The sequence below is a fragment of the Xiphias gladius genome, chromosome 19, assembly GCF_016859285.1.
Source record: "Xiphias gladius isolate SHS-SW01 ecotype Sanya breed wild chromosome 19, ASM1685928v1, whole genome shotgun sequence".
Classification (NCBI taxonomy): Eukaryota; Metazoa; Chordata; class Actinopteri; order Istiophoriformes; family Xiphiidae; genus Xiphias; species Xiphias gladius.
In genome coordinates, this window is record NC_053418.1 from 2,927,308 (window position 1) to 3,053,013 (window position 125,706).

The 125,706-nt window shown below is 42.1% G+C and overlaps 3 protein-coding genes across 6 annotated transcripts; 2 read left to right on the forward strand and 1 right to left on the reverse strand.

The window, feature by feature from the left end:
• Positions 1-6,202: 6,202 nt before the first annotated feature.
• Positions 6,203-82,147, forward strand: cfap299 (cilia and flagella associated protein 299). Of its 4 annotated transcripts, none has more exons than XM_040154391.1 (7): positions 6,203-6,380; positions 6,758-6,912; positions 10,948-11,090; positions 25,248-25,338; positions 65,560-65,702; positions 77,679-77,808; positions 80,512-82,147. In XM_040154391.1, the coding sequence occupies exons 1-7, from the start codon at positions 6,371-6,373 to the stop codon at positions 80,602-80,604; spliced, it is 765 nt and encodes a 254-aa protein (XP_040010325.1). In that variant the 5' UTR covers positions 6,203-6,370; the 3' UTR covers positions 80,605-82,147. The 4 variants fall into 4 exon arrangements, with proteins under 4 accessions (XP_040010325.1, XP_040010323.1, XP_040010322.1 ...); XM_040154389.1 differs by lacking the exons at positions 6,203-6,380; positions 6,758-6,912 and adding an exon at positions 7,865-8,082 and having other exon boundaries at positions 80,512-80,649; positions 81,564-82,147; XM_040154388.1 differs by lacking the exons at positions 6,203-6,380; positions 6,758-6,912 and adding an exon at positions 7,865-8,082.
• A 3,360-nt stretch (positions 82,148-85,507) lies between these two features.
• bmp3 (bone morphogenetic protein 3) lies at positions 85,508-92,764 on the forward strand. The gene is made up of 3 exons (XM_040156473.1): positions 85,508-86,183; positions 87,622-88,547; positions 90,894-92,764. Exons 1-3 carry the CDS (start codon positions 85,907-85,909, stop codon positions 91,083-91,085), a joined length of 1,395 nt encoding a protein of 464 aa, XP_040012407.1. The 5' UTR covers positions 85,508-85,906; the 3' UTR covers positions 91,086-92,764.
• A 3,880-nt stretch (positions 92,765-96,644) lies between these two features.
• On the reverse strand, positions 96,645-120,292 carry prkg2 (protein kinase cGMP-dependent 2). Its single transcript, XM_040155630.1, has 18 exons — positions 119,769-120,292; positions 115,927-116,093; positions 113,588-113,701; positions 111,518-111,623; positions 110,707-110,770; positions 105,691-105,768; positions 103,701-103,795; positions 103,529-103,597; positions 103,057-103,155; positions 102,408-102,558; positions 101,055-101,191; positions 99,983-100,072; positions 99,502-99,643; positions 98,840-99,003; positions 98,520-98,642; positions 98,023-98,085; positions 97,360-97,426; positions 96,645-96,740 (listed from the first exon to the last, which is right to left on the reverse strand). The coding sequence occupies exons 1-18, from the start codon at positions 120,290-120,292 to the stop codon at positions 96,645-96,647; spliced, it is 2,349 nt and encodes a 782-aa protein (XP_040011564.1).
• Between the last annotated feature and the right edge of the window lie 5,414 nt (positions 120,293-125,706).

Consider the following 125,706-nt stretch of genomic DNA (forward strand, 5'->3'; position numbering starts at 1 on the left):
TACAACTATCCGGCTTATTCTTTGCGGAAGCTATGATCATCGTTGGGAGTTGTCTTTCCACTTGAGCTGACGATGCTCTGTCCTGCTTCGTGTTACCAGCTGTGTACACGATGGACCTTGGCGGCGCCCCAGCTTGAAGACACGTCCTGTGAACTAAGATGTTGTCACAGCCGAAATCCACAACTTTCCCCATACTCTTGGTGAAACTTACTTGAAAGGATTTTTGAGTTATACATCAAAGACGGAACAGCCATCCGTGCTGTTCTGCTGTCTTGCTTGCTGAATGAAAACGGCCTGTAATGTCCTCCATCATTTCTTAGTTAATCTGTTTGTCAGTAAGGAACTGTCCAAAAATTATCATGGGGTAAGCGCGGACTAGAAAACGGAAAGGGGTGTGTATTTTTTCCTTTTGATAAAAAGAGGGTAGTCTGAACTTTATGGGAGAGCAGGGTAGGGTCTTTCAATTTATTTTTATTTTTTCCAACCCCAGCTTAATATTTTATTTCCACTATTCCTTGTGATATTTCTTTTTAAAAAATCAAAATTGAAAGAGGTGGAACAAATATATGGTGCCATGGGTCATAAATGTGCGTTTCGACGTAAGCAGAGAAGACAACAAACATTTTTTTATATCAGAGGCTCATTTTCCTCCTCATAATCAACTAGTAGTTAATACAGAATCAATATGTCAATTTGGATTTTTATAATTTTTAGTGATTGAACATTATCTCTAGCAAAGAGGGCATCATTTTTCACCGACCAACCGTAGCCCGTAACTGATGATAACTACTAAATAATGTTGCTGGGGATGCCAATGTGTTTTCTAAAAAGTGAAACAATTTTGTACAGAACCTGAAGTGATGAAATTATGCAGCAAAATCACATGGGACGACACAGATTTTGTAAATTTGAGGTTATTTCAGAGTTCGGTAATGTTGTGTGCCACGGCTCTGGTTTGAACAGACTTATTAATGAATTAGAGAAACGCAGGAAAAAAGACATTGTTAAATTCCTCAATGTCATCGGCATTGTCAGCCAGAAAAGCAACAAATTGCTCCTCGGAGCACTGAGACTCAGTAGCAGCACGCAGACATCACGTCCACTCATGTTTTAACATCTGACGACACTCCACTGGGTAGATGACAAAAGACATGAGAGTAAAGGAAACATAAGTTATTAACTTCAGCGGTAAAAAAAAACAAAACGTGTTGGTGAAAAGGTGATAAAGTTGACTCTGAAGCATATTTTTTAGCCGCTGTTAAAGCGTGAGAGGCTCTCTCAAAACCTGGCTTGGAAAGGGCTCCAAACATGTCTCCAGCTTAAACATACACACCCGCCAACTGTCCCTTCCCTGACACCAGATTTGTGATAATCAACATGAAAATGAAGTCTGGCTCTCCGGAGAATCTCCCCCCTCCTCCTGGACAGCTGTGAGGGATCAAGGAGAGAACTGTCCATCAAAACTATCGTTTTAGCAACCGGCTGTCCCTTGAAAAAATCTGGAGTCATGACCCCGGGGCATTCCACCCACGAGGAGCACACACACCGCCGTCGCCACCGCGGGGATAAAGATGCCGAGGAGGAGCGGGCCCCGTGTTTCGGGGAAGGCTCAGGCTGTAGGTGTGTCAGCTGGCAGACGGCCGCGGCGCGGCCACGTGGGACCGTACGGACGTCTCCGGGGAGGAAGACGGGGTTGGGTTGTGGGGAACACGGAAGGGCCTGCCTGAGAGCATGAACCATAAATTCATGGCGTCTCAAATTGAATCGTCTGACGTACTTGAGCCTGGGGCCCATTTTGCAGAAGCACACAAAGAAATTCAAATTATTGATTTACTTGTCACAACCTGTGCATTAATCTTTGGAAATATGTTTCAAATACATAACAGCACAGTGTATGACACAACTCTGGCAAAGTGAGAAAGTATGAAACCTGTACTGGACCTGTACACTTTGTATTTACATCACAATCTTAGGTATTGTGACCTAAAGGGGTTTTTTAGGGTCATGGATATGGAAGATTTTCTCATGCCCTCAGTATTATGGTTCGCTTAAGGTCAGTTTTTAAAAATACAAATCACTTCATGCAACAGTGTAACCCAGATGATTTTGAAATGTGTTTAAGATTAGTCAAAATCGTGAAAATACAGGCAATATGAAAGCACTCAGAGTTCTGCTTCCCCCGACCGGACAGGGTTCAGGTCTGGTGATTTTCAAATGTATTAAGATATTTCTGTCTCTCTCTTCTCTCTAATAATCTGCTTTCACGTGTGCCACGTGTTTCAAGTAGAATGGCCCGTGGGACGAGGTAGAGACGCGGTCTTGCCAATGCGTTGCATTAGCCCGGCCGAGCTATCGGCCGGTCCGGGACAAAACAATGCCAAACCCCGGCCTCGGGTCTCAGGTTTAGGTCCCAGATTTTGTCAGGTTAGGTCCTGAAAACATGTGCACATGCGTCCATCAAGGCTGCGTGATGATCTAAAAGTGCTATCGCTATGATAGAAAAAGGAAAAATGAACGGCAGCGCTCAGCAGGAGCATGAGGCAAACGAACGACTCCTCATTCAGATTGTACTTGTTCCTGCAGGTTATCAGTTGACAGAGGCCCGTACATAAACTGTAGACATTTCTGTGTTGTCATGTTAACCATCTTCCGTGTTGTCATCATGTTATGTGGTCTTCATACACATCCCAAAGAAATATTTTTTGTACCAGAATTTTTTTTTTTTTTTTTTTAATAAAAACTTATGTATGAAGAGTTTTTATGTAATATGAATATTACAAATAAATATATCAGTGGATGTTTGTACGTACTATGTTTCGGACGACATGGGGTGAAATGCATTTTTGAGAGCTGAGACTACTAATATGGGAGGTATTAGCAGACCTGGTTAGGCTGCAGGTTGTAAGTGTAAAGTGTTAAGACATCTGCGATGAAATATGTGGGTACTCTGTATCTCAGCGAAATCCTAAAGAGAAGGAATTGGTCCAGGGTCACTGTGGTCGACTAATGAAAGCCAGGTGTGTGTGTGTGTGTGGTGACAGGACTGTGCTGGCTGATGTTCTCCAAACCCGCCCCCCCCGGGTCATGACGGTTTTTATGTGACCGGGATTCCTCCTCCTCCTCCTCCTCCTCCTCCTCCCCTGCCGCTAATGACTCTACATTTAGCCTCATTAACATTTTGTGTCACGATGTCACAGAGAGAGAGAATTTTTCTTTCATCCCGCTTTCTTCCGTGAGGCGAAGGGGGTCAGAGGCCGTACCGAGGGACTAAATAAAGCAACATTGGGATTGCTGGGAGCATATTCGGTGCATTGCGACGGCACACAATGCAACCAACGTAGCCACAGACATAGGGCCAAGAAAACGGCTTCGACAACATTTCAAAAATTGTGGAAGAAGTTAGGCCTGGTTGAGTGGGGATGCGTATTTGTTTTTAGCATTTTCACGGCCTCGCAGTCGCACAGCCAAGTATTCTTGCACCTCTTCTATTTGTTGGCCCTTGAGCCACTCCGCTGATGCTGGTGCAGTGCGACTCGCTTGCTCAAGAGCACTATGGCGATCGGGTAGGGAGATAAAAGAAAGGGGGAATGTTTCCAATTCATTTCGACCAATTAGATAAAAAAAGAGTTACTGATTGGCTTAGTGGAAGCCCAATCCACAGGAGGCCAGCTCTTCCGGGGCCTTGAATCCAGAGAGGAGTAATCGCTTCCCGAGAGGCCGTACGTCTTAGGATCGCGTCCTACCTTCCGCGCGATTTCCTGGGGAACCCGCATTCACTCAGCCATGTCTTCCCAAAGCGTCCGTGGCTTGTGGCTTTATATCACGAAATTCTAACCTTTCTAAGTTTCCCAAGGTTGCCGGAAAGTATGTGCATTTAAATTCAGCGCGAAACAGCGAAACCCGATCGCTGACGAGAAGCTAATCCAGATCTATGAAAGTTTTATCCACCGCTCCGCCTGTCCACTGACTGCTGTAATCATGTCTAACAATGTTCCGCGCCCAGCAGCAACATAGAGGCTAATTAGAAGATGTGTGTTACGTTTTTTGCTGTAGCACCTGACATTAGAAATGTGGCATTTTATGTTGTTTACTGGGGGGGAAAAAAACAAACAAAAAAAAAAACACGGGCACAAACTTCGAAACCCAGATTAAGTCTCGTGGACACACGTTTAGGTTTGAAACGAGGTTCAAAAACCTCAAGAAACAGGAAAAGCACAGGTGTTACCGACGACGTCAGTAATGGCTTCCTTCTATTCAGATGTCCCAGTAAGCCACGATAGACAATGAACCTGCACGCACAAAACCATGACCCTGAACCTGAGGCTGCTTCATGGAATTCACGCATTTTAGTATATAACGCATGTTCTAGCTGGTATTCGCATTGACGGCTGGGATAAATGCCTATAGTAGATCAGAAACTAAACCTTAAAGTGTGCATTCTTCTAGTTACTGCTCTGAATTCACGGGCCACGCGTTTGTCCTTCTCCCTAGGACTGAGACAAAGAGCACAACCGTGAAAAGGAGAACACGGAGAAGCAGCATATGAAAGTGAGCATTTTTGCCCAATGTCGTTAAATCCCCCCCGACAGCAGAGATGAACTGTTACAGGACTCTGACCGTGTGTACTGTATTTTTTTTTTTACCGCGATCCTTCGACACACATTCATTGAAGAAGAGGGAAGAGAGGGAGAGTGATCGCCGTGAGCTTGTTCAACACAGAGTAAGAACGGGAGAAGTTTAGCGTTCATTATTCATATTGCTGTTGAATAATGAAGCGGGTGTTTATTTCTAGGTAAGAGAACACTCTGCGACCTTAGACATGAGACGAAGCTTGCGTGACAGTCTCCGTTTACAGTTTATCATGAAGGAGCCGCTTTCCTCGTTAAACCCCCCCGCCTCCGCCTCCCCTGCCACCTGCCTCCGCCTCCCCTTTGTCCTGTGCGTCTGCCCTGCATTTGCTCACATTGGCCATAGGTTACGTGGCCGTCGCATGAGAGCACAAACATAACAGTGATTTTAGCCATGACCTCATATTTCCGTGGACGTCATTGCGGAGCCGTTACAAAAGTCACGCCGGATGAGAAAAAATTAAACAAAACGATAATAAAAGATGATGAATGACAGCCAAGAGTCACAGTATTTCTGTAAATGGAGCCGAGAACGTTCCCGCTGAACGTTTTATTCTGTATTTTACACCCAGTAAAGGCGTCGAATAGAGTCAATTTGCCAGGATTTGAGGAACTGACATCAGGGGACTGGATTGCTTTGTCATCTCATACATTATTCCAGGTTTAGGGCCAATAGAAAGTGTAGACTGAATCCAGTGAAGTTTTTCAGGCATACACAGAGCACCACGGGGGACACGTGGTACCTCCTCCCCCTGTGATACAGGGATTGGCTAACTTTCATTTTAATGAGTTGAATTCAACGATTCACCACGTTTACTTTCTCAAGAAAGGGCCACTGTAAACTCACGTCAAATTTTAAAAATGCCAGTGCACGGTCACGTTTGGATTAACCCACTACAACAGGGGTTCCCAGCCTGGGAGGTCACAAGACGATTAAAGAGACAAGAAAGAGGGAAAACCGTCACACGCCATGTTTCACCGTAGGTGGGATGTGTCCCAGACCCGGCTTTGCCTCCGGAAGCTGGGCCCCTCCTTGTTTCCGGGCCTAGGCTGTAAGTCTTCTCAGGTCCAGAGCAGACCTCTTCATGGATCTGAAATGCTCCTGTGGAAAACTCCCTCAAACGTGACATGCGTAAATAAAAGATTCGGTCTGACAGAGACCCGGGGACGGACCCCGTCTAAAACAGGCCCCAAACAGAACCAACTAGAGCGGGAACACCGACGGTAGCCGCAGCAGAACACAGTGACAAAACACGTCATTTTTTATTGTCCAATCTCGCATTAAAAAACAAATTTTCTCCCGTAATCATCGTGACAGCGAGTCTGCTCAGACCCATCCTGCCTGATGGTCGCTTTGCCATCAATCGGAAACGTTCCGCATTTCTGCGGCTGGGGGCAGTCGCAGGAGGCCTTCCCGCCGCCTTCGCCCCCCTTTTTTGGTGTTAGACTTTACACCCGAGACCGTGGAGGCGGTCAGACAGATGTCGCCGTCTACTGACCTGTGACGGGCACGTGAACAACTGTTCCACCCCTCCGTCCATTAAAAAGTCTACCCCGGCACACACCGGGCAAGAGGCGGAGTCCCCTCTGTCACCACACGGGGTAACACAAGCCGGCTGCGCGCGGCGCCGCACGGAGGGGGCTGCTATGCCAGCAGAGGGACAAAACGCGGTTACAGAGGAAAGTGAAAGCCATCAGAATTAACGGTGGTCTGGATACCAGACTCAATCAGGGGTCTGCGGATGTTAAAATGTGAGTTTTCTGACACCTGAAGTGTAGGCTGCAATAATGCTCTGTATTTCGACACGGGGGGGAGTGGAACAGCGTCTAAGGTGGGATTTTTCTAGGCTACCAGGTTTTCAGTTGTCCTGCCAAACTGTAGTTAACCATTTGTTTCTAATCAGGTTCACCTCCAGAGCTCAGTAAAAAAAAACAACAACAAAAAAAACCCCACTTCTGTATTTATTATTTCTGAAGCTATTTGTGCCATAGATTGAACAGCAGCACCGTGTTTATGCACTTGTATTCTTCGGCCCAGCTGATTTGCCTTCTTTTTTGGGGGGGGGGTCGAGCTGACTTCCTGACTTCCTGACTTCCTGTGATGAGCCGCCAAAATGTGTAAAACACAGGTAGCGCTGTTGCTATAGCAGCCTGTAGCAACACAGACACCGGGAAGATGGAGTACAGCACCGCCGCGCGTTTCCACGACTCCGGGACACAGTTTAGAGCGTACGAAGACTACCTGGACTCCAGGGTCACGCCAGTGGATTTATTTTACCTAAAGGTGAGTCGCGCTGGCACACGCTATCGACCTTAGCCCTCCTTGTAGCGTACGTTCCCCTACGTAGCCCCGGTTCCGTTCTGCGCCGTACACCGCGTCAGAACTGCATTCCTAAAACTGTCGGTTTTAAGGTGGTCTTCGCCGGTCCGCGACGGTGCACGCTATTTAAACACAACTTTCGACTTTTCGAAATCGCCAAGACCCCTCCTTCCGTTCGGCGTGTACCGAATCCCCCAACCGGTTCTCGTTAACGATGCAACATTACGGGGTTCAGATCCGTTGCTTTCCGGACGGCGGCGGTAGCCATCTGACGGTGTTCTGGTATAAGAAGATTTTGGAGCAAGAAAAGCCGATTTTATAAGTTGATGTTAATTGAATTTTTTGCCGTTTGGTAAGCTAGGTATTTGCCGACTGGGACACTGTATAGTGGACGTTTTTGAACGTGTTACTCACTCGCTGATGGGGAAGGTATCACACTTGCCAAAATTTTGAATGGAATCCGGCGTACGATCCTCTTTGTACTCAAAACGACGAGTTCGGCGGCTGCAACAAGTGAGCGGTTTTTTAAAATAATATTATTCTCGTCGTTCTCTCGTCGTTAACAGTTATTTCGCCTTCGCGCATCTGGGTGGTTTGCACCAAACGCCCTCGGGGTCTAGGTTTTTGTTGGTGCAGCGTCTGCGGTCGCACGCCAGGTGGCGGTCGCACACAGAGGCCCGCCACCAATCCGGTCATTTAAAGTTCGCTGTGCGGAAGAAGTGGGGAAGTTCGTCTTTTTACCGCTCGCTCACTCAGTTGTGCAGATTCAAAGCAGTGAAAACAACAACAACAAAAAAACCCCACTTCTGTATGCATTATTTCTGAAGCTATTTGTGCCATAGATTGAACAGCAGCACCGTGTTTATGCACTTGTATTCTTCGGCCCAGCTGATTTGCCTTCTTTTTTGGGGGGGGGGTCGAGCTGACTTCCTGACTTCCTGACTTCCTGTGATGAGCCGCCAAAATGTGTGAAACACAGGTAGCGCTGTTGCTATAGCAGCCTGTAGCAACACAGACACCGGGAAGATGGAGTGCAGCACCGCCGCGCGTTTCCACGACTCCGGGACACAGTTTAGAGCGTACGAAGACTACCTGGACTCCAGGGTCACGCCAGTGGATTTATTTTACCTAAAGGTGAGTCGCGCTGGCACACGCTATCGACCTTAGCCCTCCTTGTAGCGTACGTTCCCCTACGTAGCCCCGGTTCCGTTCTGCGCCGTACACCGCGTCAGAACTGCATTCACAAAACTGTCGGTTTTAAGGTGGTCTTCGCCGGTCCGCGACGGTGCACGCTATTTAAACACAACTTTCGACTTTTCGAAATCGCCAAGACCCCTCCTTCCGTTCGGCGTGTACCGAATCCCCCAACCGGTTCTCGTTAACGATGCAACATTACGGGGTTCAGATCCGTTGCTTTCCGGACGGCGGCGGTAGCCATCTGACGGTGTTCTGGTATAAGAAGATTTTGGAGCAAGAAAAGCCGATTTTATAAGTTGATGTTAATTGAATTTTTTGCCGTTTGGTAAGCTAGGTATTTGCCGACTGGGACACTGTATAGTGGACGTTTTTGAACGTGTTACTCACTCGCTGATGGGGAAGGTATCACACTTGCCAAAATTTTGAATGGAATCCGGCGTACGATCCTCTTTGTACTCAAAACGACGAGTTCGGCGGCTGCAACAAGTGAGCGGTTTTTTAAAATAATATTATTCTCGTCGTTCTCTCGTCGTTAACAGTTATTTCGCCTTCGCGCATCTTGGTGGTTTGCACCAAACGCCCTCGGGGTCTAGGTTTTTGTTGGTGCAGCGTCTGCGGTCGCACGCCAGGTGGCGGTCGCACACAGAGGCCCGCCACCAATCCGGTCGTTTAAAGTTCTCTGTGCGGAAGAAGTGGGGAAGTTCGTCTTTTTACCGCTCGCTCACTCAGTTGTGCAGATTCAAAGCAGTGAAAACAACAACAACAACAAAAATTCTTGATTCTGATCCTTTTTGTCTTTCGAAAAAAAACTAAAACACACCAAGACCAAGAGAGTCGTTGGTCACTTGTCCTACGTTGAAATGAGGGATGCTGTTTATTTATCTATGTGTGTATGAAAAATTTGTCAAACGGCAGAGGTCACCACAAGACCTAGTTATGCCCACTTTGACAACATGGTCCCCGCTCCTAACCACAGTTACTTCAGAAAGGCCATCAGAATTGAAAATCCCACATTTTAAGGGGGAGACACCGGAGACCGCCAAAGTTCTAAACCGAGGTCTTAGAATTAAATGTGAAATAATTTAAGATTAAATTCAGTTTTCTAGGTTCAACCATTCAAAAGTCTCACCTTTGCAAAAGGTGTTATTGCCTGAAATGAGACGATGTTGTGCCCCTTCTGTCCTCAAGAGGACTGATTTATTAAAAACGGGTGACTCACAGCATCCGTCCACAGAAACCGTCTTTATATTTGTATTTTCATTTTCACGCGGAAGTGTCAAGAGCTCTGAATCACATTTAGATTTTCTTTGACGTAGATCTCTCTGGGTTTCTGGACTTGAATTTATTTGAACTTGCCCCTCGGATGGATTCAGATCGTGGACCTGCTCATCGGACATGGGCACGCCTGCTTTTGCCCAGCAGATGGCACACTTGTTAATCATATACCCACCCGCTTCTGTGGCCACTTTGTTTGAACACCTGTGTCCACACAGAGAAGAGGAGAAGTCCTATCTGACCTGATAATCAGCTGCAGTCAATCATATCAAACTCAATCACCCCTGTGTTGTGACAGAACACAGTGAGACCAGGTCACCTAACCCCGTGCAGACGTGCCGACGGGGCCGGGGTTCTGATAAATCAGCTAATTATAAACCAATTTTCCCCAGATTATGTTATTTAGGACTCGTCACAAACTATGACTATGAACTCGGACAACTGAAGTAGCTAATAGGTTATATTACAAAGTCACCGTGGCCTTGGCCGCAGATGTTCTGGAGTATTAGTCCATGTCCTGGTGTGTCGACTGTAAGAAGCAGGTCATTCAAATAGACTTATTCAATGAGCCTTGAAAATGAAGACAATGATTTTCAGGCCAATTTTAGGACCGGCAAATGTCTGAGACTCATTTCTGGTGAGCCACATCAAAGTTGAAGGAAAATATAACTTTTCCTCTTGGGTGCGGACACAGGCCCGGCTGCTGGGATTTTGGGTAGGAGGACATGTGGCAGAAGCTTTGATCTGACAAGCCACAGGATTCGACAGCAAGATTTGGTTTTGAGATGATGACTTTATGGCTTGGCTTTAATGACGGCGGGTCTGCAAACGGTGATTGGAATAATGTAGCTGACAATCCCTGCAGGGGTACTAACATAAGCAGGCTTGCACGCACGCACACACACACACACACACACACACACACACACACACACACACACACAGACAACATGAATGGACCTGTGTGTGTTAATGAAATCACACTAAAGCCACAAAACTAGACTCTATCTGAAGCTCTGAAGCTCGCGGTTTTGCAGAGCGGGTCATCACTTCCATATACTTTAAACTAAAGGCTATAGTGGTCACACTGGCTTTTATTTCATTAGTCAGTGGTGATTAATGAGCTGTACTCAGATCCATGATGTTGCAGAAGCTGCATATATGCTTCATCTTAAATAGCCACTGATGCATCAATAAGGGGATAAACAGAAAATGAATCATTTAAATTATTTGTCAAACAAAAAAAAACAAATGTTCTCTGGTTGTGGCTTCTAAAATATGAGGAGATGTTGTTTACTCTGTTTTATATCACTGTAAAGTTAATATCTTCAGGTTTTGGACTGTTTTGTAGACAGAACAGGCAAACTGAAGATGTCACCTTGAGCTCAGAGAAATTTTAATTAGCATTTTCCACTATTTATGTTTTTTAGATTTTATGTGGCGTCAGCATCGACAAAATTCAAGAATGACAACATCCAGCGATCCCCTCTCCTGGACTGACTCCTCTCGTTTTCTCGTCTCTTGCAGAGCAGGGAGTTGGCTCGTAAGCTGGTGGAGCACGGCCACAAGGGCACGGTCCTGAGCAGGGAGGAATTTGAGGAGAAGAGAGCAGCTGCGCAGGCTGCAGAGGCTGCGAAGAGCGACGCTTTGTACAACAGGAGCCGACCGATGTGAGTTCACTTCTCACCAGCCCACCGCGCTCAGCGAGGTGTGGTCTGCATGACTAACAGGGGAGACAAACTCACACCAACCAGCAGTCAGATGCTAGAATATCGGGAGCCTCTGTTATATTCTGAAAATTAAGCTGTCTGAATGTGGTCAGTCATGGGTAGGAGAATAAAAGTTACTTATCTGGTCTCAGCCTCTCTGTGTTAGTCTTCTGCCGTTCATTAAAATGACTTCTCATTCAGTTTGAAAGAATAATGTTTTAGATGAGTGATCCTGGGTCCTTTTTCTGAGGGTTTGTTTGTCGTGGGGGAAGCTGAGAGCTCCCTGCTCATCAGTTTAGTTACTCGGCTCTCTGTCTCAGACTGTTTTCGTTACAAACCAGGTCTTTTATCTGTTGTCGTATTTTTCTCAAAGGACATGTCAAAAAATGTGGCCTTGACATAAATTATCCAGTCATTTCATTGAACGTTTCATATAATATTTATTTTCACCATTGTCAGGGTGTTTTGTTTTTTTGGGGGGTTTTTTTTTGTTTTCGCTTGAAGTTTTTTAGACACAGTGGTGCATAAAGAGAAGGAAAAGCTCCTCATCTGGTTGACTTTGATCCACTGTTTGTTGTTGAGCAAATCACCGGCCAGCAGCCTCAAGACCGCTGCTGTAGCTGATCCTGACCTCTGACCTCTCTGTGTAAGGGGGGCAAGAGGTCCCGGTGGAGTCTTCCTAGGTATTGGGAGATTGCTGTTGCTGTTGCTACACACAGTAAATAGTAGTAGGTACTCACACTGGACAAAAACAGTGTTCGGACCGAAAATAGCACTGTGTTTTTCTCAAGCGGCCAAGTTGGTGTGGGCATGTTGTTATGTCAAAGACAATAATGTTATCCCCTGTCTTGACAGGTGCGTGAAACAGTAGAATAATGCTTCTGCTAAATATGCTCCACCAGGAATGTGCATTTACCTGTGTTTGGTTACCCAGTGCAGTGTATCGTTGAATGACTTTGCGTTGCGTTGCAGCAGAAGTTGAGCCAACCCTGTGCCGTTGGTTTGTTTTTTTTTTCCAGCCAGGGCCCTCTGTGTCAGGATCCTTGCTCTGCCAGTGCGGTGGTCTCATTAAAATGAATGAGGCGGCTTCACTTTTCCACGCTGTGCTATGGTTGGTCTGAATGTAGCTCAACTGTCTCTTCAGACAAAACGTGAGGCGAATTTTAGAGAAAGCGTGATTGCATGCAAAATCTATAGAAAGATGCAAATTCTAGTGTGCGAATGGCCGAGCAATTTCAAAATGGCTTCAACAAAAAAAAAAAAATGTGCGCTTGGTCCCGGGGCTTTTTGAATCTGCTTCATAAATGTACAGACACATGAGAAAAAAGGCGAGAGACTGGAGGGAAACGATAGAAAGTGTCCGAGTTCCTGGTTAGTTTTTAGATCAGTCAGAGGCTGAGCTGAACACACACACGCAGTCGGTGCAGGCATTGCTAGCTAGCTTACAGCTAACATCTGTAGAGTTTAGGGGTGAGACTAAAGATTATTTTCATTATCGATTAATCTGCTGATTATTTTCTTGGTGAACGAGTTGATGGTTTAGTCTATGAAATGTTTAAAAAGTAGTGATAAAATGCCATTTACAATTTCTTAGAGCCCACAGTGATGCCTTCGGTTTCCTTGTTTCGTCTGATCGACAGACCAGAGCCTAAGGATATTCAATTTATTATCATATATGACAATGAAAACAGCAAATTTGCATTTTACAAAAGACGGGACAACTGGGAGCAATTCATCAAGCCCATGTCCTGCCACGAACAAGGGTTTTTTTTTTTTTTACAAGGCCTGCCCATCTGTCTAAATCCGGATCAAAACGGTTGACATAAAGACGCTGAATAACAAAACTACAAGCTGGAGTCCTCTGTAAACTGCCCCCACCTGAGGAAAGTGATCACACAGATCTTGTTCTCATTCTTGATAAAGCCATGTGGTTGTGGTATCTCCTTTGATGACAAGCCAGAACAGACTACCCCACACACACACACACACACACACACACACACAGCTCCAAACATTTACCTGCTAGGTGTTGTATTTGATTGAACCCTCAGATGCTTATCCAAATGTGCAGATGTCTCGCTGTTGTCCCCCCCCCCCCCCTCACACACACACACACACACACACACACACCCCACGTACACCCCCACCCCTCCTCCAAATGTCTGTGAACATCAGTGACACTGGTGAAATGGGAGCCTCCACACCTGCAGTTACAGTGATATTAGGCCACAAAGCCTTTCATCTTGTCCCAGCAGGATCCAGGGAAATGTTGTACGGGAACACTGGGATGTTATATACACAGTAGTCTGTTCCGTGTCCAAGACCTACATCCACGTAGAGACCATTTCAAAGGCACTGATCCTAAAATATGTTTGTATGTGTCCTGACCTTGCTTGGAATACAGAATTAGATACTCCACATTGACAGCTGATTTTAAAGGAATACTCTGTGAAAAATCTATCTCTTGAGTACCAAACACTCGCCCCATTTAGGTTTGAAAAGTGGCTCTGAAAAGTTCGTGGCTCTCTCCTTTCCGGAGACGAGCAGCTGTAGTTTGTAGAGGATTCACCACAGTTACAATGGATTCCAGTTGTGTCTCAGAGTCACAGCAAAAATAAATCATCTCAATGTAAATAGTAACCTTTTCAAAAGATGTATTTGTCTCGTATTGCTGCTTTAAATTAAACGGCATTCAACAAAAAATAACCTTGGCTTCTGTTGTTAAATGAAAAAAACAGGCTTTATAGTAAAACATGTTCACATTTCTTGAAGTGAGACATTGAAATAAGTATTGTGTTGGTAGCAGAAATCAGGTGCTGTATCCACACTAGCATAAAAAAATGAAAAACATACCCAGCCTTAGAAAAAAGGGATTATATTGCAGGAGAGGTTTAAGACGTGTTTGTAGACGTTTTGATCCTTTTTGATATGACTTTATTTCTTTCTGTGACGCTGGGTCACCACTGGAACCTGGCAGAACTGTTGTGAATCAAAGATGGCTGCAGCTCCTGTCCCTCCAGGATTAAACAAACTATAAACTTTTCACTTTTTCCTAAAGCCTCCGTTTTTTGTTTTTTTTTTTTTCTTCAAATTGCTTGAAAATCAATCAAAGAACACACAAAAAACACTCAGAAAAAAGTGAAGTCAAATGATGAATCAATTAGCAGTTAATCGATTTCAGTTTTACTCTCAGAGCGACTCTTCGAGCCTACGGGGGCTGAATACTGGATGATCAACAGATACGTTTTCAGCGGATTATTCCTTTAATATTTTCCCAGAACTATTGCAAAGTCACACTTGGATCTAGTAGTGCCACAAGAGTAACAATGGAGCAGAGTTGTTTCCCGTTTTTAATACTGAATACTTTTAATACTGAATTTGACAGGAGCCACGTACCAAAAAACATGACACGAGAAAACAATGTGAAGAGATGTTTCGTGCCAGATTTAAAACACTGGTTGCTTCCTAGCTGCCCAGTTCATTTTAATGATTTTTGTTGTGAATGCTAAAACACCTGTTGGAGAAACCCAGAGAGCCTAAATGAACTATTTGGTTCAAACACGAAAACGTTTCAAAATAGCCTCTCCTGGCTCACTTGTATGTGATTTTTTTTTTTTTGCCATTATCAATTACAGAGTGGCTTGTTTTTCATCAGCCGTCTGCGGCAGACAGATGAAAATGCTTGGTTAATAATCGGACCTTGCCGGGAAAGACATCACTCATAACAGTTTTACATTCTGTTGTTTTGAGCTGACCGGACCGCGGCAAGTGGTTTTTGAGTCCTCTCCAAGGCAATTAACCAGCAGTGTTATGCCATTTCAAAAGGAAAACTCTTTACATTGGATGTGATCCTGTTCTGGGTAAATGATCGCTTATAGCGAATTCGCGTCATTTTTTTAATATCAAATGTAAGCCTTAATAATAATAATAATAATCTGATACATCTGCTGTGTTTGAGGCTTCCTCACACTTTGGTCAGTCATTATGGGACCTGAGAGTCAAGTGTGGGTAAAGAATTTTACTACATTTCACCTGCTGTTCGGATTATTGCTCCGATGCAATAACCTGTAGGTGAGCATAAGCCGACATGTTTTTTTGCATATATGGTTTTTGAGATAATTAACAGCTCTATTTGCTTTCCGACTGTCGAAAATTTGACATCTTGCAGAAGACCTTGACAAGACAGAAAAAAGCTGCACGGCATTTGCAGACTTTTTCCATCAAAAGAGGTCAGTTTGAGCCGTGTCCCCCTCTCTGAGCAGATTGCTCTTTCCTCTGCGGTTTTCTGATTGGACTTCCACCAAACTGACCCCCTGACCTCCTGTTATGGTCACACTGTGAAAACATGGGCCCCAGGATGCAATGTACCACCTGCACAGTGGCTGAGCACAATCAGTAAAGTGGGCTGAAAAAACGTCTAGGGCCACAAAAGCTGGCAGCTGTACGGTAAACAAACTAAATGTAGTTGTTCTTTGGCTAGAAAAGAAAAAAAAAATCCATCCATCCAGTAACAATGCATTTGGATTTGCATTTATTTGTGCCTCTTTTCAAGAAATGATGATCTTTGTTTCAGAAACATGTTCTTCCCTAGAGATCGCACTTATCCTCTCATGGCACTGGGTAGCCATGCTGTTCTGGAAATGCCTCTTGCCTTCTCTGTAGGCCTTAACCTACGTCTCCCAAGGCAAGTCTTTTTTCATTGTTCTGTCACCACTCTGTGTTTTTTTTCCCTTCCTTTCTCTTCTTTTTAACCTCCCTGTGCGCTCGTGGAAACCTTTAGTGCCTGCAGGTGTATAAATAGAGCTGTTTTCAATTAAGGGCTAACCTCGCCTGTAGCGTGCATCTGATCAATGAATGCCCCTGCACCTGTGGTAATAAAATACCGGGGGAGCGGAGATAGTGCTGTGAATGCTAATCAGATGTTGCCCTGTTGTTGCCCTGTCTCCTTCTTATTGACACCACGCTCCTCCTGACAGCTCGGCTGTGAAAGGGGTGGCTTTGCCAGCACATCACAAAAAGACCAAACAAAAAAACCCGGTGCTCTCATCAGGCACAAGTGAAATTCAATACGTGATAGAAAAAAAAAGGAGACTTGAATGAACGGGATGTGTAGTCAGCGGTGTGGTTGTTTGGTTCGGGAGAAACTGAATGGGTAGCTGGTAAAACACCCAGGTTGGGCAAGCATTAGCATGACAAAACTTATAGCTTCCTTGTTTTTAGCAAAGAGTGATGTATAAAACATTCAGGCAGTTGTCATCTAACTAGGACATAAGCAGTTTATCTGGCAAAGCTCAAGCTTTAGCTCTTGATTTATCAATCTTTGATTTTGAGCCATCAAGTGTCGTAACTTTTGTCACTTAAACTGCTGAAAGCTGAATCTAAATTGATCTGTTGCGGGCCTGAAATGATTTGTATCTGAATAGGGGGTTCAGATTTGATTAAATGCTATAAAGCACCAACCCTACAATTTATGGATGTCAGCTAGTGTCATGTCACAAGTACGTCAGGACTTCAGGAATTCAGGACTTTGATTTTACCAGAGCGTAAATATCTTGTTCTTTAATTTAATATTCCAAACCGCTTAAACTTCCTAAACTGCCAGGTGTTTAAAAAAAAAAAAAAAAAAATTGTCTTCTGTTAATTCAAACAAAATCCAAATGAGAAGTCTTAATGGTCTTGCATTTTATCTCTCTTAACATTTGATGTAAAGTCAGAGACAAACAAGAGGAGAAGGGGGAGCACTGCTGAGCAGACGTGAGGCCTCCGTTTCCTGTCTGCTCCGGCTCTGGCTCGGGCCCAGAAGGCCATGTCAGCATATGTCCTGACCTCGCGTGCTCACGGCAGCGCTGCGAGGTTTCCATCAGGCTCCCCGCGATCTCCCCACAGTCCAAACCACAGCCATGCTCATTGTCCATTGTGCTGCTACGTTTTTACAGTCTGCCTCAAGAATTCTCCACTCTCTAACTCTCTACTCTATATTAAAAGTGAGCTATCACTCGCTGTGCCAAGCACAACCAGTGTCACGAACACGCACAGTGAATACATTTCACTGCGGATCCAACCTCCAGATGCTTTGCGAAAATAAGATTGTGGATGTGACTGACATGAGAAGCCTCACAAAGCCAATCCCAGGCTCATTTTTAGCGAGCCAAACCCCCGCCACTCTCCTCGACTGCTACTCTGGCGAGGGCCCCCGGGCGACGAGGTTTTGCAGTCTCTATTACATTTGCTGTCAAGCCAATTGCCTTCCTTGCACTTTGTGATTTTGGACGGGTGTGTAAATTTGGAGCTCTCCCCCTGCAAGCCCTGTCCAGAGACACACATCCTGCCAGGCTTAAGCTTGCCACCACATCCTACCGCACAGCACATAGATCAACATATACCCCAGTTTAGGACCAGCTGGTGCAGCGGATAATAAATAACAAGCTGCTCTTTGACCTGGATGTTGTCATGTTTTAGAAGTCATTTCATATTTCATATTAATGACTAAAAAAATGAAACATCTGCCTTCACTCATCGGCTACATGTAAGACACCAAAACTTTTCATAAAGTAATTTTGACAAAATGATCCTACTCTAGGTCTACTAGCTGTTTCTGGAGATTCTGTTAAGATGCGGTCTGGTGCATTTACAGCTCTTGCCCCTCATAGAGATAAGCTATCCACACACGCATTGTGTTAATACCAGATTTAATTGGGGTCTGAGTCAAAATTGAATTCTAAACTTTTTAATCTGCAACCTAACCCATCCCTAACACCTTGGCACCGATGTATTCAAGGAAAACAGATCCAGAAAAATACATAAAAACAGTGGTGGAAACGCATAATTTCATCATGTTTTTTTTTTTTTCCATTTTCTTACATTCATACTCCAATTTCACTCGTAAAGCGAAATGCTCACGCTGTAGGCGGTGGAAAAACACAGTTGAGTACAGCGAAGAAAGGATCGGATTGTGATGTATTAAAATATGCCTGGATAGGCCCCAGTAATGATCCTTGGTAGCGGCTCGGGACATCTCCATATTCATTATCTATTGAGGTACCGAGTGACAGAGATACAGACAATGTTTATGCTGTTGCCTATGTACAATAGAAAATGGTCAGTAGCCCTTAAATTATTTTAAATTAATGGCGAGTGGTGATATGACCCACTGCTGCAGCAGGTCCGCCAGAAGAACAATGATAACGCTGAACTCAGTTGTTGCAAACCAGTTGACTTCTAACGTCCTTTAAGATGCGCAGGAAGAGCTAAGTGAAGCTGAAAAAATACATACATACAGGCCATAATAATATGTCCTCTGTCATTTTGACTAACAGAAACGTTCGTATAATGTTGATGCTGATGTTTGATCATATGCGAAAGAAGCCGCCTTCCTTTTACGTACACTCAGTACACTATAGCTAAGTGCCCCTGAAAAAGGGGAAGAAGTGGTTTCCACGTTGTAGCTTTTCCCACCAGGCTACCAGGCCGTACAGTCATCTTCTCTCCTTTGTACTTCTAAGTGCTGTAGATGGAGGATGAGTGTCATGGATTAAGTAGCCTGCAAGGTTCTCGCTGAGGCAAGGTCTGGAGGAAAAGGTCTTTAATCTGCAGCTGAATTATTGCCATCTTGTTTTAATTGATTGTGGAGTGTAAACATGACTCCGCAGGTTTGGACAAAAAAGTTGAGCTCAAACTCCTGAATAGTTCCAGAAGTGTATAACCAGAAATAAACCTGTAAGAATTTTCCTGCTAAGGAAATTCTTCACTAATTAGCAGTCGAAATGAGTTGAAAAAATACTTTTTAAATGATTTCATATGTGTTGCTTTGCATTACAATGTAAACTAATAAACTGATGAAGGAGAGACCACACTCTAAACATGTGCGAGACAGACAGCCGTTCAGGGGAGAGAGCTAATTCTGTCCTTTTAGAACTTACATTGGAGAAGTTTGTCTTCTCCAAAACTTCGAAGTTTCCTTTAGCTCTATCCAATTCTACACATTAGATTTCACTTCAAAATATGAATCTGATTCATCACAATCTTACTCTCTTTCTGTCTTTGCTTGGACTGCACGATCAATCTTTGAATATTGAGGAACTGCACTGCATGTTCCCCACATGGAATACGTCTATTTTTTTTTCCTCAAAAAGAAGTCAGAATGAAAAAGATGACAATGATTCCTTTGATCCACACTGAAAAACATGCATTTCTCAGGCAGGCAATGCACAATATCCAGCCTCTCCAACCCCCAAAAGCCAATGTGGCCACAATACACAAAGAAAACTCAGGTAGAATATCATGCGTAGCACATGTGTAACTGATACATTCAGCTCATTGTAATCAGAGGTGACAGAGGATTTCAGAAAAAGCCCAAAATAAAGTAAATTGTCATGCTGTGTGGAATTTCCCTTGACGTCCACCAGCCCAAAATAATATTTTCCATAAGATTCATTTTCCCAAGCACTCAGGAAAAATATTCCGGTACAGTATATGTTGCTTCTTAAGAAATCACTATATTATTGAAAGTTCCCATCTGTCATACCGTCGAAATCTGCAGGCTAACGAAAGCTTCAATCTGTTAATCTGTCCCAAGAATAAAAGAGGCAATTATTTCACAGCACAACATCTTTACCTGTCAGGAGATTGAAAATCCTCTAGGAAACATCTTAGGTCCAGTTGCTGAATATTTATTTGCAAAATGAAGGCTGCAAATTAAGAAGGAATGCTATGCTCCCATTCCTAAAAGAAATTTTAATGACATTCCATTAATTATGCTGGGAATTATCCGCTGTTGGAAAATTCTCTATGAGTGAAAGAGGACACAACTTGGGACAGATCACATTTGTTTGGCTCGAGTGATGAAAAGTGGGAGCCCAGGTTAACGTGCTACAGTATATTGAATTTCTTAACCATTCCCTGCAAAAGTATACACTGATGAGCCAAAACATAATGACCGGCATGGGCACTCCGACCGGTCTGCGGCTACCGAGCCCCATATGCAGCGGGGTGCGATGCACTGTGAGTTTTGACACATTCCTCCCATAACATCATTAGAATTTTTCTGCGACTCATGCCACAGTAGCCCCCCTGTTGGCTCAGATCAGACACAATAGCCCGCTTTGCCCTCATACATCAATGAAGCGCCAGATTGTGGCTTGTCCCTCCTTGGACCACTATCCCTCCCCAGACCAGTCGTCTGGCCATGATGATGATGATTTGGCCCTTGTTGAAGTCGCTTAGGCCTTTACGCTTGCCCATTTCTCCCGCATCCATCACGCTGACTAAAAGAGCTGACTGTTCACTTAATGTCTAATAATTTCCAGACCTTGACATGTGCTGTTGTTACAAGATAATCAACATTATTCACTTTATCCCTGAGTGGTCATAATGTTTGGGCCCGTTTGGTATAGTTCCTCCTTTCAGCTGTGCAAACAGATAATGAAATCGTCTTTGAGTCCAGCAAAGAGACGAATCATTGTTTAAGCTGTAGGTCAGTGACACTCAGGTTAACGCACTCTTGAAGGTGATGGATGTGAACAGATTTAGTGGTAAACACATGAACAGCAGGCTCTTAGAAAAAAGGTGAGAGTGCATCAGACCAGGTTTTACAGTCGTGTCAATGCTCGAATTCATATTTTACGTAGGGAAGCAAACTATGGTACAGAAATATTGCATTGTTTCATCACAAAAGAATCATGTGACAATGCATAAATTAAGAGTATAAAAAAATCCCCTAAAAAAAGGTATAAAAAACATATCAATAACTGGTTTTGAACTGGAACCAGTGTAGTTGTTCAGGAACTTGCATTTTAGTTACGCTCATGAAAGCGAACTACGAACCTGCTTCAAAAGTAGCACAACGTGTAGCTCTTTCGATCAGCCTCTAACCTCCATATGAACCCATAGTAAATGTAGGAGATGTCAACATGAAGAATTGGAAGTAAACTTTTTTTTTTTCTAAGCAGGTGGCTTGTTAGATTCACAGGTCATGATTCTGTTAAATCTCATTTTACAATTTCAAGGGAAACTTGAAGTGAAGTAACTTACCCTTTTTTTACATTATCTTGTTCATTAGACTCCGAGAACCGTCAGAACTCTACTTATCGGGTTAGATAGTGCAGTTATTCCTGAGATTAAAACATCAGTTTAGGGGGCCTGTGATCCAGTAAGAAGGCCCCTGGGTTTTGGTATGGCTGAGTTTGTTTCAGTGTAATGCTGTGTTTTCACATGTGTAAACACACTTGGAGGATAGTCAGTGTGCAGTAACGGCTGTTCACCCCCTATAGATGTGGACAAAGTGTTACATAAACTCTAGTTCATAACACAGTGAGCAGCAGTTTCTTGAGAATCAAGAGGCACATTAATTGATTTTTAATGCAGTTTCTGGTTCTGTGACATTTTCACACCATACTTATATAATTTGTAAAATCACTGGACACACAAGGGTGCGGTTGTTATGAGATACTTAATTAGCTAGTGACACACGGTATTTACTCTTTTTCTATAGCTGAGTTCCGACATTTATTTTTGAGATGAAGGTTAATATCTATTTGTCTTGCTTTTGGGTTTTAGGCTTGCTAGGTATTTCAACACTCTATCACTGTTTTTTGGCCGGACTGCAACATCGGGGGCCAGCCCTATAAACGCGAATGTCCGCGACTGACTTACTGACTGACTGACTGACTGAGTGGTACAGATACACCATTGGTCGGCTGCATGCCGCGTGACTAAGTGCTGACCTTACACCATTGGTCGCTGCTCTTTCAAAATTAATTGGTGCAAACAGTTTTCTATTGTGTCGTCACTGGGGTGTTTACAGGCAGTGTTGCCAACTCTGCGCCTTTGTCGCTAGATTTACCGACTTTTGAAACACTTTTTAGTGGTTTTTCTTTCACGAAAGGACCTAGAGACAAATCTAGCAACTTTTTGGACAAGTCTTACCTACTTTCCATAGAAGAGAGTTGCCACTATTGCCCCACGAGCACGAGGTCCGGCTTTAGCTCCACAGGAGCAAACAGAGAGAAGCAAACAGATAAAGGGCAGTCCCGCCATATACTAGATTTTGACCTAGTTTTGTTTTTAACTGCATAAGAAGTGATCTGTGCTACAGACCATTTTAGTCCAGAAAAATGTATTATATTTAAACAGCTACTTTATCAGTGTTACTCCAGCTAGACTTCCTGGATTATGTGTCATTGTTCCAAGAGCTCAGCCCCCTGCGCTGTTTGAACACAGGGCTGTTTTCAGAATGAATCCCCACTAAGATCACTACCTCTGTCTTGCCAAATAACTTTTACTGCTTACTTAAAAATCTGTATCTTTTTTATATAAATGACAAACACAGTTTTTTCTGTTTTAAATTGGTGGCAAGAGGTCACCTTTCAGGAAAATTAAACATAGGTTGTCTTAAGTATTTGTCAGGTCTTTCTGGTGAGGATGGTCTCAACAGATCTCGAAATCCAAAGTTTGGAAAAATGAAGAACCCAAGAATCAGATACTAAATTTAGATTTATGTTGTTTTGTAGCTTTTCCCACTTTTAACTGAAAGATAACAACAGCACATACACTTTATAGAAATACGTTCTTATCTGTAGGACAGATGCTCTTAGACGGATGTACTTTTTTTCAACCAGCCAGATGATGACTGTTCACACCCCTTCCTCACTTCTTTTCTACTAGTTCCAGGGCCCACCTGCCTTGACCACAATCCAAAAACAAGACACTTATAAACACAGGGCTTGATCACAGTTAGCTTAATACCTAGTCATTAGCCACTAATAACCATCATTTAATAGTGAAATTCTTGTTATCCCTCCTAAATGAGGCTTGATAAGAAATTTGTTAATTGACAGGAAACTCAAACTTGCAGCGGTCCATATGTTTTGCTGAAGTATTATTCACTCTCCGTGACTGTGTGTGTTGCTTTAGCTACTGGATGGGGTAACCCCAGTCACTTGCCTCCTCAACACCTGTGTTTACTTTGGGGCCTCGGCCCCCATGATCCAGCAGCAATCCTTCACTCACTCAGGAGATGGAGTGAGGTTCCAGCCTCCAAGTATGTGCTGTCCCTGCACTTTTACCACCGTGTGATTCCTCTAAGACTTTTATTATGGGGCATGGGCCAAATGGCTAGTATAAATTACAATCCTTTTCCAAATTCTAGCAAAATTTAAACATTCGCATTTGGAGCTCTTTCATCGTAATGGTAAGCTAGACTAAGAGCAGGAATTGGCTGTTTGTCCGTGCTTGTTGTGGCTGTTGAGGCATTTTAAACTGTTTTAGGAATGGAAAGTGGGTTTGAGGGGCCGTTAGTGTAGAATATAACTGAACTTTTCTTCTCATTGGCCAGAGCAGCAGACCAAACTGGATGCAGTAATTGTGAATATCAGCAGTAATGTAAACATTTATAACTAGAGGATTGCTTGTTCAAACTTGCAGTGTTTTCAGGGAAGTTCCTCTCACAACTTCTGTATAGAGCCAAGTGCTGAACCTTAATACTTTTCTGGTACAGAGCAAATGTGTCCATAGCAGCAACTGTCAAAAACCTTTGGTGTACCTTGTATTTAATCAGATTATTCTTGATTCAAATCACATTTTTGCAAATCAAACTGTATTTCACAAAATTCCTGTAAAGAATTTTAGTTTCTTTTGTTAAATTAAAAAAAAAAAAGGGTTTATCAGAACAGCATGTTAAGTTTTTTTTAAGGTATTGAAAATGTTTTTTGCTATTGGTACACAAACTCAAATATTCTTGAGCAAAGCACTTAATGCCCATCAATGCCCATCTCAAACAAGTAGATCAGTTGGTCCCACAATACACTTGTTGTGTTAGGAAAAGGCCTCATGTGATATAACTGCAAATACAAAAGTGAATTCATTAGAATTCATCAGATTTAAGAAATGTATAAGGAAACTAACTCAATGTAATCAAAGTTAAATCTTGCTGGATTCGATTAGGTGAAAATGAAGTTATTGTTCAGATAGTTCAGCCCCAATTCATGTTAAAAATACTTTGAAAAGGAAAAAAAAAAAAAGACCTGAAGCGTAAATTTAATGACATACACATGGAAATTGTGATTTCAGATTATCATTTCAGATCGCTGGACTCAGCAGAAACAATGTTTTTTCCACTTCACTGTAATTGTAAGTTTAATGAATGGCCTCTTTACATGTCTTTTTACTGTCTTATTTCCTCTGTATTCTAAACCAAAACTGAGGGGTTACCAATGACCTGTTTATTGCCATTTTAAGATGTTAACTTGGTGTGGATCTGATGAAAGTCTTACACAGTCAGTCCTGGATGCATGCCAGCCAATGAGTTCTGTCGCTCATACTGCAGTGCTAACAGTTCAAATATTAGTGCCAATGTTTTTTCAGGTGTGGATACATTAGTGTGTGCAAAAATCCCATTTCCATGAAATTGGTCCGGCCTAAGTATAAAAAGCTGCCACAGTATCATATAAAGCCATTAAATTCTCATATGATTAATATCGCTCTGCGTTCTGAAATTCTGAAATAAGGCAGCTGTGACATTCTGACATTCATCATGATTTTTGTAGTTTTCAGATTTCTTTAAGAGTAAAAACGCTGACTCCTCAACATTATTCATGATCATTTCTGTTAAGAAACGGTATCTGGACTATTCGGGAGTGTCTTGGCAGCTTGGCAGGTTTGGTGAAGTGCTGTGTACTGACATACTAGAAGCTTGCATGAGTCGGCCTCATGACTTTGATCGCATGTCATGCTCACTCTTTTTTTGCGTCTCGCCTATTAATTAGTTGCTTAAACCTATTTAAATATTTGATAATTCATACATTTTAAATAAGCCCTAGAAAATGTAATATTGGGCTTACAAATTGTCTGGAAAGTCATGGAGACATGGAAAGGAAACATCTCTCTTCTACAATATCAAAGCAGATTAAAAAAAAGAAGAAATAACAGCAACATTTTACTCAGTCAATTTGAATGAAGACTATTGTTTAGTTAATTGTTAATGTAGAGATGTGTCACGGTTCCCTGAAGCTACAGTATATTAAAGGAAGAAAAGCTTCCATAAAGAACCTTTAAGACTTCATGTGACTATTTTTTTCAGGTTAAGAGAAACATTTCAAACCGTTTGAGTGTTGTCTTTTCCAGGACACAGGCAAGTGCAGGAAAAGAACTCAAAGATAACTTCCTGAAAGCCCTGGCAGAACGAGAGGAGGCCAACCGCAGTGGGAGAATGACTGTGAGTACATTATTACAGCACTCCAATTGCTACGTAATGGGATTCCCCTCAAATATTTCTGCAATTCCATTAAGATTGGAACAGAATCCGTACTGTATCAAGTGAAGTAGAAATATCCACCCCCCAGGAGTCAGCTGCCCGCCCCTCTCTCATCCATAAAACTCTGTTTACCAAACTCCATCTACCTTGTCGTATGTGTGCTCTTCAGATTGAACCACTGCAATAATTTCTAAAGGGGCCTCACCTGAGGAGCTCGGGTACAATCCTGAAGGGGTATTACCAATCTGAGCATCAGAGCTAGTTTGTTTAACCTTGCGTCAGCACTTTGAATTTTAACAACATAAACTCTGTGATTAGTCTTGCTATCAATACCAGCCCTATTTTCAAAACAGCTTGAAAATATGATTGTTATAGTTATTGATGACTAGAATTTGTTATTCTTCAGTGACAAAAGACATAAATACTATTAATACAGATTAAGTGCTTGATTTACAGAGCGCTTAAGCTCAATTTATCCATGGCCATAAGGGTCGGCGTGATGTAAATTCCGTCATCTGTCAAAGTTTGCAAAGGTCTGCACAGGCTGTATGCATGAACTGTACGTGCCAACAGACGTGTTAACACGTTTGCCTTTGCGGGTTCCCAACTTAATACGAACAGAGCTGCCTTTGGACTATATCCAAGCCTTTACAGTTGTAACCGGGCTCATCACCTGCAGGAAGTGTAAGGGTCAGACAAAAATGGCTTTTGGGATGTGAAGCATCCCCTTTTGAGGAAAGAGGAGTAGCAGCTCCTAGAAATGCCAGTAGTTGCCCAGCTTGAGAGTTATCAGGCAGATACCCAACTGAGTGCAGAGAGAGTAGGATTCCCTTGCCCATCTTTCTGGCAGAGGTCACTTCCATAGCCTAAAAGCTTTACGGAGGTAAGGTGGCAGGCATACATGACATTTAGGCTGAAATGCTGAAGGCTCTTGCATACCTCTTAAATGTTGCCCGGAGGTGGGGTTTTTTCCATTAACTCTACATTTGCTTTGCGGGCTTGGAGAACGCTTAGGACAATGTAGTTTCTTGTGGGTGTAAAGTGGGAAAATAAGGTGCCGGGGCCTTTACTACTAGCTGTCTGGTCCGTGTTTATGCTGCTGTGAGAGCTGTGTCCGCCACAGATTCTGTTTGTGATTTTCATGGACAGAATCTCCAGGTGTAGCTAATAAGTTGCAAGTGTCCAATTTGGCTTCGTCCTACCATGACCTCCAGCAAACCCCGGGGCAGCTGGCAACACAGTGTGAAGCTGCCAGAGAACGGTCAGAAAATGCCTCCTTTGGGTTGAGAGCGAGCTGCTCCTCCAAGTGAAGGAGTTCGGTTAAATCATGCACAAAACCTGCATGCTTAATTAAACTTAGAGGCACCGGGGGGAGACTTTAACCTCTGACCATGAAGCTGAATATTCTTACGACATTACTACTAACATTACCTTTAACACAATCCTCTGTCTCTACTTATGATGAATGGAATGTGTACCATTTGAGGGATTGTACTCGGCATTGGTCTGCAGGGAGTGTTAGTGTTGACACTCTTTAAATGATTCACTTCCAAGATGCTTGAGTACAAAAAAGGAGTTTTGTTTGACCTCCATTTACCTGCCCCTGTGGGATTTGCAATTATGAGATCACATGAAGTGCATGGAGGGGAGCAGAGGTAGTAACACCAGAAGTTTTCCCACTGGATGCTCACTGTGTAAACAGTTCCATGCAAAAGCCCACTCTCCTTCTTTCAGTCCTTCAGAGATATAACTGCAGCTTTTTCCTTTCAAAGAAACCTCCAGTGAAAAATTAAGTGATTTAAAGTATCTCTTCCTGTATACAGAAGAGAGAACCAGAATGAAAACAAGCAAAATATCATGTTGTGTATTACCAACATTGTTTTGCTGACATGATATTTTCCCACCTCTTCTTATTTTTCATTTCTTAAGCGCTTCCTTTGCTGAAAAATTGGATTCGGATGATGTTTATTTTCCTTTGAGCCCCACTCTGTTTAAAATTGAACCCACATTTGTGCACTTAATACCACTTCTCTTTGAAACTGTTTATGTAACAGGTAATCTTAATACAGTTTGACGAGGCTTGACCTCATCGGTATATTTACATTACACAGATGTATTCCAGACAACATTTGCCCATGTGTGGACATACAGTAAAACATGTGTTGTATCTTGTTTCTACATACTTTACATTCATCTTGTACCGAATGTATATTTTTTAAATATATTAATTCTAATTTGCTGGTATGCATTGATCCATGTGGTGTATATATATACACATATGTTACACGTGGTATTTTCATAAAAATATCTGCTAAAAATTGCAAACAATTACATGCAGTATGAAGAAGTTGGATGCAGTTTGGATTTCTTCCCTCTTTTCTATGTTGCACCTAAAATCCCCCGTATGAAAGCGTCAAATTGCTCACGCTAATCTTCGATAAGGTTCAGTAATAAGACCACCCAGCGTCATAAGGTATCTCTCACGCTGTTCAGCGTGGGCTTTCTGGAGGCCTATTGGAACACATGACTCAAGCGCCTATCTGCCACGCTCCTCAAACCTGAGAATCACTCCCACTAACGCATTCCAGCTCCACGTCTCTGCACATTTTTTCAGCGCTCCAATGCAAAGCAATCCTTGTCCAGTGCTTTTCACTTTTCTTCCATGATATTTTATGTTTGCACATTATTGTTATTTTAGGCGTTCTTTTAGTCTTTCTATATTACCTACTTTAACAGACCCACCAACCAGTCTTCATTCGTCAAATTCCTCTGTCAAGTCGACACGATAAGAACTTTTTTGACTAATTTAAAATCTAAATCTTCTCATATTTTTTTTTATTTGATCTTAAACTTTGACTGTCTTTGTTGTAAACTCAGAACCAGAATTTGCTGAAATAGTCTCAAGTATCACCTCCGTAATTTATCATGAAGAGTTTCATCATTGTTGTGAAGGATTGCAAGGACACAGAGAATCATCCATTTTAGGCAGACAATGGAGGAGTAAAAGAAAATACTTAAAGCTGAGTTATTGCCATTCCTTTAAATGGATGACATATTCATTGTCATCTTCTGCCTCGTTCATCAGAGGGGTCCCTCTTTTGTCCTCCTTTCATGTCATGCTCAGCCTTTCAAGTCAGGTTGAAATTACACCTGTCAGTTAAGGCACTTGGCAGGTTATTCTGTCCTTTCTGTCCTGCGCCAACTGCCGCTACAAAAGATTGATAGCGGACATGACTCTTGATGAGCAGAGCTCATCTTCCCTTTGTGTGCGGTCCCTGCCCCCCTCCTGTTTCTCACCCTTTAGGACAGAGGCAAAGAAATATTAGGAAGTAAAGCCAATTTTGCATTCAAAATATTAACCTTGTTACAAATATTGACCTTTCTTCAAGTTTTCTCATATGCACTGAGTTTTTGGTCCGTAGAAGGAGCCCTCCACTATCTCCCTGATCAGCTGAACTTGTAAGCCTCTCAGTGCCTTGCCTTCATTGTGCTTTTATTTCCCCGACCCTGTTGCGAAAGCTGCTCCACTGCCAAAAGTCACACACAAACAAAAGCTGCACCTGGGCAGCTTTGGCTTTATTTGCACTGGGTTAGAAGTTAAGTTTTTTATCAAATCCAGGTCACACCTGCACAGGGTGCCTGAGGGTGTCAATTGTTGGGAGGTTCACATCTGAAACTGAAGGTGTGCTGCCATCACCCACCCAGCTCCCTGTTTGTTTTCAGCTGTTTGTTGAGAGGCTCTGATGGTGTCGGTGTGAAGTTGCATCATATCAAACTAATGTTCAAGTAATGATGAGCACAGTTAAAAGCAGTTGTAGATGAAGCAGTGAGCCTAATTCACTGACACACAGACATCATGCCTATGGAATAGACTAATAAGGACTGAAATAATTTAGGTAAAAATAGAATAAAATAATGATTTAATCTGCACTTGAACTCAAATCTGCATCACAATACAGACAGAAACCAATTATCATGGGAGTCATGTGCCATGTTTTATTTTTATCAAAGTAAGTTCTCTTTTCATTATCATTATTATTATTATTATTATTATTATTATGATTATTTGAGATATCTGGCTATTTCACAGTTTAATTGGACTGAAATCATAAACTTGTTGGCGGAGGTAATAAGCAATGAAATCGGAAGGCTTTGTTATTTAATCACCATTACTGATGAATCTCACAGTTGAACTTAGTTTGATTAGTTTTAAAGTTATTCTAATGTAACCTAAATCTTTCCAGCTAATGCATCACAGCTGGACTCGGCCTTTCATAGGTGCTGCTACTATGAGATCATATTCTTTACAGGAAGAAAATTTACCCAACTGCTTCGTCATAGAGAATTTGGACACGTGGACAGTGCTACGTACGATTATGGAGTGCTACAGTGGAAATTTTGGATGAGTGTCCAAAACCTCGCAAGTGAAGAAGGTGAATAAAATATTGACAAGGCAAGTTTTTTTTTTTCTTTAAAATATTTGAAAATGTATCCTGTCAACCACACCACATTCATTTAACACATGTAATAAATTATATAAAACTAATAGTATGAGATGGCAATATTTCATTAACAGTGATGACAGTGTGTTTTTCATGGTGAGCTACAAAGAGAGCACATGACGGACTTGATGGTGATGATAATATATTTCACCTTCATCAAACAACTAAGGAGCACAATGTACCCTGAAAGTACATTTCACTCCCCTTAAGAAGCAAATAAATATGTTTCTTATTTAATGAACAAAGCCATCACTCACTTGGTAACAAGAGGGAACATCATTAAAACAATGCACCTGTCAAGGGGCCTTAAATTAAAGAGTGACTGAGCATGTTTACTCTCAGTTCATTCTCAAGCAGCAGAAGTCAGTTTGTTGTGTCAGTAGTGAAGAACAAACCACGGGGAGTCGTATCCAACCTGTCAAACGTGGCGAACAAGGGGAAAAAAAATGAATAAAAAGTCACAAAGACTTTATTGCATGCAAGATTTGGTTCTCAATTGAGTTTCGAAATACATCTTGATGTATAGAAATACATCAAGATGTACGGCTACATTTTTCTGCAGCCACATGAAACATGGAATTCCTTCACTAATATTGTATGTGGCTAATTTTTATACTAACTTCTTGCAAGCAGGACAGTGGATTGTAAAATGGTTCAAATCGTTCAGGCTACTGGTAAAGCTTGCTATGTAACAGAAAACTTGGTGGTTGACTATAATGTTAGCTCTGTGCTGTTTGTGAAAGTTTTATGTCAAAACATGGTGTCAGATATGCTACAGAAAATGTAAATGCTGGGAGTTCTTTGTTCATCCAAATATGAAAATGCACAACAAAGCAGATGTTTACTGAATGGCTGTGAGTGATGTGCAACTGTTGTGTAACATCAGGTTCTGAAATTTCTAATCTATTCCAGTTGATGAATGACTTATTCTTTTTTGAATGAATGGCAATCTATGGGCTTTTGCAAAGGGAACTGTCCTTGACTTATGTCTTTCAATTATAAATACAAGAAAATGTCATCTAAGGTGACAAAGACATCTGACAACATACCACGGTTCACGGATTTTACGTATTTTAGACTTAAGAAGAGAATTGTATCTTATCTTGTTTACATCCATCCGAGGAGAAGTGAAATTTTTCCTTCTTTAATTTCACTATATTGCTAAACTTATTTGACTGTTCAGAAATGATTTTCAGTCTCCCACCCTTTCAGTTGTGGAATTTAGCTGGTTGGCCTGCGCTGCGTGTCTCATGCCCAGAGGGGACATCCTGCATAAAGGAAGTGTTTGTCTTTGGTCTGTGGACCCAGCGCGTTCTGTATTGATAAGCTCCTGTCGCTATAGATAATAAGGTGGTCAGTCATGCAGCCCAGAGATCAAGTATAGCATTGAAATTAAAGAGGAATTCCCAGCCCTATTGCATTACAAGCCATGTGTGTGTCCCCGCTGCCCAGTTCCTTTGTCCTTGTCATGGGCAGTAAAAATAACAATGGCAAGTTTGATTTCAAAGCAGCAGGACCAAGGTGGACAGTCTTTAGAAAGGAAAGAGTCCTGCAGGGCTATCATATGACCTTGGCTTGAATGGTGTCACAGAGTTTTGGAGAGGTGGGGATAAAGTCCCAACAGTTTGCAACCATCTATCAAGTGGACAAAAAAGGACCTTTTGTCTCGAGAAGCAACCATTGTGATATTTGAGAATCAGCTAATGAGCATCTGTTTTCTTTCTTAGTTCTAAGACTTGATTTCACCTGATACAGACACAGAAACCTCTACATGATATACCCTAATGGACCAATTCAACAACCTTTAAACCTGTCATTCTAACTATTATTTTGGCTGTTAATTCATGTGGCTAATTTTTTTACTTAGCTTTGAACTGTTATTCTGGGGCTGCACTTTCTCACAGTTGCAGGTCTTGAGGAAACCATAACACTGAACTGTGAAATATTACTCTTGGCTGATTACAACACGTGGATTTCATGGCTAGTGTCTTAAGTCTATAAAAAGAAAATGGATAGCCAAAGCATAATGTGTTATGTTAGTCCATGCCGCCAACATGGCAGCTGTGCCCTGTCTCTCAATGCACCATATCTGCCACTAAGGGATTTGTAAAGGAATGAGGAAAAGAAAGATTAAACCACCCTCATGTTATATACAGTTGTCTTATAGAGGTTTGAGTAAAGGGCAATCGAAAGATAATAATAGACAGCCATTAATCCAAATCATACATATTTGACTAATTTAGACAGGGTTTCTTCTGAGAGATGTAGCTGTTATCAATAGCAACGATTTGACATGCAATATTTTCTTGAATGAAAGCATAATTAGTTTGTTAAGTTACAAAAGCCAGATCCAGTGAGAACATGCCGTGGGCCATTTGGAAGCTGTTTAAGGTCGGATGACAGGTTTGTTTACCCACGAAATCACACATCACGTAATACATCAGACATATCCCAGAATGCAAGTGGCACTACTCACCTCACTGTTTTGCCACTGAAAGCCTGGATGAGCCCCACTATAATGGTTTCTTCTAGGCCCCTCCCTCCAGTGAACAGCTGCTATTGTCCAGAGACATTGCCCCAAAAATTTGGCCCCTGGACCATTTTCAGAGCAAATGAAAACGGATACACTTAATCTAATCTCTCAGGATGTTTTTTTTTTTTTAAAACTCATCATCTTCAGCAGATTTTCCAAATACATGGGGAACACATTTGGGCTGTGGACCGTCACCATCAAAACATCTATCAGCTTGATTTGCCACTGGGAAGATGGGCAATCACATTAAGCTGTCTACTTGGTATCAAAGGAAGTCTTGCATTAAGTAGAGGCCATCTGGGAGTCTGGGTAAAATACGATTGCTCTTGTCACCCATCTTTAAGAGCTTTCATTTTGGACACAGTTAAAGATTTATGGGGAAGAAGATTATTGAAGGGATTACTTTATTTTCTTTTGGTATTAGGATAGTCTCTTGTGTTTTATCCTGTATTAATATCTCCTAAATCACTGGCAACAAAGACTGGAGATCCGCAGGAACTCACATCCTTGTATTTTTATACCAAAGTGTGTGTGTGTGTGTGTGTGGGAGAGTGTGAGTGTAATATTATAGAATATATATATATATATATATATATATATATATATATATATATATATATATATATATATATATATATATATATATATATATATATATATATCTTTCAGCCCTTGGTATTTTTCAATTTTCTCGTGTTCCTTCTTCTCGATGTTGCTGTCGCTTGGGAACGCTACGTCTATCACTACTGCCTTCTTCTGTTGTTTGTCGATCAACGCGATGCCCGGTTGGTTAGCCATCACCAGTTTCTCAGTCTGAATCTGGAAGTCCAGCAGGATCTTGGCTTGTACATTCTCAACCACCTTAGGAGGTGTCTTCCATTGTAACCTTGGGACCTCCAACCCATACTCAGTGCAGATGTTCCTGTACACTATGCGGGCCACTTGGCTATGGCGTTCCATGTACGCTGTTCCTGCCTGCATTTTACACCCTGCTACTATGTGCTGAACTGTCTCAGGAGCATCTTTGAACAGCCTGCACCTGGGGTCCTGTCTGGTGTGGTAGATCCCTTCCTGTATTGATCTTATACTGAGTGCCTGTTCGTGTACTGCCATGATTAGCGCGTCTGTGCTGTCCTTCAGTCCAGCCTTTTCCAGCCACTGGTAGGATTTCTTGATATCAGCCACTTCTATCTGTCGGTGGTACATGCTGTGTAGGGGCTTGTTCCTCCTCCTCCTCTGCATCATCGGGTTTCTGCTGCCTGAGGTGTTCACTTAGCAGTTCATCTTTGGGGGCCATCTTCCTGATGTATTCCTGGATGTTGGTTGTTTCGTCCTGGACAGTGGCTCTGATGCTCACCAATCCTTGGCCTCCCTCGTTCCGCTTAGTGTACAGTCTCAGGGTGCTGGACATGGGGTGACACCCTCCATGCATTGTGAGGAGCTCTCCTGTCTTTATATCAGTGGCCTCTATCTCCTTCTTTGGCCAGGTTATAATACCAGCGGGGTATCTGATGACTGGCAGGGCATACGTGTTGATGGCCCGTAACTTGTTTTTCCCATTCAGCCGACTTTACTCTGTGTAGGTATTTGGCTGTGGCTGACTTCCTTGCGGCCTCCTCAGGGTTCCCATTTTCCTGTGGGATCCCAAGGTATTTGTAGCTGTCCTGAAAATCTGCAATGCTGCCTTCTGGTATTTCAACCCCTCCGTTCTGATCAAGATGACACAATCGAGCAGCAGTAGCTTTTGAGAAAGGTCCACCAAAGAATGTAGGTAGGTAACATAGGTCAAAGGGTATGGCATGGTTCTGTTCAAGAGGGAGTTTGTAATTTGCTCTTTAGATTTAGATTTGTCACTTTGTCATGGGTGGGGGTTATTTTCTGCCAGTGCACATACCTGGCACCAGAATTTAATTTGGGAAGATGGACAAATGAAGTTTGATACCAAGTAATTTCAGTTCAAGTAGACAGCGCTTGTTTCTAGTTAAGACTGATAATACAGGTTTAGTTATTTTAAAAACTTGAATGTAGCAAAAAGGCTGTGTTATGCAGTCCCTTGTCAAAACTGCTTTGCAGAGTTCAATTTGGCCATATTGTGGCCTGAATATTTTCCTTTGACATATCAAGGTCACAGGCTTCTCCCTGCTGGAGACATTTAATATAAGGCTGTGCTGGAATCATCCATTGCTGTAATCAGTCATTATTTACAGTCATATTATCTTTTGCATTCCTTTCATTTGCACTGTTCTGAGACTCATGAACCTTGGCATGTTTTTACTCCAACTCCCATCCATGTATTAGAAGACACAGGGTGCATGTGCTTGTTATATGTTAGGGAGGACTGAACATCTGTGTTGAATCCTACCTGAAGGTTTCTGGCTCTGTCCCTGGAGGAATTTGCACCTGCCATGTGCAGGCGGTGATTTTTAAACTCCTTAGGCTCAAAATCCACACTATGTGTAACAGTGTATAGTAAACTTGCTTCGCTCTGAAATAAAGTCACTAAAATACCTTTAAATCAACAATAATTGAAAAAAAACTTCTCAGGTAAAAGCATTCTGAAATAACAAAAGATATCGTTTTATTGATGCAGCCAATGCAGCCTTCTCCGCCTTTGTTTACATTTCTTCTGCATCCCATCCGTCTTACATCATCCCTCTTGATTTTCCTCCAAAACAGTGATTAAATCGCTCCAGATTGTGTCTGGACCCATCTTCTTACTAGCCTCCCGTTGGGGAGGGAAGCCAAGGGCTACTCGCAGTCTGAACTCAACTTGTGAGACTCATCTGGCTTGTGAGGCTGCAGGTGCAGTGTGTGTGAGATTTATCTTTTAAACAACTACTTTAATGACTGTATCCATTTTAAAGAAGAATATTGCATATAATCAACTGATCTAAAGAAGGAGAGTGTACAAGTCATCAATTGGTCTAGAAGGGTTAATGGGGTAGATTTAAATCCAAGCTCTTCAAGTAGTGCAGAAATGTCTCTTTTACCCACAACAGCTCATGTTGGTAATAAAGAGTAAGTTTTTAACTGAACTGAAATAGAAGTGAACTCAAGCAGATCTTGTTTTTTCACATTAATTGAATGTAACACTTCCCAGCCCCATCTAGTGCATCAATCTTTTCACTTGCTTCAATTTAAAGAACTCTCCATCCAGCTGCGGGCTAGCATCACTGACATGACAAACACTTTTTGATATCACATCCTGTGTCACATTAGACTCCATAGAAAGAAGCACCCTTGACCTTGATAAACCAAATGTCTTAATTAACACCAGCTGTAGTTTAAAGCAGCATTGACACCGAAACCTGAAAGCCTGCTTTTAGTTTTTACGGACCAAGTCCATTTTTGTACCTCATATTAACTGCTTACCCATCAGCTCTGAAACTGTCATCTATCACAACTCTTGTAAGTTTTATGCCTGAATAAAATGAAGGTTGTAGAAGAGACATGGGAGATGATTCCCATGAGATAATGTCCAGTGTAATGTGAGCTTCAAGCCTATAGGAATGTATCAAACTGGCAAGGTTCACTGGGTAATCATTTTGGCTAACAAGGTAGCCCCACAGGTGATGAACTAATCAATTTATGTACATAACACCGATACCCAATCTGGGATTTCAGCTAATGCTTATCCACGTTCAGTAACATATGGAGCACATTCTTCTGAATGTTCTTTGTTTTATCACTACACACTGGACTGCTTTGGCCGTGTATTATTCCACCTGAGTAAATAGTGGACTGCATCTCTCCTACTTAGAGCAGTGCACATGTCCTCCAGAGGCGTCCAGTGCAGACTTCAGCCCATGTACCTTCTCTCCGTGTCTTTGGCCCAATAACAGTCACGTCCTTCCTTGCTATCTAAGAGCAAGTCCAGGAGTTCGTGTTTTTGATTCGTATCCCGAGAGGCCAGCTGCTGTTGATGGACAGTCTCTCATCATGTTAATGTCAGTGTGTCTCTCTGTTTCCTACACATAGTCCCACTGAAATGCCAAAGAATTGAGCTCATGGTTTAACTTTCAAGCTCCTAAAATCTAGATAGGCCAAATTCTCAGCATATTTTCATGTCATTGTAATGCATATTAACACATGTATGAGGTTCTTGCCAGAGAGAAATGCAGATGGTTTGAGTCTGTTAACAAATACAAGGGATTTTAAATCTGTTAGATTTGAGCTACCTGCTGTTAAACAAAGATTATTACATTTTGGGGTCAGTTTTACTCAAATTAACTTATTCATGTATGTCATCTAAGCACTGTACCTAATGGTACGAAAAAATGTTTTATTAGACCGCTAAAAGTTAGAAAAGTGTCAATGTGTCAAAGTGTTAAAAAAAAGTACAAAAACACCTTAAAAAAAAAAAAAAAAAAAAAAAAATGTTAATTCAGTTGACATAGTTTTATTTAATTTATGTTATGAAGAAGAATAAAACTAACTAAAAGCCACACGCATTAATTGGGGCCTTACCCAAAGAGATATCATAAAACAAGAAAGAATACACAATAATTAGAGCAGCTCATGTAAAGTGAATCAGACCCTATAAATCATGCTCACAATTTATCTGACACTTAAGGTTGGTACATGTCACATATAGGTGTTGAAACTGATAAAGGCATTTGCTTTAATTATCTTTCCTTGAAAGGCAAACGAGTGAAATGTTCGCGCCCATATTTGTCAGAAAAGCAATATGTTACCTATTTATCTTACGTCAGATAGTGAGCTCTGAAGACTTGTTTGTGATGCATTTTCAATGATTCAGGATGGCTAGATATCACTTCATAGTCAAGTAGTGTCACATTGAGGCACAGCTTTTGTTAAGGCATAGTTACAAAGTTTTGGCAGTTGAAGGAATTTTCTTTTTAGACCTGTTATTTTCCGGTACCCTACGATATGTCCTCTTATTCAGTGCCGTGAATCAGAACGTGCTATATTTGTGGGGAACAACATTGTACGTTTCATGTTCTTTTGTGTTGGCCATTTGGTTTTTTTTTTTTTTTTGTTCAGTCCAGGTTTGGTTAGTTTCTAGTTTTTCCAATTATTATAATTTTTTCATGTCTGCCTTAATTGAAAGCTGTAAAGCAGTAGGCTACCAGAGTGGCCTAGTTTGGTTATTTTCAAATGGAATTTACCAAGAAATTTCTCTTTCTCTCTCTGACCATGTCAACTGTTTACGTCTTGGCATGTCATGTGTTTAGAGTAGATTCGGAATGCCCAGTGGGAAGAGGTAAAGAGACAACCTCTTGACAATGTACTGCAAGGGCCTGACGAGTCAATGGTCAGCAATGGATGAAATAAAGACAAACAAGGCCTCAGGTGTCTGGTCGGGCTTGGGTCTCAAATTTGGCAGTAACAGTCCGAGTCAGCTTGGTCAGTCTCAAAGACACGAGTAAAGGCCGGGTTTAGGTTTCAGTTTTAGTCCCTTGCAGAACTCTGTGGTAACTCACACTTTGTGTCAGTGTCACACTCGGGAAAGGCGGCCTAATTCCTAAAACGTTGTCTAATTTTTCTCCACTTTGAACTTCATTATTTCAGTAAGCTGTGCCAATAACACATGGCCAGATGCGTTTACATGTTGTTCTAAACAGTCTGTCAGACAGTTCTTTCCTGGGACAAATAATCAAACAGGAAGTGCTGCATTTTCCGGCTGCAGTAACATTGGTTTGGTTGGAATAAATAGAGGGCAAACTTGTACGTTAGCATGAATATTTACACTGAACAAATAATTAAGGAACATCTGCCTAAAGAGACACTTCATCATCAGAAAAACCAAACAAGAACATATCACACCACTGCTCACTTTTGATTTTGAAATCAGTTTTAAGTCCAGCACAGAAACCAGTTTGTTTTGAAAATTACTAAATAATACTGTTTCTTACAGGAGCTTACTACAGCATATTTCTTTGTCTCGACTCCAAATCAAGCACGCAGATATGCAAACCAACATTTGGCCACAGTTACCATAGTGACCGGCCAGAAATCACCTGCTGCTTTTACTATTTTCTTTAGTTACCTATCAAAGTGGCTGGTACAGTAGATGAACCTCCACACCACAGCCAGAATTCCCAAGTATTTAGCTGAGGGCTGGTATTTACTTTCCATGCTGTCCTCTTGGTCTTTCTCACTATACACTCTTACAGTACTTCGAGCTCGACTTTATTTATCAGCTATGTATTTCCAGCCACCATCTGGCCCAGCTGATATCACAGAGGTGGGCTGGTTGTAATATGGACATCCCCCACATTTATCTTATCTCCTGTGACAAAGTAACAAGACAAAATCTGCTCATCTTGTCTTAGCAGAAAATATCAGCCAGCAGAGAGCAGGAAAAGGGTGAAAAAGATAAACATGTTTGCACTACCAGACATGAAGCATTGCTCTTATTGCTTTGGACACTGTTAGTGTTGTCTTAAACCACAAGCCCACTTTTTAGTTATTTCAGATCCACAGAAAGAAGAGATCAAACAAAATCACAGTCACTATTATTCTTTTCCTCTTGCAGGGCTGAACTGAAGTGCATTTCATGGTTTGAAAAGCACAGTAAAAACACTGTGAATTCTTTGTGCTGCAGTGTGACAGCCGGCGATTGCAGGAGTCTCATGGCAGGCCCAAAGGGGGAGCTTCTCAGCAGAGCTGCAGGCCAACTAAAACAGAATCATGTTTGAACACCTATTTCCACTGGGATGGGGGGAGGGGGAGCTCCGCAAGCTTTAATCAGGATCTTAAAACAGGCAAGCCTTTGATAAAGGCTCCACTCTGTACATTTATCTTATTCCTCGGAAGGCTGTGCTGGCTTATGTCATCCACTTTGATCCTACTTTTTTGGAGCCCGGCGTCGGACATATCTCTGCTGTTGATAACACACTGGTCAAGTTGTGATGTAGAAAAAGAAAAACCCAAGAACCCTGACCCCACCTTCCCCTCTCATATCCAAAGTCCATGAGTGTGTGTGGTATGTAGTACCTCCCACGTTTTTTTTTTTTCTCCTGCATGGAAACAGTGCCATCAATTTTCCGAGCGCTGTCATAAACATCACCTCCTGGTTAAAGAGGAGCTGTGACAGGGTGCTGCCCCACAATGTGCAAGGGCAACAATATTTGACTTGGACGTGTTCCTGGTGATGAGGCCAAACCCTGAAGCAGGCCTCTTGGCAGATGTCATGCCTGAGTGCTTTGGAATAATGCTGATAGGAGCTGTGCTGGACTGGACTATACCCATGACAGGTCTCGGCTTTAATCTGTGCATCTGCATTCATAGCACACCAGGCAGTGGCACAACACTTCTTCTGCGTGGACTCAAGTTACCATGCAGTTGAATTTGAATCAATGGTCTGACTGAGTGACTTAAACCAGTGGCAACCCTACCTATACCAGCTGCCCTAAAGCTTACAGTTGCTTTTTCTGAGCATCGAGTGTCAGGTAAAAAAAAAAGAAAAAAAAGAAAAAAAAAGCCCTCGCGTACTGGAAACAATTTTTTTTTTGGTGAAAGCAGAAGCAATTTGTTTGGAATAACTAGAAAAACTGGCCAAAGCCACAATAGCTGAACAGGTTAAGAAAGAGCCTTATACGCATATATGTCAGTTTATTAGGTACACCTAGCTAAAACTAATGGACTCAATAAATCTACCTTCATGAAGGTTATAATGTCCAGTTTTTTCTTTCTCAGTTAAACTTTTTGAACTGTGTTATATTATACGGAGAGGTTTGTCTGTTATTTAGCCAAATCCCATTGATTTGAATGGGGCTGAAAAAATAGTAGGAACACCTGTCAACATGACACCATGCAGTTCAACAGCACTACAGACTACTTGCTCCAAATCAGTTGAATCAACACCTCTTTAAAACAATTTCAACAACAACTGAACATTGAAACATGAAGGAGGATTTATAGCAGGACTTGTTGTATTAGACTGCATTAGTTTCAGCTGGGTGTACCTAGCACAATGCTGCTATAACCAGTTTCAGTCAAAGATGGAAACAAAATAACTCAAAATTGGATGAATCTATCACAATATCAGCTTCATATGGAATCACCACCCTCAACAATATGGAGTAAAGAGGACATAGTTCATAGTTCTTGAAAAGATTTAGCGCCAGCCAACAGTTCAGTTGAACACTTAGAGGAAGTGCAGCCAGGAAGACAATGGGAATATTGAGAATTCCTCTGCGTCATTAGGGAAGACCAGGATTAGCAGAGACTTCCTGTTTGCGACTAGCTCAGGGCCAGACCAGCCTGTGATGTTGGCATTAAAGAAAGACGGTGACCTTTTGAAAGGATACCTTAAACAAGCCAGCCACAGGGGGCATGTTTTCTTTCCCATGACACATTGAGCTGCCACTTAGCCCCCATAGAGCAAGTTCAGCCCACCTCCTTTTCCATCCCCTTCAGGGCCAACTGACGGATCATAAACTGATACTGAAGAAAGAGCTCGCAAAGAGAAATTTACGATAATGGTTTGTAAAATAACTTTCAAATTACGAGGAGTGGAGCTGCTCTGTTTTGTGTCACAGTTCTGTGGTCACCGTGGTAAAGCCAGTTTTTAAGGTCAACAGGTGTGAGCTGTTTGGTTGAGAACTCTGTGGCACTTGACCCCATTATCGCTGACAATTAGCCGTGCCAGCTCAACATGATCGACCTACTTGATTTATTTATTTATGACTGCTGTTCGTTGCAATTTGTCCCCTCAGACCTGGAGGAATTTCACGTGTAATTGTTTTTTTCATATATGCTATTGATAGAATATTTATTTAATCATTCCTTATTTCTCAACAATATAGGATAATTGTGCATAATTGGGAGACAGAGTTGTTTTGTTTTTTTGGCCCACAACTGTACTGTTTTAGTTCACTCTCACTGCTCTAATCAGCCTCGTTTCCAGCTGCAGCAGTCAGCTGTTTTTAATGAAAAAGTTATGATCAACCCACAGTACACTACCTTCCCTGCACCAAACAGCAGACAAAGGTAGCATCTAGCCGGTGAACATGGTGGAGCAATAAGCTGCTAAAATGCCAGATACTTTTTTTTTTTTTTTTTTTTTTCCCCCTCAGGATATGGTGGAGACCAAAACAGAGCTAAAGTGACAGTGAATATTGGACTTTGGATTTGTCAGGTCTGAAATACATAATAATTGTTGTGTATACAGCATGTTCCACTGTCCGCAATTAGGAAAAAAATAAATAAATAAAAAACAATTCATTCTGCTTTAAAGAGCTTTAACCAAAACATGTTGTGAACAGAACATTTGACAACTGCAAAATAAACCTGTTGGTGGAAAAACTATGTAAAAACACATTGTGTAATTCATACAGCTGTAGCAACTGTATAAAGTTAAATCCTTAAGAAAATGTGGGAATTATGATGAAAATTGATTTAATTAACTATAAAACAAATTGGATGAATCCACTTATAACCTTATGGAAACAGGATGATCAAATTATGTGGAGATAATGGTTTCAGAATACCCTTAAACTAAGACATATTTCTGAACATTTTTGACCCTGTTTTAAAGCTTCAGCTGTTAGGTATCATGTGCATTGAATGTTTAGATTTACAGCTTTCACCTCCGTGTTTACCATTCATAGGATAAACAAGTCATCTGAATTTCTAAACACTGATTGGTTTAAGTTCTGTGAGCCTGAAAATGTTGCGGAAATGTTTTAGCTGGAACTTAAGCCAGTGTTAAGAGTGAGTTCATCCAGGCATGTAACGTTTTAACCTTCACCCAGGATAAACACGACTAATAAGAACTTCTTTGAATAAACACAGACCCTTGCATAAAAAAGGTGCTGAGGAATAATGACGGCAGCGGCCTAAAGGATGGCTGTGGGCTTGTGACTAGAGGATCAGCAGACTGAAACCCCGCAAAGGGCTGAAAAAGATCTGTGTTTGGGAAGTGAATGGTCAATGCTCACCTTTTAATAAGTACCAAGGTGCCCTTGAGCAAGATGCCTGACCCCACCTGCCCGAGTGGACTCCAGTGTGACTGAGGCACTACTGAGCCGCTTGGCTGATAGCAGATGACAATGATAGCAAAAGATTTCGAGAATGAATTTAAGTGGATGGGCAAGTAGTTGAGCTGAAGGATATTTGATGTAATACTGTCATAGTATGTAATAATGTTAGGGGTTTTATTTTTTGGGTTTTTTTTTTTTTGGTTTCGGTCTTAAAACGACAAAATTGTCCAATTTTTCTTGTGTGTAAAGATCATCAGTCTTAGTTAACTTCATGCAGGTAGGAGGATTCGCAAAAACATTGGTTTGTGTGTTGGGGATAAACCGGTCTGAGGGCATTTAACCAGTACAGCCCTCTCGTTAGGCCTATCACTGCATCGCACTTTGGCTTTTGAAAGTAACAAATAAAACCATAAGAAAAAAACAGAATAATATAGGGATTTAGCTGATTTTGGAGTCTGTCCAGTGTCCAATGTTAAATATTAATGTAAAAATAGCACCAAAAAAATCCACCAAAGAAATCTAAATACATACATACATTATTTTCTTTTGGAATTGTACACAGGCCCTGTGGCTGGGTAATTGTAACTCTATAGCGCACTAGTTAAAAGAAACTGTGTAATTGCTTTTAATTGTTGCTCACAATCCTGTGAACGGTTCACTCATCTCGACCACCAAACAGGAGGCTGCTGCCTCATTGAGATGGTTGGCATTCTTGGTACTTTCTCTGACATGTTTGGTCTGTAACGAACAGGCTTTGAAAGCTTCTGTCAACGGCAGAAATGCCTAATAACGTGGAAAGAGTTTGTCTCAGGTCAAAAGAATTAACCTCTAGTTGTGTGCGTGGCTAAACTTGGATAACAGTCAGACAAGGAGCATGATAGTCAGGTCTTTCAAGATTTATTTTGGATCCCTCCCACTCTTAAAAACACACTTCAGTTAATTTTGCGAGGCCTGCTTGGTATGTGTAAGATTTCCTCCTCTTCCCACCACACACCCTTATTGTTCCCCACATAAGGACACTCAGCATAGTTTCAGATTAGCTGAAACCGAGGCTTTGGGGTATTGTGGCTTCACTACTAAGACACATGTTTGCCTTGTTAGCTTATTGATTTTAAGGGACAGGCCGCCTGTGGGATATTTCAGAAGCATTAATTTATGTCTTGGTACACTCTATATTAAGTACTGACTGTTTTGTTATATATGTTGGATTTTGATTCTAATTATAATATTATAATTTTGATTTAGTAACGAAAAAGTCTGAATAAATTCATCCTGTGAAAAAGAAAAAAAATTAAAAGTGCTTTAGAACATTCTGTCTCAAAAGAACTTTGACAAAATATTTTTTTAAACAAAATATTTTCTTTATCAGTGACTTTCAGAACAACCCACACGTTTATTCCAAAAATGAGTCATGTGTTTTTTCTGATCTGCCACCTCTACACTTAAGGTTTGATTAAGTTTAGGCAACTAAAATCACCTTTGTTAAGGTTAGGAAAAGAATGTGGCCATGGTTCAAAGAAAAACCAATGTTGGCTGCTGGTTGGAGACAGGACACAAAATGTGGTCTCCTGCGTTGAAGTCACACTTTGTACTCCCAGACATCCACCTCGACTTTCTTCCTAACCCTGCATGCAGGCTTTTGTGGCTGAGACACACTGCAAACTGGTGTGTTCAAACATCACAGAATTTCACTTGGTTCTCAAAAGCATCACATAGTTGTTGTTTTTTTTTTTTTTTTTTTTTTTCAGTAGAGGCAACAGCAAAAGCAAAAATCAGACAAGGTTTCTGCAAGCAGCAATGCAAGTCACAGCGGCTGAGCTTTGCAGGGCTAAGCTGCAAAACAAAACTGTAGTTTCTCTGGTGAGGACTGTCTCCAAAATATAAATGATAAACATTAAAACCAAATCACATTAAAAGGCAGGACAACAGCAAATTGTAAAATGCATCAAGTATGTTGTGAGAAATACTGAATTTGTTACAGTGTGAAAAATGACAACATTGGTCGCTTGTTCGAATGGCTAAAACGATTTAAGTTTACGCTTACCTAACAAGGACCTCTAGTGGGCATGTGAATTATGAGTTTAGTTTATCAGAAGCAAAGGCAGAAGTGGCATGGCTTCGCTACAGAACCATCAAACCACCTAGGGAGGATCTTGGGGTGCATGGACAAAGTGTGTGACTTTGACATGGAAAACTGCTATTCGCATTCCGTCTCATACCAGTGTTGGTTTCTCTTAACCATGATAGAGCTCTTTCCCTATCCTTGACCGAAACATTCTTCTTTTAACCATGATTGCTCCCTAACCCTTTAACCAAGTACTTTTGGTAACTCAAACCATGATGTTTCCTTAACCTTGACCGAGCAGTTTTTGTGCCTAAACCTAACCGTACCCTGACCGTAGAGATGGCACACCAGGAAACGGTCACATGAAACATTTCTGAAATTTGCATTAGCGTTGGTCAGGGAAGGCTAATTGGGGTAATTTTGGAAGGCAATCAAAAATAACGTACTTTACCACTTAGTTTGGAGGAATTGCTGGCTACAGCTGAACCATTTGGTTTTTGTTTGAATCATCTGTGCCTCTACAATGCAATTCAGATGTATATTCTGAACATCTTTAAACAATTACAGCACTTGAGAGGGCTACGTGCGCAGCTCAATCACTCATATTTTATGGAGGTCTAAACTTTGAAGTACAGTACTCCATTGCTCTATAGGCATATCTCTTATATTACCACATGCCGATTTCTAAACTGAAGCCTATCTGCATCTTCAAAGGCCTAATCATAACCTTCCATTGCTGTGTTTATTTCTGTCCGCTTAACCTTTAATTACCAAACTGAAAATCAATCCTGTGCAGGTCTTTCATTTGTTAGTGTTTGACCACCAAAATTATTATCTCCATTTAGCCGCCAATAAAATCATACCACATTTTTTTAGAGGGAACATGGATGTCAATATAATTGCGAGACTGAACATTCTGCACTGTCCCTCTGACAGAAAGTGGTAATATAGGAGCATATTAATGTCTCTTGATAGTTTTGGCCATATTGTCACCTCATTTGCTTCTTCAAATTTCAGTTTGTTTAAAAAGAAATGAGACCTAATTACAAGGGATGTCTGCAAATCTTGCTATTTGAAGTTTGCAAATGTCGCTGCGTGCGAGCCATAAGAAAACCGAGCCAGTGCCGCACGTGTTGCTCCACAGTGAATCACCTCGCTCATGGCTCTCATAGTCAACTTAATAATGCTCTGTAGGAATCTGCCTTTAACAAACACATTCAATACTGACTCCATGAACAAAAGTAATTGAATTTAGTGCAAACATTTTCCTTAAGCTCTGCCCAGCCCGTGCCCCAGCAGTCATTTGTCTGTCTTAAGAACTGATTGTGCTGTGTACACTTTCCCTTTCAAAGCCTTACACCTGTGCCCTTGTCTGCCTGGGAATGTGTCCACAAATACAAGGCTCTGATAATGCTGCACCTGTTTTATAAGTTATTTTAGGCAGGGTAAACAATAATCACGGAACAACTCATCAATATGCCATGAGCAGAGCTATTAGAGCAGTTATGAGTGCGTTAGTTTCAGGTCATAGGCACATAATTCTTTATACAGCTGCAAAAGCTAAAAAAAAAACAGAGCTTCTATTTGAAGTTGGACTAGGCAAGTTTTTATATTAATGAGTGTAGTGGTGAAAAGCCTTCTCATGGCTTTCAAAACAGACAAAAATTATAGTGATCTTTTATAAAGGGGCAGAGAGCAACGTTCATACTCTTTGGTCTCAATCAACCTTCGTCAGAGCATTTTTATGTTAAAATGCACCTGTGTAATCATCCTAAATCACAGCTCAGGGCTCCAACAGTGCTATTCCCTCTGACTGAGATGCAATAGATTCAGCCTGTTTCCTAAATTTACATCAGTTGTTGTATAAGTGATAAATTAAAATGTATTAAAAAAAAACAAAAAACATGTCTCAACATCAGGGATTGCTCCGTCCAGAGAAAGCAGGAGTTAGAAATGTAAGATCTTTAATTTTTCTTGTCCCTTTAGTATCCATGGATATAATTATTACAGATTGTGCAGGTTGCTAAATATTGATGTGCTGTGTGCAGTTTGCTGGCAAGACATTATTAAAGTAAGTGTTAACCTAATGGCCACCAGTAGTTAGCATGCGGAACCTACAGCCCTTTCAGTTTTTTTAATGCAGCCTAAATTTGTGCTTTTAGTTATTTTAGAATCATTTTTCCTTTAAGGAATTTGCTCTAACTATGGCTCAACCTCCATCCATGTTTCTGCAAACAGCAAGCAAAGGGCACACAACTTTTTTTTTTTTGCTCAAGCCCGATTCATTTCGGTCAGAGCCTGACACAGCCAGATTCATTCAACACCCAGCCTAATTAATTCCAAGGTGGGCTTCACACAGCCTCATTGATTCTTACCAGTTTCTGATGGCAAACGAATTTTTTTTCACTCCAGACCAGGTCCAAAATTCTCATACACACATACCTGCACACAGACTTTGGTACACTTTTGCTGTGGCAATCAATGAAAGTAAACCAAACAGCAAAGTTACGGGCCCAAATATCAAAAAAGGAGCTGATAGACGCTATGACGTTCTGGGTGGGTGACGCCGGGTGATAATTCTCTGTGGGTTAATCGCTACGAGCGACCCCATTCACATTAAAAGCAGTTGTGTGATTCATTGTAAATATAAAAATAAAGAATACATGAGCTTTAATGCCAAGCTGTAAAATTTATAGTTTACGCCCAAAACCCGCAGAAACACGCAGAATGCATGCAATAACGAGTTGCTTACTTCTGAAAGAGGGACGGTTGTAAAGTAAAGCTAGCTCTACTCACAATCAAGTTCATATGAACTTAAGTCAAGAACAAAAGTGCCGACCAATGAATTTTAAAGCATCATTTGTATTATAAAGGCTGTGGCCCAGGCCTGAATGATACCATTCTCACATTTGGCGCTCAGATGACGTTTAGAGCCCGTTACAATGAATGAAAGGGTTTGGCTTCAATTTAATTTGATGGACATATGGGCCATTGCAGGGATCGCGCCTGTGACCTTTTAGTTACGAGGTGGTTGCTGTAACCACGAGGCCACCCTGCCGCCTTTAGCACACTGGTGGTTCCTAGCTTGGCTCAGTTATATTCTTAAATGTTAACAGACTTAATACATTGGAGCTCCATCATGTCACATGCAGTGAGAGGTTAGAGAAGCTGGTTCCCATTAGCTCATGGACTGGAATCAATATTGCGAGTGTGTGTCCGTGAACGTGTGCGATTGCGCACTGTATACGGTCTTGTTTCCACGTGTGCTTGCACGCACATGCATAGGCGCATTCAGTCGTGTGTGTCTGCGTGTGTGTGTGTGTGTGTGTGTGTGTGTGTGTGTGTGTGTATTTGTGGTACATGTGAGATCAACAGGCAGGGACTTCCCCCTCCGTTTGGAGCTAATCCCTGGCTGCACTGGTCAGATTATTGTGCAGTGGGAGCAAGAGCTGACAATTAGAAAAGTGCTTGTTCACTTCAAACCCTCAAAGAGAAGCCTGCTGTGACAGATACACACCACAAATGTTAACACCGGGCATCCTGGAGACATAAAATGTTGAAATGTCTCAGAAGACGATTTGTAATAATGCATGGCATACTTGCTTTGAACAGGAAGGTAATTGTTTCATGTCTGCAAATTACGTTTTGGTAGACTTGCTGAGATCAGACCAAACATTTTGGGAGGAAATTGTGCCCCACCCAGTGACTTTGAAGTCTGTTTTTTGTCAAAGGATTGACAGTTTAGGCTAAAAGATGAAGAGTAGGAACAACGAGTAGGTGGAGTTCACGGAGGGAGGATGTGTGTGCTGGAGAAAACGTCATCTACTTCATACGAAGTCAATTCATAATCACTTTAAAGTCATTCAACATTTTGTTAAAACCATGTTTTCGGTGCTCGGTGGCTGTGACCTTTGAACACACTGCTACTGATTGCTTCCAACTTTGGTGTGGGTGGCTCGAATGTTGTGTCAATATTTAGGGGATTTTTTTGGATTTTGCAATATAGTTTTGGCATATTAATGTAGAAATACTGTAGGTTATAAAGCATAGAGTGCACGTAAGCTTTGTTTTTAGATGAGGATTATGGAGGTTTGGAACTTGTTACCTGTATATCAGATTTCTAAGGACATATTTTACAAAGAATTCAAACACGTAAATCTAAATTCTAACGTCATGATTGATCTTGCAAACTTTGTTTCTTCCACCTTTTCCTTGTACATCAATAAAAGGCAGAAAGTCTTCTTCGTTTGCATCTTTAGTGGTATTAAAATGAGAATGTATGTGTCCATTTCAGGCTTCTAGTTGACACTCCTTACTGATGTCGAGCATTAAAAGCTGAAATTCAGTGGACAAAAGAACAAGTGTTTTAAATAAATACTTGTAATTAATGTCTTGAATAATTACTTGCAAGATTAAAAAATTCAGCGTACACTACTTCCGTGGTGAAAATCCTGCATACTGTGGGTCACTTGTACACATTCTGGTAATGACGTTTTAGGTAAAAAAAATGCAGTGCGACTAAGGGCCAGCCTCTCCTGGAAGTGATTCATTGTGTTGCGCTTGGTTGTACGCATGAAATACCGCAGATATTTACGTGGTTATGATAAAAGAGAGCTAAAAAGAGAAGTTCAATCCTTTCTCATCTCCACACAGCAGGGCCAGTGACGGCGTGGAAAAGGTGAGAAAGTCAGATTGCCGGTTTTGCAAAATTACAGAAATTCTCGGACACAGGACCCCCCCCCCCAATCTGAAGACGGAAAGGTGTCAGGGGAGGGGGTTCTTGTTTGGATTGTGGTAAAGAGTATCAAGATGAACCTTTCTAAGCATTTACTATGTGGCTTCCTGTATCACAGGATGCAAGATGTTGAGGAAATGACTTTGAGATTCAGTGATTTTTACAGCTTTATGTGGTTGGTCATGGTTTTGAGTTATGTGGCCTTTCGACATCCTGGATCAGCAACATTCGGACAAAAGGGCACCAAGTCTGGCAGATATAAACACGCGGCATCTTGATGATCATCAAGCCATATACCTGTGATAATCTGGGTATTACTTGTTTCACACGTACTGTGGCAGTAGTGTTGTTGTTTTTTTTTTATCGTGTTTTTTTTACCATTTTTTACCATTTTTTTTACCATTTTCACCATCTGTGGCTTCAGTCCTTTAAGCTGGGATGCCTTGTTGTTTACTCCAAAATAAAGCCGAGACATGTTTTTTTCTCTCTTTAGTGGTCAGACAGTACCAGGAGCAGTGCGGTAGCTTAGTTTAAAGAATAGCCAGATCAGTGTTGTATTAGATTAATGATCTTTCCAGGAATGGCTACTTCTAACCCAACCCATGTACTTTCTTCCTCCAGTACGTACAGCACGGAGAGGCAGTCCTCTTGCAAGTGAACATCTACGCCACAGTTGGATCCCAACACAGACGTGTAGTCAGTAAAAAACGTGGGAAATAAAGACACTAAACCCCTTAGTCTCACTTCATCTGACAAAAGCTCAACCCGACTTTATCCAAGACAAAGAAAGAAGGAAAATAATTATGTCTCAGGGGCTTTCTGGCGAGTGTTTTCACAGAGGTAAATCAGAGGACAGCTCCGTCTCAACGTCCATGTTTTTTTTTTGTTTTTTTTTATCTTCGCTGCCTTCTGATTTCCACACCTGACCTGAAGAGATTTACACCTGTGTTGGCTTTCAAGCACCTCGCAGTTACTTGGATTTCATATTGAAATGCAGATATTGAATGTTTCTCATGTAAACAAGCGTTTTGCAGCCTTTTCTCACGCACGCTTCATGACGAGGTTGGAGGTTACAAACTTTAAGTGGACATCACAGACAAACGGACAAACATGGAGGGGCATCGGCGTGGTTTCTTTGATCTGCAGTGCAACAGATCAAAGAGACGTGTGTTGCTTCTGCGTTAGTCAGGTCTTTGCTTTAATCTTTGAAGCTTGAGCGGACTTGAGTTACAGAGTAGGGGACCCAATGGGGATTTTGAACAGGTGTAACACCTGTACATTTTCATGGAAATATTACCAGGGTGTATTTGAAACTGTCCGTGAACGGATCACATGCAATCATGCAGTTAAATCCTCAACCCATTGTACTCTGCATGTGGTGAGATGCTGTTTGATTGGGTGAAGTGAGTTTTGACTTCCTTAACTATTCTCAGAACATGTTATGTTAGCGACTTACTAAGTATAACTCCAATTTTCCATCTTCTTGTCTGTAGGATTCTGCAGAAATCATGTTTTAAACAAATTTGTGGGGGGAGTTTCTACTTTTCACAGAAACATTGCTAATATATTGGTTATATTATCTCTCTGATGTAATAGAGCAGCTGCTGTAATACCAGGTCATACGTACTGGAAACTGTCTATCCGGTTTCAGGTGTACATCCGAAGACCGCTGATGTCTGTGAGTGTGTTTGGAGGGAATGAAGTTGTAGCCTCAGAAACCAGTCAACCCTCTGGAAGGTGCTGGTTACTCTTTAAACTCTAGTAAGTGTTGGAGTGAAAGATTGGTATGTGTTTACTACTGCTGGATCACCGTCTGGTGGTTAGTGTAGCCAACATCTGTGCTTAAAGTAGAAACTTTGTGAGCTCGGGGCACTGCTGTATCTTTTGAGCTGCAGATGCAGCTGACCAGTGTAACATGTACTTGCCTCCACTCAAAAATCTGTTAAAACATCCGTCTCAAATAACAGGAAGGGAGTGCACTCAAAAATAAGGCTGTTTGTGGCAGCCTCGTTCGTGCCCACTTTAGGCACGAACTAAGGGCACTGTGTAATTTTTGCATAGCTGCACTCCGGGTAACTCTGTACAATAATTTGAACCACATTATAAAGATTTGTCTCCAAGGTGACAATGATTGAGTATTTGAGCGAGTATTTGGACCCACCAAGATGAATTTGTTTCTGTTTCCAGTCGAACGGCTTGCAGGATGTTTGTAATGTGCAGCTTAGCATCAGTCGCCGCATTTCATCTCTGTGTTACAGTGAGTCAGTTATACAGATGCAGTCACTTCATGCTGAAAGCATACTGCAGCTGTGACCCAGTTCAATACTACATGATCATTCCAAGCAGATTCTGAGTATGTAGTGTTCATGCACACATGCATACTAGAGCCTTTTTGATTTGAGCTCCACTTCAGTTCCAGTTGAGATCGACTTGAGTTGAGGGACACTACTGTCCCCTCAGTGCATTGCACAAAGAAAAAATGGGAAGCTCAGCTGCAAAGATTGAATTGAAATTGTGGATGATGTTGTCACAGCTAACCCCTCAAATAATAATAATAATAATAATAATAATAATAATAATAATAATAATAATAATAATAATAATAAAAGTAGAAAAGATTTTCAGAAAAGCGTTTTCCTTGTTTATGTTAATAATGGCATTGCTAAATCACAGCCTTATGTCATTCCATTTTAGTACAAAACAGTATATTTACATTAACCTCCTTTATACTCTCTTCAAAACCAGTATCCTATGAAAATTTGTAGTACTTAAATGGATACCACCAGTTTGTGATGTTGAATTGGGACACCGCACTTTTCTATTTTCTCTTTGTAGTTGAAAAAGCAATCCTGCCTCCTGCAACAACCGTTTGTATACTACAAGTTTGCTTCTCCACAAATGTTTTGGAGGAAATGTCAATTCAAGGTTAACATGTTTTTTCCAATCTGGGAAGTGTGACATCCTCATACAGCAAAAGAGGTCGCGGACTATGACACTGAAACTGGGGTTCACATCCTGTGTCCCACATATTGTTAGGTTCAGGCCACTTGGTTAAGGTTAGTGAAAGATCGTCGGTTATGGTTAAAATGTTTAAAAACTGCGTAAATGCCTCATAATCCACAGGTCAAGTGTAGTAGTCCTCGGGTCGTCCATGTTTTAAATTGTAAAGCCTTCAGTTGCTCTTCTGATATTACAGTTGCGAGAAAGACCAGGACCTGTGTTGGGAATCATTATACGAGACAGCCCGGTCGAGTGAAGACTGACAGTCTCACCTTTTACTGTGTTAATTTTGTAGCCTATTACTTTCAGTAAAAACAATCTTGCTCTTCCACAGTGTTGAATCAGTTGTCACAGATGATGTGGCGTCTGCCATAGGTGGTAACATGGTTTTCACACAGATGTATGAGAAATTAAACACAGCTATGGTTACCTGAAGCTCTCGCCTTTGTTCCCCAAAAGGAAACACAGGTGGTTATATTCTGAGCAGCTCCCCACTGAGGAGCAGAGACAAGAAAAACCTCAAGACTTTTATGTCAAACATTCGTGAACAAATTTTCAGGGACTCGGATCTTGATAAATGTTTGCTTTACAAGTCTCACAAGCTGTTGCGGGTTTCACGCACCTGCACAAGCAGGTATCTGGGTGTAAACATTTTAGAGTGTAGGTGTGTTCGTCTTTTGTACTTTTACAGGTAAACAATGCTAGCTTCAGTCAAGAAGTCATTCTTGTTATGCTCACCAAACAGCTCCACTCGTCCCGTCATTCTCCAAATCAAGAGAAGAGACAAGACAATTTAGAGTAAATGAAGGCAACATGGATTGCAAGTTACTTAACTTCACTGGTTCATAACATTTCACATTTCTGCTAAATAAGGCTCATTGGATGTACATTATCTTTATCATTGGATTTTTGGTTTTCTCTGTCTCTGTTTTAAGAGTTAACCAGGGATTAGGGTGAAGCGGTTACGGTAAAGGTATCGATGTTGGAGTAGGACTCTGTCGCCATTGTTGTTGAGTTGAGTTCACCTTTCTCCGGATATGCTCGCGAAGATTTTGTACTTTGTTCTTTATATGTCCTTTCCATTTTTTCTTCAAGGTTTTTCTGCAAATGACCACAGCCAGTCTTTTTAATGAGGCCATTGGTCATTAGCCTTTGGTCGCCAAGGTTGACAGACTGGTAGTCATATTTTAGTCGTTTGTTTTAAGTGGTAATGGTTATGTGGGATTGTCCCAGATTAAATTTCAACGCACAGAATCATAACCTCCAACAAATCTACTCAAATTAGCAGCTGGTCAGTCCAGTCAAACAAAACTTTTTTAAATCTGGATATGCAATAAAAAATGTTTGGCTTCAAAGGGTTTCTCATGTTTGAGAATGTAGTAAATGGTGTTTTTCTACAATGATTTATTTTTTCATTATTCATATTCTGTGCCACAATTCTCATTTTGCAACCGCTAGAACATGCTAAAGGATTATCTTTTTTTTTTTTTTTTTTTTTTTTTGTGCTCTGCACCATCACTAGCAAGGCCTGCATAAAAATACAGCTTGGATGCTCTGTAGTGCTGCAGCCTCACATGCAACTCATTATCATTTCTAGAAAAAAGAATACACCTAATCTCTTCTATACAAACATTATGCTGCTTTCATGCATCAAGTATTAGATCACACCTTCACTATTTGACGCATAATTGATCTGAACGTCATACGTGTTAGTGGTATACCACAGTTTGGGTCCTGCAGGCTTTCGAGCAGGTGATAAAGGTCTTGTTTTAGTAAGGGAGGGTTTTCAAAATAATGATGTTTTGCCGGAGTAAAGAAAAGGACCTAAGTTTGTAAAAGGGCTTTTTGTTTGTACACTACTGAAGTCTGTTCATGTGAAGAGCATGTGCTGTCAAAGTTGTGGCCTGAACTGACCCGAAACGGAGGAAGATACCACAGCAAAGGCTCTCAACAAGGTCATGATTCGAAAATTACTCATAGAATCTAAAGATTTCTGTCTTAATGTAAATTCATATTGGCAACCAAGATTGAAGCTTCCTCTAATAATGAAGTTAAAATAGCTTCAGGACTATAAATAGAAACAGTAATTTGAGAGTCACAGTTCATTATCCTGCATAATTACAGTGTCTACAAATAGTTGGTGTGTTTGTGAGCAAAACAGTTGACTACCACGGATCAACATGCCGACCTGAAGGGACTTCTCTTCAAGTGGTATAGACTGTCAAAAACTCTTCCTAGTCAGACAAATGGGCTATTTAACATCCAGTAAGCCATGGTGCTGCGGTTCAGGACGATTATAAAAAAAAAAAAAAGAAAAGAAAAGAAAAAAAGAAGTCAGCCTACACTAATGTTATTCTCCATGTCTTATAGTATGTTTGGGTCTTCCCTCTGGCCTGTAAAGTCATCAAATCCATTTTACCATGGAGTTGTTGTCGAGGCAAACTGTAGTCTGTATTTTCAAAGTAATTATTATTTAGGTAAACAGAGATTTTTGCTCAGCATTTAGACATCCCGAATTACCCCGAGGTAGCAACTATGGCTTTTGGGGAAGTTAAGATTTTTTACCCTGTATTTTTGAAATAGAAGTTGTGCTTGTGCTTGTGTGACGTAGATGCAGCACAAAGGCACAAACACATCTATCTTACACGTGCTACTTTGAGCTAGGAAACCTCAGAATACTTTCTTTTTATATTTCAGTATCATTTTTAACACATAAGTAAATCTCTGGTGATATTTCCAAAGAGTCCATACGTGTGGACAGTTGCTGCAACTGTGCTAGCTCAACCAAGTTTAGCCCTCAGAGCTGCGCATTAAAATAAAAGGTTTGGTCCCTTAACAGGACAGGAAAGGCAACAAAAAGGATTAAAGTGCCCACAGAGTTAATGACACCATAATCCCGGTTCTCATTTCTTTAGTAGAGCTTTCTCAAACTCACTAGTGGACTAGTAACTCTGTTGCACTGCTTTCACGTATATTTTAGGCTAAACTTGTATTCTTCTTCCCACTGGTAATTTAAAAGCCAGTGGAATGTGGAAAATGATTGTAGGAGTCGAGGGGAGGGAAAAGATATGCCTTGCTTGGTCACTTTGGTGTCTAAAATCCGTAGCTGTGATGGAGTTTGACTGATTTGTGTTTTGACCACATGTGCCAGACCCGCCTGCTATTCTCAACCCGTAATCCCTCCCTGAATTCCGGCATGCGACTAATTTACTGTAGGGGCAGGATTTTTTGCTCTTCCAGGGAAAAGATCCTTTACCCCCTTTCTGTTACAGGGTTCTGCGCTGTAAGTGATGCCACCTGTCAGACTTGACATCTTATTCTCCATATGGAGAAGGTCTTTATCAGCTGCAGTTGCGGGGACCGGGAAAATGTCTGCCACCTGCAAGGGGATTTCAGACCTTTAACTCTCGAAACAGGCTGCATACTTGTGATTCCATTAGTTTACTGATCACTTTGTCTTTCTGTCTGTTAATTGAGCAGTGAGCTTTGGGCACTGTAAGTTGGGTGGTGTGGTAGTAAGAGCAACATTTATTGCACACACATTTATCTTTCTGCTTTTCTTTCTTTAGGTTTAAGTTTTGAGTAATACTTGACCTTGGTTGGCTCAAAAATGAACAATAAAATTGGTTATACAAAGATTCAGTTGCTGTGAAGATACTTGAAGTTTTGGTTTTAGAAAACTGGTCCATGTTTTCATGTTCCCATCACTGCCTAATGCTGCAGCAGGAAGTTGCCTTGGCGCTACTTCAGTAAGAGCATGGTGTGACCACATAACTCTTTCCCTGTGAGCTCCAGTTTAATTGGCACATCCAATATGTCTTCCAGAGACAACCATAGCCTCCAGGTCAGAAACCATGCTGCTGCCTTTTCTGTCAAACTACAGTGTTTTCATGCAGCCATGTCTATAGTACAATGCCGAAATGCGTTACTTGTGAGGACAATGAAAATTCTCCAGACAAAGCACAATTGCTCCAGCCAGTGTGAACTGATGCAGTCGGAGGAAAACAGAAAAGCTGTGCTGCGGGCCAAACTAAGGAGGTTTTAATAGAATTTCTAAAACACCAATTGCGAAAAGCAGGCTAGCATTTTCTGATTCTGAGTGCCCTGTAATTTAAAGCGTGTGGGTTCAAGCCACTTATTTTGTGGTGGTGGCTTTACTGGCGGGTTCTCCAAAAAGACAGAGGCCTATGCAGCCGAGGTTTGAGTTAGCTGCCTTGTCTTCCTTACTGACTGACTGAGCCGCTTCCCCTTTGGTATCTGGCCACGGTTGTTCTGCCGTCATGGCTAACCTCACTGGGCGTAGCTTTCCACCGTTGGGTGTTTAGAAAGCCCAATAGGAGGACACCTGCTTCTGGATTCATTTACTATGTCTCTTGACAAACAACCATACAGTCTGTTTACGGTTGCAAATGGAGAGCACATGATTTAAACAAATGCACAAATCTGCCTTTTCGCTAAACTGACGTGTAAACAACAACCAAACATCCTTGTATTCCAACATCCTTATTTGCCATGTGTCTCTTGGAGACATACTGTATATGCTGCATTATTACCTAATCTGTGCTTTACGTCAAATATCCTCCAGGCACTATCTGGCATTCTCTCCTTTGCATACTTTAGGAATTTCCCAGAATTTCCCAAATTGGGGAAACACTTGTGGTCGTCAAGGACATAAAATGACAAACAATTGAACAACAAACCTCTTCCATAGCCTGTGCACCAACACGCCCTTTATTTAATGTGCAAAACCACATACGCGCATTCACACTGTACAACCCAGATCTCTAGGAAGAAGAGAAATCAAATAAAGCCAATGGAAATTTGACAATAAGGTAATTTATTATTGTAGTAGATTATTAACAAACTTAAATAGCATAAGTTCAAATACCTGAGAAGGAATGAACAGAGGTGAGCGACAAAGGGAAAGCAATTTAACAAACATGTAGACAAGAATCATCTAACCCCGTGCATTGCATAGAATAAAGAAAAAGGTTCCTTTGCAACTTTTTGTGTGGCCTGGCCAGCCTTTGTGCAGGGCTTTAAGAGAATACAGATATAACATTAAACCACAGTGTAGCGCAAAAAGTCCTTTTGAACAGTTCACTTGTGCATTTTTGTATCCGGTGCCAAGACATCTGTCTAGTGACACACCCTGTAATTATAAACGAAAGGAAAAGAAATGTCTTTTGATTATTTCCATCCTTATTGCATGCACACACAATCAGGCCTGTTATGACAATTACTACAAGAAGCTGTAGAAATTGAAAAGATTTTATTTTTATTTTTTTTCATCTGTACGGCAGTGAGGTAACCCGGTGAAATGATGGCACAGTGGGATCCTGGACGGTGACTGAAATGACAAGGTTTAAAATACTGTGTTTGCATTGTAAACACTCAAATATTTGAAGACATAGCGGCCACTGAATCTGTGGGGCAGAACTGAGAAAGGTTCATCTCTTTCCAGGACGGAAACAATCAAAGCCCTGGTCTTTATTTATTTTCGTAGATATGGACCTGTTTTAAAATTAAACTTGCCTTTGGACTTCTTAGTGGATGGAAAAGCGGCAGCATCTGCCAGGAGAGAGTGTAGGGAGGTCTGGGAAGGGTGGCTACAGTCTATCAGCAGCCCATGTGGAGGGTTATGATGAGAGGGTACGTTACAGGGTGCTCAAACAGATTATGGTGACTCACAGCACTGTACAAACAGCTCGCAACCCTGCTCTTCTATCTAGACGGCACACTCCAACACATTTCACCAAGAATGAGTCCATGCACATGTTTGTGTGTGCGGTATCTGTGGAGCTCATTACTCAGTGTCTCTCCAAAAAGCCCTAATACAAACTGAATTCAGCTGCTGCTTCCTTGAAGGAATTATTGTAGTTATTGTAGTGTGGGCAATTTTAACATTATTTGTACAGACAGCAGTGGTTTAAGTAGCAGTGTTGAACGTGCTGTTGGGGAAGTGCTGGTTGCCGTTGGGGCTTTTACAACTAGTTTGTCCGCCAGAAAAGCACTGACGAGCTCACCGTTGGACTGTAAAATGTCTCCTTTGTGTTTTTGTTCGAAAAAAAAACAATTGTCATGCATGTATTGGCCAATATGTCATAACCATTTTTTCACAGCTCTTAATAATCTATATTGGTATTGGCCTCAAAAGTCCAGTATCAGTCAAGCTACAGTTGCTACGCTGTTTTTTTTATCTTGAAAGGTGCAGCTCAGTGGACGATAAGGTTAAAATCTTCAATCACAGTACATATCATGACATATAATGATGTCAGTATATTGTGATATAATATGGAAATTCAGTTGAGAAGCTGTTACAATATCCGGATGGGAATGTCAGTTACTGCTAATCCAGAGAATTAAAAACCTGAGAAATCAAGGCATTTCATCACATTTCATCTCCACCTATTAGTCTAAATCTCAAAGTGAGGCAGTGGCAGAAAAGCGTAGCTGTTTTTTTGTTTTTTGTTTTTTTGTTTTGTGTTTTTAACAAACAAATGTTAGTTTTTTTTTTTTTTTTTAAATCTCAGGGTGGCATTGTTTGACATTAATGCCGATAAGGTATTTTAAGTAACTTGCCTAATGACCACCGAAAATGTTCCCAAAAAACCCCGAGATAATTTAAATCAACCGCCGGGCAGAGCTGTTTAAACACGAGGTTAGCCTTACATCCGGTCTCGTGGTGCATTTGAAGCACCATTTGCTTTCCGAAAGTAACACGTGTTGCGTATTTATGAGTTCCCCCCTTGCTAATGGTGCAACCTCTTTTAAAGAAAAAAAAAAAAAGATTAAAAAATGATGTGTTTCATTTATTATTGCACATCTACTGGGTTCTCTATACTGTTTTAATTTGTTATGAAGCTATGATAAGCACAGTTGTGATTGCAGAACAGTTTGAAGGAAGTAAAATCAAATTCTCTTAACCGCGTTGATGTTCCTTTCTCTTTCCCTTTTCCTTTACATTTAACAGTCATATTATATACTTTTATAAAACTCATGAAATGAATACCCCTCCGTTGCTTTCTCATTGTGGCAGATAATGTTGTTGTGGTTTGTTTCGATTGAGGATGACAACCTGACTTGTATTACCTCTTGCATTACTGACCGTTTTATTGGTGTGTTATCATGGACTTAGTCTCACCAACGATAATAATTTTTTGTTATTAAAATTAATATATCAAAAGGAGTGTAATCTGATTTTCTAAGAACCTGCTTAGTTCTCACAAAGTCCGAGCAGCCAGCGCTCGCCAATGTAGGTTAGCGACTTTGATGACCTGGTTTGTTGCCAACACACTCTTCAGTAAGTGAGTTCTGGCTCTGGATCAAATATCCTGCAGGATGTGTAATTCGGGTAGATGCCCGCGGACGCAACACACTTCACCACATATGCTTTTCCACCGTCACATCTATTCCACAAGCTTTCTGTGTGAAGTCACTTTCAAGTCAAATAAGCAATGACCCCTCCTCATCTTACTCCTGAACCCCTCCCCAAACTCCCTGAAAAACACACACACACACACACACACACTCCTAAAGGAATATCCAGAAAGGGGACAAGGGTAAAGCCTGCCAGAAAAAGGGCTCCCACCTAAAAACATTCCTGTAGTACAGGCCATGTTTTCCTTACCCTAACAAATTTACACAGTTGTTAGTGATGGCCCGGGATTCCTCCTAAAGCGCAGACCACCAATAATAAACAGTATGGCAGCTGACACCGCAAGACACCTGCACAGCTCCCTGACACTGCAGGATTGTTCCCAGGGACTGGGGGAGGTTGGCGTGGGCAGAGGTGGGCCGGAGGATGGGGGGCCGTGGGGGCCATGGGGGCCAGCAGACAGGTTGGTGGTGTCTGTGTGTGTGTGTGTGTGTGTGTGTGTGTGTGTGTGTGTGTGTGTGTGTGTGAGAGTGTGTGCGTGTGTGTGGGGGGGGTAGTTAAAGTACAAGCGTTCAGTTTATTTATTTGTTTTGATTTCATTTATGAGATGCCAGGACACCAATCGGCCACAACATTAAAACCAGTAACCGGTTACTGGTTTATATGTTGTGGCTGATCGGTGTCCTGTCATCTATCAAGCAAAAATGCTGGCTCCGACCTCTCAATCAATCGGTTCATTTAAATTTTATTCATTGTACATATGGTTTTTTACATAACCCTTTTTTTATAAACAAAAGACGCCAAATTCTTCAGATGTTAAATATTTTTGAAATATGTCGAAGCTGGACAGGAACTTTAAATTCTCAAAACAAAATTTCAAACAAGAACTATTGGGTATAAGAAAAAGTAATGGCGATTACATAACTGATCCAAGCTTTGGATACTTGACATTTGACTTGGTGCCAAGGAAGAATTGAGGTTCAATACCCAGTCCTGGTGGCCAGCTCTACTCTGCTCTCTGTAGACATTTTGGGCTCTTTCCGTTTCACGCACACCACACAAACAAACACCTACAGTCACACACACATTCAGACATACACTCCTCTTGCCACAGGATGTCAGGTGGTCCGGCCATTGTGTCCTCACCTGTAGGACTTTGTCAAAGCACAAAGGAGGGGCACAGTAGGTGTCAGCCCGCTGTCAGCTTCTGTTTGACTTGAATTTGTAAATCCCTCTCTTTCAGCCGTGGGCCTTTGAAAGATTAGCCAAAGGTTTGTGGAGTAATTCACATCTGTGTGGGTTTTACTTATTGTCAAGAGGAGGGGGATCCCTCCACAGTTTTCACAGACCTCAATAATTACAACTGTCAACACTGTTCAAGTTACACTGTTTGTTTCTGAGCGCATCAACGTGTTCGTAGTGGATTTTTTGAGGGTGGGGTACCCATGAGGATTTGGGATGCATTGTTGTGTTTATTAAGTGCACGGATCATGGATTTAAAGGAAACTCCCGGTCTACTGTTCTTTATGGGTTTGTGTAACCTTCATCTTAAGGTCACTGGTGTTTTGCTTCCAGCACAGCTGAAATTTCAACTGTGCACACTTAGAAAAGAGTTTCAAAGAGGAGCAAACTGAATATTGAGTATCACAAAGGGACAGAATCTCTACCTGGGACCTGTGCAGCACTCAGCTTCTCAGGCACCAACCAGACTGAAGTTTGCCATAAAGCGGGGCCTCTCACCCGCTGCCCCGTGAGGTCACAGCACCTGTTCTTGGTAATTGCTGGCAGGTGACGTAAGGCATCCACTTGTTTTCCATGGTGTAAGGTGGAGGTCCCCCCGGCTCCCTCCAGCACCGAAGCTGGAAACTCACGTTGCTTGTTTGCGGCAAATACCCGAGTCAGACTCGATCGCTCTGCTCCTCCGGTCCCCTGAGAGGTAAATGAACGCTGGCTTACCTTTCAAAAGCCAGTTAATAAAACAAAAGTTATATTTATATATTTCTGCAGTTTTCAGCAGTGTGCTTTTGTATTTTAAGCATGTATAAGACTTATCATTTTCATTTTCACTGAATAATACATGTTTTTTTTTTTTTGTTTTTTTTTTAAAGGAACAGATGAATTTAAAAAAAGGTGTCCAGGCATCTGAATGTTCTTGTATCCTGGCAAATCGCTCAAAACACTTGGATCTGACCCTTTTTGATGGTCATTTGGTTATCGTTTATGATAACTTTGTACTAGGGTTGGGCAATATGATGATATTCAGCGTAACACAATATAAATTCTTCCACCGTTAGAGATTCCGTCATACCATTTCCCGTACCGTATCTGTAGGCGTGGTGTAATAAGTGACTGTTTGCACTGTTGCAAATCACTGAGCAGGACTGCTTTATGGCAGTTTTGTATAGTTGACAATTGACAAACCAACTTCATTTCTAACCTTCTGTACTTGGGGTAGTTTTACACACACAGTGCTCCTGTGCAGTGAGGGATTATCGCCAACATTGGTGCACACAGTTTGGTTGTAAATTAAATAACGTGGTTTACATAATCTGGCTAGACTGTTGTCTAAGCTGTTTAGCAGTGTTGCCATTTTACATCGGTGATTACGTCATCATCATAACCAACAGAAATGACAGCCAAAGCTACAAAAATAAGACTTAAATTGTAAGAAACTGGCATTATGTTCAATGTGTTACATACTGTACACTGCAGATAATTTATATTATCAGACTCAGACACAGTTTTTTTTTAATTGTAATGTTAACTTGTTTTTTAATACAGATTTTGGATTTTTAACATGTCTGTTTTCCCACTTTTATTTTTGTGATTCACCGCTGCTACATATTGCTGCAAGTATAATCTTGATTTTGCTGCAAATGTGGGTTTAGCCAAACATGTTGGTAACACACAATGAGAAGTTTAGATGCGGCATCTTGTGTCTGTTTTATAAAAAGCCATTGAAGCCGCTGTTTTATCTTGATATACTTTTAATTTGACAAAAAAAAAAAATACATCTGCAAAATCTGAAAATGGCCCAGGACTAAGAACTGTATCAAGTAAGATCTTTAACTTCTACAGTGTGGAACAGGTACTTGCTCATTTGACAGACTGATCTTATTGATTTATCCACCGAAGACCAGTTTAACTGATATTTTGAACACCACTAACGAAATGTTACTGGCATCTTTTGCCATGTCCTCCCGATAATGTGTTTTCAAGGCGGACTGCGGGACGACAGAAGCCAGTAGATAGGGTATCTAGCCCAGGCCTCCAGCCAGCTGTGAACCTGATAGCATCTGCTTTAAACATTTGAGAGACAGAGAGAAAGGAGCCCTCTTTTCTTCTGAGCTCTGGAGCGCTAGTTATCTCACGCCTTTTTAGTAAAGGGATCCACAGATGGCCCGTGTCCTGACAGTTATACAAATGTGATATCACTAGCTGAGGTATTCCGCTTGGATCCTCTTTCTGTGTTACTGTAGGCTGACAAGTGAGACTCATTCATGCTCAGAGTAAACAAGACAAGTCAGACACAAAAAGAGTCCTCCTTTCTCAAGGCAAGGCCGAAAAGACAGAAAGAAAGCTGCTTTTTTATCTTTGTGAAGGCAGACAAAACAATCTCTTCACACCTGAGTGTGTTCTCTGTTCGGAGTCCTTCCCATCCATTGTCCTCATGTGTTATCTTAACCATCAAATCGACATGAAAAGATCATTTCATGTTCTGCTGCCACCTGAGGGATTAGGAGAACTTGCCTTTCATTCGCTTTGTCTGAGTCAGGTGATAAAACCATTTGTCATCCTTTCTTGTGTCTGATTTGAGCTCACTTCAAAAACCGGGTGTCTGATGAGCAGATGGGAAATGAATTTGTTTTGTTTGCACTGGAGATTCCAAACCTTTTTCGTTGTGACTCATTGTGCTCTAATCAGAAATCAGTGTTGGGATTGGGAAAGAGCCCAAGTGTCACCCTTACATCCAGGGTTGTTTTTCAACAATTTCTGAAAAGCTCAGACATGATGTTGGGGCACGATTTTGGCACTTTCATATTGTAAGCTAAACAGATACACACTTTTCTATTTTACCAATAAAATTGGAAATTAAAAAAATTTCCTCGTACCATTCAACGACTGCACCTCCAATTCACTTGTGTATTGTGTGTATCTTTCTACTGCAGTGAAAGGGAAGCAGACTTGCTATTAGCTGTGATCATGTGTAGTTTCATGATCACATCAGGAGAAAGCTTTGGGTTTTTGGGAAGACGGCGAGTGTAAACTCTGAAGTGCAGAACAAATGACGTGTATAACTGTTCTTTTTAACTGTGGCTGTTTTTGTTAATTTGTTGCGTATCATTCAGTGTCCATGATCTCTTGTCCGGGGTCGGTTTCAGGTGAGCCACGTTTTGGATCAGGCCTAATTATTCTCAGGTCTTGTGTTTTTGGGCCCCTGTTTTGGAGACTGTCCTCCTGTAAAGGGGACGTAGTATGAAGAGCGACAGAGTCCAGGTTAGGAGGAGGGTTGGGGTGGATGGATGGGTCAACATCATTGTTTCCTCTAACCCTGACCGTTCCACAATCTTAACTGCATGTTTATTATTGTAACCCTGAGGACGTAGGTTCTCTAACTGTAAGGAAGAACTTATTTTAATGCTAACCACAGTTTTGAGCCAAAAACTTGCCAAACTGTGACCATTCCACAACCTAAACCGCATGTTCATTACTGTTATCATGATGACAACGGTCCGATTCACCTGCCACCGGTACACTCCTATGGGTTGTGTCCGAGGGTGGGAACAAGCGACATACTGCATTTGATCATTTAGGTTTGAGGACTTGTTGCCTTTTAGGTAGGATCTCTCTCCTAAATTCATTTATTAGTTTGAGTTTGTCTTGTAAAGAGGAAACTAGGTCTCATACTGTCACAGCTACACCTGAACCAGGAAGGTTGAGTGGTCCATCACACTGGGGATTGGGTTACAGTAGGCTTGTGTGAAATGGTGTTCATTAAAACAAAGGGGAAAAAAACATTCAGCATGACTTCTAAACTATACTAAACATATGTTAAACTAAGCTGAACGTTTTTGATAATTGAAATCAACATCAGTATATTTTTCAAGCGATACTAGTCAGGCCAAGTGATTTTTATTTAGCCAAAAAGCACAACTTTGCCCCAGAGGGTTTTACAATCTCCACAGCACAGGACAACTTCTATCCTTAGACCCTGAATTTGTACAAAGAAAAACTCAACACAAAGACATATGTCAATAGATGAAAGGGAGAAATCCCAAGGCGAGCAACAAAGGAGGGATCCCTCTACGGGATGGACACACGTCTATATACAGACTATATAGAAGAAGCAGTAGAGTTACAATATGGAGAAGCGGAATGAGCGTGTTAGGATTAGACATCCTGACCGTCTAAAGGAGTGAGCTGCACGTCATACTGCTAAGCACAGCTAAGTTGAAGTTCTAGCGTTAAGAGAATTTGAATCAAGAAGTTCTGTTTTCATTTGGGCTAAAAGTTTCATAGGGATTCCCCAAAATTAGATGCTGCTATAGGGCCTATTTTTTTTGGCTTTACTTACTTGTCCCCCCTTTTTTTATTTATTTATTTTTTATCTTCTTTTACCAGAAAGTCCCTTAGCTATTCACACAACTTACAGCATTAAATTTTTAAGCTCCATTCTCACCCAAGCTGTAGGTGTGTCGGAACAGAACTGAGACTCTAGTGATTGTAAGTCGAGGGACTCTGCTCGAGTCCCACGCGCTTATCCGAGCGAGGCACTCTGTAGACGGCCCACCTCGATGAACTCGGGCCCTCGCAGGACGACACAAATTGGACTCGTTTCTTATTTGAACCTGACTCAAAAGTATAACATGAGCGTTTGTATTTCAAAGTGGGACAATTTGTAACAGATCCCCTCTATCTGTCCACCTTTAACAAGTGACATTGGCCTTCCTAGCTTTCAGTTCTTATTGCCATGATTATTTACACAGAGGGTTTCCTTTCTTTTTTTCTGTTTTTACAGTCGGTCATTTTCATAAGGGATCATAATACTCTCGGACAGGAAGTATCTGGCTATATAGACTACGCCCACAGACTCAAGACCCAAGATTTTGAACCATATTTCAACGGAAAGAAGAGGCTCATGCCAGGACACTCGGATTTATGGTAAGTCTCCTTCTATTGTAACATGTCCGTGTTGGTAAGGGAGGCTTTGACTCGAGTGGGATTTGACAGGATTTGAAGAGTGAGGAAATCTTATTATCCGGGATTAAAGATTCAAGTTGACATGAGTGACCAATAAAGGCTTGGAAGGAGCTGTGCAAAGGGCCACTATAGTTAGTATGTACGGCACCAGCCGCTGTGGCTTCAGCATGGATGTGGAATAAATGTACACTGCGTAAGTACAGCTCAGTAGAGCTGCCAAAGTGCTGAACCTGTCTGGGCAAGACAGACATGATTAGTCAGGATTAAAGCGGGTTTAAGCCATGAGATTTTGATCTTCTTTTAATGTGCAGGAAATTTGTCATCACAGAGGAATGTAATACATTTTATAATCTCAGAATTAGATACACTGATGGATAAGTAGATCGACTAATTGACTGATTTACTTTTAGAGGCTCAGAAAAAAGTTTCTTGCTGGTTTGATGAGGACGGGACTCCCTTGGGAAGGTTCAGGTGAAGAGCTAAATCGATAATTCAGCTGACAGAAAATCAATCTGCAACTGTGCTGAGAATCTTTTATTCATTGAAGTTATGTTTTAAACAAAAATGCCACACCTGCAGCGGTTATTAAATTATCATTAGTCGTAGCACTATAGTTGGGTGTTTCCGTACACCAATTAAAATTGATTAGAATCAGAGTAAGAAATACAGTTTTTGGGTCAGCAGCTTATCTTGTCAGGGAGCATTTTGGCCATCAAATCGGATGAATTAGGTTGTATATATATATGTGTGTGTATATATATATATATATATATATATATATATATACAAAAAAAAACCAGCATGGTTTTAAGATTGGTGACCATGCATAATCCAGACAAGTTAGTGGCATTTTAGAAGGTTTAGAGGGTTTTGGGGGGTTGAAAACCAGTCATCAGTGAAAAGACCGAATATGGAGATGCACAGTTCTCTCTGGAGAGTGACAGGATATTTACTGTCATGGAAAAATACTTAAAGCTGCACTGTGTAGAGTTTGAAAATTGTGACTCTGTAAATATTAAAAAAAAAGACACTTAACATATGCCATCAGAATCATTTAAAAGATGCCAAAGATCCATAAAAATTGCACACATACCTCCTTATAAATTTTGAAACCAAAGTTACAGGGGCTTTAAATCTGGCATATTGAGTCAAGATGCGTCAGGAACAACCACGTGCATCAGTGCCGGTCTAACAAATTCCAGCAAAAGCCATAAATGAACTGCTGACCTTACAGGTGTCAGCTAAAATCTAGTCTGTATCCCTCAGTGGGGCAGGTAACATCTTTATAATTCTTTTTCTATCAGGAGAGCTGTGTAAATAGAGAGCTGTCAGCAAATTACCGGAGCCAAAACCATCCCCACATTCCACATACTCCTGCATAGTAACATATTACCAACATTTCAGATAAGTGCTAGAAATCCCATGAGGACAAACACAACTAGACCGGGGTGAGAACGGGAACGTGTATTACATGGTTTTGTTCAGAGTTCAGCCAAATGGCATGCAGCTTGTATAACCTCGGTGACACTGGGTAGAACATGGTCTCCAGTGTCCTGATGTGGACAGATTTTCAAGGAATATTAGTCTTTCTTTTTCACGATCTGGGTCTTATTTTCCTAATTAGTTCTTTCCTACAAGGCATAACTTGAGCTCTTACAGTACTTACCAACCTAATGCGTGAAATCTGACAACAGGGTTGCATCAGAAGGCATACTTCACAACAAGAGGCCATTAGGGCCAACATTGCAGCCACAGAGCACTGTCTGTCTTAAGTATTTGGAAGTTAATATGATACCTGAAACGGCCAGTGTCATTTTTCAAAGCGTTGAAAAAACTGCTTGCCAGTGCAGCTACAGTAAGTGCAGATGGGTCAAAGCCGAACCAAGTACAGTAGCTCTGTAGAAGCTCGGAAGAAACCAAACGGGTATTTCAGTGGAGAGTTTGCCCAATAATTTCTAACTCTGAGCTTTGTTTTCACCTCCAAGTAAGTGGTTTAGATACCGTAACATGGTTAAACTGGCGATTTATGTACAGACTGTCTCAGTGGCTCACTGTGGCTGAAACAAAAGTAAGACTGAGGTTGTTAAACAAACAAAAACAGAATTTTCCTTAAGATTTGCCAAAAAAAAAAAAAAAAAAAGTCTTAACTCATTGTACACTAGATGGATTTTTTTTTTTCAGGGCTGTCAGTTAGATGTCATGGTCTTCATCAGCAGATGGAGTTTATGTAATTCTCCGTGACAACTGTGCAAACACCAGTGATGGAGACACTAGGATGATTTTATAAGCTCGAGAGAAAGCTACTAAGTAGTCTTTGAGTTAAGATTTTTTTTTTGGTCAAACTATTGTTTTCAATTTCCTTTAATCCTTTAATATTATTTCTGTTAAACATGTGCCCAGACACAGCGCAAAGCAAATTTTTATCTCACTATATTCGCACAAAATTGTCCGTCTGAGGGTTTTTGCGGTCCATGTCTGTTCGTCCCAAAAAACCAATGTGCAGAGTGTACAGACGTAAGCTATTGTTTGTTAGCAGTTTATGTGCCAACCAGTGTGTGTGGCGTGTGTGTCTGTGTGTGTGTGTTTGTGTTTGTGTTCAACTCTGACTTTTTTCGACACTTATCCCAGGACTCGGTAAAGTCCTAGGATAAGTTCAAAATTTTTTACAAGAGTCCAGACATTTTCAAATCGCACAAATGCGAATTCATCGTAGTTCATGCTGCCTCAGGCAAATTCCTGACTGTTTGCATCCACGAATTGGCTTTGCCTCGACATTGTATAAAATTACAACATACAACATATCACAGAGTTCTGAAGTTTTATAATCACAATATGCATGTGAAGGCTTTAATAAATCCCAGAGATTCCCAGTTTTATAGGCACAGTGTGTACGTTAGTATTCAAAGTACGATATATCTGATTTACAGGAAACGGTTTTTGCCTCAGCAGTTTAACGACAAGGACATCAGTCTGCGTTTTATTTTTGGAAGTGGTTTTCCCTTTCTTTGAAACCAAAGTGTCAGACGTGCGAAGCTGTGTTGTTTTACTTATCCATTTCTCACCATGGGTTCTGACACACAACCCCGCTCGTGGCCCTGAACTCGACCTCTTCTCCGGCGAGTGGAAGCCCTAACAAGCTATAGGTGTGAGTCATTGGGCGAGCACGCCTGGAGGTACAGCCTACTCTCTAATGACGCTTTTATGAGGCTTCCCCCCTCAACAGGTCTCTCTGCCCTCCCTCCATCTGTAATCTGACTTCGCGCCCCCCCTCTCCGTCTCTTTTTTTTCCACCCACTAATGCTGCACTTCATCAGATTTACAAATCTCTCTGTCTTTATTTTCAACTTTTCGAACCTTGTGTTCCATGCTTTGCTACCTCTCCCATTTTCTCCCCCCCATGTCATCCTCTACCCCTCCCTCCCCCCATTTTTTCATCTCTGTCGGGAACAATAACACCCAGTGTGGTTGCCGCTAAGAGGGAGCAGATGCTGGAGCCGCTGCCCACTCAGTGCACTAAACCTCCCACCGCAGGACTCTGAGTCCTGTCCCTCCTCCTCCTCCTCAGCCACAAAGAACACAGAGCAGCGACACCAGCGCCAGCGCTGGCCTCTACCTCCCACCTCCAGCAAGGAAGGGTGGATAGGTTCACATACACAGTCTGCAGTGTCTGAAGGAAGAAGAAAAAAGAGCAGTAGCAGAGTATCTCCCTGGAACAAGTATGTGAATTTAAAAGACAAGAAGAAGAAGAAGAAGAATGAATTGGTTGGAGATGTTTGGAGAAAGCATCGATCACGCAAATTGTACAATTCTTACTTTCCAACTGTGTGGAATGGGTGTGATGGCACTTAAAAATAATGAGACAACACACAGGAACTGAATGCTGAAGACTAAACGCATCAAGATTTGCTCCTTTGAGATCACCTTTCAATTCATTCCTTTTTTTAAAGTCGCAAATTTTGCAACAGCATGATGGAGATTATGTGCCTGTCTCAACCTTCGGTTCCAACTTAAAATTACGTCTAATTACAGAAGAAAGACCATGTCAAAATGCACTTTGTTTACATTTTACATCAGTTGCAAAAATAGGAACTGCAGCTCGCTTTCTCGAGACTGTTCATTTTGACTTCTGTCATTAAAGGACCTTAGTGAGTGCAACTATGTCAGAGTCAACCTGATTAACATCTCATCTTTGCGTTTTCTTATACTGCCGATGACAAAACTAAAACACATTTGTTTTTGGCAATATTTTAGTTTGTTTTTTTTGTTTTTTTTCCTTTTGCATTCTCAGTCACATCTTGGATCTTTGCGTTCGCACTAACTCTATAGGAGCAGCAAGGAGCGAAAATCAGTCGAATGCTGGGCTTGATTTATTTTAGCAGGCACACCGGGTGGGTGGGTCGTATAAACATCGTTTGTAAAGGCATATGTTGGAGGCCTCTGACCTTCTGGGGAACCTGGTTAAAGTAAAAAAAAAAAAAAGTGCCATCAAAAATCAAATTTTTTGATGGCAGAATTTTCCTTTTTGCCTATTTAGAAATTTTACAGCTAATAAAGCAGTTAGTGACACAAAACCACGCAAAAATTGAGGCGATACTGGTAATAATATTGATAAAGATGCCCTTTTTCTTGACAAACCGTTATACAGACATTAACTTTCAGATACACATGTGAAACTGGTCTGTTCCAGTAACTTCAGGGCAAAATCTGGGTTTAGCCTTTAAATAATTTAACCAAAATCTGACTCTGATAATGCACATGAAAGGGGCGGGGGGGGGGATCTTTAAAATATACAATATAATGTGTTTAAAGGCTAAATGATTACAGTTTTGTCTGCACGACTTTTTACTCTGAGCTTCCGATGTGGACACGCACACATAAATGCACATGCACTTAAGTCCTGACCCTCATCTAATTATCCCACAGATCTCCAGCGCCGTGTACCCAGCTTCCTGCCACTCCAGATGTGCCTACAGCATCTCTGATGTCTATTTAATGTTCCCCAGCAAAGTGACCATCTGTTTATGCACTCTAGCAGTTCCCCTCCTTCCTCTCTGTATCTCTCCCTCTCCTCGGTGCCTGTGTTTAGTGAAGACTTTTAAGAGGCCGGGCAACATCTCACATATATGGTCGTCCTAATTGATTCTCTTCCTTTCCTTGTTACAGTATGTTTTTCGCAAGTAGGTTTTTATAGTTGCGGTAGATTTTTATTTCTGTATCCTCCTAACGCCGCGATACTCCAAATAAAAATCTGAGTATTTGTAGGGAAACCATGCCTTTTTATTATTCAATTAATCTTTCTAATTCAATCAGCTTTTTGAAAAGCTGGATCATATAAAGATTTCCTGCACTCTTGCTCTACCCCGAGTGCATCTGGCGACAGAAACATTGAACTCGAAGGATCTGCTCGGCTGAACCACGGCGCATGCCTCCTCCAAAGCCAAAACCATATTGCCTCCACGCTTGGCCTCTGCGATGCACCTGTGTGTCTGGCTTCATTTTCTGCTGTGAAAATATTTGCACGGCCGTCCTATTTTATTAACTTTTAATACAAAAGAGAAACTGTTCCAGCTCCAAAGGTGATTCGGCGGCTCTGCCTGAAGCATTGTGTCCGTCCGAGCTTCAATGGGGGGTCGGTGGGCTATTCTACTGCAGCAGAGTTTTCCAGCTTGCTAAATATTTGCTGGTAAGCCGGAACATTCCATGTCACGTGTGTTGATCATCACACATGGTGAGCACATACTTTATTGGCTGGATCCTCAGGGTTAAATCCAGTCGGACTGTTTGTTCTTAGTGCTGATACTGTTTGGACTGTGTTTGATAGATTAGCTCAGTGTTCCACCCGCGTTACCTCCTGGACCTCCTGCCAAGTTTGATGGGCTGTTCTGTCCATGTTGGCGGTGTAATTATGATCCAACGTCTGAAACGGGGACTGGATATCCCACATATAAAGTAGAACTGTAAGATGACTAAAACTCTTTATCTAAGACCATAATTCCTCATCGTCAACGGATATTTATTCATACTGGACAGATACGTTTTCATTAGTGAGCATTCTTTGAATGTGAGTGAAGATATTGGGCTGGTCGCCTGTATTTTTTGGGAGTCTTTTAACAAACAGAGCTTGACCCCTAACCTCTCTCAGTTAAGACGCTATTAGCCTCTCGAGCTAACCCCCAGTTGTGTCCCTGCGTTATGCAATCGCTCTGGCCTGCGTGTGTGTGTGTGTGTGTGTGTGTGTGTGTGTGTGTGTGTGTGTGTGTGTGTGTGTGTGTGTGTGTGTTAGTAGCCTCGACGGAGGACTTGAGGGCATACTAAAACAACATGAAATACACAACATGGTGTCACACTGATGTGAGCATATGTTGTATGTGCTCAAAGTAAGCAGCACATGTGTGTATATTTTTTTAGACTGTCAACATAGTAGTAAAACCTAACCCCCACATTGACCTTAATATACAACAATACACAATATTTGGCTTAACTGGTCATTATGTTTAGTTTGTAACCATTTTCACCACAACGAAAAAAAGTTTTCTGCTGCTAGAAGAGACTGATCACTGCAGTTTACAATAAACAAGCTCCTCCCGTAGGGCTGCAATTAACCATTGTTTTTATTATTGATTAATCAATTAGTCTGTGAAAAGTTTAAATATAGGGAAAAATGTGCGCCACAGATTTGTAGAGGCAGCATTGCGACATCTTCTGATATTTGTTTGCTGTTCATCGATTAATCAACACATTGTTTCAGCTCTACAGCTCAGAAAGTACTTGCTGGAATCAAAAGTGAAGAGAAAAATGCGGCTAAAACCCATTAAAGCTCATAATTATTCAGCAGACCCTTTTAAATGTCATTTTTTCAGCCTGATTTCAACACAGATTTTTTTCCTATTGATTATTATTAATCTGATATTTAGTCAGATTTTTTTTTTTTTTCAAATCTGATTTCACCTCATTTTTTACATCTGCCTTTTTTGTTAAAGAACAAAAGGGGCAACAAAAGAAAGATAAGGACAACATGAAATCAAGAGCACAGAGGTACCCAATTTTCCCAACCCATAAAGACGGGCACACTTCCCTTGTATTTTAATATTAATAAGTTTCCAGATGAGACCAAATTAAGATGTGTGTAGGTGGGTGGTGGGGTATGGGTTTGTTAACTGGGCTATCAACTGGCCCATCGGTGATTTGTCGTTGAACCAGGCACATGACACAGCCCCACAGGGCTCAACAGTAAATTCAACCCATTGCACTCTGCCTGTCAACGCTGAAGAGGCCTTTTGTGATTTACACTGGAAGCATTAACTTCAGAAACAGTTACTGGACTTGTATTCTTCAGCCACTACAGGAAAAAAAGCAGAACGAATACACATGCTAGGTATTTGCTCCTTTATGATGTATATCGCCCAGCGCGGAGAGTCCGGCTCCTCTGAGCCCTGTAATGAGACTGTTGACATTACCCTGGAAAATGACCCCCTGAAGATAACAATAGAGCTAAGCATGGTAACTGTGGAAAGTGAAAGGACACAGTGCACGTGTCAAATAGCCATGGTAAATGCATAGGGAACCAGGAACCGGTGCCGGGAGCACCGTCATTGTTTCCACCAAATCCAGGTTCTCACACTTTTACTGGTCCATGTGTCTGGGTGTGGTGCCATCCAGCTGCAGGAGCTTTCTTTGTGACCAAATGTGCACCGACCGTGCAGTTAGTTGCCCTGGTGACAGTTCATATGGGACAGTGAGGGAGGTGGATACAATAAACACATCCAAGTAACGAATGAACGAAATTCTTGGCATTGCTTCAAAAAGATTTTTTTTTTTTTTTTTTAACTTTCCATCAGCCTTTTTCATGTTCAGTGTTAAAATATCTCACATCTGTCCTATTTCTCAAGAAAAAGTAAGTGGTTCACCATGGAATAAAAGTGTTTGACCAAAAAAATGTTAATTGTTGTATGGCATTTCGGTATAAATAGTCACCGAAACACAGTCAGATCTAATTTACAAAGAGAAGAAGTATGCATATGTCTGAAAGCAAGTCTCAGACGATATAATTTTCCCCTGCGTTTTAAGGGAAAAACCTCAATTTGTATTTCATAATTGGGGCATTGCAGCAGTCTATTCTTAACCTGCTTTACTCAGCTCTGTTGGCAACTATAAAAAAAAAACAAAAATGCCAGACCTCTCATCCTATCATACCTTATAATTTTATGCATCAGTGTATTTCTCCACGCAGTTTGCACTGCTCAGAGGCGTCCGGTGCATGTGTTTCCTGGAGAGGGAAGATTACTCTGAAAGCCGGCAGGAGGTGGTTGACAGACATCCGAGACATCGGATGGTATCCAGTGTCACATGTTCCGAAATTCGATGTATTGTATAGTAGCATGATGCAGTGGTGCATTTGCTGGTTCTTTTGAGCTGGCGTCGAAGCAGCTGTCAAACAACATCTGGTGCAGATGAAAAAACCGACAAGTCACGTCTCAAGTCACTGGAGACGAGTCCAAGGCAAGTTTCAAGTAATTCAAGACCAGTCTAAGTCAGGTCTCAAGTCAAAGCCAGTTGAGACAAGATCGAGTCAAGTCTCAAAGTTATTCAACACAAAAGAAAGTCTCAAATCAGAAACAATCAAGACAAGTCCAAGCCCCAAGTTTGTCAGAGAAAGTCTTTAACAGAAGCCTGAATGCAAAGTGAAACATCATTTCAGACATTTTTCTTTTGACACAGTTCTTATGGTATTTGACATAGCTCCAGCCATGTCGGTATCTTTCTTTCTGTTACATTTCTTTTTATTTATTTACCAATCTCATTTTAATTATCTAATTGTATTTTCAATGGTCAGCCTTTGTTGTCCTGAAATGTGGTCTACAAACAGTGTCAAGATATTCAGTCCTAGTGTGAGCCTCCAGAGGCTCACATGGAGATAGATCATTCCCCCCCTTATTTTGAATCATATCAGAATATGACAAGTGATCAATCAAGGAAAACCATGCAGCCAGCAGTAGTCAGTAGCTCTCGTTATTGGCTGGAATACCTGGCCCTTTTCATAGCTATTCAAAAAAGGGCTATTCTGCAAAAAAAAAATGTGTTTACATTTCCTGAAATTGCACAGTAGGGGGTCTGTGGGTTTTAGAAGGGCCACATGGGTAGTTTTTTATATTGCATGAACTATACTGTATGTTTGCTTGTAATTTGTAGGAAGCATGCTTAATAATGCAATCAGAACATATTTTCATGGCCCAAATGCAATTTTGGGTATTTGCAAACAGGTTTTGCCACTAGACATTACCGTCTGAACAGATCCTGCAGAAAATATCTTGACACTAGCCGAACAGCCAAAATATTTCAAAGACTGCGGAGGTCTCACGATGTTGATGTAAATTTTGAGATGTATTTTACACAGTGTTGGTCAATAATACTTTATATCTGTGTATATATATTTATATATTTGTTGGCTCCAGTAAAGCATCACCGCAAGTGACATATTATCTGCAGCTTGCTGGTACCGCCCAATTATGTTATGGTAACATATTTACAACTTGTTGCTGCAGCTTCAGCCCAGTCAAACCCCCAACACAACGTACCTCTTCCCAAATTTACACCGGGCTTCCTCCCTGAGGTCCAACTTTGTTCTTGGACCACAGACTGCTGCTGGGGAATAGCCGAGGCCCGCTAAGGCAACGTTCAGTGCCTCAGATTGTGACATGTGGAGTTGCGTTACCAGTGATGTAAAGAGCTATTAATGAGAAACCACTGAAAATGGGCAGCACAGCTCTATAGGACACGAGCGTCACTTCTTTAACATGTTTTTGTATAACACTTTTCAAAACAAAGTGTCATAGTGCTTCACAGAAATATATCACGTTTCAGAGCACTAAATTAACAATAACAATATGTACAATACAAAGAAGAAGTGGTTTGGTACATAAAGATGTTTCAAATTAATGTGATGAATTAACAACAGCCGGGGCACTAAAGCTGAATCTGGCCTCATTTAATATTGATTTTGTATTTTTTTAACAAAGTTAAACCAGTTTTGGGACTTGTGTCTTTGGTTTTCTCATTTCCATGCCTGGCTCCTCTCAGCTGAAAGGTTGTGCCGAATCCAACCTTAACATGGGAACAATGCACTATTCAACACTACCATAATGAGATGTTTTCAAATCCCAACCAGCCTCATTGTAATTCACATCAACACAAAGTGAAGGACTGCCAAATTTATGGCTAGGGAATGTCGAACTGATATGGATCTTTTTTTTTTTTTTTTTCTTCAACAGCTTGCCTTCAGTAAACTGCCTGAGGAATCTGTACTTGATCTGTGACTTGGCAAAGATAAACAAAACCCTAATTGCACTATCAAAGTAAAATGTTAATAAATCACGTCCTCAAATTGATACTCTTTGAACGTATTAATGTAGTCTGAGTGTCTAAACATTTCGTCCCTTTGACTCTGTCAGAAACTTGCACACCATTGCCCTGCCGTATCAAAAATAACAGAAAACCTAAAGCAAAGCAGGAACCAATCGGATGCTGTAAATTAATCGGCGATTTATTTTGGAATTCAACCCTTTCTTTGGTTTCAATTGCTTATTACCCACAGCTTTACTTTAATGCCTGGCTTGGCAAACTCCAACACGGCGCCCTCAAGATCAAATTGGAAACAGACTTGTACCTTCTCCTTCTCTTATAAAAGATACATTACTCTGCAGGTTGCTTTCCTTTCTTTCCGCAGGGCAAAGGTCTTTTATAACCTGCTGTTGAATATTGATATGATAACAATGTGTAATGCTCTAATAATCCATAAAGTTGTCTTTCCTCCATGAAACTTGCTAGGTCATGACCCCAATGTGGTGCTCATGTGTTGTTTGAAAGCCTCCTGCTGTGTGAGACTGTAAAGGAAAATGTTCAAAAAAAAAAGAAAAAGAAAACAGAATACCACATGGTCAGGTAGAACCCACCAATTATCTTTGTTTTATCTTTTTTTTATCTTAGGAAGAGATGTTACATTCAAAACATTTGTAGCCACTATTATCCTATGTGCAAACATGTGGAGCTGAAACACATTGCAGACCAAGTGCCATCGAGTCCTATTTGAAATCCGAAAACATGCTTACTTTGCAAAGCTTAGCCACTTTGACTCGCATTTCTGCTTACGACTGGAAAACAGAACCACACCTATCTTTTCATTCTGTGTTACGTTGCAGTGATGCAACAGGCCAATCACAGGCCCAACCTAAAAACAAAACTCTGAGTGCCTTTGAATTTCAAGTGAAATTCAGTGACTGCTGAGTGGTCTGACTTGCTGGACGTTTGGAGCATGTCAGCCACAGGATGTCTGGAAGTGGGGGCTCTTGTCCCACTTCCAGACATCCTGGGTTAACATGCAGTATGGATGTTAACCCTACATCCATACTGCATATTTAAGGCCCTGTTTTGGCCGGTGAAACCTAAGAAGGTGCATCGCAACATAGGGCAAGGGGAAAGGCAGAATGCAAAGTAAGCTACAATGCAGATTGGTTTTCTTGGTTCTCATCTAAAGCTGACCTATTTTCAACTCTTTTTATTTGACAACAAAAAATATAACCACGCCGCAGCGCTCCCCCACCCTTCTATGGGTTGCATCCTTACTGTGAAATACATGGGTTTCAAATGTGTCTCTCTTAAGCAATGTCTGTGTGGGCCCAAAAAAGCAAAAAATAAACCAAATGGCTGGGCAATGCGGCCAGTGCTGCACAAAACTACTTGTGAGCTTCCTGTTGTTTTACAGTTTACAGTTAAATGTAATCTTTCCAAATAGTTCTTCCCCAAACGACTTTGCTCCCAAAAGTGTCATCACTAAAGGAGCTTTCAGACAGTGAGCGTCGATGCAGCGGTAACCCCTCACTGTTTGAAAGCTTCTTAAAACTTCAGCGATCTAATCATTACTATCACCTTTTCTTTCTACAGCTACTACAACTGGAAGACACGGGTGTCCACGTCCAACTCGAGCCCTAACTTTGAAGTGATTTATGACGACCCCCACGGCCTTCTCTTTAAGAATAAGAGGGACAAAAAGATCCTGAATGTGGACCCCTTGGTAGGTACTTTTAGTAGTTGTTGTTGTTTTCCTGCTTTGTTTTTAAGGCCCGTGGAGCCAAATGGTCTTGCTAGTTGGATCAGTTCACCTGTTCCACGGCAGTAAAAACTGTCCTAGGAAAGCAAAAAGGACATAGGGCAAAACGCTCTTTTCAGATCCTTTCTGCTGTGCCAGGACCAACTTACAAACTAATTTTGTTGTCCTGTGGCTCAGATGACTTACTTGCCATGTACCCACAACATCCTGTGTGTTTAATATGGACCGGGACCTTTGGTTACATTCCATACCCTTACCTTCTCCCACTGTCTCGGGATTCAACCATTGAATAAAAATGTTAAAACTCTTAAAATAGTTGTTTTTCACCTCTCTGCCAACTTTACTAATTACCTAGTTTTTAATGAGTCTTAATTAACCCCAGTTGTCAGACAGTCATTTTCAGAGGGAGCCTGTAAGAGAATCACTTGCAGAGAGAAGAAATCACTGGGAGGAAAAGATATTTGCTTTCCACCTGCACAAAGAGGATCAGGGGGTCGAGACAGGTGCTTCCTCCACACTAACAGTTCGACGGGGGCCCTGGAGGAATAACGACTGACAGTGTTTTTTTCTCTCCAGTTTCCCTCTTTACTGGGGGGTAGGGAAGTAGCTGGTGGGGCTGAACTATTTTGAAATTGCCGACAGAGCTGTGGGGACTGCGTTTTTGAGGCCGATCGCCAAAATGGCAGCACAGTGTTCTAGCTGCGGTCGAGCACCGCCCCGACCAGGCTGTCTATTAAAAACACAAGAGAAGGCATAGGAGGCCAGACACAGCAAACCACCCCTGTGCCCAGAACCCGGGTCAGCTCAGCTCAGCCCACATTGGCTCGGCATGGAGCAGCACAGAACCATCCGGCCTTTAACCCACCATGAGCTCACTAGCTGCTCTTGTGGCCACAGATCCGCAGGGGAACCTTCCAAAATCAAGGCTCACATCGACTTATTTTGGGTGACTTGTTTGTTTTTCTGCCTTTGTCATACCATGACCACTTTTTCTTTCCTAGCCAAAAAGTGGGTTGGGGGGTGGAGGGGTTGTCATATTTCAGTTATGACAATGGCTTATTTCAATCTACACAAAAGGTTTTTGTTTTTGTTTTTTTTAAATAATCTTGTATGGATGTGAAAAACAGAGCAAGATACTTAAATGACGTGAGTGTTAATGACACATTTTGGTTTCTGTAAAAAATAGATGCTTATCATTTAGTTCACCCAGCATTTACCATTTTCTCAATGTTTCTATGAGGTCATTTTTTATTGGTCTGTTTTTATTGATACTCTTTTGAACTTGCAAAGGAAGACCGCCTCACTTATTAGGACACCCGCAAGTGTGTTTGAGGTAAAAGTGTAAATTGAGTGTAATGGTTGGCTATGGATCCACTCCCACTAGAGGCTTTCGACACACTTAGCCTTAAATAAATGCTCCCAGCTGGTAGTGGCTTCACATCTTAGTGGTGGGGCCGTGTCAGTTTGAACATTAAAGTAACACAAAACATCTTGGAAAATGAACAGTTTCGGTCACTGTCAAATTATTCTGCATTTGGCCTCCCCTTTAATATACCTGTTATTATAAATAGATGTGCTCTGGGTTATCCGTGGTTTTGTTTAGTTGCTAACGTACTCTATCTATGGAGGCTGTCACATTTTAAACCTGCACTGAGAGATATTTTTCATATTAACATTGAATCGAATTATTCTGAGTAATCGGAAAGGTGTCGTAGTTCCAACACACACTGTACGCTACCTTTCCAGCACTGAATGGCAGATGGAAAAAGTTAGCAACTAGCTTGTTTATAAAGTGGAATATCTAGCAGCCAGTAGCTGAGGGCGCAGTTAGGCATCTCAGGCGATACAGGTAAATGTCTCTGCAAAAAAAAACATGTATAAAAAGAAGGGTGTTACAGGTAACCACAGGTCGTAGAGGCTCGGACAGGAGCCGACGCGCAAACCTCCAAAATCTCAGCAATGAATCACGCAGACCTGTGCATCAGGCAAGCTAACAGATCAATTCAACGGCTGTCGGGAGGCGGGTTCAAAACCGGGTAGAGGGAAAAAAAATGTTGTACAAATTTTACAAACAAGTACTAAAGAATCAGCCATGCAAACATTTCTCGACCGCCCTCCTGGGCGTTCACCTACATGCAGCCCAGAGAGGAACGTTGCAGCTTTAGGTAGAGTATTTGCTAATTTGTTGAACAACTTGAAAAGCTGTCTCTTATTGCTTTAGAGACACTTTGCCCCATTATGGTCAAAATTTGCTTTATGCTGCTTTAATAACCTTACATCACGGTATGTTCAGACTGAAAGTGAAGCAAATTTTAGAGGAAGTGCAAATGTAAAGTCAATGGAAAGGCACAAGTGGTGCCGTGGCCTGAAAATGTTAGCTTGAGAAAAAATGTTCCCATGAAAAGGAAAAAGCAAGTAAACTGGAGCAAAAAAAATGACAAAGGACTTGACTTCTTGTTAAGGTTTGAGATCAGTCCAAGTTCAAACTGTCATGCAAATGCATATGCAGGCACAATGTTGAATAAACACAGCAAAAAACAACGATGTAAGCAAATGAAGTAAAGTGGATATTCACTTTGCATTTAGTCTGACTGCACCATTCTAGACTATAGCTAACACTGTCCAAGCAAGCCCCGGTAACTGCTCTGCTTCTCTGCTGGGTTCCAGTCTAGACCCGGTGAGGACTCCAAAAGGACATTCCTACAGTCGGACCTCTACATCCATGTCGTCATCTACGACCACAACATCAGGACGGTCTAAGCTTCAGAAGCTGCTGCCGCTGACACGTTCATACATATTGCACAGGTTGGAAAGCACTGGAAAGGCTCTAATTTGACTCAGTTGTTGTGGTTGCACCATCATTTACAAACAGTTCCCGTCATATCATGCATGCCATCTGGGTGGAGGTGCTGAAGTAAAAAAAAACAAAAAAAAACAGGCTTTAAACTGAGGATTCCCAGAGGAAGAAGTGAGTGGACCAGTTCAACAACTTGGATGTTTCCTTGAAAATAACCCGAGGTTTTATGTTACTTCAGATTTTGTGACATTATAGGGTTATTACACAATAAAAAAAAATTATTTTAGAATTGGCCCCAAATTCTTTTTTTTATTCAATGCTATTAGTGGAGACCAAGGCCCAGTTTGGCTCAGTTTGTTTGGCATTCCCTGAGCAGCAGCCTTAGTTAGGGGCAGGAACCTGCTGGAGGACCCTGGGCTCGTTCCCTGGTTTGGCCTGGCATGTTTTGGGCTGTTTGTCTAAACAAATTAAAAGCGTAAGAGCTTTGAAAGATGATGGGGGTTGCTTTTATGTCCTCCCCCAGGCTGCGGTAGCTCCAGTTGGACTGGAAGAATGGGTAATGGGCTTAAAGCATTCCGCATGTTCCCAGATGCAAGGCACACTTTACAGGACATCAAAGTGCTCTATCATTTACATATTAGTCATTCGCTGAGACATTCTTTTAATGGAGGACAACTCTACAGCTCTACTTATTTAGAAATTATTTAGGAAGGACAGAAGACCTTTAGGGGGCTCATTCCCTTTTTAATTTCTGGATTTTAATTTTTTTTGCTTTTGTTATTTAAATACATGGTGGGAATGTGTTCCACCTCAACTAACCTTATCTATGTCTTTAAGATAACAACTTACAGGACCTTTGTCATTTGTTCATAAATTAATTTTCTGTAGACTGGCAAAACACTGTGTTTTTTTTCCCATTTAGTCACAGAGAAACATCCTGCACATCTACCAGCTGGGTGGAGGCACTTTTGTACAGTTCTAACCATTAGTCAGCTCCAGACTCAGCACCGCACTTGTCCTACTTTTTTTTGGATTGTTCCCCAGAATGCTGTTAATTGAAAATTTAAAATGTAGGTATTCAACGTAGTCCTTTGTCGATGTTCAGTTGCAAAAAAAACAAAATTGTTTTCTGATGATTAAGTCACTTACAAAAATGGCATAATGGGAAAACAAAATCACATTTCAATGGAAAAATAATAGTCTTTAAAACAGTAGTTTGACATTATTTTCGGGAAAAATGCGTATTTGCGTTCCGAGAGCTAGATATATGTACGGTCGATATGAAGTTAAAGCCAGTGGCCAGTTAGTTTAGCTTAGCATAAGGACTAGAACCAAGGGGAAACAGCTAGCCTCTCCAAAGGTATCAAAATCCACCAACCAGCACCTCTAAAGCACATTTTCTATTCCACAGTCCTAGGGTAGCTGTTTACCCCTGTTCCCAGGCTTCAGAGTGAGCTAAGCTAACTGTCTCCTGGCTGTAGCTTAATATTTAATGCACAAACATCAGAGGGGTATCGATTTGATTTTTTTTTTTTTTTTTTTTTTCATCTAACTTTCATGAAGATCATCCATTCTGCTGTTGGATGTTTACAAGGTTTAACCGAATTAGTTCATTCTTACAAAACACTCTGATGTCTCTTCGGCACCCTGATACCAGAGCAGATTTCCAATGGCTGCATCTGTTTGTCTGTTTTGACTGAACTGGATCCTGTTGGTATCATTGAAACAATATGTGTATTGACACAGGGATTATGGGTTCTGGTTCTGTAAAAGCAGGGGTTTTCGAGCAAATGGGGTTTGGTTTCAGGTTTCCTTAGTTAGTGGGTTTCTGTCTTTTGATTTGCTGTTTTCATTTTTGTTTATCATTTATTGTTTTGTTTTTTTGGCCCGTTTTGGGGTGATGATGAACAGAGTATGTGAAAGTCTTAAGGAGTTTTTAAAAAACATAATTGACTGGGTGAAAACGATCGTTGTTGTATGTCTTGAAATGTATATTTTTAAACGTATATTTTGAGCTGTTCGTGTTAAAAGGGCTCTGGAAAAACTGGTTTTGTCTTTTCAATTGTTTCAACAAAACAAACTGGACCAACAAAGGATTAGGGGCACATTCAAATTTGACAGAAGGATTGTGTTGGGAATGTCATTTCTTCCTTGACCCCTGTGTAAAAACCCAGATTTAACCTCAAGGCGAGGACTGTCACAATCACTATCTGCCCTGCTCTGTGCTTTTTTTGTTTTGTTTTTTTGTTTGTTTTGTTTTTTTTGTGTGTGTGTTGGAAGTTAGAACTCAAACTGGCCGGGTTGGCAAACGAACATTTCACCCTCGTCTGCAGCTGCTTAGGTTTACATACCACAGCTCATTCATGTGGCCTGGTGATAGTGATGGGACTGCCCGCTCCGCTCCGCGTCCCTGAAAGAGTGGCATCACTCGTTCCAGACACCTACCAATCAAAACAGCAGATGTGCGCATGAAAAACAGGCAACTTAAAATACCGGTGGTTTGACAGACAAGCATGTGTATCACTCATGAAATGCAAAGGCCACTTTTTATGTGCCTTACCTCTGTGGAAGACCAAACCTCAAAAAAAAAAAACAAGTTACTGGAGCTCACCCAGGCAGATCATGTGTCTGTAAACACTAATTATTTCACAATAAAGTCTCATTTAAATGATTATATCCTTCTTCATTTCTTTTACTGGGCCTTTAAGCTGTTGGGGTTTCAACTGAAGCGTGGTTTTATTAGTTTGAGGCCAGACTTGCCCCTGATATACACAACATGAGGTAAAGAGGTGGATTCAGACTAAACGGGGACGCAGACAGCAGAGGCACTACTTAGTCAGTCTCACCCTATTTTGGCGTCTCTTCCTGCAGTTTTGCCTCTTTTAGCACCGTTGCATCATTAAGTACTCTGCATTTCATCACCAGTAACACTTGAGACTTAGATGGGTGGCAATATGACGCTGCGGCCTGGTGAAAATTCACACGTATAAAGAAAATTTCAAATGTTGAAACAAGTGAGCTTTTTTTTTTTTCGTTTTCGGTACCAAATGCACATGACTTAGATTAAAACACTCTACTATGAGCATGTGGGTGATGAGGACGGCCCTGCGAACCTACCAGCAGGTGTAACGGGGAACCTACATGTGTTGACCCATGAGGGGCTGTTAACAATGAGGCAGGCGGGATGAATGCAACGATGAAGTCTGAATGAAATGAAACCGTGGCCCGGCATGTAAAGCGAAATGTGAAAATAAAGGATTCTCATAAGGGAGAATTCATTCAACACACTTGTTTGAACTAATATACCACCATTCACGTTGTTTCACTTTAGTTCTTTTTTTTTTTTTTTTCCTCAACACAGCACTGACCCAATGCAATTTGGGATACACTGCTGTGCGTGGCCGCGTCCACGGTCACAACCACCTTTTAATAGGATACGGTAGCAACTGCAATATAAAACTCAAATGTTCCAGTTGCAGTCTCGTCGTGTGATTTGTTCCACTCAAAAAAAAAAAAAAATGCACAGTACTGGAAAGTTTTTGTTAAGACTTAAAAATGTATGACATCAGCCTGCAAGCGAGGAGTAGGATTCATAACGAGTGTCTCGTTGAGCTCTTTCAGGGCAGTTAATGAGTTAGTTCCTCCGGGAGTTAAACCAGACCTCCTGGCACGTGCACTTCAGACTGCCGGACAGGCCTCATGTTCAAACTCACACTGACATTCATGAAGACAGACAGCAGTTTAAGGTGCTTCCATAATCCTCTTGACCTTTTCTTTTTTTTTTTTTGCCTTTACTGTCTTCTGTTATTGATAAGTATCAGTAGCATTTTCCACACGTGTAACATGTTAACTCCTACTAATCTTGACTTGGTTTTTTTTGGTTTTTTTCTGTTCAACTTTTTGAATGAAAACAAATCAAACTGATATCTATAGGGTCTAAGCAGTTGTCACGTCTTACTTTATTTTAAATATTATAAATGATATAAAAACATGCTTGAACCCTTAATATTTTTGCCTTACGCGTCTCTTAGTTCTGCTTTATGGGCCACAGGTGTGAAGAAAAGCGCGCTGATTGATCGATTATTCTGAGCGGCCTCCGGCCGACGTCACTCGGCTGCTGCCGCGCCGGTGTTTACATCGACGCTGCCCTGCCCTTCTCCCCCCCCCCACTTGAAGGGGTTAAATCCGTTCAGCGTGTTGACGGCCATGAAGGACACGGCACGCTAATATTATTGCCATCAGATGTCCAAGGGCGGGGAAATGCCCTAATCATTTCCTCCCGAGTGCCCCTGAAAGAGAAGCCCAGTGGCGGGGGGTGGAAGTCGGCAGGGTGGGGTCTTTAAACCCCGCCTGGATGGGCTGTTTTTTTTTTTTATTTTTTTTAGGGGGGACAGTACAGCATCCGGATCGGACCTCGATGGTACAGGATGTGTGTGCTTAACTCCATTGAACAAAACTAAATAGGGGAGAGAGCCTTTAATGCCGCCAATAAGCCGCTTCATTCAGCAGCGCGGCCCAGACGCACAGCTCTGCGGAGCAGAAATTACGCACGGAGGGGGCTGTTCTGCGGCAGCAGTTTAGGTGTTGCAACCCGTTCAGTACATCGATGGAATGTCTTTTAATAAAATATGTTTGAAAATCCGTCTCGGATCGACTGACAAAACAGCCTCCTCCAGCCCCTGATAAGATGAGATAGTTTGTCTCAAGGCGGAATGTGCGTAAAAGTATCTTTAAGAGGAAACTCTCTCTCTCTCCCTCCCTCTGAGTGTGTGTGTCTGTGTGTCTGTGTGTGCGCGCGTGTGCGTGCGCGTGCTTGATGTGTGTGTGCGATAGAGGAATACCCAGCTGGTCCCACAAGCCCTATAATACCAAGCACAACATGCTTTACCTTCAATGAAAGCTGAGACGGGGGCACGGTTGGCTGCTGGACCCGAAGTCAGCTCAGAGCTCGTATACAAAACCGGGAGCGTCGGTGTTTTAGCAGCGTAGTTCTCCTGCATCTGCTTCTTGACACCTTCCGCCGTGCGCTTTGGGACTTTTATCCTTTACTGACTGTAGCACGTTTAGACCTGCAACGCAGAGACAACTGGGACAACGCTGCTGTTTGCCGTGACTGGTGTCAGAGGTGATGGTATCATTTCCCTACAGAGGACTATTCCTCAGGTGATGGTATGTCTTTCCGGAGATAGGGGACCACTCTTGGAAACGTGCTAGGTTTTCCACAACTGATCCATTTTCTGTCGCTACCTTCGCTCGGGCTCAAGCATGGCTCTCTACTCTCGGTTTGTGGTCGTGCTGCTTTACGGATGGAGTTATCTGTGCGTTGGATACTGCGCGATGCTGAAGACCGATAATATCCCCGAGAGACGAAGGGTGGATTTTACGCACTCGGTGGATAAAAAGCCCCCTGTAAAGGAAGACCAGGATCTGCTTTTACGGGATACAATGACGGAACACATGCAGATGCTTTACGCGAAGTACAACCGGGCGGGATTTCCCTTCAAGGACGGCAACACTGTCCGCAGTTTCAAGGCGCACTGGGGTACGTATCCAAAGTTTTACGCACGTTTACAACACGGAATTCTACCGGTCTAGAAAGGGAATGCATACATGCCTCGTTGCATGAGTACTGCCGAATGGCAACTGGATCTGATAACGTCTCCTTCTGCCTCGCTCAGTTGGATTTATACGCACGGTGCGAGTGCACCGAGCTGCGTTTTTCACGGAGCCGTGTGCGCACTTTAGGAACATTTTAAAATCTTCGATTCGTTTCCGTAGCGAAATGTTGATAATCCCCATCTAGGTTTAAAACAAACACAGCGACAACAAAGAAAAAAAAAAGTCGTGAAAATCGGTGCCATTCACGCGCTGGTTCGCTAAGCTGAAACTGAGATACACCTGTTGATCCAGTCATGGGGCTGGGATCAACCTGTTACCCCCTCGCTGTGCCAGAGACAGAGATTCCGCATCAGATCTCCGCATTTGACTCAGAATTGTCTGCCCACACAATTGTTTTCACGCCGTAAGATTTTACTGTCAGATAGTCCCAGGCAGACCTTCCCTCGAGCCCGGCATCTGGCAGCTGCCCGGCCCGCCTGTGCCGCAGCAGAGACGGATCGCTGCAGTGAGCTTCCCCATTTGAGGTGCTTCTGCGGGTGTTTTTCCCCGGGAACTGCTATAATCACTTTAGTCTGATCGGCCTTAAATTACCGAGAGGCTACGGTGTGTTATCTACAACTCGGGGACGGGTACTGTTAAAGGCGACCGGTCTCCCCTTAGGGTTGAAGTTTGTTAGATTACACTGCCTCCTATCGTCCGGTAGCTGCATATCATAACATGTAAAGGATCAGTTCACCCAAATCCCAAACATATTTATTTTATTTTTTTCAGTTTCAGGTTAGTTTGGTTTTATTTGGCCTGGTTTTGAGATATCTGGAGATTTCTGTCCCGACCCCATTGCAAAGGCGACGAGAGGAAACTAAATTGTGTCGCTTAAAGCGCTGAAATATCACTTTAAACAAAGTCCACACATTCAGTTCCCAGAAACATTGTCCTGGTTACTGTGGATCATCCGCTGACCTCTCTGTGAAAGATTTTCACAGAAACTACCATCCTCAGCGGGAAGAGTCCCTCTTAGAGCTGTTAAATGTCTGGATTGGCCTCAGTAAGGGGTATTTCTGGAAAAAAAGACGTTTTTAAACCTATTGTTAAACTTTCTTTCAGCGCAACAAAACAAAACTCCTTCCACTTCCACGGTATTGCAGAAATCTTAGAGACACATATCTCATAACTGGGGTTAATAGCACTTTTTTGGATCAGTCTGGAAATGTATTTAAATACATATATACATAAACATTATTATTATTATTGTTATTATTATTGTTGTTGTTGTTATAATTATTATTATGATGTCTTTGTCATTTTAAATCCTGTACAACTGTGTTGCCATGTATAAACAGTATTACTCATTATACGCACAGGTACTATAAACAAGAAGCAGCTGCAGATTTTCAACCTCACCTCCCTCACCAAGTCAGAAGATGTTCTGTCGGCCACTCTTCATTATTACATCGGAGACCTTCAAAACACCACCCAGGGCTGCTCCAGATCCAAAAGCTGTGGCCGCCATGGCCCCCGGAGGCACAGCCACATCCACATGGTCATCTGGAGTTTTGCCTCCGTGGATAACAAGATGAGGACTCTCGGACATTTTCGGATCAACGTGTCCACCTTCTACAGGGACTTCATATCTTGGCAGTGGAAGGACATAACCCGTGTGGTCAACCAGGCCAAACACCACGACGAGCTGCTTATCGGGATCGAAGTGGCTTCGCAAGGGCCCCAGCCATGGAAGGAGCTCCTGTCAGACCGCTCACCCTACATCTTGGTCTACGCCAATGACTCTGCCATTTCAGAACCGGAGAGCGTGGTAGCCACCCTCCAGAGACACCATTCAGTGGGAGGGCAGGGCTCCATTTCACACGGCTTCCATAAACTGGGACTGCGCGAGCGAAACAACACTGAACAAGAGAAGCCACAGCCCAGACATAAGCGCTCGGTGAACGTTCTGCTCCCGTTGCAAAACAACGAGCTTCCTGGGCCCGAGTATCCGTACGAGACTACCGGGTGGGATGAGACGAGTCCATACGAGCCTTTTGAAAACAAGCAGGCCCGTCGGCCACGTAAAAAGACGCGCAAGAATCAGCGGCACAAGATGCCCTTACTGCAGTTCGATGAGCAGACAATTAAAAAGGCGCGAAAGAAGCAGTGGAACGAGCCCAGGAACTGCGCGCGGAGGTACCTTAAAGTGGACTTTGCCGACATTGGATGGAGCGAATGGATTATATCCCCCAAGTCGTTTGACGCCTACTACTGCTCAGGGTCCTGCCAGTTCCCCATGCCAAAGGTGAGACTCAGAGTCTTGTAGTGCACTACTGAAGTGATTCTGGACGCCACAAGAGGTGTCAGAGAAATCTTAGGGGTCCCAAGATAATGGGACAGCAGCCAGAGCATTCATTCTACACAAAATTATTTTTATTTCTCCAGATATTACATCAGAATTTCTGGATTATTTAAAACTTTTTCAAATAAAAACAGGAGCAAAAAATTACTCTGTGGTTGATCTGGTGATGACCCACAGATACAAGACTTGTAACAATGGGTCACAAGTTGACACTGGCAAAAGGGTTGTGAACCACTGCACCACTGGTTTATACGTCCACCTGGTTTGTTTCTTCACTGACAAAAGATGTAAAATTGTCGGCCAGGAATTGAATTGAATGACCCAAAGGCCTGATTTTTTTTTTTTGTGCTTTTTTTCATGCAGTATGGTATACATTTATGAATAGAACAGGTTCAGCTATCAGTGCACCTATCAGTCCCTTGTTTACTGTCGCTGTCACTGCTCTGTATTATGTTAATTTGGAATATTTCAACATCAGAAGTCCCTGAAGCCTGTCTGTCTTACATTAAAGACGATAATGCCAGAGAAGCTGACAGAAATGTATGCCATCTGCGAGCTAAATTAGATACAGTCGTAGCACTGCTTGAAGCTCTGATTCATGCTTGTATCCTCTAAAAGAATATCTTAGGAATTGAGATCAATAAATCTTTAAAGATATGCATCACAGCTAAATTTACATAATTTAATTTTAAAAAAAAATGTTAGTCCAAGTTGAAGGCCTGCTGTACTTAAGATGCAGTTCAAGTGGTCAAACTCCAGATGATGTAATCTTAATGGGTTTGTAACTAAAAGTGAAAAACAGCCCTGGTCAGATTGTACAACGTCCCGCGGAGCAGGTGGCCCGACCTCCACATCAAAATTCAATAAAACTTTATAACCGTGCCCGGGGAAAACGAGCGATGACTTTGAAGGAAGCCCCTCGTGTAACCCCATGCCACTCGTGAAAGTTTCCCTTCGCATGCAGGCAACATAACACACGGTTTTACACATTCGACAGAACTTCCGAAGACGTGAGACAAACAAAGAAACTTGTGCTTCGGGCGATGTTAAACATCAGCCCCCCTCGTAGCCCGTGGCCCCCTGGTGACGAGATAACATCACAGGTATTTTAAACATGGTCGGAATGCATGAGTTCCATCCACTTAATTCATTACCTCAGAATCACCACCCTTTGTAGTTGGATGTAATTAGTCCCAGAAGTTGGGCCTGGGGCCTAAGGCCCCCCCCCCTCCTGAAGGTTTGCTGCTCAGTTAGACAGTTCTGTGATCCTGTGATGTTACCTCTCCTTTTGTCAGGTCAAAGCTTTAGAAGCTGCTAAATAGCTGCTATTAGAAGGTGCTCCGTCTAGGTTATTGTGACGTGTGGGAAGAGGCCTGTCACTTACTGGATCCTGCTAAGACACGAAGCAACTGATCAGGTGATACACGTGCGTGGGAACTGCCAGGGAATGAGCTACCGCTCAGGCCCGTAGACTTTGATCCACCTGCAGCTGCATGTTGGACGCACCGAACAATATTCTGTTAATTGTGTGTTGAATGATAGGTAAGCTAACGTGACAAGTGTTTTTGCTGTGTGACCCAAAAGATAGATGAGGTGGGGGAAAAAGGAAAACAGCTCTGTAAAGGATGCTGTCCAGAACTCCTAAAAGCTCATTCTGGCAAATTGCAACCTGGGTTCTTACTTTCAGGCGTGTGGCCATTGTTGAATTGGTTATGATAACACTGCACTCACAAAAGTAATTCCCCAGATAACCACATCACTACAGCAGCAGTCATACAAGCCGTGAAGTGAGCAGTCACATGGACAGACATTCATTTGGAGTTCAAACCAAAAGTGAGCTCACCTAGACAACTAAGGCAAGTACAGTAGTTCAAAATAGAACCGGGAACTTGACCTGTAAACTGTGACAGATGTGACCAATTAACATTTGGGCTAATAATTATAGCATTCACTTTCTTCTTCTCTTCCAAACAATGGTGCTTTCTGCGATCTTGGCGATGGCAGTGAGAGGAACGATGGCCAGTACTGAGAAAATAAGACCCAACTTGGCATAAACCTTCCCCTTTTTTAACAATGGAAAACAATCACATTCTTCTACAGAGTGATCAGGAATTAAAGTGCATTACCGAATAGTATCGAAGGAAAACTTTGGCTTGTAAAGTGATTGGTTCTGATGGTGGAAAATTGCAACTCAAAGTTCTCGTAGCATATTCCTTTCTGGATGCATTTTTTTTTAAAAACGCAATCCTGGTTATAGCTGAATAATCCTTTTTTGTCCCTTCGCTTTAGGCTCTGAAGCCCTCTAACCATGCCACCATCCAGAGCATAGTGCGGGCAGTGGGTGTCGTCCCAGGCATCCCTGAGCCGTGCTGCGTCCCAGAGAAGATGTCTTCCCTCAGCATCCTCTTCTTTGATGAGGACAAGAACGTGGTGCTGAAAGTCTACCCCAACATGACTGTAGATTCCTGCGCCTGTAGATAGTTTTTTTTTCTTTCCTTCAAAGCCTGTTCACATAAAACTACAGAAAAGAAAAAAAATCAACACACGCAGCCAAACAACACTCTCTCCTCCTGTTTCTTTAGTCATACGCTCATTCATTTAAAAACACCCGTTGAACACAACTTCCCTTTTGCACTGGAGGAGAGGACTGGCTGCTGTTCCAGGTGAAGAGGAGTCTGGTCTGTTCATGGGAAGGAATGGATCGCGCGAGTTATCATCGTGGACGACAACTGGGATGGAAAGTCAGGTCTCCACGCTCCAATGTCACCGCCGGCAACGCCGTTTGTCTTTGTCTTTATCATCGCTGCTCAGTTGGGCGATAGCAGGGTGAACGCAATCATAAAACTCATTATCAAGATATACAAATACCGATTGAGGCGTAAGAGACAAAAACTGAAGGAAGAATCACTTTTCAGGAAAAACGATCTGTTTGAACTGATACTTCTGAGGTTGTGTGCGGGGGGGGGGGGCATTCTCATCTTTCTCTTCTTCATAGCTTGAAGTTGTCTTTGGTCATTACCACAAAGTCACCTCTGCTCGCACTTGCATGGTTTTTGTTACTATGTGTATGTATTTATGTCTGTACTATCACTGTGTTATTCACTATACGAGAAGTTATTGTATAATTATTGGTTTGGCTGCTATAGAGAGATATATAAGGTTCCAAAGCCAGAATTGTGTTGTAGACGGTAGATAGCCTTACATATTTGTGTTTAGATCACTGCCCCCTTGTTGTACAGAACCCACATTTTAAGAGTTTATTATATTTGGCAGAGTAAGCTACTTTTCATTTGTGGTCTTCATTTACAGTTGGAAAAGGGAGTTTTTTGAAGAGACCCACAGTACCGTTGCTTTGCCAGGAAAATGTTTGAGCTTAATGAGATTTCATTTTGAAAGGTAAAGGGATAAATCATACTGTATCAAAATTGAGAAACTACTACACTGAACAACGTCTGTCACCGTGTGTTTATTACAAGTGCAAAACCACAGGACTCTAAAAGCCACTTGACGCTTGTGTGGAATTTCAAAACCCTTGTTGGACCTGATAAGCTCATGAAGAAATCAGATAAGTCATGAGCCTTATCAGGCACCGAGGATTAATATTAGCGGTTTCAAGGAGCCTGATATCAGGCTGAACTTGTTTGTTTTTGGCATTGGTAAAGTTCAGAACATGTTGTCATTGCATAATGTTTAAAATTATGCACCGTATTTACAGCATAGAACAACATTTATGAAGAAAAACTATTATGAACTCCATGAATGCTTCTAGAAATTCGTTTTTATCAACTAAGATACCAAAAAATCTCTATCAAGTCAATATACAGTGCTGGTCTGGAATTAGTTTTGTCTTACATATCACGAAAGCTCATAATTTTTGGTTTTAACGGTTTTCATGGAAAAATGCCTTGATATTTTTAAAAGTTGAGATGGGTTAAAAATCTTACTTTCACCTGGATGTTACGCTCTCAAGCATCTAAAAACCGTTAACCGTAGTTTACAGAAATTGGTGTTGTGTAGTGGCAAAGACACCATAGAAAATGCTTCTGCTAATAGAAAATAAATCTGAAAATGGAGAGAAAACAGAAATGAGCATTGCATTGTGCGCCAGAGTCCATTAAAGTCATTAAAAATTGAGCTGCAGAGATTTTAAAACTCAGTTTTCATCAGATTTTTCTGCAAAATTCCCTTTTTATATATATATATATATATATATATATAAAAACCAAATATGATGAGCAATACATACAATATATAGAGTGATCGGGGAGAGCTGATCTGTTTCCTGGGTCGCATAAGCCTTTGATATTACTGTATGGAGTGGATTTTACATAAATCATTGGGGTACATTACATGTACTTTGCGTCAGGTCAACTTTGAACAACAGGCACACCTGGAAGATCAGTTATATGTCGTAACGTCGCCTCGGGTTGTGCATTATTGTCAGAGTTCATGAAACCAAATATTTATTTAGAGCAAACAGACTGAAATATAGCAGCAATCGTTTCTTTTTTTTTTTTTCTATAGACTTGTACATTGATTTTGTATATAGCTCACTATATGTTGATGACATTCTATTGTCTCTTTGAGGTAGAAGTGCCTTTTGAATGGGTGGATTTCTGCTTTTCAGAAGTTTGATTTGATTCATCACCTGGTCAGAGGGGTTCGGTCGTTCAGAGACCTGAGCTCAGTTTACAATGAAGCTGAAGTCAAAGCAAGCAGCTGAGGAAAGTTTTATGTTAATCGTACAAAATAGTCTACAGTGAGTGAACATCGTGCATATTCTTTTGATAAGGATGATCGTCAGTGGAATTTATTCTAAAATGTATTTCAAATAACTCATTATTTTGATATTTCAGAGACATTTATTTTGTGTCAATAGCTAAGGGCAGATTGTTTAACTTTATATATTTTGTACTGACGCTTCCTCCAGTTTGCGCTTCCTCATCTGGTGCCAATATTTTACCGATGCATGCTCTAGAATGGAGTGGCCTCCTCTGGTTGTGCCGGTGCAACGCTGCAGACCTGACGGCTGCATGACGAGTTGTGTTTGGGGGCCTTTGCTTTTGCTCCATTTGAGACTCAACCCAGGTCTAATCTTCACTATCGTCTTTTGGAGTACAGGTATCAAAGACACACACGTATATACAGTACAGTATATCAGCAGTTTATAAGAGGTTATTCTGCTTCACTGTTCAATCCTATCTTGTAAATGTTATGCTGTAGGTAAAAAAGAAATGCTTGTACAATAAGCTTCATAAAATATATTTGTATATGGAAATGACCTTTAACATGCATCTATTTATTTTCTGTATGTTGCATATCTTGTAGAGGTGTGGTCTGGGATGGGGAGACTGAAGCGCTGGCATGTTGATGGTCTTTATATCTGTGATGGACATTTGTCACTACTGATGTGAAGGTGTGGTGAACTGTTTAAAAGGTCCCCCCCCCCGAGCTCTGACCCTCCTTACTAAGCATTCGAAGAAATGAATAAAAGTATGCAAGACTCAGATCTATCAAGGTTTTTTGTGGTTTCTAAACCTGAGGGTTTGGAAGAACAGTGGCACAAAACAATATGCAAACAAAGCAAAATACTCAAAATGCATTTCCCGTATTGCCCCCTTGGTTCCATTCTCCATATAATACAAGATCAGTCATTCTGAAATTCAATATAAAAACTTAGCTGCATACGTCTATATACGTAGCTGGTGGTCTACTGTACAACTTTCAGTTACTGCTTAAAAAAGTCAATATTTACATTTTATATAAAGATACACTATGTATTTTGTAGGAGTGCACTAGTCAAATGCCGTATATGTATTGTAACTGTATTGTGAATTTTACCAATGTTTTCTTGCTTTTAAAATCATGTAAGTAGCCTGTTTTGGAGATTCTAACCCCAATGCTCAAATATAGGCTTAGATATATTTGATATCCTCCAGAGCTGACAATGTTCGGCAAACAGGAGGTCTGAATACATTATGAGGCTTGAAACAGCTTGGTTACATTTCTGTCCGTGTAAAACTTTATTTCGAGGTACAGTTCAGTCTTGAATCCACACAAACGCAGCAACATGCCATTTTGGTGGCCGGCATTTGGGCCTGTCATCGCAGTGAAGCAAGTGTAACGATATTAATGATGGAGGTTTTATTTAGGTGGCCTGTAGGCCAGCATGCTCAGTAGCGGGGTCGTGGCTAGCCTGGTTGCAGACCTTTTGAAATGAAAAAACAGAAACTTAAAAATATTAACAAACACAGCTCTATCCTGAAAGAAGTCATTATCTTAAGGCCACAGCTCGTCCGAGAATTTCAGGTGCTTCCGTACACGGACATTATGACGTACTGTACATACTGTACACACACATTCTCCAGTCAATGTATACATACATACAGTGTATATATAAAATTCACTCACCCAGTTTTAGGGTTTACATATAGGAACAAGTAGCTTCACTGTATAAATTACAGTATACAGTAATATATCTATATATATACATAGACACTTGGTACACAGTCAATTTCCTGTAAACCTCAAGTGTTTAAAATCAAAAATACATATCTTTTTTTTTTCTTTTAACCCCTAAGCTTCTAAAAATCCCCTCAACCCTGAAGGTTTCCTGCTCAGTTTGGCCTCTTTGCCGCTCCTCTTCAGATCGTCAGCGCCTCACACTAAGCAGAACTCTCCCTCAGCTTAAGAAGCTGGGAACCGCAGAGTTTACTTAGCTCCAAAAAGGTAAATATTTACCTCGGGTCAAGGACCCTGCTGTGGGATGCTCACACTCTTAAGTGGAGAAGGTGTTCATGTTTTTGTGTCTAGTTTGGGCAGTGGAGGAACTGTGAGGGCATGTTGGCACACGGAGCTCTCGGTGCATCTTAGCACAAGTTCATTTCATGTTTGGGATAGTAGCGTGTCGTGGTTAGGTGCCGTCTAAGCAGCTAAGTGGAATTCCTTCTCCCAAGTACGTGTTTGTTCTCCACATATCTCCTCCCCGCACACCTCAGTTCCTCTACAGCCATAATCAAAACTGCAAACGTCTAATCACAAATTCCCTCAGCTCCTCATCTGTAAGAAATAAAGACTCTGCAGCTGCATCACAAATTTCCCTTCCAACCACATCTGGAGCCTTCATGAGGGCCCAGAGGGGAAAAAAAAACATTTAGCGGTTTCTGTTAAAGATTATTATATGGGTGCAGATTGATTAAGGAATGTCAAAACATAATACTGTGACATAAGACACTGATCTGTTTCAAGACTTAGGCCTACTCCCTCCAAAGCAATATGAGATAATGCTTTAAAAGGTCAGCTTAGTTATCTGGGACACAGTCACAGTTTTCTTGCCTGATGGCTAATTTAGCAGAGCTAAAGCTGCAACCCGTAATCTCACCCACTTTGAAACTACAGCCAAGATAACAAAGCATCTAATTGTGCATTTTTGAAGATGCTTCACTCTGTTGTTGGCACGTTATGTGGCGAAAATGTCACCGACTTACCACTCTCTCACGTATGTGATTAAATTGGACAACGTTTGGCTTCTGACTTGTTTTCACTGTTTTCTTTCGTGCAACACTTTTGAGTGCCTGCTCCGGCCCACCATATTGTAAACACTGTACTTGAGTGTTAATGCACGAATAACTGGACCTGTAGACTGAAGCCTATTAAGTCCAAAGTTTTCCACTGAAAAGTTATCTTTGGGAATTCGAATTGCAGAATTGAATAAGCATGTTTTTCGTTACCCGACTCTAAAGTAGTGCACACAGATGGTCTCGCTATGCCTGCGTCATTTCGCACAGGTGCCCCAACCATCCAGGGTCATAAATGCAGCAACAAGGACTTGATCCCTCACCGGCTTCCCATCCACAAACACTGCCACCTGGCTTTGATTTTGGTGAGTGTTTATCCATTGCACCAAAAAGCTGCGACATTTCTCAGAAGTGATGCCAGAGGTTATGTAAGGTCACAGAAAACCCACTTTGCCAATTAAGTTTTTGGTGTGAGGGTTTGAAATTGAAAGAAAATGGCAAAAGGATGGAGCAGAAGATGGTTTTAGAAGTCCATGTCCCAACCAGACAGCTCATCAGGAGGACTGTCCTCATCTGGAGGGTAGCTGTCAAAGTAGCTGTGATCCCCCGGTCCTGTGAGCTGTCGTCGAAGAGAAGACAAGGACAGATTTATTTCTTAAGATACCTCCTGAATTACTGACTCAGTTTTGGGATCCATGAGTGGTGAAAAACCACTGTTGGAACCCTCACAAATTCTAAACCCCCACAAATTCAAAATTGACAATTGACAAAGTCAATTCTTGTGGTGTCTCCTTCGCGCTATGATTAGGTTCAGCAGATATCATCTGAGAAACCTTGATAAGAACTAGAAATCAACAATCAGGGGTTCACTCCTGCACATGTTGCCCCTCTTGACACGTGCAAAGTAGAAGTTAGCAGTTTTTTTTCCACTTCCGTTCCACATTAGTTTATTGTAAACCCAATGGCACGTGAACAGGAAAAAAAAAAATAAAAAGGTATAGCTTCCTGGTCCGTGACACACTAATGCAAAACTTAAAAGCTCAATACAATAATTTAATCATGGTATTTTAATGGTTTACATTCACATACACGTTGTACAGTGTTATCTTTCATTGCAACTTTTGACATTTTAAAAACAGTTAAAACTCTGTCTGTGCTTTTCTGTCTTAAGATTTGCTTCGTATTAGGACTCGCAAAGAATCCCAATTTTACAAGTTAGGATAAAAATGTATACTTACTTCTCTTTTCAGCGGAGACGGTAAAGTCCTGGCCTTCAGTCCCTCCCAGTTGAAACCGTTAAACCACCTTCAGACACATTATAGAGCGCGCATAAACACATGCCCACAAGTAGGTCTTTATCTCTTTCTGTCTGTACAGCCGTGAGTTTGACTCTGCCAGCACGAACGCACGAGCGACAAATGTTTAAGTTTTTTAAGCGCGGCACCGGTGCTCTCCCTGACCAACTAGCCCCTTGGATGTTATAGTGTGACTTATTCTGTAACAAGGAACCCTTTGTGAACATTTTCCCCTTACTCCAACCCCTTTTTCCTGGGGGCGCTATGCTTGGCTGAAAGGACACCCAGTATAAGAAATGAGAGCCCTTATTAGTTTGATGGCCTGAGGTCATCGACACATTTGAAAACAACTTGCTCTTTAATCCCCTCAAGCTGTAATATATGACCCTACTGTATCTCTCCAATAAAACTGTAGCAAATCCAAAAATGTAATAAGTGTTTTGAATATGTTTTGCAGCCCGCGGCACTTGTGCAGTGCGTTCAGTGATTATCTAATTGCCAGAGTCGTAAACCACTGGCCCACATTCATAATGTTCAGTTAGTGCTAATTTGCACAGCTACTCTCCCCATTGAGATCTGTGATAGAATGAGTCAGTTCCTGCTTACCTGTGCTTCTTGATATCAGTTATCCCATTTTTGAGGTTGCCCAGTCGCTCTGAGGGATTTCGCCTGTAAAGTTCACCAGAGCGGGAAATGACCAAATTACAGTTTTGACCCAAAGACACTTGGAGTTTCTTTTTCTGTAATATTTCTTGCTTTGTCCAAATAGTGGACATCAGTCCTTCTGAGCGCCATTTTGTTGTTCAGGTAAATTCCAAGTGCTTAGACATTTGAAGACAGTGCCTCCTCTTGATTTACTTGCATATCTGGCTAACGCTCAAAGGCTGAGAAATTTTTGACTGGATAGCTGTGCCCCATCTCAGCTACCTAGAATGTCAGGTTTTAGCCTAAAATTTGTCTTTTCTACAATTTTTCGGGTCATCGCCCATCATCAGGTTCTGTCCTGAGAAATTCGGTGGCTGACTACATCTAGATTCCCCTGCAACCGGGATTTTTCTGGTTTCATTTTTGAATGATGCTCTGCTAGCCGTGTGATGTTGTACCTGCATAGCTTGCGTATGAGGTCCTCGGGTCTCTTCGCGATCTTCTTGGGGAAGTCCATCTTCTCAATGCCTTTCAGGATGAAAGTGTACGTCATCATCTGGTCACTCCCTGAGAATGGAGGACTGTGGGACGGAGAAAAAAAGACATTTCGTTTCTTTCAGCCTTTGAGGAAGCTTTCGACAGTTTTCCCTGCTCATGTTACGAACAATAATTCCTGCAAATCAGCAAGTAGGCTGAAGTGATAACTATGAGAAGGATGATGATAAGATGCTTAACTCACATGAAGCGTTCCGCAGACTGGAAGCACAGATCCACTAACCTGCCAGTAAGGAGCTCAAACACCAGGATGCCCAGAGACCAGAAGTCCACACTGAAGTTGTGGCCTTTGTTGAGGATGATCTCCGGGGCCACGTACTCCGGGGTCCCACAGAAGGTCCAGGTCTTTTGGCCACATCTGATTTTCTTGGCAAATCCAAAGTCAACCTGGGAAGCAGAGTTGACCAGTTAACTCTAAAAGTCCACTGTGGAACTTTGGAGGCTTAACCATAAAAAAAAACATAATAAATTCAAAATGACTAACTTTGAAGATCCTTTGAAACCTGTATTTTTATAGAGTAACACTGAGATGCCTATTGACCCCCTGATGACTATGTAGTTTAATCTTCATAAATTTAGTAGAATAAAAATTATAGTCAGTGTAAGGTTAAAAAAGCCAGTCAATAAAATACATAAAGGCCAGAGAGAGAACTTTTGAGCCTTGCGACCTTGAAGCTTCAGACTTGCATAGTTGTCAACCAATTGCACAATGTAAATTTTTGACTAGACTTGACTACTTACAACTACTAGAAACACACAGGTCATCACATGCAGATCAAACTCTTACGATGAGGGTGTAAAAACAATTTGCAAAAAAACATCCTAGAAATTGTGGTTGCAGTTTTTCCAAGACAGAATATGTTCAATCACTGGCAACACGCTCACCAGTTTGATGTACCCCTCAGTGTCCAGCATGAGATTCTCAGGCTTCAGGTCTCTGTAGAGGACACCTTTGCGATGGAGGTAGTCGAAAGCCTCTGTGACACAACCAACGCAGAATTTGGCAGTGGGCTCATCAAAACTCCCCCTGCAGAAAAGGCAGCCAAATTTAAACCTTTTGCTGACAAGCGTGGCCGTGTGGGCCACTGGTCAGGAGGCAGTGAAGCAGGATAAATGGTTTCATTACATAAATGCACCTGAACCCGCTCACAGGCAGCCATTGATTCATCGCAACTGGACCTGAGAGGTCTTATTGCGAGACAGGGTAATGCTGAGTTCCCTCAATAGATAGTAAAACCATTCCCTTTTTGCGACAAGCCAGCAGCAAAATGACAGCGCTGATTAAATGATGTTATGTTTCAAAATACAAGTTTTCAAAAATGTGACGGCACCTGTGGCATCACAGCCGGTGGTTGGACCCTCCTACCTGTCTCTGAGCAGACTCCAAATCTCTCCACCCAGACAGGCCTCCAGCAGCATGTACACATACTTGTCATCCTTGAACGTGCGATACAGTCTGGAGTAAGAGACGCACAGGGTTAAGATAAGCTTCAAAGTAAAAGGCTGGACCTTCGTGTCAACAGAAGAAATATCCATGCTGCTCTGTTATCTATGATCAGCATTTGTCCGGTTGATATGTACATGTACAGTTTGTACTTTTTAAAAAAAATTTCAGGCTTTAATTAAAAGCGAAATTGGTACTGTCGGGTCTAACATGAGACTAAATTCCTGATTGTAAAAACTGAGTGCGCAGGATTGTTTCTCTAATCTCTTTCTGTTTAATTTAATCATCACTGTGAAATGATTTGAGAGCAGTGACAGTTAATACTCACTCGTTTAGATAATTATTACAGTGTACTGCAGTGGAATATAATATATTTAAAGACATTAATGCACCAATTGTAGCTTAACTTTTGATCTAATTGTGCTATGGTTTGATCCTTGTGGTGATAGTTTAATAGTAGCCAAGGAGCATGTACAGATTTAACATCGAGTTCACTGAAACTTGAGACAACGCAGGTGACGTTAACGACTCCACCACCCTGTCACCCTACATCTAATCCTAGATCACTTTACATCACTCTTGAAAACAGGTTAGAAATATGAAGACATAATAGTTCAAACATATGAAAAAGGTCAAATAAATAGATAGAGTGTATGAGGAGGAGGACAGAGTGTTTCAGAATTTGAAGAATGGCTTTAATATCTGAGTCTGTTCCACTGCATATGGTGAAATTGGATCAACAGTAAGCTCACAAAATTCAAAGAAAAGCTACTGCTGCAATATTTCAGAACAAATAACTACATTTTCATAGCAGACATCTCAATATCCCTTGCCATTCTACCCCATTGAGAAGATGAAATCTGCTCGAGGCCTCGGCTGTGATCTAATCAAAAACTAATAAGCGCCGCACTGTTTTCCCAGACTAATGTAGCTGGGCTTCATTGTGTAGGATAAAAAATGGAGATGTGCTTGGAGGCTGAGCAGGACGACTGACTTGACAACGAAAGGCGAGCAGGCCTCGGCGAGGATCTTCCTCTCCGAGTGGATGTGCTCTTCCTGCCGGTTGTCCACGACGTGCTTCTTCTTGATGACCTTCAGTGCGAAGGTGATATCCTTGCCCTTCACCTTCACCTGCAGACGGTTATAACAGGGCGGGATGTCACAAGATAAACCTTTTTCACGTTAGACCTCTTCACTTGTCACAGCAGGAAAAGTTCAGCTGTGATTAATAACATTAAGAGAATACTCCACTGAAAAAGCATTTACAATGGACACTTTAAGAAGAAGTGAAAATCGATGCAGCAGAACCAGAGATATCATCTTTTTTATTCCAAACATTCTTCTTTCTTCTCAAAGCCTAGCGCCTACACTACCCACGATGCAACTCAACCACCGACAGTTCAGTCAGAGATTCTAATGTAGCCTGGAGCTGCTAACTTCAAACAGAGGTGAGTGGGCAGCAGAGGTCTGGTAAGCTTGTTTTTTTTCATTTCAAACTTCAGGCTCACCCAACACTGACTCAAGTGACATCAGTCGAGGCAATTTATTAGATTTGCACAGCTCCCCCTGAAGCAGTAAGTAGTCAAAATGTAAAAAAAAAAAAGGAAATTAACTTCTGATAAATTAATTTCTGACTAACTTCATTGGTTACCAATGCATTAATGACCTTGAAAGACCTGCAGCTAAACTAACTAGCTTACTAAGCTTGGTAAAACAGAGAGGTCAGCTAGGCTAACTTGCTAACTGAAACGAACCAGAATCGCTATATTGCATTATTGCATTTTGTGTGTTACTAACGAGAGTGTTAAGTATGTAGTTGCTGCTTTTTTTTTTTAACAGCCACAACAGCAGGGCTGGTACTGTTTTTGACCTTGTGGGTGCGTGTGTGTGTGTGTGTGTGTGTGTGTGTGTGTGTGTGTGTGTGTGTGTGTGTGTGTGTGTGTGTGTGTGTGTGTGTGTGTGTGTGTGTGTGTGTGTGTGTGTGTGTGTGTGTGTGTGTGTGTGTGTGTGGAAAGATTTTGTCCACGCAATAAGCGTTACAACCGTGCAAGATACAGTCACGAAACTTTAGAGATGTGTAGTTGAGATCAAAATGAAGGCCGAGTTCGAAGATGGGTGATGTCGGATCCATGAGTACTGAGTACTCACGTAATAATGTAGCGGTGATTGCCACATATTCATGTTGACGGGCGTCGCGGCTAGTGTGATCCAATAACAGGATGGTCTCTAGCTCTAGCTGCTTTAAGAAATTACGTAGTTACAAATTCTTTACATGGATGGCTGGATGGATGGATAGAAAGATAACGTTAGTCGTAAATCTATAACAATGCATAGTTTCAGGTCTTACCAGCTCTACTCGTCCAAAGCCACCAACCCCGAGTGTAGTGATGACCTCCAGGTGGTCGAAGGGCCTGGATGGAGAGAACACCGACACCATGTCCTTCAGCTGGATGACATCGGGAGACAGCGGCTGACTCTGGTGGCGCGACACCGACCTCCTGGATGGAGACAGAGATGGAAAGAGGGCCTCCTGCATTGAATCCAACTAATGAGAAGGATGGAATTCCAAACAGGACAAAGCCAGGTGTGTTTTGTTTCTATTTTCACTTCTAACACTCTCGTAGTGAAATGGGGGAAAAAAAAAAAAAAAAAAATCCACACTGTGAACAATTAATCAATAATTTGTGCAAATAAGTCCCTTTGTTTATCCCATCCCAAAACTTGTTTTCTCCTTCCAAAAAAACCTTAACAACCTGCTTACATCGTACAAGAAACGCTCAAAAAGCCTGTTCATTGCTACTGAGATGAATAATTTAAAGAATCAAATGTGCCTGACCAGGATTTTGTCGACTTCATTCTGCCGGCACCGCTCAGTGGCTTGTTCTCTCAACATAAGTTTTATGGTGTGACCCATTTAGTTTCTTTTTTTGAATAAAAGAAGTTTAACACGGCTCCCTGCTCATGCTTCTGGCCTGAGCATCAGGCACTGCGCCTACCTGGCATGTCTCTTCTTGTCGTCACGATCAAGTGTTGCCACGTAGCCTTGGAGGTACTTCTGCAGCTCATTGAAGGTTCCCACTGTCTGATCAAATGTCCTAGAAAAACAAAAAACTGCACGTCAACAATGGAACCACTGGAATGTTGGCTGATAGAATTCATAACCTCCACTTTGATTTTACTGAGTCGTCCCACGGAGATAAAGAATTACTTTTTTTACAGGAGAAAGTCAGGGCAAGAGAAAAAGTTGAGAGAGCTCAGAGATATCAAAATACACCATTGTATTTTTCCTAAGGGAGATCACATCGAACTGCGTAGCCGATGTTATTCTCGTTAGAATGCAGGTTAACCGGACAACACGGTGGAAGTGTCATTTTCACGTCGCAGTATTTCGCTTCAGAACGGTGAAGAAAGACTTGGCGTCACTGTTCCAAACCTGATAAACTACACATCGAAGGTCAGAATACTCACTCTCTGTCGATGACAAGGCACTCCACCCCGTTTTCATCAGCGACGATATTCGCCGACCTGACATCATCGCTGAGAGAGAGGTGTACAAACACAAAACACTGTTTCTTCCCAAGATTACATCAAACATTCAGGAGCCAGGAGCAGGGAAAAACGATAGACTGCTTGTTTTTACCTTATGAGTGCTTTCTCTCCAAAGTAGTCTCCCTTCTGCAGTGTGTTAATGATCTGCGGCACCTTGTGGGCCTCGGTGGTCTGGGTCACCTTCACCTGCACAACGCGGTTAGCTGGATTTTTAAAGCGCTTTTCACTCCCTCACGCTGCTCTGTCCACATCACAGCTGCTCTCGATCGTCTCCGAATATTTTTACATGCATTGTAAAAAAATGTTTTAATCAAATTAATCAACATATTCAATTAAGGTTAAGTGGAACAGGATGGGTTGTGAGTGCCTGAGTGGCGTCTCAGCCTGCTGCCTACTAGAGCAGCAGTTTTCAATAAAAACACTGCAGCAGCCTTGAGGTTGTGAAACTTGTCTGTAATTTGTGAGGCTTTAAAAATCAGTGGCCCACCCCGGTCGAGGTCAGACATCCCACTCGTGGCGACATCCTGCCGAAGAAACGCTACAATGACATCACAGCCATAACGGCCAGGGTCCGTAATAACTAAGTGTCCCGTTTGACCTTCCGCGACCTTCGCTTCCCCTGGTTTTCCTGGTGGCAGGCGCTCTCAGAGTTTATGCCCTCCCTGGTCAGGGGGTACGAGAGGGGGTAGTGGAGCCATTTCCTGCATTAGCCCCCTTCCTCGCAAACAACATGTGTCTCTCTCTGGTTTGGTTAGCTTAGCGCTGAGGAGCTGCTGTCTCACATCGGCTCATAATGGCATTTCGAAGGTCCCTGGTGGACAGCTCTGGCCCCTCTCCATCTCCCCTCGCTCCCCGGTGTCAGGTTGCTGACTTATCGGACAGACGGGTGGGTGTGTGAGTCCCACACATGTTTGACCAACATATTGTTTTGCTGGAGTTTTGGCCAAAACCGGTTTGTTATATAAGGAAATCATTTATTTTGTTTGTAATTTAACTTGTCTTCAGGCCAATATTTCAGTTGGTTATGATAACCTTCAAGCATGATTTCATGTTGGGGTCGGGTATACAAAAATGTTCGTATGTGTCCAACACAAGTTTCTAAGAAAACTCCAAATAATCCAAAGCACTTCAGTCAATGAATCAATGAGTTCATTGTCCAAATTGCATTGAAGATTCACTTGCAAGAGGACATACCTGCTGTATTCATTGGTGCGTGGACTTTTGTTGACACTCACGTGGAAACCAAATTGAAGGGGACAGAGGAAGAGTGGAAGCGGAAAAATTCCCAGAGCCTTGCAAAGTCCTGCGAGACTTTTGGAGACTAGTGGTGTTTTCTTCAGCCATTCAACACTCGTGCTGACTGATGAGAAAAGCCTTTAATGCAAAGGCTGAAGCGGCAGTCTGATCAGCGAAATAGAAACATCGTGCAGTATTGTCTAACTGAGGCACTGGAGGATTTATTTTGTTGTGAAGACAGGATTATGGCTTGTGTCTCTGGCCCAAATGAGTGTCATTGCTGCAGAGACTGAAAATGCCTCAGCAGTCTCTGCAGTGCAGCTGCTATAATATAATAAAGTTTCCTCCCTGTTTACAGCTGTTTTTATTCACTGAATTGTACAATTATCTTTTTTTTAAATGAATAATTCCTCATTTAAAAGCAGTAATATATCCATTAATTAGATGGTGAAGGCCACGCCCAATTCAAGAGGTGCTAACCAGAAAAGAATTTAACTTATCTAGGTTTCAGTGGAGACTTTGCATGTTCCACTGTGGTCTAAATGTTGTTTCACTGAGATAATCAAACAGTTATTACACTTTTGAGAGAAATAAACAAAAACAAACTCAAACTGTCAGCACAAAATATTAGAAAATTAGTAAATGATCTAATTTCTTTCTTTTTGAGAGGCAGATCAGTCGGGTTGGTCGGAGTCTAGTCTTTGGTTTAGGACTAAAGTCAGAATTAGTAAAAGAGTAAGTGTTGCAGTTTGAGGGTCTTTACATAAATCATAAACTGAATTATGGTGCTTGTGTGTTTGTGCTGCTTGTTTATGTTACCTATTACAACTTGTAAGACACGTTACCTTTCCCTGTGCGATGATGTAGAAGGTGCTGCCCTCCTCTCCCTCCCGGATGACATACTCTCCCATGTCATAGTATTCCTAATGGGCATGGGGGGGGGGGGGTGGAGAGAGGGAGGGTACAATCAGAATTGAAGCATTAAATTGATTCAACCATCGACCCAGCCGGTCTGATTCCTGGTAGTCGGTCCCCTGCGGGATGAGGGCTGGAGTTCAGCCATCGACGATGTTCTGACATTCAGAGTTTCTCAACCTCCTGATCCGGGGGGGTATCGGTCAATACTAAATGTTAATTATGATGTTTTTAATGTCTGTATGTCTGTAATGAGGGCCTTTCATGAAATCATGACAGTGGTCAATATTTGTGATTGACTCTATGGTCTGTGTTAATATTAAATTAATTGTGTATTAAAATGGACTGAGATTATTAACTTCTCAGTTAAAATAATAACTTCATCATTTCCATCGATCCATTTCATTTAATCTATAAAACATCAAAAATAAAAAAATATACCCATCAGAAAATTTTCACTGAGATGGCTTCAAATAAGTTATTTTGGCCGATCAAGGGTCCAAAATCCCAAAGTATACAATTATACTAATTTAACAAAAAAGCAAAGAATCCTGCCAATTTTAAAGTTGTAACATGCCCATGTTTGTTTAACTTGATAGTTTAGCTGAACCATTAAAATAGTTTATTAAAATCATTGTGGATTAGTGGTTCAACTAATCAGTTAATCAATTAATCAATTCAATACTAGTCAAGTCAATTTTATTCCTATAGCCCGATATCATATATCATAAATTTGCCTCAAAGAGCTTCAGAAATCCGTACAGCATTAGGACACCCCCCTATCCTTACTGTACACTCTCAATACTAGTTTATTAAATATTAAGTTTAGAACAGGAAACAAGCCCCTGCATCAGACCAGTTATACTGTCCATTACTAGAAATGAAGGCCATCCATTACGAACCGATAATTCTCAGTCACCATGGTATAAAATTAAACATCCGGATATGTGACGCCCTGATGAGTCCCGACGCGATGGAAGCGAAAAACACTACATTGCAAAGTCATATCCACGTCTTCCTTATTTTACATATCAGGTCACCTCCCACTCCTATCAGGAGCGTATCACGCTCATACCACGGCAACGTACATCGGGCAAAAAGAAAATTCGTCTTCAAATCATCATCCACGTGTCACCAGTAAGAGTTAACTGGTAACATGGCCTGAGGCATCAGTGTCGTTGCAGGGGGTTTACCGGCAGATTAGATATGCAGTACCTTTCGCGTTGATTTGGAACGGTTGGAATTTTAATTTGATGGTAACAGACACCTACCAGGCAGTCAGACATAAGTAGTTTCTACAGTCGTGGTATAAACTCACAGTGTATACTCAGACTTGGTAAGGCCAGTCATCTGCAAACTCTGACACACTCCAGTTGGTGCAGAAGTAAGATCACGCTTGACTGAGAAAGGTTCGTTCCCTTGTTTAGTTCGGTTTTATGAGCTCCATAAAACTGAGCAACACTTTGAAATATTCCAGTATCTGCTCTCAGTCTGCCGAGCTCTCGTTCAGAGACAGGTTCATGCACTTCGCGCCGAACGGTCGCTCTGCCTCCCTAGCAAACCTGACACACCACCCCAGACCACGGCACCAGAGCCAGGCTGCTGAGTCAGCCGGCTGCCAGATCGCCTTTCATTTTAAAGCTTTTAGGTGAAGAAGGGGAAGTGCAAAGAATGAAGGTGACCAGGATGAGGCGTTCTCTGGGATGGATGTCAGATTCCTACAGCTGAGACAACTGCTCACAGCTGTAATCCCTTTGACTATATAGAGGACAGCGGTGGAAAGTGAACAAACAGATCAGGGCAACCACGCGTAAACATTCCCTGGTGTTTACCGTCAAAACTCTTGACACAAGTGGCATTTTCCTTGAGCGTCCGAGCTTACGTCCTCTTAAGTTTACGTCCCGTTTACGCTTCAGGAGAGCCTAGTTTAACACCCGTCCGTGACGGCGGAGACAACGTGCCAAGGTTTTGTTTATAAAGACTGTCTGGATGATACAGTGACTCTGCAGGGGGAGCGACAGCATTTGAATTGAGTCTCGGGTTTGTTACGCCAGGCTGCTGAGCTTGAATCCGGAACTTTAGTCAAACGTTTATCTTTTCGGGAAAGAAAGAGGACATTTTCGCTATAACACTCGAGAGCATGTCGTTTCTTAAAATATTTCAAGTACCCCGACCTACAACAGTCACATACATCCCGTCCTGTCTTATCTTTACCATCAACTTGCTCTCCATGTCAGTGTTAGACAGAGCCTCTCGCGCTCTGCCATGTGTGTGTCGGGTTCAGCTGCAGTCAACCTATTTGTGGCAACTGTCAATCGACCAGTCACGGCACATACTCAAACTGCTCGTCTCTCTCTCTGCTCCTAGCGGCAGAAACACTAAAACAAGAGGAAGAACTGGACCTATTTTTAAGACCACCCCAGTCCTCAGCAGCCCCCCAGGTGGACCGGTTGTCCCGTGCAGCTCCCTGAAAGCATCGTGCTGCCCTTCAAGGAGCTGTTGAAATGTCATTTTTGACATGAGCACGCATGAGTGATTTAAAAATGGGTAATATCTGTCAGTAACAGTTGTTACTTTCAGTGGTAGCCATGCTAGCTGGTTCCACCTGAATCCAGTCCTTGTGCTAAGCTAAGTTAACCTGCTACCGGCTGTTGCTGTATAATTCCCAAAATGTCAAACTTTGCTTCAAACTGAGCAATGTTTTCTTTTTCCGGGGAAGCCACCTCTCACAGTCGCGCAAATAATGACTGTCCTTGATAAGCATCAAACGCAGAAGACGTGTGATGTTGTTTTATGGACACAAAAAGTCTAATATTTGGGTGCACAAAGTTTTTGACTTCAACACACTCGACACATCTTCAGCCAGCAGCTGACGTTGGTGTCTTTCAACCATGACGGCAATCTTTCCCAGCCTAAACCACGTAGCATTGGTTGCCTGAACTTGAAATGACCTATCTTCTTGTTTATCATTGTCTCATTTCAGCTGTGTTGTATCAGAAAAAGTTAAGGGTAGGTTCACAGTTTTTCAGATCTGTCCTGCCGCCACGTACAATGAAACAGTCCTTTCCTTGCTGTAATCGTTCCTTCTGGTCATACTGGTCTTTCAGAGCTCCCTCTCTAGTTCGCTTCCAGTGTAAAATCCCCAGTCTTCTGCATAACAATACATTCCAAAGTTAATCTGAAGTTAATGTGAGGCTTCAGCAGTCTAGCAGGCATCCTTCAAAATTACAGTCTTAGCATGAAATTCCCACTTTCTGTTACTGTCCCTTCATGACAGCTCAGCACAGACACACAGACTGTTACTTTGATTTGATTAACTCAAGATAAAATTTAGCTTATATATATGTGTTTGCTTGGAACAAGGACCGTGGATTTTTGTCTCCCGTCTCCTCCACCGGAGGGCACATTAGGAAGACATCCTGCAGGGCAGAATTGTAAGCAAGGGTAGTGTCGGTGAGCAGCAAGAGGAGAGGCGGCGGCTGCTGCTCCTGCGAAGATGTACGCACAAACACATCAACTAAAAGAAACGGTCTCGGAGCCACATCAGCTCCAAAGTTTGAATATCCGCTCTGGACACATAAACCAATGTTTACGACGTTAGTCAGCAAAATGTGCTGTATTAATTGTGTCATACCATTCCTCTATTCTAAGCGACAGCCCGTTCTACTCGGCTACGTAATGCGATTACAATAGATGGATAACATCAACCGCTGCGCAGCACTAACCACTCACTGTCCGAAAGTACCTTTAATGTCATTATTCAGGTTCGCCATTTGTCACAGTGTCACACTAGGCATGCAACCGGCGTATGTCTTTTAGCTCTGTAATACTCTCGAGCATGTTCCTAATGTTTGCACGTTACGCACTTAAGGCAGATCTGGGATTTAAATTATACATATGTAAGGGAGGCTGTGTGTGTATGTGTTTCTTTTCAAGGGGATAATGCAATGAAAATGTCATTAACTTCAGGCTACTCCCCCCCCCTGTGTTGGGCCGCAGCTCTTCGGGGAGGCTAATGCATGAAATTAACGGATACTGATACTGCGTTTGATAGCTTATTTTTAGCTCTACTTTATGTCTTTACTTTCGACAGACCAGTTCAAATTTTAATCTGCAGATCGGACCGAAAAACCTGACAGAGAAGGTGCTCAGCCCCCCCCCCCCCTTTACACACGTACAAATTCCCATACCAGATTTCATTCACCCACTGTTTGACAAGAAGCTTCAATATTATCTGGCGGGTTCTCGCTGAACATCTGCACCACTATTAGGTTACAGCTGCCCCCGCCCCCGCCCCCTCCCTCCCCAATCTCCATCAGATCGGACTGAATAAGGGAATTCTCCAGTAAGTAGAAAGTGGCAGGTTCGACCAACGATTGCGGGGAATGTCCTTGAAGTTCTCATTGTGAAAAGATGCTGAGAAAAGCTCTTTTTGACCCCAGGCCTACAAGCTCCGCTCCGTTTTCTCTTACGCCGTTGAAATACAATGCTCATGGAGGAGAAATTAAGTGAGCCATTCTCCTGCATGTGTCAACATACACACTTGCACACACATTAACTTTTACACACTTGCATGTTCTCAGACCAAAGGGCCCGTCACTCGCACATCTTTTAGAAATCACTCGTCCCCCATTTGAATAAACACTTTCTGGGGCCTTGGTAAAATAATTATGGTAACAATATACAGCACCCGGCAATGACAGGAATAACATCGGCTCTGTTCATCAACAAGGTAATTTGTGAGGTCTTGCCAACTGGAGGCAGAGAGAATATGCTGACACGCAGTAATGGTATATGGCCAAATGGTAATGATATTTTGACAGCAGCTATCTGCAATGCTGGGGCTCCCATGAGCTGCCAGACGGTTGTGCAATACCAAAGTAACACAATGAAAAGTCAGACTGTCCCTCCAGTAGAGTTATAGATAGTTTGACAGAATAACTTACCACCTCGAGGCAGTCCACTATTTTGCTCAGCTTGTCCTCCGGTAGATTGGCCAAGAGTGAAACACTGACAGAAAAGAGAGAAAACACAGATGACGAACATTCATTTCTGTATGAACACTGTGATACAAATAACTATACACACGATGCCAGGGACAGATTAAGTAGAGCAGCAGTTTTAAACAGTGCGATCGACCAAATAGTTCAATTAGTTAAAATCTTACCTTGGATCATATGGTCCAGTTACTGTTGTATGATAGTACACATATTTACAATGCTTTTATACACTCTAGACCCACAAGTGGAGGTCTGTGCAGGACTATTTTCGCAATCCGACTCCTTCTGTCCAACTGCCTCTCTCAGCCTCTTTTAGTTCATTGTCTCAATCTCACAGCTAAGACGGGGCGACTGTACGCTACCTATTCAGGACGGCGGAGAGCCGAAGTAAACGGATGGCTAGTGTTAAAGTGGAACATCTACTTGGCAGCTGAAGATTAATATATTTCTGTCAGGAGTCGGTGGAGATCGTCCGAACCAGCTTAAACTACAGCTAGAAGGACAGGAAATATTAGACTAACATTTGTTCTTTAGGTGGACACAAACGGAACTCCACTTTAGCATCTTTTTGTTTTTGGGCTTTTTGGCCAGGAATCAGGCATTTGACCCAACTATTTAACCATATATTACTATTCAAATAGATTTGTACAGGGATAAACTACCAAAGTGACTTGTTGAAAATTTGTTGTACGTTATCACTTAAAAGAACCGTAACAGTCAGGTGATTCTAGCTTATTGGCTACGACTTGGGGCTAACCTTCGGAGGAAGTTTCGGTACTGTTCGTGTCGCGTCTCGGCCGTCCTCCTCATGATGTTCTGAAACACCTCCCGATCCAAAGCCCACGTCCACACTTTGTTCACCGCTGTAAAAGCATCACATTCAACAGAGAGTGGAACATGGTCCAGGTACTGACCTTTAAACAAAAAGTGAGTTAGCCTGTGCCCCTGATTAGTAGATACTAAAGGGGCCACAGCTGTTTTTAATAGCAGTGTCTAGAAAAACTTGTAGACTGATGAGCATGAATGAATGGTGAGTGATAACAAAAAGATTAACATTTTCTTTCTCTCCTCCCTTATCCTTCTTCCCATTGTCTAGTTTAATTAAAGCGCTCCACCACCACAGAGAAAGAACGTACTGTTTCGTTCTAACCAACGGACAAGGGAGGTGAGAAAAACACTGGAATCTGTCTTGGTGTCTTGGTGATGAGTCACATAAGATCTACAGAAACTCCTGTGACAGGCCCCTGTTAGTACAAGGAAGAAATAGCCGTGAAACTCTGACATGAACCGGTAGCAGAGAAAAGAAAAGAAAAGAGTTCCCCTTTATCCACGTCATCTGTTATCATGTTAAACCCACTCAAATAGACTTGTCGAACTGTCACGGTTTTTCCAGTTCACCTTTAATATTGAGGTCAACGCGGTGTCCCTCCCCCAAGGGCCACCAGTCAATTACTTGGTTAAATATACAAACCCGGACAAAGAGCGCTCACATAGTACATGGTATGCACTTCCCAAATGCCAAGGAGGTGAAAACCAATAGGAATGCAAAGCTGTGGATATCATGTAAAGCCTATGTAAACACACCCATGCAAAGGCTTGTTTACTTCGGTCTAATGACCTATCTGATTCTCCTGCCCTCGCTATCTGGTGAATCCTCAGCTTTGAGAAGTCACTGCGACACTGATGAAGGTCAGGGAAGTGTCAGATTACATTCAGGAGTCAAGAGTTGAGGGTTTTGAAGAGAATATGGTGTTTTAGCATCTTTTAGCATCAGCCTCAGTCAAAATTCTCTGGGTGGCAGCTGTAGCTAATTTACCTTTTACGTGAATCTAAGCAAACGCAGCTTAACATCGTGATAAATTAATCTACAATATCTACCTAACCATGAATATTTATTTTTGCTTCTTCCAGTCATCTAAAGACATCTTCTTTTTTTTTTAAATGTATTTTTACCGCCATTTTCTCAACAGTAGAAGATGCTAATGCAGCAACAAGGACAACAATCCTTCACTGGCTTCCCACCCACAAACATGGCCAATAGTGCCTGCTTAATTTTCAATTACTGTTGCTGTTGTTTATCCTTTCTCTTGACCTGTTTGACAAGGTTTTATGTGTTGCCATCATATACAGTGGTAGTGAAAGACGTCCATTTGACAGGGGAAAGGTTATGGCTAAACAACAGTGCTCTCCAGATATGTCGAGTGGCGGAATCTCTGCGGGGCAACATAAGCCATTGTTTTCCCACGTATCGACCAAACCGTGGATTTTAAACGTCGCCTCAACCAGTCTCAAATCTTAACTTGTCTGTCGGTGACCTCCCACTACACAACCAATGAGGTGACAGCTGTTCTTATGATTGGCAAAAAAAATGGAAATAAAAGTTTCATGCACCCAAATCCTTCTCGATCGTTGATTTCTTACCAAGCTTCCAGGACCAGCGCTCGGCACAGCACAGCTCGTGCCGCCGATCATGCGTAACCTCGGGGCAAACTTCTGAATTGGGACACCACTGCATTTCGTGTCAATGCACAGTCTGAGAGGGCTGGGGTGAGGGTGACAGCAAAGGGCAGAAATACGACGCAGCGCTAGACCCGTGTTATGTGGCGTTTGATCGTATCTGCCACAAGGTCACAGGTTCAGTCCCTTCAGCAGCCAGTGTGTCCATCATCAGCCCTCGAGGACACACTGGAAGACTGCTCAGTCATGTCCAGTCAGTCTGGACAACAGTTCCCTCGTAATGACTCAAGTTTAAAACTGTAATCTGACCGAGAGAACTTGAGTTTGGTGCCATTTTCAAACTGCACTGTGCAAATATAAAAATCTTTACCTCGCACTGATGCCGTCCGTGTGCAGTTGTACAGAATGGCTAATTCCCCAAAAGTGGTCCACACCGTTATCGATGTGAGCAGTTTGTTATGTTGAAACACATCCAGCTTCCCATCTGTAAATATGAAACAAGGACAATCAATAGTTTTTTGAGCTGTTTTAGTACCTTTGTATCTACTCACATCACAAAAGCAAAAGCTGTGTCGGATTCAGTTTTGGTGGTAAAAATGTCATAGATTCATTGCTCCTTTTTCCGTTTTTAGTTGCATCACAATTACCTGTTTTTTCATATACTTCTTAATTAGATATCTTAAAAAAAAATAACATGTAATATTTGACTTTCTAAGACAAAAGTTGATCATACTTGGACATAATTGACTGTCTGAGGACGAGTTTATTACCATGACACTGTATTACAGTATCTACAGCACAAACCTAATGCGTTTTCCTGTCCAGGGTGAGAAATACCCATGACACAGTGAACAGCAGAACAAATACTAGGACACTTTGTCTGTGAATGGCAAATGTCACCACCAACCACACTGGCAGATGACCAACCATTGTATAGAGGCCATGTGGTCAACTAGAAATCTTATTTGCCCAGTTACTTTGAGAGAGTTGCCAGTGAAGTGTGGGACGCACTTGAACTATAAAACAGTAAAGTAAATAAAGAAGTAAAGACTTAAGTAATCGAATAAGGAAGTAAATGAATAGGTGATATATATACCTGCCAAGAATACCTTTCACAGGCCTAAATAACCCACATTTTCCAAAGAATTAAATTAAGCTAGTTAACCTTCCAAACTGGTACAAAGGTTTGCAAAAGTTTGGATGCTATTAAGTAGCAGAACCAGTCAAGAGCTTGCTTGATGCAGCGCTGCCATTTCACTTTGATATGATTGGCTCGTGTTCAGACAGGCTGGACAGCAGCCACTGCGGGCAAAGTCTGAGAACATACCGGGTCCAAAAATAACTGTCCCAAAATACTCCAGGTCGGTGTGGCAAGCGACTGCGATTTTTCTGCCAATTTCAAATTTTCAACTGTTCATTTCAGACCTTCCAACCCTGCAGTCAGCAATCATTGGTCACTCACAACGTAGCCAGACGTCAACTACACAGTTTGGAAAACACACGCAGGGATAAAGAGATGAAAAATAAGTCGTCAGGTTCATTTTCAGTTTTTCTCCATTTCTCTGACGAATTGATATAAACCAAAGGCCCGGTTTTGAGAATACATTCGAAACTGCAAATGCACGCTCCAAAACGTAGTATGCTCTCCAACTCTTTATATCATCAAAATCTCACTATGGTGTCTCAAAAATACTTAAATACTACAACAAAAAAACTCCAGAAAGACAAATTTCTTTTTCAACACGGCACGTCGAAGCATTTGCTTACACCTGCAAATACTCAGAGGTGATACTAAAACTGAATGTAAAATTAGCAAAGAAAATTAGGCTGTCTGTTTTTGTTTGGCTCCACAGCTGGCCCGTCATCCACATCATTCCCGCTCTATAACTTTCTCCCTGACCAGACACCCGGGATCAAACAGTCTGTGGGACAAAGCCAACCCTGGCATGAGTCCAGCGTAGTCATCGGTGTGACCTGGACCCGAGATCTGAGACCGCGCCACACCGAGAGGAATTCTTACTTTCCTGGAGGAAAAGACGCCATTGGCGACGCTGCAACACCACTGGACATCTTGTCCCTCTACAGATTTTTCCACATTTACATTTGCACACGCCTACGTCACAGCTGTATTTGCTGCCCTCTTCGCTTCCATTTGTTAGCGGTGAGGAGTTCTGCTGCTAAAAGCACCAGATATCATAAAAGGTTAAGTGAATGCATTCGGAGTTAGAACATCGTTGGCAGAGGATCAAGAAATGGAGGGAAACTGTAAAATGTGCTTAGGGCCTGAAGGCACTCATCATGTCCCAGGATTTTTTTTACACGGTGTGCTTCTTCTGGCCCTTTGGAACAGGGGTGGCCGGTGGTGAGCCAACAGTCTGCAGGTTTTCCCTTCCAGACAGGACTCCATCCACTGATTAACCCTCCATCCGGCAGAAGTGAAATCACCTGCCTACGCTTGCAGACTGTTGTGCTTCTGCGCAGCATTTAACCGGCCACCCTGTCGCGTGCCGCCTCTGCTTCTTATTGGACATTACATGTCATGTGGTGTTTACCCCACAGTGTGTGTGTGTGTGTGTGTCCGTGTGACAAAACTAATCATCGGTAATCTGAGGTGTGACCCGCTGGCGCGAAGAAAAAGCTCGTTCTCAGACCTTTTCCTTGATTTAATTCCGGGCTGGGAGGACGACGATCACACAGGACTGGACCTACCTGCCAGGACAAACAGATGGTTCCCAGGCTCTCCCTGCTTGATGACGTACTCTCCCTGCTGGTAGGTGCGCTCATACATGCACTCCACCATGTCTTTGATCTGCTGCAGCTCCAGCCTCCTCAGATACTGGTTCTTGTTCAGGGCGTCTGTCAGCAGCTTCTTCACACTGTCAACATAGACAAGGGGGAGTTAGAAACGTGACTTTCACTGTGGGGGGGGGGACTCGATTTGCTGCTGTTGTTATCGAGTGTTGCTGTTCTTAGGATCAGATTGGACAGTTTTTCTTCCTAAGATTTTGAAGGATGAACTCCTTGGACATCACAGAAAGACTCACACAGGAGCCTCTGTGTTCATGAAGGGGAAGCGTTTTGATCTAAGTTTGGTTTTTTTGTTTGTGTTGTTTTTGTCTTGGAGGTGAGACTAAAGATAAGCAGAGAAACTGAGGAAGGAAACTGAGGTTTTTGGACTCCTTTTAAAACTAAGGACATTACAGGCTGAAGTCAAAGTGACTAGGTATATTTAATTGAGTGCTGTACCTACTGTGACTACTGTAACTGGAGTATTTCCATCTTCTGTGACCACTTTGACTCCTCAACATTTATCTGACAGCTGTAGATACATGTTACTCTGAAGATCTACATTTTTTTAAATAGTTATAAATATTCTTTCTTTCTTTCCTGTCCTTCTTTCTTTCTTTCTTTCTTTCTATCCTGTCCTTCTTTCTATTATTTCGTTCTTTCTTTCTTTCTTGCCTGTCCTTCTTTCTTTCTTTCTTTCTTTCCTGTCCTTCTTTCTTTCTTTCTTTCCTGTCCTTCTTTCTTTTTCCTTCTTTCTTTCTTTCTTTCTATCATGTCCTTCTTTCTATTATTTTGTTCTTTCTTTCTTTCTTTCTTTCTTTCTTTCCTGTCCTTCTTTCTTTTTCCTTCTTTATTTCTTTCTTTCTATCCTGTCCTTCTTTCTTTCTTTCTTTCTTTCTTTCTTTCTTTCTTTCCTGTCCTTCTTTAACAGATCTAAAAACAGAAAAATCCTCAAAACCGGAGATATGTTTTTTTCACACGAGACGGGAACAGTCTTTTCCACTGAGGACTTTTACTCTGATACTTGAATATGCTTTTAATTTGTTTATGTTTACAGAGGTTGAAATTTTTATATTGGACATTTTCTGGTAGTAATATTACAAGCATTTAAATGTGATAGTGTCTTTTTTTGTTTATTTTTGTCCCCCACTGTCCTGCTGATAGTTTTCCTTTAGTAAACTACTACAGTATACTGTGGAATACTTCTCCCGGCGCTGTTTGCAGATATGAGGCACACTTCTGAGCCGCCGGGACGCCCGCATCCACATTACGCACCACGTCTGTGGTCTCGTGTGAAATGACGACTATTTGCAATCTCTGGTGTCCAACAATGAATCACGTAAAACGGCGAGAACATGAAGTCATCGTGAGCTGTCAGAGTTCACCGTCGTGCATTTTAACAGCCGCAGCGAGGGGCCGTTGGAAGAGGACCTCACTTCCTTTTGGGGAGCAGTAAACCGAAAAGGTTGAGGGGCCCCGACTGAATACCCACTGCAGATCACGAGATCCGATCGCCGCGCGGAGAAGTGAGCGTCGCAGGTGGTGGGTGGTCTGTTTATCCGCCTTATCGTGAGCAATAAATTATCACTTTAGGCTTCATAAAACGAGAGCAGACGACATCCAGTCCTTTTTTTATTTTTCAACTCACATCCTCTCCACCCGCCTGGCTGTGTTCGTTACCCTGCCGGAGTCTGCAACGTGTTACGCTGGAGACGGGTGCTCTTCAAAGGGCCTGTCCGCACGAGAGTACCAGACTGCCTCATTTACATTAGTTTTGGTTATATAATCCAGTCTGGGCTTATTAGCGACATATGTTTTAAACATGAGGATTAGACTGAGGGAGGAAGACCCTCCATGCTAACGCTTTCCTGCATTTGCTGCGCTCACCGCACAGTGCTGCGCCCGTTGCTGTACGACCAGAAGAACACTTACTGGGACAAAAGGCAGTTTGGCTTTCATGTTGGAAAACAGAGCAAGACTCAGTGCTCTCATTAAATAATGCTTCGTGTTGTTTCTTGTCTGACTGAAGCATGACGGGGGGTGGTCACACATTAAAGATCCTTAAGCTGGATTTGATTGTAATGAATCTTTCTACATCCTGTCCGAACGGCAAAACAAATGTAAAACGTGACTCTTTTTTTTTTTTTTTTCGCCAGGTTGTGTTACAGTGGCAAATTGGCTCATCACTTATAGTGTTTGCTCTGGTTTAAGATGTGAAAGACCAAAAGTGGCTGGCTGACAGATGAGACGAGAGGACGTTGTGGAGACGTGGGCGGCGTGCGTTGACCGGACTGGTTTCGCGTCCCTGCGCCTGGCTTCCATTGGCCTCTACTGATCCAACAGAGATTTTCTCTTAGATTTCCAGACCTTGTCAGCGACAGACGAACCTCACCAGTAATCGGCCTGACCCGAAGCGGTGCGGACGCGAAGGTTCGGCCCGCGAGCACGTTGTGAGGTTGAGGGTCTAGGAACGGAGGCCGTCCTGTCTTATGGCTTCTTAAGCTCCGTCGGGGAAATGTTTGATTTCTGGGCTGTGGAAATAAAACTGGCTTGTCCTGCAACGACCGAGGGTTCATCAGAGCCGAAAGCTTCTTGCACTGAAACCCTCTGAAACAACCTCCAACACAGAACAGGGAGTTCGAGATAGGCGCAGAACCTTTTCTGAGCATTCACCACTTGTTATCGCATGACTGAAGCTCTACACTGAGTCCTCACCATAAAGACTGTGAATGCTCCGAAAAGCTAGTGAGTGGGGACCTTTGTTTGAGGTTAGATTCTTCTTCTTCTTCTTCTTCTTCTTCTTCCTCTTCTTCTTCTTCTTCTTCTTTTCTCTGATGAATTTCAAATTTCATTCTAAATGGAAAGAAATGGGCAGGGAATTCCTTTTAAAAAGTACAGTGTATCTCAAGACTTTTTTTTTTTTTTGAGGCTTGAAGCCTCGATCTGCCCATGATGCAGCATTTTGAGATCAACTTACTTCCTTAATTTGATGTACTTCCCATTGGGGTGGGACGTACGGCCTCACAGAGATGTAGCATAAATCAATTAAACAACAGGAGGAATGTAATTTTATGTGATGGGAGGGACGAAGCTTTTATTGGAAATAAATTTTGATTTCTATTTTTTTTTTTTTTGTTTCATGAAAGTAGCAAGCCTGCACCTAATGGAACAAAGTACTTGGACACTAATATGAGGTTTCTGAACATGTTATTCCAAACCCATGGGCATTAATGTGCTGCTTTGACAGCCTCCACTCTTCCGGTTCCAGTCTTTGCCGAACCTGGCTGCAGGGATTTGCTCCCATTCAGCCACATGGGTATTAGCGAGGGACTGGATGATAAGGTCTGGCTCGCCGTCGGTGTTCCAGTTCATCCCAAAGTTGAAGTCGGGGCTCTGTGCAGGCCGGTCAAGTTCTTCCACTCTAGACTGGGAAAACCATTTCTTCATGGAGCTGGCAAACCTTTGGCCACGTAGTGTGTTTTTGAATCAGTAAACTATTTTAAAAGGAATCCTCATGAAGAAATAGATTAACCCTGGACATAATATTGATTATATACCAAATATTGTTTTCTTCATCAGTTTACTTCTTCAGGCTTAAAGTCATTGACCAGCAGCTGAAAAATCTTAGACTGAATCCCTTTTTCTTTAAACCTCATCCACTAGGCTGAGATGGACTGAGCCTGAGGGTTTCGTGAACCCTCTAACCGCCCGCTGTCTGGCCGCCTCCTTCCTCCACCTGTGTTTTTAAAGACAAAACATCTCACCTCGCATCCTTCGGTACCCGCGCGTTCTCGAAGGAGAACTTGGGCAGGCTGCTGGAGTCGTAGGTCCTGGATGTGGGTTCGGCTGACACCCCAGATTTGGCCCCTTTCCTTCTGTTGAGGGACGCCTTGATGCGAACGCCGAGGTTGGGGCTGCCCTTCCCGCTGGCTTTGACGGAAGGAGGCCGCGATGCCGGACTGGCCGAGGCTCCGCTCTGGTTCTTCATCACGTCCTGCAGCTTGTTGAGCTGGATGCACTTGTTCTGCAGCTCCTCGCTCAGCTCGGCCAGAGCTCGCGTCTGCCGGGCCAGCTGCTCCTGCAGACCTCGGATCTGCTGCTCTTTGGCGCTAAGCTCCTCATCCTTCCTCTTGCCCTCTCGCTCTAGCTCCTCCAGCCGGGCCCTCAGGGAGTCCAGGGACAACTTTTTGTGCCTGCCACCTTGATCTTTGTGGGCCCGGCCGTTGGGGGCGGCAGCGGAGCCATCCGTGTGCTTGTAACGCTTTGATTTCATCGACCCGTTCCCCATGTCGTCGCCTGAGGAGACAAGGGATTGGACGTCAATATTTGCCGAAACGATCTGAGAAGTTGTCGAAGAGCACCCAGCTTTTTTCCAGCAGCACAGCGACATTTAGCGCGAAAGGGTCTGTTTGAGGAATCCGGGAGAGGGGGTCTCAAACGAAAGAGCTGACGCCGCGGGGAGAGAGAGAACTGGAGACAGACGGACAGAGAGAGGAGGGAGAGAGAGAAAATCAGTGTATAATGGTCAGGGAGTGTCTCCATTTATTATTCAGAAGGCAGGAAGTATTACATTACATCGAGAGTCACTCCCAATCTGCGGGATTGCTGTTTTTACGGGAAGCTTAATTTAAATTAACAAAAAAAAAAAAGAAGATCCAAACAAAAGGGGATCAAAATAAGAACCCGATGAAGCCCGAGCACACAGCTTTATTCTAGAGTGATCTTCCCAGGCGTGCTTCTCCCCCCATAGTACGAGCCTATGAGGGGAAAAATGTCAGAGCAATCCTGTTTTTGCTGCGTGGGGCTGTCGCCCACTCACGCACACAGTAGACTTCATTCATAACATTCCTGCCGGGATGCAGTGAGGGGACGTCGGCTCAGACTCTCCTCCAGCACCTTTTATTCCGAAAATCCAAATAACTGCCTTCATTTACAGACTTTTTTTTTTCTCTTTTACTGTCCCCTCTGTTTTGATGCTTCAACTCTTTGACTGTCTCTCAGAGCATCTCCACTGACGCACAGCTTGAGGGCGTTTCATACCGCACGGATATTACCGGGATTCCTTCTGAGGGCGAAGGTGATTTCGGGGCCGGGGGGCGTGGGGGGGGGGGACTTACCGGAGTTAGTTTACTGGTCTGAAAACGTCCGCTTCGATGGACCGTGCACCTGCGCCCCAGCGACGCCTCGTCATTCTTCCTCAACGAATCCGGCTCCGAGTGAATCTCGGTACTCACCTGACTCGGTTTTCAGTCTCCGGTCGAGCTTTTACAGGCGACGGAAAAGGAGCGGTGAGCCGTTCGCACACGTGAGCATCGGCGGAGAGAGACGGTCCTCCCGACAGCGACGCCGCTCGCATCCTCTCCTCCCTCTCTCTCTCGCGCGCTCCCTCCCCTCCTCGGCTGTGCGCGCTCCCGCGTGCGCGGCGGCCGTGCGTGATCGGCAGGTCGGGCGTGAGCGACGTAGCCCCCGTTTTCATTGAACGACTGGCCAATGTACTCGTGTGTTAGGGTAGCGTCAACTCAGAAATCTCGTTTTATTCGTTGTTTTTAAGTTTTTGGATCCAGATAACCTTTTGATATTTTGTCAATCGGTTAAAAATAAACTTTTATTTTATGTTTATTTCACTTTTATTATATTTTATTTGTTTGTTTTAGTCAGAAAAGCCTCATTAAGATTAAAGTCCCGTTTCATAACCTGTAGTTTAACTCTGTAGTTTGTGTAAAGAAGCATCTAAATAGAAACGTAAATAAACAGATAAATATCTATCTAGCAGCAGGAGGCTTCCTTTAACATTAGTCTGAAACTTTGTGGGGTTTTTTTTCCTTTTTAAAAATAATAATAATAAATTCTACCTCCTTTTCTTTTTTTGTTTACAACTGAAAAGTTAAATTCATAAATAATTCAACACAGTCCTGTTGAAGTATACACACTATGCTCTCAACAGATTTACAGCTACAGCTTTACTTGGTCTGGTCTGGCAAGCAGACCAAGACCAAGACCTCCTCTACTTGTGCTACCATTAGCCTCTGCTTGGGCGTTTACATTATCCCGTAATGGTGACCTGTGGCCGCAGCTGTCTCACTTTAGAGCGGCATTCATCTTTTTGGCCACTGTGGGGCAGTGGAGCGAGATGAAAACGCATCATAAATTATAAAGTCATTATGGCTAAACATAATGAATTTATGTCAGCGCACTTTTATCATAAATCTGGAGTCGTAGGTTTCTCCGTGCCTGAAGAATTGGCCTAGAAGTCTAATAATCCATCTCGTTTTAGCTCTGTTTTGGTCTCCACCAGCCACTTAGGGAAGTCTCTGGTTCTTCTGCAGCTAAATGCTCCCCTGCCTTCACCAGCTGGTCTCTCACCGCGTCTGTCTGCTGTTGGGCAGAATGTGGACGGTGGGTTTATCGGAGCGTCTTTTCTTTTGAGAGTGAACCAGAGCGGCAAATTCGCAGGGCGTAAAAACCCAAACAGCGAGCTGAAAGACAGTAAAACGCTCGCTAGAGCTGGGGGGGAACTGTGGAGCTGGGTGTTGGTCGCCGTGAGCAGCCCTTCTTAAAAATTGCAGATGGTCATTTGCTCCATCGTTAATGCAAGATATTGATTAGAGCAGATGAGGATAAAAAGAGAGACGTGGGCACAAGAGAGAAGGCTGTAAGTGAAAGGTCTAAAATGTCAGTTCAACCTGAGAGATGAGCTCATTAATCCTCTCTTTGACTTCATGTGGTCGTATATCATACTCCATATGATGCATTTACTTTTTTGGACAAGCATAAGTCCAGGCCAACAGCTGCAGTCCTTCACATCCAGAAATGATTAATTGGTTTTCCCCAGTGTGTTTGTCTGTGACGCCGGTCTGAGCAGCCTGGCCTGCAGCAGATTCCATTGACAGGCACAGGACAATAATGGCAGGTAGCCAGAGCTGATTCATCTGCAGCGAAAAATAACAATCCGGGTCGCTGAACTCCCCACCTGATCCTGAGAGGAATCGGAGAGACTGGCAAATGATCTGGAGACATATTTCAAACGAGCAGACATGTACACGCTGAGGGCGTTTAGCTGACTATGTAGTACGTGCCTTCTCTCAGCAGCTGAGTAGGGCTTCAGTCCACTTGCTCAAGGGGCCTTCCGGCAGAGCACATGTTCAGATTGGAAGAGTTGACTGTTCTTGGCTGCACGGAGGCTCAGCTTTGAACACGTTCACCGCACCGCCAGCGGATCTGGCTTCAAACCGGGCCGGTCGGCGGCGTCCTCGTCAACGTTTCACGTGTGATTTCCCCTTTTTTTTTTTGTTTTAGTGAGTGTGCAACCTCACGGCGCTAGTTAGCCGACAGGCCACTACTGTGTGTGGTTGGACCTTAGGCTGCAATCAGTGTCGATCTACAGTGAGATTTTGGATTTTGACTGATTAGAGGGCCAGGTTATCACTTTGAGAGAAGAAGAGAAAAAGAAGTTTTCCTGATGAGCTCCAGTCTCCAGGGGACAACATGTCACCTGAAACATGATAACACGCTGTTGCTGGAGTTCTCATAGTTGAAATGCCCCTAATCGTTGGCGCTACGATCATTTAAAGGTCTCGGTAGAGTGTGAAATCTTTTGACCCCATAGCTTTTCATGCACTGGTTCACAGCCTTTTCGGCTTCTGAGCTCAGGCTGCCACTGCTGCTGTAACCGGATAAATTGAAAGTCGTCATGCATTTTCTTAGGAAATGCCACAGAACAGCTATCTGTGTCTGTACACTTTCCTGTAAGGGCGTGTGCACGGAACGTATACAGTGGCATAATAGTATATTATCTTATTACCATGGTAATGTTGAATACCCGTGTTTAGGCCACCATGAGTATAATTATTTCGCGATTGCAGCATCTTTCCAGTCTTTCTGTTGCCGTGTGTTTTGGGTTTGTCGGTTAAGTGACACAATCCTGGTGTGAACTGGTGGTTTTTCTTCTTCTTTTTTTCTTTTTAAAAAAAAAAATGCTGTCTTCTGACACCAAAGTCACGAGTTCTTGAAGCTGTAACCTGTGTACGCCCATCCTCGTGTCCTCATATGTCTCGCCGTGATGCTCTGGACCAAAAGTGTGCAGGGTGGTGACATTAATACACTACACAGTGTCTGGTGTCGTTTTGTGGATCCCAGTGCTGGAAAATGTCTTTCATGCCACAGAGATGATGTTGCTGGAGGTTAATATGCAGATATTAGAACAATGTGGATTAATGTCACTTGTACATCACACTTTGAACCCTACAGTACGTTGGTCTATAAGCTGCAGTGTTGTTGTTTTTTGTGAATTATACTGTAAAATCGATTTTGGAAACTATCAGTTCAGTGCTTGGTGCTATCTCACTTCTATAAATACCTCAATCTCACCTCAAACACCGTCAGCTGTGTTAACTTGATGCGGCCACTTGGTGGAGCCAGATATGGTTTTTTTGTTTTGGTTTTTTTTATTATTTTTTTTTAAATCTGCCTCCATGCTAGAAACTCAACTCGTTCACCAGCAGAGAGCGCAACCACATTACCTCTGTCTCTCCTCACTGCTTCCCTCAAACATTGATCATAAAGTTCATGTTTCGTCTTACACGGCTTTTTATAACATATCCCCTGCACATACTTCTGATTTAGCATAAAGTTTAAAGAGAAACCTAAAGTCTTTTTTTATATTGATGTTTTTTAAAGATTTTCCCCGTTATGAGGAGGTCAGGAGAGCATTTTCTTCGTTTAGTTTCCTTCTTTTGGCTGGTTTTGGCTCATCGGGTCTGTGGACTTTAATCAATCCATAGTTTTAATGTATTTTTTATTTTTTTATTTTTTTTATTTTTTATTTCCATGCAGGCAGTTCCTGGATGTTGTTAAACTGCCGCAGTGCTGTTGAACTGTGATGCTTCATGCCAAAAAGGACCCGAAGAGGCGAAACAGCTACTTTACAACTGGTGGGTTCACTGACGTTTTTGATACAACAGCTGCTGCGGGTGAACAGCTGCAACACCAACACCAGAATTTCATTTAGGCAGGACGAACCCCAGTTTTTTTCATGACTTTACAATGTTTGTGAAAAGTGGCACTTTAGGGCTCCATGTGATCTGGATGTGGGGCGGCTTTGGCTCGGGTTGTCCACTTATTCGCAGGGTTGAAGGTTCGATCCCCGGCCTAATCCTGTCCGCGTGCCAAAGTGTCCTCGGGCAAAACCCTGAACCCTGAGTTTCCTCACTTGCAAGTCGCTCCGGACAAAAGCGTCTGCTAAATGGGTAGATGCGAGAAGTTTCCCGGACAGTGGGTTAAAACCCATAACTTTACTTGATACTTGCAGATCGCGGTACATTTAACGACACACTGAGTGGTGATGTTGTGTTCATTACAAACAGAAACGTAGTTTTGCTATAGTGTCCCAAATCCCAGTGTCTCCTCGATTTTTGGTTTGGTTTTTTTCTTTTCTGTGCTGTGGCCAAGTGTCAGTCCACCTTGAAGTAAGTGTGTGTGTGTGTGTGTGTGTTCAGTCTGTTAAGTTTTCCATCTTTCTGATAGTTTCTCAATTTGCACATAAAAATGTTCAACAATTAGTAATCTTTAGATAAAAGTCATATTTCACTCTTCAGTGCAGTTTGTTCTGTAGCACGTGATCACAATCATTTAAAACCCACAAAGAGGAAACCAAATTGTATTTGATCAGTAAGTACAAGTAATCAGGCATTTATTTTGAAATTT

Excerpts from the sequence above, each read along its gene's own strand:
- cfap299 (XM_040154391.1), top strand. Across the intron at positions 6,913-10,947 it reads TGGATTTATTTTACCTAAAG|AGCAGGGAGTTGGCTCGTAA; the intron begins GTGAGTCGCGCT and ends CGTCTCTTGCAG. Across the intron at positions 65,703-77,678 it reads CCAGGACACTCGGATTTATG|CTACTACAACTGGAAGACAC; the intron begins GTAAGTCTCCTT and ends TTCTTTCTACAG.
- bmp3 (XM_040156473.1), top strand. The coding sequence starts at position 85,907 with ATGGCTCTCTACTCTCGGTTTGTGGTCGTGCTGCTTTACGGATGGAGT. Across the intron at positions 86,184-87,621 it reads CAGTTTCAAGGCGCACTGGG|GTACTATAAACAAGAAGCAG; the intron begins GTACGTATCCAA and ends TTATACGCACAG. Across the intron at positions 88,548-90,893 it reads GCCAGTTCCCCATGCCAAAG|GCTCTGAAGCCCTCTAACCA; the intron begins GTGAGACTCAGA and ends CCTTCGCTTTAG.
- prkg2 (XM_040155630.1), bottom strand. The coding sequence starts at position 120,292 with ATGGGGAACGGGTCGATGAAATCAAAGCGTTACAAGCACACGGATGGC. Across the intron at positions 116,094-119,768 it reads CGGGTACCGAAGGATGCGAG|TGTGAAGAAGCTGCTGACAG; the intron begins GTGAGATGTTTT and ends CTATGTTGACAG. Across the intron at positions 98,086-98,519 it reads CTCATACGCAAGCTATGCAG|GCGAAATCCCTCAGAGCGAC; the intron begins GTACAACATCAC and ends TGAACTTTACAG.